Here is a 131,159-nt window from a genome sequence, read left to right as displayed (position 1 = left end):
CTATCCCGGCCGAATGATGGCCGTGTTTGAATGCGCCGCCGGCGGGTAGGGGTCTGGCCGGCGGCCAGGACGACGCGATTCGACCGGGTACGGTCGTCTTCTTCCCACACGTACGCAGAGGCAGCGCGTGCTTCATTCGCCATGCGTGCATGGTCCCGATCGTCCCTGCGGTTCGGTGCATATATATACTGTACGTACCGCGGAAACTAGTACATGCTGAATGCTGTATATATGCTGTATGCACGACGACACTGTAGCATTTCATTGTTCGTGCATGTACTGGTACGTTCACCGTATCTCGATTGATTCGACGACCATTTGCAGGGAAACATGCACGCACGGCACGGGCATGGCGGACAAGGATCGGACGAACGGTAAGAAAGGACGGCGGGGAGGGAGAAGACGGCGGCGGCGGCGGTGTGCTTTGACGACGGTCAGGCGAGACATGGCCACGGCGGCGTCACGTGGGCATGCATACATGCAGCGGGCCGCCATATATACATCCCATGTGAGCACACACCTCGCAGTTGCCCCGGTCCCCCGGCCGTCCCCCCCATGCACGGTCTTTCTCTTTCCTTTTTTTGTGTGGCGAAACTCATTTTCTTTTTGTTTTTGTGAGCGGCATCTGCCTTGGTTTCTCCCTCCGTCCAAGAAAAAACCATGCTTCCGATGAGTTCGCTCTGTAGCAACTCATGAATGTACATATAGTAAGAAAGATTTATAGTCACACAATACCCTTCCAAGACTTTCAAATGCAATACTACATCTATGTACTAAATAAAAAAAAAAACAATAGAGGGGGCTTGTCAAGGCGTCAACTGCCCTTATCATTATTGCTATTCTTCGTTCTATGTTGAGTCTGTACTGTACTGCATTGGAAAGTAGAGTAGCTCCATTTTTTGCAAGTACCCGTGGGCCTAAACAGTTGGCACATGAGCGCCTTACGTACCAAGCACTCCCTTAACACATTGTCAAGTTAAAGTATCTCAAATTTAACTAATTATAAATAAAAAATATAAATAATAATTATGATATCAAATAAATATTATTGAATTTGTTATGAGATGTATCTTTATAATATACATATTCCACATTAAAACATTAATATTTTTACATATATATTCGGTCAGACTTTAGACGTTTTAACAGAGAATATATTTATACAGATTCTGACCGTGGAGTGTGGTATAGTTCTTTATTAAAAAACACTCCTTCGTTATAAATGATTAGTATATTTTAAAATGAAAATATGAAATAGACCTCTGGTCGTTATTTTCTCTCACCATTGGTTGTCGTCGTTGTTTGCTAAAAAAATCAATATTGACTGAGGATGTTTTAGTAATAAATATATTGATGAATGTTTTATGTTATATAAACTTATATATAATTTGAATATCTGCTTGTCAAACTTTTTGTAACGTTCTACAAAGTTTTTGTCAAACTTATTACTTTTTACAAAATATGCTTATGCATGGATGAAGTATTTGTTTTCTGTTTCTTTTTCTGAAAATTAGCAGGACCGCCGCCAACTACTTGCAATACTGGTTTGAGGAAAGAAAACATGCACCGATTTTACACCCAAGTTTTTGAACGGCCCGATACAGTGTGCGTGGATGTGCTTGCTTGCAGAGATGGTTTCATTTCTGAATCCCGGTTGTGTCGCAAAAAAAAAGAGATGGTTTCATTCCGAATCCTAGGGCGGAGGCAGCAATAATTTTCAGGTATGGCGGAGTTTATAGACTTCAAACATGGACAACAAAACTATATAAGAGTCCACTAAAATATTATATAAAGATATATTACTTTGTGACATAAATATAAATATATGCAACAAATCCAATAGTAAAGCATTACCTCACTAATAAATGAAGACTATATATATAGATGATTTGGTCATCAATATATCATCTACTCTGGCTATTTAATTATCGATCAGGCTATTATAGATAGATTTATTAGAGCATCTCTAAGAGATTAGCTAAAAACACTAGCTAAATTTACTGATTTAGCTCCTCTCTAAAATAGATTTGACAAAAAATATTAGAGTACTACAACAGACTCTGTAAAAGATGGCTAGTGAGATAGGCTATCTAAAAGTAGAGAGCGAATAAGGTGGGATGGAGAGCTACTAAATTTAAAGAGTCGTTTATAGAGTCTGTTGGAAAACGTTTTTTCTTCAACAATAGCTAAATTTACCTTTAGAAAATGATTTAGCTAATCTCTTAGGAGATGCTGTTATATAAGGAAAAGAACAAGACATATGGTAGATTAGCCTCCTTCGGTTTTTTAACTGTGGCCTATCAACATTAAACCCACCAACCCAGCCACGTGCTGAAACCTACGCAACATCATGCATTACCATGTATGTATCCTATCTACTTCCTCCATCCCAAATTGTAAGTCATTCCAAGAATCTTGGAGAGTCAAATCATCTCAAATTTGACCCAATTTATATGGTAAAATAATAATATTTATAGTATCAACTTAGTATGATTACTACATTGTTCATTAATTATATTTTCATACTATACCTATTTGATATTATAAAAATCTTTATAATTCTCTCTATAATTTTAGTCAAAGTTGAGATACTTTCACTCTCCAATATTCTTTCAATGACTTACAATTTAGGATAGAGGAAGTATATTCAGTATATTTTATAAGGATTATAGGTATGGCGGCTGCCCGAGCTCGCGCACATACCTGGCCCCGCCGATGCCTAGGGATAGAATGGTTTCATCTTACGCTTAGTTCGAACTCTTCGAAGGATAAAGTAGTTCTATTTTTTAATATTTGGTTCGAGGGATGGAATGAGTGAGATAACATATCAGTTAACACCATTACTAAACCACATGTCTTACAAAACAAGAGCTTCTTCTCCTTCATTCTTCTCTGCTCACCGTCGGCCCACCCTACTCGCTTTGCGCTCCTTTGCTGGCACCGCCACACACCCGCACTGTCGTTCGCTTTGTGCAAGCTCGTGCCACCGCCCGCCACGTGGACCGTCCTCGCCCATGGCTCGACCCATCTCCCGTTGTGTTGGTTCCACTGGTCGGCTCCATCATATCTCAAGCAATGTCGGATCCGTCCTCAAGAATGTTGGATTCGACCGTCCACCACTGTCTGTGGTGGCTCTGTGTGTCCTAGGCTCCTAGCTCCGTCTCTAGTGCCACTGGATATGCCTGCCCTTAGCTACGTGTGCTCTCTGCACATCCTAGCCATGTGTGTGCGCACGAGCCTGATCACAAAAAAAAATGAATTTTCCTAGTTAGAGATAATTTTATTCTCGTCCACAAATCAAAAACACGGATGAAATGGAATGATTCCATCCTACTGTATCCCACGAACTAAGAAGAACCATATTTCTCTCATAGCTCGAATATGTGTACAATTATATACTCCGCATGTCATTGAACACAAAGTAGGTGTCCTGCTGCTAGTGGTAGTGGTAGCTTTGGGGTGCTCTGGGTGGTATCTGAGTATCTGACACCCTGGTCCCACTCCACTTGCGCCGAGTCAGCAGCAGCAGTCCACCACCAAGCAGTGCACGATGCAGAAAGCGGTGACAACAAGGGTGTCTGCCGCCACAGACTTTTCTTTTCCCTGATCTGGGACAGTCACGTACCGTACCGGCGTGCCATGCATGCAACAACAACATATAGCTCCTCACATTAAATCAATTTTTAGACACATACATAAAATATTAGATATAAATAGAAAAAATAACTAATTATATAGTTTATCTATAATATGCGATACGAATCTTTTATATCTAATTAATTTATAATTAGAAAATAATTATCAAATATAAACGAAAGTGATAAAAAGATTTCATCTACTAAGGCCTTGTTTAGTTTTAATTTTTTTTTAAACGAACAATATAACACTTTCGTTTGTTTTTGACAAATATTGTCTTCTCATACTTAAAAGATTTGTCTTAAAATTTTTTAGATAAATTATATAATTAGGTATTTCTTTTATATATAATTAATATTTTATGCATGTGTCGTAAAGTTCGATACGGCAGTGAGTCTGTAAAATTTTATAAATTTTCTTTGAACTACAAGGCCATAATGGTTCGATCTGGCCTATATATGCGACTGCACCAGGGCCTTGTTTAGTTCTAAAAATTTTGCAAAATTTTTCAGATTCTCCGTCACATCGAATCTTTAGATGTATGGATAAAGTATTAAATATAGATAAAAATAAAAACTAATTGCACAGTTTGGTCGAAATTGACGAGACGAATCTTTTGAGTCTAGTTAGTCAATGATTAGACAATATTCGTCAAATACAAACAAAATTGGTACGGTGCTCATTTTGCCAAAAAATTTTTGGAACTAAACAGAGCCCAATGCAGGTACACAGCACGCCGGGCCTCGTACGACGCCCCTTGACCAAATCTTTGACCCTGCTGCTCTGGACTCTGGCCGTGGTGGCCGGCTGCTTTTTTCCGGTTTGGCGCCATGGAGTTAAACGCCGCGCTGCGGAAAGCTGCATTTGCAGTTGCAGCTGCTGCCTGCTGGGGGCCTGGTCGAATCGATCTCGATCGTGTACCCGGGCGGTGGATGTGGATCGCCTCGTCCGTCCGTGATCATACGGATATGCATGCGCGGCGCGCTCGTGGCCGGCCGGCCGGCCGGATATGGGCAGGGTAGCATGCATGCATATGCATGCAGTCCGTAGTTGGAGTAGTGGTGATTGGACTTGCCGAGCCAGAGAACCCTAGCTAGCTAGTACTAGGCCGCTGAAAACCTAGGAAGCCTCTAGTACTTGGAGCGAGTCAGCATGGGTCTTTTACCCACGTTGGTAGTAGGGTTTTTTTTGTCATGACCCGAAGAAAGTTGGTCATGGTTTTCCCTTTCTTCGCTTTCGATGATGGTGAAGGACGAATGAGGACGACTTTGGCCAAGGGCCTTGTTTAGTTTCCGAAAAATTTTGCATAATTTTTCACGTTCCCCCGTCACATTAAATCTTTAGACGCATATATAAAGTATTAAATATAGACAAAAATAAAAACTAATTGCACAGTTTGGTCAGAATTGACGAGACGATTCTTTTGAGTCTAGTTAGTCTATGATTGAATAATATTTGTCAAATACAAGACCTAGGCTAGAAGCAAGAAAGTTACTGTGTTACCGTGCGATACCCCAGGCGCGGTGAGCAGTTGCGGTCTCGCCACGCCCACGCCTGACCCTGCCCATCCATCCGTGGACCGTGCGTCACCACTCACCACCGCCAACGGAAGCGGCGGCCCTGCTGGCCACTCTGATCTCGATCGCATTTTAACCTGACGACCGCACGGCAAAAGGAGAAACGGACGTGACGTAGGTACTAGGTGCGGCCGGCCGGGTGCTGTGTGTGCTGGGCGTCGCGTCCAGCGAGCGGCGACGCTGACGCGACCGCCGATCGACCGGCAGCAGTCGATGGCGCCCTGCATTGCATGCACGCGCATCATCATCCGGCTCGCGGGGTCGATCTCGTCGTGCATCCGCGTCCGTCTCCCTCCCGTCACCCCCGCCCCCCGCACCGCATATATATATATATATATATTCCGTCACTCCAGTCCTCACGTGCCACTGCGGAGTGTGGGCCGGCCGGTACGTACCTCGTCTCCTCGACAGAGGTTCGTTCTCTTCTCCGGCTCATCAGCAGGCCACGTCAATCTGCGAGCTGATCGAGCACCGCGCGCCCATGATGCAATCCAAGTTAGTTATGCCCTTGTGTGTGTCTAGTCTAGTCTAGTCTTGCATCCATACCGATCCAGCAGCGAATTGGGGTCAGACGTACTACAGCACATGCATGCCTCTAGCACATACTATTATCGTGTTGTCCAGTCCAGCCACACATATATATAGCTACGAACTGTACATATATATGGCTCCGCTGGATGTTGGGGGTTAGGTTGCACATACATATACTAGTGCCACCGCGCGCGTGCTGTAGCACTCTACGTTGTCAACCTCCCTCCTTATTGCAATGTACTAGTACTAGACTTGGGTCATATTCGTTTAATCTTATCTGTCGAATCTACCAGTTATTTAATGTTATTTTTCTCTCATAATAAATTATCGAAAAATAATTTTAGCCATAGCTTTGCGAACTGTGACCTGCGCTAAAAGATCTGCGATTGACAGAAACCGTCAAACTAAGATGATTATCGGTACAATTAAGTAGAGCTGGAAATACACAGTATTCCCTCTATACCCATAAAGAAAGACGTTTAGGATAATGACACGGCATCCAAAGTCTAACTTTAACTCTTTATTTTTATATAAAAAATATTTATCAAACAATGATATATGTATACACTTATGAAAATACTTTTCAAGACAAAATCTAATTTTATGGTTTTCATATTTTCAAATTTAACAACTTAAAAGTTATTTATGATTCATATTTCCAATTTTAGATGTAAATCTTGCTCAAAACAACTTTCTTTATTGATATAGAGAGGGAGTAGTACAATATCATACACCGAGTCACCAATCATTACCTCTGTCTCTCACACACAGACTCGAACCACCGCGCGCTCACGGCTCACATCGGATCGACCACCATGTGCAATTAACGAACCATATATACTGTATTAACCTAGTGGAGAACCGTGCTTCCTCAATGATGATCACAGCCGTAAACAACAACTAGCCCTCGCATAGCATAGGAGTATGTAACCATCTTGGCACACCAACCAAGATACGGTATGTTAGTACCACCTAAACCTAGCCGATGATCGTAGCCGATCCATCTCGAGTAGTAGTAAAACTATCAATAATCCTCTTCCTCTGCTCTACCCATGCATGCATGCATCCAGGCCCGGGCGCCATTGTCAAATCAAGCCCAACAAAATCTGGCGCCCTGACTACCCACCAACAATACGCAGCATGCATGCATGTTACTACTGTATACTAGTATAGGATCGGAGCGGCATAATCTAGTGCCAGCTTGTGCTTAAATTACCACCACTGATGGATGTCGTTGGACCGGACTCCCGAACAGCTTCAGAGTCCGCGCTCGACGAAGCACAAGCACCCCACGTTGCCAAAAAGGGCACAGCCACGCCCTTCAAGCACAAGGGATTGATTGCCTGCCACTTGCTGCTGCGTCTCAACTCTCAACTAGTGTATCCTAATAGTAAGGCCTTATTTAGTTGCACCTAATATATATATTTTTTTCAAGATTTTCTATCACATCAAATTAAATATGTCACGTGCAAGGAGAATTAAATATAGATGAAAAAAACTAACTGCACAGTCTGCTTATAATTTACGAGGCGAATCTTTCGAGCCTAATTAGTCTATAATTAAATAATAATTATCAAATACAAATGAAAATGATACAATAGTCATATCCAAAAAGTTTTCGCATATAAACAAAACCTAACATTTTAATTTTCCAAAGATCTCTGGACTCTAGGTAGGAGTATGCTTTTAGATAACGGAATAGAAATGTCACGGCCTCCACGTCACAGAGCATCTTCAAGAGACTAGCCAAATCAATTTCTAAAGATAAATTTGGTTATTGTTAAAGAAAAAACGTTTTCAACAGACTCTGTAAATAACTTCAAATGTAGCAGCTCTTCATCTCACATTATTCGCTCTTTACTTTGGGATAGCCTACCTCACTAGCCATTCTTCTTTTATAGAGTTTGTTGGAGTACTTTAATAATTTTTTGTCATATTTATTTTAGATAGTATCTAAATCTTTAAATTTAGCTAATCTTTTTGTTTAATTTTTTTTGGAGATGCTCTTATGGCAGCGAATATGATACAAAATTTTGGATAAATTGGGACTTTTTTCAATCAACCATATAGCAGTCCTGCCCTCTGTTTCTCACTCTGAGTCTCTAGTCTCTACTTGTACGTAAGCGCCGCGTCATCACAAAGATCCGGTGGGTGGTGGGGGGACTGTGGGCGAGTGGTGTCAGACGAGATGCGCAGAAGCGCATGCATGCCATGGCAGGTACGTAGATGGCGCAGTGGGGAACACATGCGTGGCAGATCGTCAGCGGATTGTTGCCCAGATGTTGCCACTGTCACATTGACCATCCCCTCCAGCTACAGCTAGCCCCCACACACACCCGCACCGCGTGGCGTGGAACAGCAGCCGCAGCACCCAGCAGCCGTCGCAGTACGTACGTACGTACATTTACGACTCTGTTCATCATACTCTACTCCGACTCGTGCCGTTTGCCTCGTGTCCGGTTGGATGGAGTTGCATGGATCGTGTGTAACAACGGCGCTACCGCAACTCGCCCCGCGGAGCTTCGACGTGGATAACAGCTGCGACGTCCAAAAACAACATACTAGTACGTACTCCGGACAGGCTACCGCGCGGTAAGATTTCCCCGGCCACGCGCCGGGCGCCCGTGCTCGTGCCGGCCCGCCCTCGGCAAGGGAACAGACTACAGATCGAGCAGCGCATGCTGATGGCAGTCACGACGTCGACGTCGGCCCGGCCCTGCATGAGCATGACCGACCGCCCACAGTCACAGGGAGGGGCTGGCTCGCGCCGGCAACGGGTTGGGCAGGGCGGTCAGGCTCGCGCAGGGGCCGCAGCGCAGGGGGGCAGAGGCACAGAGGGCACTGCGCCGCGCACGGCGGCACGTTCACGCCTCCGAGTCCGCGCGCGGGTTGCCTTGGCTTGGCTGGTGGTTGGACAGGTTGCGTTGGTCGTCGCCGCCGGTCCCGAGGCAGCGCTGCATGCATGTGTGTGTGGCCGTGTGCGTGTGGACTGTGGGGTGGCCCGGCCGCAAGTGGTTCGTCTCTGACGGTGGGCTCGGCCGCACAGCCGCGGTTTTGCTCGGCATCGACGACGGTTGGGAGTTGGAGGTTGGGAGCTCGGCTCGGTCGTCCATCGGTCATCGGCTACGAACCAGGGAAGCTGTTAACACGACCACTAGTCCAGCAGCAGCAGTAGCAGTACACTGAAACAGTGTATAGCACGGTTCAGTTTGCGACGGTTGGAACTGCCGCGCAGTGGTTGTGCAAAGACGACGGTCGACTCTTGCCCGGTCATACGGAGTAGTAGTACGCACATCAATCCCCGTTGAACTATGTTCGCTTGAGTTTATCAGCCGAAACTACCAGTTTTTCAGCAGTGTTTTACCCTAACAAACAAATAGTGTTTTCTGTCATGGCTTATCAGCCAAACGAACAACCGGTGAGGAGTTCGCTAGATCGATTGGTTGTTGATAGAGGCTGGACAAAGATTAGCCTTGTCAACTAGTATCAAACATGAGATGTACCCAAGACAACGAAGTATCCTGGTAACTAGCAGAGACAGTATATATGGGTCAATGCACAATGCACTTTAGGTATACCCAATACAACAGATGTTGGACAACTTATATGTTGAGAGAAATAAATAATAGCGTTTAGTTTTATAGGAGTATAAGATGTAGTTGAGAGACTATTATACTAAGTAGACAAAGAGAGTATTTTCCGTATTTAGGTGATTAATTCAGAAATCAAAGTGTGTGTGGCAAAATGTCTGAGGGTCTCCGTCCAAGAGGGATTTTGAATACGAAGTGTTTGAGGGTCTCCGTCCAAGTTCCGAAAGAGTTGCATTTTTTTTGGGACAGAGATAGTGCGTGTCAACAAGAATTATTATTATTGTTTTGTTTCAAACTTCTTCTGCAGTTCTGCCTAGTGCCTACGTAGAGTACACTTCAAGCAAGCAGTACAAGTATGTTACTACTGCTATATGGCGCTCACATTTGCCGCAAACACGTAAACCGATAGTATCATCATTTCCTAACACGGCAAGATTATCGCCAAAGGCATGCCGCTTGCCCCCATTACTTCACCCAAAGCTTAGCTGTAAAAAGCCGAACGAGCCAGTGAGCCGATGCACGCACGCACGACGGCACGAGCTCTACTGACACACCTTTAAACAAGCCGCCGAAAAAACAAACAAAAAACCAAAAAAAAAGGGCAAAAAGCGCATGACACCGGGGCCCACGCGTCATCCTCAGCACGGCCAGCTATGCCGTCGATGACGACGCCCCGGCTCCCTAGGCGCCAACGTCTCGCCTCCCCGCCCGCTCGTACCCCGACGCGTCGACACGAGACCACAGTGGTACTCCGAAATTTATACAAGTAGTTGCGGGGGCAGTAGCGTCATTTGGTGCTCCGCCCCGCCACCGCTTTAAATTGATCCCAAAAGCGGGAGCCGAGCAGAGCGAGGCACCCAGACCGCCGCGGCCGCACGCAGAGGAGGCGAGAGGAAGCAGAGGAGGCAGAGGAGGATGGTGGCGATGGGCGTGGACGACGACGAAGAGCGGCGGCTGGATGAGCGGCCCATGCACCAGGGCTGCATGGCGGGGTTCCTCCACCTCTTCGACCGCCCACAGATCCTCTCCGGCCGCCGCCTCCACAGCTCGCAGCGCCGCCTCACGTCGTTCTCCAGTGTACGCGCGCGCCCTTTGCCGTCCTGAACCAGCTCGGAGGCGTCTGTAAACGGTTATCGAATCTTGGTTCTGATGTGACCGCTCTGCTGTTTGTGTGTGTGTTGCAGGGCTCCGCGACGCCGTCTGAGCGGTCGATGCCGCTGGAGCGCGCGACGCCGGCGCCATCGTCGCCGGACATGACGCCGCCGGCCGCCCCGCGGCCGTCGCTGCAGCTCCCGCCGCTAGACCTCAAGGACGGAGGAGGCGGTGGCGGTTTCGGCGCCGCGCCGTCGTGGAGGCTGCCGCGGCTCTCGCTGGACAGCCGCGCCGTGGTCGACGCCAGGGGCAAGCTCCGGCCGCGCGAGATCCGGACCTCGGTCGCCCCCGGCGGCGCGCCGCCGTCTCCGTCCGCGGCGGGAGGGGACGAGCGCCGGTCCCCCAGCGTGGTCGCGCGGCTCATGGGCCTCGACGCGCTACCGCACGGCCACGAGGCGGCGGCCGTCGAGTGCGGGCAGCAGCACGGACACGGCGCGGCGAGCCCGGCCGCGCTCCGGCGGTCCGCGTCCGAGCGCGTGGGGCCGCGGGACCCGGCGCACTTCCGCTTCGTCGACCCGTCCTTTTTCGAGAGGCCGGCGGCGTCGGCGTCGCCGCTGCTTCCGCCGCACAGGCCCTCGCTGGTGTCGTCCACTGCGGCTGCCGAGGAGGCGGCAATGCGGCGGGCGCCGGATCCGGCCGTCGTCCCGCGCGCGTTCCAGAGGCGCAGCCGCTTCGACGCGCACGAGGTGTTCCCGGAGCCCGCGAAGCAGCGCGCGGACCCGGCCTCTGGCGGCGGCGCTGCCCCCGGCGAGATCGCGCTCTACGGCGAGATTGAGCGGCGCCTCCGCAAGCGTGGCATCGCGGAACCCGCGAGGGATCTCGAGACGCTGAAACAGATACTGGAGGCGCTGCAGCTCAAAGGCCTCCTCCACCACACCCCTCCGCCGGCGCCTGCGCAGGCACAACGCACCCCTCCGCCACCTATCGTCGTCATGCGCCCGTCCAATCGCGCGCCGCCGCCGCAGATGTCGCCGCCCTCGCGGGGGCTGACTCCCGCTCGGCGGCTACGCGTGGACGTCGACCGCGCGCGCCGCCCTCGCTCGCCGGACCTTGCCGCGTCCCCCGCACGTAGCCCGGCCTCCCCGGCTCGCCGTGGCTCGCTGTCCCCCCAGCGGCGCGTCTCGCCGGCGCAGTCCCCGAAGCAGCAGCAGCAGACTCCATTCAGGAAGCCAAGCGGATTCGACTCCGCCGGCGCCCGCTCCCGCATTGCCCGCCGCGCGGCGCACAACGCCGCGGCCCTGTCCCCCGACGACGAGGCCTCAACCACTTTCTCCGACGGCGGCAGCAGCAGCTCCTTGAGCGCCTCCTCCCGCTGGGACTTCGAGCCGGTAAGCCTCCGGCACCTGCACCACCGTTCCTGACCTCGTAACATTTTTTTTTTTCTGAGTACGAAATGTCTTATCGTCTCTGGAACCGTTGCGCGATGCTGCAGCCGGACTCGAGGACGGACCGCGGCCTGCTAGAGCGGTGCGGGAAGCTGCTGAGCAGCATCCAGGCTTTCACCGGCGGCGACGCTGGGGGTTCCGACCAGCAGCCTAGCCCCGTGTCCGTGCTGGACGCGGCAGCCTTCCTCGCAGACGAGGACTCGCCGTCATCGTCTTCGGGGTTGTCAAAACGAGCCATCGACTTCCGCAGCAGCGTCGGGCTGGCAACGGCGGCCGCAACCGCGGCCGCCACGGTGTCCGACCCAGAGGAGGATGACGAGTGGGCCCCGTCGTCATGGTCCGTGGACCCGGAGGCTTGCAGCGACGACCCGGACTACGCGTACGTGGCCGAGCTGGTCCGTCTGCTCGGTGGCGCCCGCCGGACGCGGGACCCAGCCGACGCGTACAAGGCCGCGGAGCAGCGGATGCGCCAGCGTGGCGGCGGCGGCGGCGACCCCGACGACACGTGGCGGCACCACCGGAAGCTGCTGTGCGGCGCGGTGGCCGAGGCCCTGGAGCGGCAGCGGTCGGCGTGCCCCTGGGAGCCCGCGGCGTGGCTCCGCGGCGCCGAGCTCGTCGCCCACGTCTGGGCCGAGGTCCGACGCGCCGGCGAGCCCGTGGTGGTGGTGGCCCGTGGCGCCGCCGCCGCGGGGGACGCCGCGGACCTCAACGACGTCACCTGCAGCGCCATCCGGCGCGACCTGGCCGCGGACGGCAGCGGCCCGTGGGGTTGCCAGCAGAAGCAGCGGCACGGCGCGGAGGTCGCCGACGCGGTGCTGCAGATCGAGCGGCTGGTGTTCAAGGACCTCGTCGCCGACACCATCCGCGAGCTCGCCGACGCGGACCGGCCCCCCGTGCTGCCGCGCCGGAAGCTGGTGTTCTGAATTCTGATCACGCGGTAGGGCATCGGTGTGACGTGCAGAGCCGAGGAGAATTTTAAGAGAAGCGATGAAGGAAGATTAATAATCGAGTTTTGAACTTTTGGTTTGCGTCTCTTTGTACTACCGGCGCCGTCTTCAATTAGCGAGTGATGTAAAATTATGACCTCTAGCTTACTATTTCTTTTTTTCTTAACCACGTCTTTATAATGTTGTTATTAGTTACCAGTCTAATCTGTACCGCTGTTAATTAGAAGCCATGTAACGGTGGATGATGATGATTACGGAGCAGTTTTAAGAACTCCAACCAAGGAAAAAGGACGTCGGATGCATTTCCGCCGTCCTGGCACGTCGTTTCGGTGCTGTTGGCGCGTCATGGCTCGCTCGCATGTTACCAGCCACTCAGGCAGCGGTACTGCCTGAAGATTACGATGATCTGTTTGCTGTTCCGGGCATGTGGCGGCAGTGAAGAGCGACGACCGTATAGGCACAGTCCCGGCACTCACCATCGATGCCCGTCGTACAACCGCTTGAATGGCGCCATTTATTCGTGGCGAGATGGCATGGCCTGGCAAGATGATGGATCGGCAATGCAATGCAATGCAATGCGAACCTGGCAGCAGCTGCTGATGCGTGCACAGTTTCTCGATTGGGGACCTGCGACCGACGGCACTGGGATGAAGCTCGATCGGGTGGTGGCCTGCCCCGCCAATGCCAATGCCTGCAGTGGTGGTCGCCGTGGAAGTGGCAACAGTGCCCGGATCCGTCGTGTTCGTTATCACGACCGGGGTTCGTCGACGGCGACGCTCTCTCTCCCTGTCTGGACGTGCTGGGTTGTGAAAGTGAGGCCTTGTTTAGTTCCGAAAAGATTTCGGATTTCGATACTGTAGCACTTTCGTTTGTTTGTGACAAATATTATCCAATTATAGACTAACTAGGATCAAAAAATTCATCTCGCGATTTCCAGCTAAACTGTGTAATTAGTTTTTGCTTTCGTCTATATTTAATGCTTCATACATGTGCCGCAAAATTCGATGTGACAGGGAATCTTGAAAACTTTTTGCTTTTTGGTGTGAACTAAACAAGGCCTGAAATGAAATTGATGGGGAATGGTTTAGTATGCACATGTGGCGGATTCTGGATCGGGAAACGAAACCAGAGCTGACGCTTTCTTGGTCGGTAGGAGTACTCGGTAGCGAGCGCAGGCCTGAAAGAAACCAGAGCGACGGCGTGCGGTGGTGGCCCAGGACCCCAAGGCCGAGGGAGGCCCCGCGGCGCTGGGCCGCCCGGAGCAGGAGCTGCTGGCTCAGCCCGGCCCACGCCTCTGCGTCGCTGCGCGGGCGTGCTCCCCCGCGGGACGGCGGCGCAGCTCGGGGGCCCAACCGCCGGGCTGGACCGCCCCGAGTGACCCGTGGATCGGCATTGGCTCGTTCGCATATGCATGATGCAGGCACTGCACACTGCGCTGCTCGCGCCTGCAGTGGGGGACACGAGAGTGGTGGTGGCATGGGATCGAGGCGGGCGGGCGGGCGCCGGTGATGCATGCACGGAATCCGGCGGTGATCTGATCGGGTGACGACGGCGTGACTCGGCGATCAGGGCATCATATTCTTGCATGCATGGGGAGGGGGGACCCTGGCGCCCATGGCCGGCCGGCTGCCAATGCAAGCTTTTCCCCTACCCTAGATCGTCGTGCGTAGTGGAGATCCAGTTCCAGTCCAGGCAGCGCGGGCGGGCGGCGTCGCAGTTGCAGGGGAGTGTACAAGCATGCGTGGCACAGGACCAGCCGGGGATGAGGATTATTGAGAGGACCATTTTGCTCTTTTGTCTGTGGCGTCGTCACTGATCACGGATGAGACGGCCGGTCTGGTCGATCCGATGAGGACGACGACGACGACGAGATACGCGCCGTTGGCCCGCCGGGACGAGATACGCGTGTTGGTTGGGCTGAGAACCATATATGCATGATGCATCATGTTCCGTACGTGAACGATTAGAGGAGTAGAGGTGAAGATAGAAGGTGGATTTGCTCACCAAGAAAATGAAACCAGCATTGCTTCGGATAGATACCAGGTTCAACTCCGCATATATGGATGCATGCTGCGTCGGTACATAGGAAGTCAAACACAGCACAGGGGATAAAATGGTCTTTCCATCCTTCAATTAACGTCGTTGGAGGAGGCCCATTCGCGCCTAAATTCAAATACGGTTTCTGACGCCAAAAAAGGCAGCTAAATGCCCCTCGTGACGTACCGATACCAGGTCCTCAAGGAATCCCTCGCCGCCGCCATCACCTCCTCCCCGCACGCCGCCGCCGACCCCCGCCGCCCCCACGCGCTCGCCGTCGTCTCCGGCCTCGCCGCCAACGGCTACCTCGCGTCCCTCCTCGTCGCCCGCTACGCCCGCCTCGGCGACCCCGATGCCGCGCGCGGGGTCTTCGACGCCGCCGCCGCCTCCTCCCCCTCCGCGGCGCCGCCGCCCAAGCCGCTCCTCTACAACGCCATGCTCCGGGGCTACCTCGCCCTGGGCCTCCCGCGCGAGGCTGTGGCGCTCCTCCGCGCCACCGTGCTCGCGTCGGGCTCCTCCTGCGCGCCCGACCGCCACACGTACCACCTCGCCGCCACGGCCTGCGCGCGCGCCCCGGACCACGAGCTAGGCCGCCGCGTCGAGGCCGCGGCGGCGGCGTGCGGGCTCGCGGCTTCCGACCTCCTGGTGGCCACCGCGCTCATCGGGATGCATGCCGAGGCAGGGGACATGGGCGCCGCGCGCAGGGTGTTCGATGGAATGCCGCGCCGGGACGCCGTGGCGTGGAACGCTATGATTGGCGGGTACTCGCGCGTGGGGCTACTGGCCGAGGCTGTGGAGATGTTTGGTATGATGAGGTCTGCGGATGGAGCGTGCCCGACTGAGGCGACGCTCGTGAGCTTGGTTTCTGGTTATGCTGGGTTCGGTTCTTGGAAGGGCCGTGGTATGATGCATGCCGCTGTGATTAAGTCTGGCTTCCAGCACAGCCTCTTCGCTTCCAATGCTCTCCTGGAGATGTACGCAGAGCTGGGTTGTTTGGGTGAGGCACTGTTGGTCTTCCGGTGGATGAAGGTGAAGGATTCTGTAACTTGGAGTTCGATGATTGGTGGACTTGTTCGGAATAGCAAACCAGATTATGCTGTTAAGCTTTTCCACTGGATGCTCTTGAACTCGGAGGTGTTGGTCACAAGGTCTATCTTGCTCAATGTGATCATGGCCTGCTCTGAGTTGGGGGACTGGAGAGAGGGAAAATGGATTGAAGAGAACTATATCATGTGTGATGGCAGTGAAATCAAGAGAGATCCCTCTGTATTAACCACGCTGATATATATGTACGCAAAGTGTGGACAGTTATGTTCATCTGAGAGTCTTCTATATGGATCTGCAGGGGTTAGAGGTGACGTGGTTGCATGGAATGCCCTGATCAAAGGTTGTGGAGAGCTTGGACAAGTTGAAAAGGCAATTGGGTTTGCAATTCAAATGCATAGGATGGGCATTGATCCGGACGCTGTTACATTCTTGGAGATTCTATCTATGATCTCATTGATCCCATCTCTGAAAAAGGGGATGGAAGTACATGCTCACATTGTTAAAAGAGGTTTCCAGAATGAACGGGCAATCGCTAATTCACTTATTTGCATGTATGGTCGATGTGGGAGCCTTAGTCTTTCAGTTGATGCCTTTACTGAGATTATGGATAAGGATGCAATCTCTTGGGCTTCTATGATGCAGGTATATGCATGGACTGGACTTGCAGCAGAAGTTGTTAAGCTTTTTGAGATGATGAAGAAAACAAAAGTACAACCGAACCACTACACAATAATTGCTGTGTTGACTGCATGTAAAAATGCAGGTCTTGTTGAGGAGGGAATGAGCCTGCTTAAGTGCATGAAAGAGCAGTATGGTCTGGAGCCAGTTATAGAGCATGTTTCATGTATTGTTGATATGCTCTGTCGTACTGGACGCTTGACTGACGCATATCACCTGATCCAGAGTTCCCACTCTGACCACGCAAGAAACCCTATATTGTGGGGGGCATTACTAAGTGGTTCCCGCTATTGGGGGAATTTGGTGGTTGGAGAAGCAGCAGCTAGGCATCTCTTGTCCTTGGATCCAGAAAACAAAGCTAACTATAAGATGCTGGCTGATATTTATGTTTCAATTGGGAGAAGGGACAGAGCCAGCGATGTCCTAAGAATGTCAATGTCAAAAGAACTGGACTTGAGACCAGGCTGTAGCTGGACTGAAGGTGGCTAAAGACTCCAATACATGCTAGAAGGTATGATTTTAGTATGATTGCATCAATAAGTGTGAATCAACATTTGAATCTCAGTTGAAATTTCTTGTACCATATAAACATCACTAGTGTTAATATTAATCAAAAAGTCCTCTAGTGCCATTTCAAACTTATTGTACCTTGTCTCACTTACGATGTGGGTCCAAGTGTGATCAATGCTATGTCAAAGATTAGGAGAGTTTGCAGTGGCTAACGTGTAGCTTGACAGGATTAAGAACACAAACATACATGTATAAGGTTTTATTACCTCTTTTTTTGGGTGGTGTGGGGTGGGGTGGGGTGATTTTCAAAGAAAAAATTTGAGGAGAACATATGGAAATAAGATAACCATCTAGACTATCATGCTGAATGTAGAGATCCTCTAGAATGCTACCAAATTCAATATTAAGCGCTTCTGACTTGTGAGTTAGTTAGAAGACTTTTACTTTCTGAAATGGATGGATTATGAATATCTATGTTGGTAACGTTTCCATCGTGGTCTTGTTCTATTTCTAAGGATCAACACTATGCAATATTGTACCATGTGCCTAAAAGACAGTTACTGTTGTATGTTGGTATTGTATTTGACAGTAATTTATACTGGTCACCATCTCAGTGGAGCACATTATATGTCTGCACCAATAGCTTGAGATATATGCCAATGCCATAAAGCATATTCTTTTGCGTAGTTTACATTTATTATTCCGTCTAGCCTACTTTTCTTGTCTAGGTTAGGCCATGTAGACACTAACCATTCAACTTTTTCTTGAACACTGTGACGCTGAGAAAGAACTGATATATGGGTACTAAAGAAATTTCCGGACCTAGTCCTGTTAAAGGCAATGTTATTAGGACTCAATGGCATATTTTAAACTTCTTATAATTATTAAAGTATCACAGGGTCAAGTATAAATCAAGATGATTGAAATTTTGAGGATAATGTTGGGCCTTATGATGATTGTTCATTTTATGGGAATTGTTGATGCAATTACTTCTCCAATGGGATAATTCATAATAAATATATCATAGTCTCTGTTCATTCAGTTAATAAATATAAAGCTATAAATGGTTGGAAAATTTGCTAAATGCCATCACAGGGAGTCCTTTTGTTGGATACTGTTGCATAATGGCTAGAAACATTGGAATTTTATGTCATTTCCTTTGTCCAAAGTCACCGTCATAACCATTGCCTAGTGTGTGTGTTTAACATAAATCAGCACCCTTTCTTTTCACAAATTTACCAAGAAGATTCGAGCAGGACCTGTTATGGATTTGTGGCACAATCAACTGACTTTAATAGCTTCAAACCAAATCACGGAAAAAGCTCAGTAGACAAAACACAGCACAGTACAGTGTACCTGTGTCGGTAGTGGTGGTTATCCCTGTCAGGACTTGGTTGTGTTCTATGAATTTTTTATGTGGGTATATGTGGTAAGTGCTCCAGGTTGCATAAAGTGGCATCTTCAGACAGGTAGATCCCATGTTTTCTTCTTATGTAATAATGTTAAACCTTTGTCTTTTTTGGTCAAGTCCTCATGATTTACTTACTACGGCCTCTAGAATCAATATGTGGAAACCTCATTTTTTCCCCTAGGACCATGAATATCTTTTCTGGAGATATAATCCACAATTTGAGAAGGTTCTGAACTTCTGAAATTTTCTTTCTAAAATATAATATTGAATTATCGGCATTACAGCATAGCCTGTATCACATACAATTTTACAATATGCCAGAAGATCTTTTTCAGTGTAAATATAAATTAGTTCAGTTGGAATTTTCTGTTCGTGTTACTATTAAGCAATAAGTCCTCTCATGCCATTTCAAATTTGAAAATTCAGCTTGTGTCACTGATGATGTGGGTCCAAGCCTAACAAAGGATGTCATGTCAGAGATTAGGAAAGTTTGCAGTGGCGGACAAGTAGCTTGATAGAATGGAACACAAAGAGACATGTGTCAGGTTTTAGTATCAGCATGAAATGAGTGGGGAAATGTTAAGATTATCGTTATAGTTTAAGTCAAAAACAGGGCAGGAAGAAGCAAATTAATTAAGCATCTAGACTATATACTGAACCTAAGCTCCTCTGAGTGTTTTTAATTTCAATATTAACTATCAAGTGATTGCAACTAGTGAGTTAGAACTAGGAATCTTATATTCTCGATAGATGGAGTATGCATATCTATGTTGGTTAAAAGGTTTCCATCTTGGTCCATTTACTGTGGTTTTTTCTAATAATTAACACAATGGAATCTTTTAATTATGTGCATGGAAGATAATTATTGCTGTTATACATTTAACAGTCACTTAGTGCTTGTCACCATCTCAGTGGAGTATATTACGTGGCTCCACCAATAACTTAGGATCCATGCTATAAGACATTTTTTTGTTTTCTTGGTTTACGTTTAGTCATTTACTAATTCCATCTAGCCTACTTTTCTTATCTAGGTTAGGCCAAGTTTAAAAAGCTTTGTTGTTATTGTTGTAATTATTAGGGCAAGTAAACATTAACCAATCCATTACTTCTTGATCCCTATAATACTAAAGGAACGGGACATAACATGGATATCTGGAGCTAGTCTAATTGGAGGAGGAAAAAGGGATTTAACAGTATTATGATTTTGGGTGCTTGGGCACTCTGGATTCAGACGAACAAATGTGTTTTTGATGGTGCCTCTCCTTTTCTCAGAGGTGCTCAACAATACTTTGAGGAAGGGATGAGGATGTGGAGTATGGCTGCAGCACAAAAGCTTCAAGTGTTGGTTGGTCTTCCCTAGTAATAGGCGATGTGTGTCTTCCATTTTTCTTTTTTTTTGTTGCAACCTTCCCTTGACATCCTGTTAGGTTAAGGGGTGGTTGGTATGTACCCTTGACTTCTTTCTGGGTTAAGGGCGGTGTGTGTTTCTTTTGTTTGGGCTTTTTTTTCTCTGTCTATAATATATAAAGATGGGCCTCAGCGAGGAAAAAAAAGTCTTGTTGGAGGATATATTATTAGGGCTCAGCGGCATTTTTAAACTTTTAGTTATTAGATAGAAGTATCATGAAGTCAAATACAAATGAAGAATGTGAATGAAAATTTTGAAGCTAATGCTGGGCCCTATGGTGAATATTCATTTTATGGGAATCGTTGGGCAATTACCTCTCCAAGGAGATTCATGATAGATATATCATAGTCCCTGTTGACTCAGGCAATATATAAATGGCTGGAAAATAAGCTAAGTGCCACTACAGACTTATAGAGCCTTTTTATTGGATACCATCTCATTTTTCCTTCTCCTAAATCACCTTCAGATAACCATCATCTAATGTCTTTTTTGTTTTAAAAACATCTTCTTTCAGAAAATCTTACTAAGAAGATTCAATCAGAACTTGCTATGAATTTGTGCAAAACAATGTGAAGCTAATAGCTTCAAAGCAAATCATGCAAGCTCAGTAGGCAAAACATAGCACATAGCAGTACAGTGCACACTGCAGACTGCACAAGACCCATGTCGGTAGTGATTGCTATCCTTGTCTTGACTCTGTTGTGCTCTATGATTTTTTGTTTAGATATATGTTGTAAGTGCTCTAGGTTGTAGAAAGTGGCATATTCAGATGGGTAGATCCCACGTATTATTCTCCAGTAATACCATTAAATTCACAATACTTTTTCTCTGTTATTTAGTCAAGTCCATCATGATTTACTTACCACTGTATCTAAAATCAAGATGTAGAAACAACTGTTCTTTTTTCTAGGGCCACAATCATCCGTTCTGGGATACAATCCACAGCTTGTGAATTTTTTGCTAAATTCCCTTTGTAACATAGCATAACGAATTGTTGACACGACAATGGAGGCTGTGTGGTGTGAGATATAATTTTTACAATATACCAGGAGATATTCAGAGCTATGAATCTGTCCATACTGTTGCATCTGAAAGTATTACCTATTTTGGCGTTTCACGCTATCAGGCAGTTGTCCTGTGTGACTGCACAAAACATTGTAAGAAACTCTGATCTGAAGAAAGCATCACAATTTATTAGAGGGGAGTATCGAGTGAAATTCTGACATCGCATGGAAATCTGAAGGTTTTGTTCCCAGCTGTTGGAACCAGGCCCAAAGAAAATTTTATCCCCGTCTGTAAGGACTCATACTAAATGTGAGTTACAAGACTGTTAGTTGCAGGCTTTTAGTTTTCAATTTTGTCATAGTAATCTGCACAATAATTTGATTCATAACGCAGATAAGAGTTGGTTTAAATCTGACCGATATACAACATGGCCCACCTTATTTTTTTGCAAACAAGTTTCTTCTATTAATATGAAATTTTCTGGTACAGGTAATTCCATTCTTCACACTTCTTCAATATATCTTTCTTATAACTAATGAAGGATTCACTAAAATGCTGTGCATTTTCCAAAGGCATATCTTGTGTTTCCTCTTCAATCCTCTTGATCAGCAACCAGTTTCCTAAAAATTTGATGTATACTAGAATTGCCTTCTGCTATGTTTTCAAGTAAAAAGAATCTATGAAGCTGATGCTGCTTACTAAGGGAATAAACATGAAGGCATGGAATTTTGGGTGTTTTACTGATATTAGTCTAATAATTTACATATCCTCTTCCTCTCAAATCAAATAGAGCAATTCACTTGATGGTTCTGCTTTGCGATGCCTGCATATAGATTAAGTAGGGTATGAGAACTTTAAGAGGAAATATGATTAAATCTGTACAGATATCTCAGTGCAGGCTTACATTTTGTCCGGAAGCAGGGCTGCTTCAGTGCTGGATCATCTTCAGGAGGTTGCTGTCCAAAGATCATCTCACAGCTCATGTCCTCAAAATCTGAACAATGGTAATATAGTAGACATAAGTACATAGTATTCCATTATCCCTGAGAAAGGGCTTGTTAGAGCAGAACATAAGCTAGTATCCTCTTTTTTTTGTGTGTGTGTATGAATCAGATATAGAGATAATTTAGTAAGGTTTAAAACACTGCTATGAAATATATAAGAATGGAGAAAGTAGCGAAGATAAGCCTGCAGACCGTAACATTCATGGTTGTTACCACTTATCGGTGATAGCAACTTGACAGGACAAAAGTAGTGCCTAGCAAATTCCAACACAAATTGGTCTCCAATTATCTGGACTGATGTCATTAGCAACATCTTTTGACCTTTGATGCAATGATTTGTGTGGTTGAAATATTCACCTGGAATGAGTCAACGCTCAAAATAATTGCTTGGGGTAAGCAAGATTAATGCTCTGATTATTGAAACATGTTGGCTCTGCGATGTTAAGTCAAGATGCCTGTACTGTACTTGGTAATAAGCACTAAATTGTGGAATGGTTGGAATAGACACTACCATCTCACAACTTGTCTCTGTTATTAGCAGTTTTCCACTAAGAGTTACAAGTAGGAGCTACCCCATTTTCTCTGTACATCTTGATTGCAATTGCTCTACAACCTGCAAACATGTTGGTCCCACTTCAATCTTTTCTGTCCACCAAATGGCACCTTGTGATTCCCATGCCCAAAAAGGCATAGTGTCTCAGTTCAGATGGTGTACGTGGCAGGATCATGAGATTTAACATATCAAGCTAACTTCTGTATTTTTCATGTGAGAATCTTGGTGCGTTGCTTTCAGAGTTAAGATTCCGTTCCAGAGCTAGTATGATGAGTTGTGTGGCTACAGACATCTTACATGAAATGTCCATATATTCAAGGACTTCACTAGAACCATTTAAATAGGAAAGATTGTATTCTAAGTTCCCTTCCGTTTGGTGGCAATCAGTGTAATGTTTTGCTATGAATAATTAGACTTGTGACCAAGGACGTTACAGTTAAGATTTGGACATTCTGACGTTGAGATAATGTTGGCTTGAGTGACAGTCCACTAATTTCCTCCCAACTTTAGTCAGTGGCTGGAGTAGATTATTTTTCTTGGATTCTAAAACTTTGAAGTAATTTACTCATTATATGTTATTCTCTCAGGTAATTGTTCCATGGATAAGACCAAGTTGACTTACTGGGAGACATGTAGACAGCCGTGCCAAGTGAATCTTGGATGAACTTCTGGCATGGGATTTTGCAAAGGTTCGTGCACATTCCGACACAGTTGGTGCTTTCCAGAAATCTGTCAGAGTAAGATAATGAAGAAAAAGTCAGGAATACTCTTGACCATTTTTTGGTATGTCTGTACCTTACTATTGGTTTTTCTAGAATTCTTTTTGGGGTAGTTGCACTGCATGGGTAGAATTGTATATTGCACTAGCCTGTACTTTTTTTTTTCTTTTTTCAATCGTATCCCTATTTTGGTAGCTAGTCTGTGGAGTATGAGTAGGATTGCGAGATCACCACAATTACGACATGGGCAGTACATGTTGCATCTCAGCCTTAGTTCTTCCATACCTTTTCCAAGTGGTTTTACTTGAGTAAAGATTGACGTATTGCAAAAGGTTTATGCTGAGCTAATTTATGGTGCAGATTCGTAACCTGTCAATCCCACAACAGCTAATCATGTTTAGATAGATTTTGAGAACAGAAATCGTTTGGCCCATGTAAATATATTATGACACTTCAGACTATATAATTATTTTGTTTCAGTTATATCCGTACCTGTTAATTAACTTCTATGACTAACCCAGTCTGCATTTAACTTTTTTATTCAATCGAAGAATTTCTGGGTGACGAATTAATACCTGCATTTGGGTATGTAGACCACATTCTTCTCTTTCCTTCCATCAACTTCGGATTCCCTGACCTTGCAATGTTCAGTGACACAATGATTACTCATACAACTTTATGGACACTGCTGGGGCTGCATGTATATGTAAGAACGCAAAAACCATATTGCAGCATGTTCCATTCATGACTGCATTTTCCACTACTATATGCACTACATGCTCAGCATTAACCCTAACAATTCTCTGTTCAGGCTATTCTGCTGTCATTTCTGAAAAGAAATATTATTACGTGGAGGAGAAATAGCATTTGAACAAGAGGACTAAATATGTACATGCATATGTATTATACCTCACATGGTCCAACGAGCCAAGGGAAGAATATCGTGGTGAAGGCGGCAAAGTACTCTCGAGAAAATCTCGAGGGTGGCATCATTATCTTTATCTGCATCCGCAGCAGTGCAGTGCTGTCAGTTCAAGCGGCTGAGGTAAAATACAACCAAATTTACCTTATATTCAAAGAACAACCTACTTTCTAAACCGTCTATAATAGATACCTTGTGTTTATCTCCTGTCATTTTGAAAGTTTTTCTTCATCTAGCTTGCAATAGTTTTGTGGGGAGCATAAATAAAAGTATACTTGCCATTGTGAGGATGTAGCTGGGGAAGGCCTGTTCGAGAGCCTTGGCCACAGTCTCCAACTGCTGATCAACCCTGAACAGCGCGGAGATGGCCAGTGCCGCCTCTATCAGGCCTTCGTAGCCGTCCTTTCCGTTCTTCATCCCTGCACACATGCATCAGATTCAGACATGCATGAACCAAATGCTGGTAGGAGCTAGTAGCAATCACATGACTGTAGAAGAAATTTCTTTTAACATCTTTTCAATGCCTTTTCTCGCTGTCAACGCCGTGCTGTGAGAGGTTGGGAAAGGAATGAGAGGGCGTGGGATCTTGTTAATTTGGTAGGGGCACAGGGCACTACTGTGGGGAACAGTGGAGGACACGGTGTTTTGCAGTTGATGTAGGCCGGCCGTTCAGTTCGTATCCAACGGACGAGGTAAGGCACAGATCGGAGCTAGTGTTGCACCACATCCTCGCCTAATCTACTACTACTACTAAGTCTACTACCCCCAAAGATCAGAGAATCTTTGTACTGAGTAGTGGTCCAGTGGATTCGAAAGAAGGCACAATCGTTAAACAGGTAGGTACGAGGCTTGGATCCATTAGTACTGAAAATTAGCTATTAGCTAGCTAATATGTGGTTTTGGATAATGAGTTGGGGGTTGTATATAAATTATTAGCACTTACTATTAGCAACTCCAAACCAGCTAATGGAACTACTATTTAACAACCCACTAGCTAATAATTAATAGGTTTATTAGCAGGTCTGTTTGAATCTACTAGGACGACTCCCGCATGTCTATTTGGATCCACTAGTCATTTTAGCTGCCAATTTTTAGTGTTAATGATCTAAACAAGCCCATAGGGTTCACGCATCATCATATATGCATATATACATGGTTGATGGTTCTGATGGAACGCCACGATCTTTTCATGTATCTCTATATAACTAACTAAACAACCTTAGTGTTAACTAACACTGATGTTTTATGCTCATTTATTTGGGTAATTGTGGTTAATTAATTTCTACGGAAGAAAGTCGTTGACCACCATTATATTCCCTGCTTGGATATCTTATAGTGCAAAAAACCAAAGAAGTTGCGAACACCCAAAGATTAAGGGTGGATTCACAGGCACTACTAGATTCCTAGACATGCGCACCTCACACCTGTGCGAATCGCGGCTTTGGACCTCTCTTTGCCGATATGCTAATGCACACTCCCGTTTCATTTTGTTGCAATATATAATTGTATATACCTTCTATATATTCAATGAAGTATAAGCTTTTTGTATCTTTTGGCTTAATAATAGCGCGCGCGCGCACACACACAAAAAAAACGCATATAAGTCGATACAGAAGTTTACAAGAGAAGAGGCCGAAAAAGTAACCATCATCAACACTAGTAGTTAGTCCCTATAAGTCGAGGAGGATATATCTATGCCTGTTTTGGACAGAAAAAAAAAAAAACTTAGCGTCACATCGCGTGCAGTCGCTTACATGGTTATCAACATCGATCGACACCATTGCGCACAAGCAAGCCAAAACTACTGGTACTAACCAGCACATGAGATGAGACGACGACACAGATGAATCCAAAGCCCAGAGGATCGAGAGCGAAAAAGACACGCGACGACGACAGTTTAACAAGAAAACATGTCTCTGTATTTTTGCAGGGGAACAACATACAGTGCGCAGATACTACGTGCGAGCAGCTCTCTTGGAATATATACATATATATAAAGAAAGCATGGTATTGTTCGCCAGAAACTTTGTCGGCTTGGTTCGTGTCCGGACGGCCGGAGAGTGAACGAAGCAATCGCAGACGCAATCATGGAAGATGGAAGAAAAACGCGCGCCATGGTTAGGTTTGCAGAAAGTTTCGATGATCATTCATTCCAAAGGTTTGGCGAGAACGAATGAGCGAGCTAGTGTATGTGCAGCAGGCGCGCATAGTACGTACCAGAAGCTTCTTGAAGGTTCCGGGACAGGTACCCGATGGCCAGCTTGTCGAACCAACTGTCGTGGTACGTGGTGGTGGTGGGCGGCGGCGCCAGCGCTGTTCTCTCCTTTGTTGTTGTTGGTGGTGGTGGTGTCGGCCTCGCTGGTGGCGCCGGCGCCACCACCACCTCCTGCGGCCTCGCCATGACGCCTCGCGCGGTGGCGAGGCGCTTCCTCCTCGTGTAGGTGTAGCTCTGCCTCGTCACGGAGCGTGCTGTTGCTGCTGCTGTCGACGGTGACGACCATGCCGGTAGGACACCAACGCCATGAGCGTGAGCAAGGGGCATGCAAGTGGCGGCGACCTCCATGTCTCCCGTTAACTAACTCCGTGCGTCGAGTGATGAGTGAAAAAAAAGGAGGGGAGAAGGAAGGAGCGATAGATAGAGAGAGGGAGGGTGCTGGGTAATATAGCTCTCTCTCTCTCTCTCTCTCTCTCTCTATGGCGTCTGTGGTTTTGTTTTGACTTGATATATTAAACGCAGAGAGATCAAGGTGCAATTTGCAAAGAGAGGAGGACGGGGGAGGAAGGAAGAGCCCAAATAGCAGGGAGGCGGCATCTTCGCTGTGGTGGGCTCGGAATCAGGGAGCTAGCTAGAGGCCGCCGGCCGGTGAGGTGAGGACGACGTCAGGTTAGCTGCCTGCAGCTGCAAGATCGAGGTGCGTCGTCGTCCATACACATGCACACAAAAACCGCCACCATTCAGGCACACTGTACACGCCTGCATTTCTCTAATAAAAATAACATTACCTATTGCCTAACATTCACAGGGGAGTTAATACGGTGTTTGGTTTGATGAAGGAATTAGGCCCGGTTTTGGCGCTGGTAAAGTTTAGCTTCTGTCACATCGAATGTTTGGACACATATATGAAGTACTAAATATAGACTATTTATGAAACTAAAAACATTGCTAGAGAGTAATTCGGGATACGGACCTTTTAGGTGTAATTAGTCTATAATTAGACATTAATTGTCGAATAAGACAAAAATGCTATGTTCAATTTTCACATCTCAACCAAACACCCCCTTAGTCCATTGCCTTATTGCTTTTCACTTAATTATCTTTGTTTGATTTGTGCAATAGAATGGGTCGGGTCGATAATCCATCATCACCTCACTCGCAAATTACTCTTCGGTCTCACGCATTACTCTTTGGTCTTTGTTATCAGCAAAATTATTTGCGCAACATCATGAGTAATTAGTAAGAATAACCGTCCAAGCGCCAAAACAAGTTTGACTCAGTAAGCTTTGCTTATTAGGCACCTACAAATGGCTCCATGCATGCATGTTGCATTGGCAGCATGTTACAAACCATGGACACACGTCTTCGATCGGGACGAAATTGCATTCGGATGTGTGGCTAATGTTGTCGTCGGCATCACGATTTGAACCGTTGTATGGCTTCACCATGCCACCAATTAAAATGGTGGTTCCTGAAGAAGCTAGCTATAGCTGGTACTCGGTCATACGTTTATCACATTGGACCGAGATGGCGAGAACGGATCGGACAAGACATCTGCTAGGGGAATATTTGGGGACAGTACAGTACAGTACCCTGCCATGCATTTGGAATAGCACATATAGCCGCCAGCAAACTCATCTTGAAATTAACTACCGATTACTCTAATGCAACTAGTACAGCTGTACTAGGAGTATAAACACGGTGGTACTTCAGTAATCTCAAGTCGAAGTCATAGTGCACATCATGACGCAGTCAGTTTTTTTAATTAAAAAAAAACAACTTAAACTTTTGAGCCAAAACATACTTAGACCATGTATGAAACTCAGAATATATAAACCTTTGTCACGCGCGTATGACTTGTCATGGTTGCAATTTGAGCACTGTTTTTTTTTTAATTCGAATATAGTTACAAATATCTAACAAATACATGGGACCATAAAAGTTGATTTCATGACAACTAGTGCCTCGCTCCATCCCAGAAAGGATACAATTCTAGGTTCGATTTGACTCAAATTATTTTATGGCTGACAAAATTTATAGGAAACAATATCAATATCTTTGTGAGTCCAAAAAGGTATTACTATGAAAGTTTATTTTATGACAAATCTAAGATACTTATTTAATATACTAAATATTAATATATTTTATACAAATTTGGTCAAGTTTAAGACACTTTGGCTTAGCACTACGCTAGAATTGTTCCTTTATGTTTTAAAACTAGATACTATTAAAATCAAATACCAAAAACAAGTATAGTGTTAGCAAATCTTGGTTTCTTTCCTGAAAGAATAATTCTAAAAAAAAAGAAAAGGGACAGAAAGGGTCCTCTGTTGGAAAACGGTGGCATCTTATCACAGATTTTAGCATCAATAGCTGTGATGCATCTCAGTTCTCAGCATGTGCATCATATGCGCATTGTTGTTGCCCGTACGCTGACGCGACCTTCGTCGTTGATCAGCTTCGCCGGCCGCCACGGCTGCACGCAGAACCTTTGAGGCCGGCACCGGCACCTCAATTCTTTCATTGGTTGGGTGTGAATTCGGCGTCGTACAATGTCAACTCAACTGTTGCTTCAGACGCAAACATCATGCTCGTTGAGTCATCATTTATATAAAAGTATCGTGAGCGATAATAGTTTTTATATAAATTTAGTTAAAATTTAAACTGTTTGACCCCTGTAAGAGCGAGAGGGAGTAACATCTGCCCACTTGGAAGCGACCTGACGCATCAACAGATGAAGCTGACGAGGGAAGCAGAGTTAACATTTGACAACCTGTCTCCAGGAGCAAATTGGGCACCACAGGAGTATCTTCTTCCCAGGTCAGCGGCAACTCACCTTAATGCAAAGGCTTTATCTCTTGTTTATCACTGCACTGCAAGCTTGATTCCACTCATGAAGCTCACTAACTGGAGGCCTTTGCACAAGGGTCACTGGGTCAGGTAAAATCTCATATCTGATGATGGTGTGCAAATTTGCTCCCTTTTTCCAGTTTTCATATATTCAGATTGGTTGGAATACAGACACAAGGTTTAAGCCGTTTTTCTTAACAAAAAAAAACATAAATAAGCATTGGGCGTGGTGGCAGGAAGAAACAAACCCATCCTGCCACCTTCATCAACAAATCCATTCACGAACCGCAACCAATGCTGCGCCGCACGTCAGCTCGCGGTCGCCTTGCCAGCGACCTTCTGCGCGATCCAGCCGAGACCGTCGTAGAGGCCCTCGCCGGTGATGGCGCACGAGGCCTGGATGTGCCAGTCATGGTTCTTTATGCTGTGGAGGGACAGCGCGTCTGTGATCTCCGCAGGGGCCATGGCGTCCTTGAGGTCCTGCTTGTTGGCAAACACCAGGACCACTGCGCCCTCCAGGTCCGCGTGCTGGAGCAAGCGGAACAGCTCGTCCTTGATGATGTTGATCCGCGCGCGGTCCGTGCTGTCGATCACCACGATGACGGCATGCGTTCCCCGGTAGTATGTCGCCCACGAGGTGCGCAGGCTTTCTTGCCCTCCTAGATCCCAGACCTGGTTCATTCAAGCAGTCTGTTAGCAACAAGCTACTGTAAGGCAGCTCAACTCCTATGATATACGGCTCTGGGAAATGCACTGCATGTGGTCAGAATACAAAACACACACAAAATGAGCTCGTTCTCAACTGAAACATGTTGTGCCGTTACCGGATTTGTTACATAATGTTAGTATATACATGTAACACACCACTATTGTTGATAAGCAACAAGAACAAAGGTCTCCTTGATCCTGCAGAATTAAAGAGCTAAAGACGCGACCTTGACACCACAGAAGTAACATGTTAAAAATTGTCACAAAAGTTCACACCACTTGCAGCAAAATACTTCTTTCCAGGAGACAAGTGCGCATTGTACCATGTCCTGTCTTAAGCATATTAAATAAACAGATTCTTCGTCAATTTTCTATTAACAACTCCCTAAACAGATGTTTTTGTTTCCTTCAAGAAAGCATGAAGAGAATAAATGTAGCGCTATAAATTGCAAACACCTGTTCCATAAAGTGGTGCTTTGATGGTACAAGTTGCCGAATGTCTGAGCATCTGTATTGTTTATTTTTCAGTTTGCAATGAAGCTGCCCAAAGAATATATTCTCCAATCAAAGGTATGATTGCAGACAGGTAATATTCTTAGCAGTGTTTGCACAGGCCAACAAAGAGTTTTAATGTTTTAATACTCATTTCAGTTAATGGAGATTTAAAAGTTTGGACATGGATAATAAACTAAGGACTCAAAACTTCTAAATCTCTACCTAGTGAATTTGATACAGTTCAGCTGATTAGTATAGCACAACTATATGAGGATGAATAATTCAATATTTGAAACTAGCAAAAATATAGAAAGCCTGCTCAAAGATGGAGGCTGAACCTAAAGGACTACAAAACCACAACAACAATGATTGAATCCACTGGATTAGAACTGGAGGTTGAACTCGCTATTACCCAAACAAATATGTCATGACAATATTTATTTATTTATTTATTTATTTATTTATTTATTTCATCACAGAATTGACTAATGTGCTAGCCAAACAAAAATAAAAATACTAGCTGCCTGTTTGATCTAGAACGGGAGTTAGAAACCAGGTTGGAATAATCCCCATGATGAAAACAGAGAAAACATTGTTGTCCTTTGTCAATAGTCAGGTGGCCATCACAGCTAGATTAGAACGGTTGAGCAAAACAACTTCCAAAGGACAGATCATACTCATAACCACTGAATCCTAAACTGTGCAGTACTCTGCTTCTAATCACAAGCAAAAACAGACTAAAGGGCACCAAGCAAAGGGTTGTGGACTTGTACCGCCAGTGTTGATGGATTCATACAGTATACACCGCCGGCATCTTATCGATTCGCAAGCTAAGCACATCTCAGCTAATGCATTCATCCTAGACGACGAGGTTCTCAATTTGTCATGAACTCTCAAGCACAACCTCAGATACCTACAATGGCCCTGAACACAGCTAGTAGGTAGCAGGACATCTCAAATTCACAATCCTCCTACGAACAACGCAACAAGGGGAGCCAAATCGACACAAAATCCCACCTTTCCCCTCTACGGCTCTGCCTGCACAGCATAGATCTTAGGCCCGCCTAACGGAGAAACCGGCCGTCGGCCTCCGCCGTAGCGGCCGATCCGGCGGCGACCGCGGCGCAGCGAATCCAGCCTTGAATTCGCGCTTTGTGGCCGCCCACTGTGGCCCCGCGGGTGGGAGGAAAGAGAGACAGAGGGGGGGGGACCGGGCGGGGGGGAGCTGACCTCGAAGCGAAGGTTCTTGAAGACGACCTCCTCGACGTTGCTGCCGATGGTGGGCGCGGCGGTGACGGCCTCGCCGAGGTGGAGCTTGTAGAGCGTGGTGGTCTTCCCCGCGTTGTCGAGCCCCACGACGACGAGCTTGTACTCCCGCGCCGGGAACATGAGGAACCACACGCGCGACATCCACGCGCCCATCCCTTTACCGGTGAGGGGCCAAATCTGAATCTTCCGCGCGCCCCGGCGGTTGGTGCGTGGATTTGGGGGATCGGGCGCTCGGCGTCGGATTCGATCTCTTGGCGGCGGCGGAGGAGAGCGGAGTCGCCGGTGAAAGAGACGAGGATGAGGAGGAAGAAGGAAGGAATCGAGTCGTCGCCTGCCGGACGAGGGCGGAGCGGTTGGCTGGCTGGATGGATGGATATTCGTGCTCTGTTCGTCCCACGCAGGAAGTTTCTTCCGTTGTTGGGAGAAGGAAGAAAGCGTGTTTTGGGCCGGGATACGACCGACGCAAGGGGAAGGATTAAAGTCCGTCCACTTAGGCCTTGTTCAGTCGGTGAAATAAAAAGTTTTTGGCTACTGTAGCTATTTCATGACAAATATTATTTAATTATGGACTACCTAGACTCAAAAAATTCATCTTGTGATTTACAGATAAGTTGTGTAATTAATTTTTAATTTTAACTATATTTAATGATTCATGCATGTGCCGATTCGATGTGACGAGAATCTTAGAAAGTTTTTGTGTTTTGGGATGAACTAAACAAGGCCTTACACGTTTTTATTCCCCTCAAAAAAATTTACACATTTTTATTTTTACAAAATTGCTACTCCATACATAGATGAAAATGGAAAATTTTCTCAAAAATAAAAAAGTTGGAATGGAAAAGGGAGAGAGAGAGAAATGCTCTAGACTTTGCATTGAAGTTCATATAGAAGAAAAAAAGGCGGAGTATATGTTACAAGCAGAGATCTAGCGTTAAAATGAATTTGCATCGAATAAACAAGGTATGACAGCTCTTGATCCACGAGCTACTTTGTCTCCTTGCTCGCTCCAAATTTGAGAATTTCAAGCAGCCGTTTTATGGTTGCGGTTCACAAACAAATCTGGTTGTGACAAAAATAGTTAGTAAAATAGCTTCTTTTCTGAATTGTCTATAAATACCATTATATTTTTCTTGTCATTTTTCCTCTTTCTTTATTTTATCTTTTATTACCTCTTCTAATATCCATATCCACCCTATCTCACCATCCTCCTTCACTCATCAGCCTCATCTCTTTGCTGAGCCCACTCCCGCTCTCGGATGCCTCACCTCCCTGCGGCTCGAACACTGCCCTCCACGTCACCTCCCTTCCTTGCTTGGGCCTGTCTTCTCCACCATTCAGGCCTATCATCGTTGAGGGATGGCGGCTCCGGCTTGACAGTGCGCTCGGGCCAGTCTCAATCTCTCCCTCTACCACGTTAGGGCCAATTTCGCTCTAGTCTCACACGAGGATGGAGCGAAGGAAAGCCCCCAGTTCCATTCTAGTGAACGTTCATTAAAAATTAATCTAGCGAACGATCCAATTAGCGTCTTCCACTCCGCTGACGTCCGACTGACGTCATCTAAAAAAATGCAAATCATTTATTTTAAATTGCTATAACTTCCAAATGATTTATCCAATTTTCATTCCGTCTACACCATTGTATTCTTCGCGACGAGACGAACAAAACTAGATCTCACTTACATATATTTCAAAGATTTTTTTCACGTAGAAATTTATATGTGTTAAATTAACATATAACTTTACAACTTATGCACATAAATTGTATTGATTAACTTATATACACAAGTTGCATGGAATAACTTATGTACACAAGTTGGCTTTCATGACTTTTTATGTTTGTAAGTTTTGATATAAGTTATAAGTTAATTCGTTTCTTTGTCTGTTCTAAATTATATATCCTAAGTTAGTACATATAAGTTATTTGTAGAATAAAATTCTTTGAAACATATCTAAGTGGGGTCTAGTTTTATCCGTCGCATCATGTAGAACACACTAGTGCAGACGAAATTAAAAATAGACACACCGTTTTTAAGTTATAGCATTTTTAAAAAATATTTTGCTTTTGTGGGTTATGTCAGTGCTGACATCATAGCTAGAGACTGAGAACGAAGCGAGAGAAGCAATGGAGATGCACGGGATGGGTATTTCATAAAAGGGAAAGAGGTGGGATTTTTTTTTTCAAAAATGGAAAGTTTAATTGGTCGGAAAATCGTTCGCTTGATTTAGTTTGACTGATCGTTCGCTAATTAGTGGCGTGGCTTCGCATCCCACCTGCGCCTTCTCTCGATGGGATTTTGTGGGCTTCACTCGTGGAGTCAGAGCGCCCGACCATTTGGTCGGACGCGAGGTGAAGATGCATGTGAAGTCGTTAGTAAAACACTACTAACACGCCCTTAGAAGGTGTAACTTACCGTCAATTTAGGTCAAGATTCGAATAGCATGGAAAGGGAAAGGACATGGGTGAGAGAGTAAGTCGGTTGTTAAACAATCTCGTCTGCAAACCAGTTAATGCAGACTTTATACATTTACTTTTTCTATCTCAAAATATTAGCACATACTCCCTCCAAACTTAAAAATAAAGTCATTTTGGCTACTGAATTGGTTGTTCACAAATGAAATTGTTTTTGATGTTTTAATACATTTTGGACAAAATTGCCCCCATATTTCGTGTATCCCATCACTCAGTTCCTGAGAATATTCCTCTTACCTTTTAGGTAAACAACACTAAGCAGTCGGGTCAAGCGTCTTTGTTGTTTGGGAGCGTATCGTGTGCAACCGTCGTATGCAACTTTTGCAGCATCCAATAACAGGCGCTAGATTTACATCTGATGGCCAGATCAAGAGGTGGGTAATTTTAACACTTAACCCCCCACTATTACTTTTACTAACAAAAAAAAGTCTCCTAGATCGGTTCCGTCCCGTCGGTCCGTTACGATCGCTCGTTCGCCCGACGCCCAGGCACCCGCTGGTACCCCGATGCCTGATCTGTATGTGTGAATTCCAAGCTGAAAAACCTTCCTGCAGATCGAGCAGCTTCATCACTGTATGGCCTGCAACTCGATCGTTGAACTTTACTTTTGTGTGAAAATTAAATTAAACATGGCCGGGTGCCGGAGTGGAAAAACATCCAACTACCATGAAAAATACACGAATCATAACAATAGCTGCTCAAAATGAAGGTTTAGAGCATAAAGGAAATAACGATCAGTACCAGATCGATAGCAAAAAATTCACTGACACACTAAAAAATTCACTGATATTACATCTGGTGGCATAAAGCAAACAATCAGCCATCAACCTTATTTGGGCAATTCCGTGCATCATGATCTGTTACTATTTGCTTGCATTTTCCACACGGCCGTTTTTTGGTTCCTTCTTCTCCTTGCTCTTCATAATTCTTTTGCATTGCCCTCTAGACACGATATTAGTTGGTGGATGTATTTGTATTTCATCTGGAATTTTTCCACTAAGGAATGTTTGGAACTCATCCTGCTTACTAACTGCAGCAGCAGAACGATCTTTTGTAGAGGTTCCACTAGGCTCGATAGACTAGAACACAAAAAGTCAATCGCTGGTTCAGAGTTCTTGGCCATTTGTACTAGATCTTCAAACATGTTCCGGGAATATGAAATTTTTTTTCGCATTGCCAGCTTCAAACCCTCAGTGACATGGAGAAGTCGATATGCCTGTGAAGTGCCAATGCTAGCCTTCTGACAATTGAACAAAGTATTCTTAACCCTCTCATTGTCTCTACGATTGGATCTTAGCAAATGCCTTTTATTTGGCGAAACAAAACCATGGCTGTGCTCCTAACCATTGAAACTATTCGATACTTATTGTTATTGTCAAGCTTTACAACAATATGTGCCGGACAACCACATCTAGTTTCCATCAGTTTTGGCGGCTTCCTTTTTTTCCAAATTCTTCACTAGCATCTGGTACCTTCTCCTTAGTGAACCCTTGTCTTGAACAATAATACCTCTTGAGTAATATTTCCTCATCTCCCTTCCTCTGCTGACCAATACGAACAGAGAAACCAACATCATGTGCATACGACTTATAGAATTCCTCAACATCTGGGACACTATCAAACATCATTCCAACCACTGGCTTCAAATGTTCTTTAGAATTTATATTGCTTATGTCACTTGTTGCCTATAGACGTGTAAAATATGTATGAGCAAAAAAAAAAACAAGTAGAACCATTACCGTGTTCGAACGTTTCTTTGCAACTTACTACTACACTCGGCGAAGATTCTATCCGTGGTGTGCGTGGATGTTCAAGGTAGGCTCCAAGTCCTGCGTCGATGGCCTTAATGGACACAGAACCAGTGGTGATATCCATGGCGACGTCGTCGATCTCTATGGCCGCGCCGACGCTGTACGTAGGGTTTAGGGTACAGACATAAACGACACTACGAATGAGTGGCTACTACGGACGTACCCATACCTGCACTAGTGGCGGCATCACAATCCAGGACGATGGTGGATTCGAATGCCGGGTGGCGATCCATGGTGATCTATGGCGACGCTGCAGAGGACGGATGGATTGGCGATCCACCTCTTGACGGCGATGGAGCGGAGACCCTGGTTCCTGGCGGCGTCGATACGGGAGGAACGGGCGCTGGCGGAGACCGAGTGGTGTCGATACGGGAGGAACGGGCGCTGGCCGAGACCGAGCGGCGACGGCGTGACCAGTTTGAGCGATCGTAATGGACCGACGGCGGCGGCGTGGCCAGTTTGTGACTTTTTTTAGTTAGTAAAAGTAATGGTGGGGGTTTAAGTGTTAAAATTACCCACCTCTTAATCTAGCCATCGGATGTAAATCTAACGCCTGTTATCGAATGTTGCAAAGGTTGCATACGAAGGCCGGTTGCACACGATACGCTCCCTTGTTGTTTTAGAGAAACCATATGTCCTATTTAATAAGTGCAAATATGAGAAAATATACCCAAATTAATCACTCTTTAATATCCTAAATCAAGTCCAAAACAACATGAATTTTGAGTATGAAGTGAGCACGTGATTAAATTTGTCCCAAATAAAAGTACATTATAAGCTATTACATCTATCACGCAACATAGACTACTAGCAGCCTGCTCATAGGACCAAGGACATAAAAAAATCAAGGCCTTGTTTAGTTCATCCCAAAAATCAGGGATGAAGCTAGGAAAAAAATTTAGGCGGGGCTGAGCAAAAGTTCTATATCGACTTAGCTCTATTATTACCCCTCGTAAATATACATTAATAATAAAATTCATAAAATATATCTAAAAAATAAAGTTTTCAGCCCACCCTATCTTATAAATTTGTGTCTAAAATTAGAAGGAGGGCACTAGGGATTCCATTGGGCCAACAGTGGTAGGGGTGCTGGAGCCCCCCTAGTCCCACTGCTACCTTGGTCGCTGCCAAAAACAAAAAACTTTTCAAAATTCTCCGTCATATCAAATCTTGCAGCACATGCATGAGACACTAAATATAGATAAAAATAAAAACTAATTGCACAGTTTACTTGTAAATCGCGAGATGAATCTTTTAAGCCTAGTTACTCTATAATTGGACAATGTTTGTCACAAACAAACGAAAGTGCTACAGTTCCAAAAACCAAAAAATTTTCGAAACTAAACAAGGCCCAACTCACCAATACGAAAAAAAAATCATAGAGGATACCTGTTCGTCGACGTCAGTTGCACTTAGCCTATTCTACTTGCTAAATTTTAGCTAGCTAAAATTATTTTAGTCATTCTTCTAGTGAGACAAACTATTTAAACTTCTTTTAGGCTCCATTTAGTTCCCCTTGCTGCAAGGTAACTAAAATTATTTTAGCTACCTTGAGTGACTAATGGAACTAAACTATTTTAGCTCCTTTTAGTCAATGTGTTTGGAACTTTAACTACTAAAGTGACTAAAGTTTAGCTAGCTAAAATTATTTTAGCTACTCTTTTGGGCCTGTTTGGTTCCACTTACTAAATTTTAGTCACTTTAGTAACTAAAGTTCCAAACAAATTAACTAAAAAAAGCTAAAATAGTTTAGCCCATTAGTCACCTAAGAGTAGCTAAAATAATTTTAGTTAGCTAAAACTTAATAAGGGAGAACCAAACAGGGTCGGGACTAGTGGTACTAAACTATATAAGTTTCTTTTAGTTAGTGAGTTTGGAACTTTAGCTATTAAAGTGACTAAAGTTTAGCTAGCTAAGGAAACAAAACAAACCCTGAGATAACAATGTAATTTTATACTCACACTAATTTGCACTCTTAAATCCTAGATAGATGTTCTTTTTTCTTACAGATGACAATTTACTTTTTTTTTGAAACGGAGAGGAGTATTTACTATATTTTTTAAAACAAAAAAATGAATAAAAGCTACGTAGAAATTATTAGGCATCCTCGGTGAAGGATCTAACGGCCTAGATCCATCTTCCCTAGCGCCTTCGCAAGCCCACACTCTCCCCGTGACCCCGTTCGCCCTGCCTCGCCTGCGACGCGCCGCCGAGCTCCCGAGCCGTCCACCGCCGGCGCCTCTCATCTACCGCGAGCGCGCAACATCCTCGATCCACGAATCCTCTTCCCACAAATCCACAAAGCGCCAGCTCCATGGTCTCCACTGTACCTGTGGGGGCAACCCATGGTGACGGCGACCGCCGCCGGCGGCGGGCCAGCCGGCGTCACCAAGCATGGTAGACGCTTGCGCGTGTTGACGTCCGGCAGCGACTGATCTAGCGCCGCTGGGAGGCCTCTCAACGGAGGGCGAGACAAGCTGTGGAACCAGGACGCCCCAAATCCCACGCCGCTATGTGGTCATGTGCCCGCATCTCCTCCGCCGTCTTCACCACCGCTGCTTGCTCCTCGCCGTCACCGCGCGCTCCCCACCTCGCCCTTGCCACCGCCACGGCGCGCGTGCGGAAAGGGACGTTCCGCCCTGAGGAGGCACACGACCTGTTCGACGAATTGCTGCATCAAGCCACACCGGTGCCTGGGCGCCAGCTGAATGGGTTCCTCGCCGCGCTCGCGCGGGCACCGGCCTCCGCCGCCTGCAGAGATGGCCCTGCACTGGCCGTCGCACTCTTCAACCGCGTGTCTCGAGCTCACGGCCCACGGGTGCTGTCCCCCACACTCCACACCTATGGCATCCTCATGGACTGCTGCACCCGCGCACACCGCCCGAAGCTAACGCTGGCCTTCTTCGGCCAGGTCCTCAAGACAGGCTTGGGCATCGATACCATCATGATCAGCAACCTTCTCAGGGGCCTTTGTGAAGCAAAGCGGACAGCTGAGGCTTTGGACATCCTTCTCCACAGAATGCCTCACTTGGGCTGTGTGCCTGATGTTTTCTCGTACTGCATAGTTCTGAAGAGCCTCTGCAGCGACAGAAAGAGTGGCCAGGCAGATGAATTACTACGAATGATGGCTGAAGGGGGAGCTGTCTGCTTGCCCAACGCGGTTGCATATAATACAGTAATCGATGGCTTCTTTAAGGAGGGTGATGTTAATAAAGCTTGCGATCTATTTAATGAAATGGTGCAGCGGGGCATTTCACCTGATTTGTCGACTTATAACTGTGTTGTTAATGCACTGTGTAAGGCAAGAGCAATGGACAAGGCAGAGGCTATCCTTCGACAAATGGTTGATAAAGGTGTTCTGCCAGATAACTGGACATATAATAGCTTGATCTATGGATACTCCTCTACGGGCCAGTGGAAGGAGGCAGTCAGGGTATCTAAAAAGATGACAAGTCAGGGTATCCTGCCAGATGTTGTTACTTTGAACTCGTTAATGGCTTCCCTTTGCAAGCATGGAAAAATCAAGGATGCTAGAGATGTTTTTGACTCAATGGCAATGAAGGGCCAAAAAACAGATATTTTCTCCTACAAAATTATGCTCAACGGGTATGCTACTAAAGGATGCCTAGTTGATTTGACAGAACTCTTCAATTTGATGCTATCTGACGGTATTGCACCTGACAGCCATATTTTCAATGTGCTGATCAAGGCATATGCTAAATGTGGAATGCTAGATAGGGCTACGATTATCTTCAATGAAATGAGGGAGCAAGGAGTGGAACCTGATGTGGTAACCTATTCGACAGTGATTGCTGCACTTTGCAGAATTGGTAAGATGGATGATGCTGTGGAAAAGTTTAATCAGATGATTGATCAAGGAGTAGCACCCAGTATATCTACATACCATTTTCTGATTCAAGGTTTTTGTACTCATGGTGATTTACTGAAAGCCAAGGATTTGGTTTTACAAATGATGAATAAAGGTATGCGTCCTGACATTGGTTGCTTCAATTTCATAATAAACAACCTTTGCAAATTGGGAAGGGTAATGGACGCACAAAATATATTTGACTTCACTATAAGTATTGGTCTGCATCCTAATGTTATGGTGTATAATACGCTGATGGATGGGTACTGTCTAGTTGGCAAGATGGAGAACGCATTAAGAGTATTTGATGTTATGGTGTCAGCTGGCATTCAACCAAATGTTGTAGTGTACGGTACACTCGTTAATGGCTATTGTAAAGTTGGAAGGATTGATGAAGGTTTGAGTCTTTTCAGAGAAATTTTGCACAAGGGAATAAAGCCTTCAACTACTTTATACAATATCATACTTCATGGGTTATTTCAGGCTGGGAGAACAGTTCCTGCAAAGGTGAAATTTCATGAAATGACTGAAAGTGGAATCGCAATGGACAGATATACTTACAGCATAGTTCTTGGTGGACTTTTTAAAAACAGTTGCTCTGATGAAGCAATCTTGCTTTTCAAAGAACTACATGCGATGAATGTAAAGATTGATATAACAACTCTCAATATCATGATAGCTGGAATGTTTCAAATCAGGAGAGTTGAAGAAGCTAAGGATTTGTTTGCTTCTATCTCAAGAAGTGGGCTGGTGCCTTCTGTTGTGACTTACAGTATAATGATGACAAATCTTATAAAAGAAGGATTGGTGGAAGAGGCAGACGATATGTTTTCATCCATGGAGAATGCTGGCTGTGAGCAGCCCAACTCTCAGTTGTTGAATCATGTGGTCAGGGAGTTACTAGAGAAACGTGAAATTGTCAGGGCTGGAACTTACCTCTCCAAAATTGATGAGAGGAGTTTCTCACTTGATCATTCAACGACAACGTTGCTGATCGATCTCTTTTCAAGCAAAGGGACTTGTCGGGAACACATAAGATTTCTCCCTGCAAAGTATCATTTTCTTGCAGAGGCCAGCCCGTGCTGATTGTTAGTAAATCTTACAAGGAGGCATGGATCTCCAGAAAAGTCCTTGACTTGCTGTTTGCACTGGGAAGTTAGCTGCAAGTGAAAAGTCAAGTAGATGTGAGAATTTCTCTCTTAGAATTAGCATATTTATCATGGCTGTTACTGTTAGTACAACTGATGTTGCACTTATGAAGAATGACTTCTGAATTCTGACAGGGAATGTATCACTTGTGATCACACAAGCCATGATGTAATGAATATTTTTTGAATCAGTCCACCTGCCACTGGTAGGCTAAATGTGATCTTATGTAAAATAGTTAGTTCACTTAATCTTCATGTTTTCTTGGAAGATTTTTCTCATTTGGACCTGCTTGATATTCAGATGTTCATTTACTTTTGAGAGAATTCAATGTGAGCCACTATAAAAGATCATGATTCCTTGTGAGCCACTGAGAATGTTCAACGGACTTCAGCGCCACTACTTCAATATTTCTTTTGCCCTCCAGGCCACTGCAGTTAGATTATGCTCTAACGGTGTCAAACCGCGGGTGTAAAAAGTCAAAAATACCCTTAGGTGTAAATATGCTATTAATTTTTTTAGCATCTTAATGGCTTCAAATGAAAAAACTCAAAACTAGAAAGTTGTAGATCTCGTCAAGATCTACAATTTTCATATAAAAATTATTTTTAGTTAATTTCACAAATGTTGCAGTTATGAAGAATGAGATTGTGACTGCTGAATTCTGCTGGAGAATGGAGCATGCCTTGGTGAGCTCTCTTGGCGACCTGGCAGAGCTGCTGAGCTTGGCATGTCATGGGGCTTGGGTTCTCTGCTCCATCATGGTGCAGAACAGAGAGCAGTTTTGCCGCAGGCGCCTTCCAGGGGAGGCATCTTTTTAGCCGTCGATGCTGGTTCATCGAGATTTGTGCTCAACAAGTGGGTATTGTGTACATTTATATTTTTATTGTAGAAAACAGTTCATGTACAGGCATATACAGCACATAAAGTTGGTCCCAGGTTCCTCTCTAGCTCTCTCTCCTCGCTTCCCCTATCAACAAGGACGCCAATAAGGAGCGTGCCGACACCGCCCACCGCCCTGCCACTGGACAGATCCACTCCAATTGCATCTGGGAGATTCCAGTACTCATGGCTAGCTCAGATTCGTGTCCCACTCATTTTTTTTAATCGCAGTATTAGTCTTCAGATCCCCACTTCTCCCTAGTCTGGCCATGCACTGGAGCTAGTTTTCAGCTGTGGACAGAAGCTCAATCCTTCCATCAATGGTGGTACACTGGTACTGATCTGAACGTTCGTTATTATTCTGCTACCCTTTCATGGTGATTTTTTTCAACTTTCAAACACGTAATCCACATGTGTGTATGCTTAGTTTCCATCCAAGGAGCACCAATTTGTGTTAGTACTGTAGCAGTTACTGATTTTTTTTTTTTTTTGCTGGAGTATCTTGCAACCATGTCCTTCGTAGATCTGCTCATGCAAGCAAACACTAACGTCTGGACTGTGGGCATTCTTGTAACGCATAGAAATGAGCTCCGTTTCTTGTATCGCATCTTCTGTCTCGTTGAGCATGTTCAACCAAAGTTTGGATATCATTTGATTTGATTAAAAAACTTGTTTAAATATTTGAATGAAAGGAACTAATATTCAGAAAATAGTGTTGAAATATTTTGAAATTTATGAAAATCTAACATGTCTGAACAAGTGGACACACGAAGTTTGGATATTACAAAAGTTATGTTGAAATATTTTAATTTTATTTGGGAAAGTAATAATATATAATAAAATTTGAAAATAAAGGGTACCTCTTTTCACAAAAAGTACAGTGGAGGGCTAGTGTGAACGGAACACCGAAGTTCATCTAATGGCCGAGAGAGGGAGACGGAATAGATGAGTGTATTTCTCAACCGAATACAATTAAGGATATTCTTTTTTGTATAGATGTATTTAGTACACAAATCTCGAGACATTATGATCTTGTCTTCCCGGAAAATTGCCTTCGGTTTACACACTTTGCCGCGCAAAACAGAAGCAGATCTCGGACAGAGGAGCTTCATGTCTCAATCTCTACTTCTGTAATATATGGGTGCTCGTAATGTGTTGATGTAGACAGCTATTATTTAATATATTTTTTTTCATCACAAAAAGAAAAGGTGACACAAAACATGGCACACGAGGACCAAGCGTTTACGTGGGAGGAGTGAGGCATGCAAAGCATGTTGGTGCCAGGCGCTGGCTCGAGTTGCGGATATGATTTTAGTCAATTTTAACCCATATAATATAATAAAAATGAACTAGGACTAGGATGTACAAATACATAATTTAGCACCGGAGCACATATATGCTAATTTTGCTCAGAACAACTAAAAAAACTTAGCTTTGTATTATTCTCTGAAACATACTATATCTAAAATAAAATTAATGGACTAGATGTTTTTTTGTAAAAGAAAAAAGATGGCTGTTTTGTTTTGGACTTTTGGTACAATTGACAAACGCCAACGCAAGAAATCCTCCGGTCACGCTCACGCCAAAGCCCAACCCGTGGCAGCAAATTCGTGGTCCACCATCCATCTAGTAGTGGTCCAAAAGCTCCGTCACCTTTCCGACACGTGGGACGCCGAGACACGCACCACAGTCTCCTCCACTTGCTCAGTGCCACGTCAGCAGAGACTGGGCCCACACCCCCGATCCCTTTTCGGCTTCTCCCCTCCACCACACTCTCCCCTTCTTCTTCTTCTTCCCTCCTCGGCCTCCACACCCACTCCCCGACACCGACCCGTTCGGATAGACGACGATGGCGACCTCCAACGCCGCATCCGTCTCCTCGGCCGCGCCGCGCCTGCTCCTGCTCCGCCGCCGCGGGGGAGCCAGAGCCAGCGCCAGCGCGCAGCACCGCAATGCGCGCTTCCGCACCGTGGCCGCCGCCGCCTCCGTCACCTCGGCGGGAGGCGGGAGCGGCGGGGGGTCGTACCTGGACATGTGGAGGAAGGCGGTGGAGCGGGAGCGGAGGTCGGCGGAGCTCGCGCGCCGGCTTCAGGAGGCGCCCCCCACCAGCCCCGCCGCCGAGGCGGACGCGCCTCCTGCGCCCGGGGCCCCCGTGGAGGACGTGCGGCGGCGGACGGCGCGGTTCGAGGAGATGCTGCGGGTGCCGCCGGAGGAGCGCGACCGCGTGCAGCGCCGCCAGGTCATCGACCGCGCCGCGGCCGCGCTCGCCGCCGCACGCGCCGTGCTCAAGGAGCCGCCTCCCGCGTCCCCGCCCTCGACGCCGCCGCAGGTGGCGGAGACGGCCAAGGTGGGATCGGTGGCCGCGGGCGCCGCTGCTAGGGGATCGGATCGGAGCTCCCGGCCGTCGGCACGGGCACAGCTGTCGTCGCCCTCGGCGGAAGGTATTGGTTTCCACTTGGTGCACGTGAGGTTGTTTAAAGATCACGCGGCACGCCTTTTACTCATCCTCATCCTTTTTACAATACCTTTTAGGCATAATAATAGGCCCATTAACTATTAGGCAGAAATGAGCTCCATTTTCTAATCAGAAAGGTATAAGTGAATAAACACTAAAGAGATCATGAATTGCTTAGGGGGGGCTCTATTGAGCCTTGTGTTGGGTAACAAAATCAAGCCATGAATCCTTAAAAGAAAATTTGGAAATTGGAATGCTCAAATTGATGATTGTCAGGTTTGCCGTATGTGTATGAATGAGTAGAGATTCTTTATTTCAGCTGTCTCTAAGCAAAGCAACTTTTTAGGAGACATGGATACTCTTTATTTTATCATCACTAAATGAGACAATTTTGGCATCAAATAGGATTTTTGTTTGGTGAAATGCTTAATTATTACTTGTCTCATGCTGCTATGGAAGCATGGTTAGAAGTAGTCCCAACTAACCAGATCAGGACAATCCTTGGTAGTCCTCTATATATAGAAATTGAGATCATTCAAGACAATTGTAGTATCGGATATGAATATCTTAGCGCAAGGCTGAGTGCCCGAGTTCTTAATTTTGTCAAACCACCTGGGGCCTACTGTATCAAGCAAATATAACTAGAAGTGCCACTAACTGCTAATTAACCAATACAGCATTTGGTAGTCCTCTATATACTGAAAAGTTGTTGCTCTATCTTCCTACATCCAGTATGAGAGATTATAGTAAACAAATTTCCTAGAATAGCTTTTTTTTTTCATGTACTTAGAAAGAATTTCTAGTTGTAAGTAGCATCACAGTCTACCTGTTTGTTGTACATGAAGGATATTTTTAGTCTTATATGCAGTACATTTAGCCAAAGCATTTTACTTGCCGCAACGGTATCCAGCTCCCTGTAAACTTAATCTTCCACTCTGACATCAGCAATCTGTGATTCATTCAGTGCCAGACTCTGGGGTCTCATCTCCTTCAAAGCAGTCAAGTTCCAAGCTTGGTACTCCAGGTCCAGATTTCTGGTCATGGTTACCTCCAGTACAAGATAGCAGTAAACAAAAGGAAAGCGGTACTGGTTTAAAGCCATCCAAGAAAATGGATGCCTTTTCCAGTCAGCCTGATCTGTTGATGGAAAAGGAACGATCAGCAGATTCTTTATCACTCCCTTTTGAGACAGCTTTCTTCAAAAAGAAGGAAGATCGATCTCTTCCTCCTTTCCAATCGTTTGCTGAGCCTGAGAATGTGGATTCCAAGGCTGATCTGGCTGCTGACAAAAAGGACACGTTCGAAGAACAGTTTTCGAAAAATGCAGCTGAGGTGGCTCGAGCACTTAGTGAAAGCACTGAGAAATCGTCACATGGAATACATCTAGATGGTTCAATGTGGTGGAAGGAAACAGGTGTAGAACAAAGGCCTGATGGTGTAGTTTGCAAGTGGACCGTAATCAGGGGAGTTAGTGCTGATGGCGCTGTTGAATTTGAAGACAAATATTGGGAGGCCTCAGACCGGTTTGATCATAAAGAATTAGGTTCGGAGAAGTCTGGGCGTGATGCTGCAGGCAATGTTTGGCGGGAATACTGGAAGGAGTCAATGTGGCAGGTAAATTTCTGGCTTATTGGGTAGCAATATATTTTCGAGCATTGCTGACTATGACTACCTGCCTTGAGACATCTAGATTCATATTTAGACATGTGACTCTTTCAGTCTGCTTCCTTTGTGGTTACATTTGCTAAGTTAATGTGTCCCCAGAGTAGAAACTCAGTATTGCATTTGTTGCAGGATTACACATGTGGGGTTATGCATATGGAGAAGACTGCAGACAAGTGGGGACAGAACGGTAAAGGGGAGCAGTGGCAAGAGCAATGGTTTGAGCACTATGACTCAACTGGTAAAACTGAAAAATGGGCTGATAAATGGTGCAGCTTGGATCCCAACACACCGCTGGATGTCGGTCATGCCCATGTTTGGCATGAAAGGTAAGAGCTTCCACTACTTTTTATCATGAACTGAATCACTTTGAGGAATGAACATTCTGCTATCAGATCATTATGCTCATATGCAATGAGTCGATGCTCAAATCAAACCCATTCAACTATCCTCTTCACTTTAGGTGGGGCGAGAACTATGATGGCTATGGCGGCAGCACAAAGTACACCGACAAGTGGGCCGAGCGGTCAGAAGGCGATGGATGGTCAAAATGGGGCGACAAGTGGGACGAGCACTTCGACCCAAATGGCCATGGCACCAAGCAGGGGGAGACCTGGTGGGCGGGCAAGTATGGGGACCGGTGGAACCGCACCTGGGGTGAGGGCCACAACGGGTCTGGGTGGGTGCACAAGTATGGGCGCAGCAGCAGCGGCGAGCACTGGGACACGCACGTCCCGCAGGACACGTGGTATGAGCGGTTCCCGCACTTTGGGTTCTACCACTGCTTCGAGAACTCGGCGCAGCTTCGGTCCGTGAAGAGGCAGCCGCCGCCACGGAAATGAAGCCTGAAGTGATCGTGCTATGGTATATAGTAGTAGATGTTCAGAGACGCTTAGGTTGATGGCATAATCGCGATTGTGCAATAACATGGCTGGTTTCAGCATGTGCTGTTGTGATGAAGTGAATCAGAATCCTGATGCCTGAACTGAGTGTTCAGACCGACATGAATAGAGAAATTTATAGAAGTTTTACCGTATATTCTGAAACAATTACCTTTTCTTTTGTCCTAGAAAGATTATGCTGTTTAAGTTTTTTATCCGAAGTCTAATGCAGGCGATTAGTGCTGAGTGTTTCTATGATGTATTTTTTGGTGTCGTTACCTTCCAATTTCTGACTTCTGAAGAGGGCATGCACTGTTGGGAACGTATTTGGCTAGTCATGAAACTGAGATGCTGCCAGAACTTGTATGCTACAGTGCTACTCGAAGGTCTAGTAGCAAGTTGATGGAGCTCTGCTTCAAGCAGCATGGACCATCAAACATCAGAGCTTGGAATACGTTTGGTCAGTCATGAATGGTCCAAATGGTCTAGTAGCAAGTTGATGCAGTTCATTGAACATGGCTGCATCGATTTCATACTATATGAGCAAATTATGGGTGACAAGGCGACACCATGGAGCACATTGTAATAATTCAGTAGGTGAGAACTGAAAAAACATTCATCATTAGCACCTAACTGGTCTTATATGTGCAATCAAGGGCGCTTTTAGTTGGTCCTAGAATCTATCTACGCTGCTGGTCTTCTTCACTATTTTCACCATTACATAGCACCCTCTGTTCCGTACAACCCTGTACCTACGCTGCTGGTTATACATGTATTTTCACATATGCTACCATGTACTATCTATTGTTTCATGTTATATTCACAACATCTTATGACACAGCCAGGTCGGTAATAATTACAAACGATTCACGAATTCCTCTGGCCAGATGCACCAAATGGACGCAGCTTAAACTTGAAAGGACTGAGTTAAAGATTCATAGGTTAGTTAGAACTTAGATCGCTAATCGCCTCTCCTTAGGTTGGCTCCTGGAAGTAAGGATGCTTTAGTGCTTCATCGACACTTAGCCGATCCTCCTGCAATATAGGATAAGTATTTATACCTCGGTGGAATAGGAACACATCAAGAATGAAAAAAGAACTTTAAAAATAAGATTGAGAACCATGTTGGGATGCGACTGTTCTCTTCTTCTGTAGCTACTATTCTCCTCTTTTTAACCACAGGACTTTTGATAGGGTTAAAATGTGAATTACTTAAGGAATTCTATGGAGCAGGATTCAAACTTACAGGATGCCACACAAGTAGCTGACGTGCGAGTCGCAGTGCCCATAAATTAGGAAAGCTGAAAGACATTAGCAATGCCAACGATGAAACTATTAGATATGAAAATGATGATGGTCCAAGTATTCTGGGGCAAAGGAAATGAGGACAAGAAAAGAAACACCAACCCAATCTTAAGAGGATCTCTGATCTTCACTTGATGTGCAAATGATTCTTCAGAGCATTTCCAAGAAGCTAACCCAAATTGACCCTTAAACAAAGTAAAAGAAAGGCATCATCAGTTGTCACATAGCCTTGAAACTTCAGCTATATACTATGGCAGATATGTAATGAGGGTTTCAGGGTTCATCATTCAATGTTAAGGAGCATGAAACAAAATTGCCAAGAAAATACATCCTTTTTGCACAATTACAATGCGGAAACGAATCTACACAACAATGTGCCAATTTATCTTACATTTTTTAGAATACGAGAAACACTGATGGTGCACAAGAAAATACAGCAGCATTAAGAAACAAAACTACACAACAATGTGCCAATTTATCTTACATTTTTTAGAATAAGCGAAACATTGATGGTGCACAAGAAAATACAGCAGAATTATAGTTACAGCAATAAGCACATAATAGAGTTGCTGACCTGTTCTGGGCCACCACTGCCATGATGTTGCGAGGAGATCCCTGGGACTAAAATGCACAATTCCATGTATGATCTCAACCTAACATCAGAACAGGAAATGAAGGATTATTATGGCAGTAATTTTTTTTCTCTAGAAGAATATTCTAATCATTCATACTGCAGACCTATTTGGAACACCTCACTTCCTAATTTCATTTAATATAGCCAATTGACTATGATAGTTAGAGAGGACTCAGGACCAGATAATGCTACATTATGTCAGTATGTCATATCAACAGAGCGAACATCAATGTGTTAGGTTGCCTATATATAACACGAACACCAAAATTTTGAGTTGTTCTGATACGCCTAAAAATGAAGACAGTAACTTTATGATTTTCATCAGTACCAATAATTTGGGATACCCCAGGAACCAAAGGGGAAATATGCACTTCATAATACTTCGTAAAAAGTTCAAAACTGAAATTTCTGTGATGTTTTCAAGTTTGCTAAGAGAACAAGAACTGTAAACTGTATCAGCTTTGCTAATAAATCCAGATTTCTCAGTGAGAGAGATTTAAACATTGTCTCACTTGTATGCAAGCTCCTTTGTTTGTTCACTCCACCCTTTGAGACGCTGATCCATTAAAATACGTGTACGGTCACTTATCTGAAAAACATGGGGAGAACCCACCATCAACTCTAGCATGACAACTCCAACACTCCAGATATCATACCTGTACATAGATAAACAAGAACTTCAGTGAATCATAGTGCAGCTGTATGTCAAACATACTGGCACATACCAGAATTCGTAAAAGTAACAGAAGTGGGGTAAAAGAGACATACTTAAGTCTAGCACTTTTTGATCCTTGAAACCAGTTTGAATTAAGGAGTGCCTCCGGAGGAGTGTACTCAAATGTCTGTTCAGATCTGGAATTGCATTATAATTGGATTAGAATGGATCAAAACAAGTCAAAGTCAAACTTTAAAAACATTTAGACATGCAACCCATGTCTTATGTCACGTTCAAGAACAAGCACATCAGAAAATGTAGCAAGGAGCAGATTCTTCTATACGCTGCCACATGTCAGAAGACAAACTATTAGATAAATACTGTTCAGTTACTTGAGCTGGGCTTGATCCTCATCCATTTCAATTACTTCAGTTAAATGAATAGGACAACAAATTGACTTGGGAAAACCTAAATAATGAACCCTTGGACTTATTAATAAAATCCAGGTAAGATACCCTAAATTACTCCCAATCGTAAATTGCATAATTCTACAACTCAAATAAAATCATCCTAATTTTAGGCTGCAACTAGATACTGAAGGAAAGGGAAGAGAAGGAAAAATGATCACACACCGAGTAGGCCCTGAACCATAAAGATTCTTCAACGTGTAATCATCAATGGCACTGCCAAAGTCAATCAAACGCCTGTGTACAGGAAGTTGTGCTTTATTAATACAAGCAGAATGCAATGCCCTTCTTACATTTTAAGACAGGCAATGGTGACTATTACAAAAACAACATCTCAAATTACAATCACAATTCACAAAAAAAAAGCAAGCACGAGAAGGCACATGCAATCTAATTGCCATAACCTCTATACTTAATGAAATTGAGAAAAATAGTATAGAAAAACATTACTCATAGTTGAATAATTGAGAAACTGAGATATCAAGAAAAATCGAAATCCAAAAATCAAATAAAAAAAATATGTGATTTGCAATTGATCTTATATTTGTGTTGTGGTCTAAATTGATCTAACATGGAGTTATAAATTTCTCAGATAATTTGCTAATGCAATTTGAAATAGCTCAACTGGCAATGATGTGAATTGATAGGGGTATGGCCTGGCCCGAGGACCAGGATAAGGGTGAAGCTGCTCTCATCGATGTAAGGTTTGGTCCTGTCTCCTGACTGTCAGTAGATTTTGATCATGCCTAAACTTGGACTATTCCATGTTTCATTAAGAATAGGTCCCTTTCTACAAAGGGTGGCATGAGCAGTCTGATCAAGGTTAAATGAGGAAAAGGAATCAACTACTACAGTTCCTGCCGCTGTTTCCTCACCTCTCCATGGCTCTAACACCACAAACAGGTAGTCATTGATCACATACCTTGACACTTGACTACTTGAGAATACAATCTTTGCTTTCCTACGAAACCATATCTAACTGAACCGATAACTACCAATTAATTAGGAAGGTAACAAATCATCTTAGGCAACAGGCTCCTTATTTAGAAGGTAACCCCTCCCATAATCCTACTGCTACAGTACACACTCTTGTTCAGCACCTTAAGTTAAGAGGCAGAGCAAGACTGAAATACATATGGGTTCAACTCTTATATGTATTCTGTTAACCTTAGACACTCAATGTAGAGTGTTTCACAAAATTCTGTGGGGGGCAATCGGCTCAGCAGCTGGAGAAGTGCCTCTGCAAATAAAGTCAGCTACCCGATAATACATGACCAATACTTCAACAGCTAACTACCAATAATCATAAAACTCCTATGTAAAATTTAAACTTTGGCAAATTGTAAAAAGGACATGAGTGTAGGAACTTCTTGAATCCTACATGTTCAGATTACTTTGCTTTGCTTCAGGTGGAACCTCTCTTAGACACTTTCCAGTCTCCATGTCCTCAAAGCAAATGATCATGTTCTCTTCCATGGCATAAAATAAGCAATGTTAACATGACTAGTTAATAGAAATTTTCTGAAGAAAAGGATTTAAGAAGTACAGAAAACAAAGAAAGAATAGGCAACAATATCATTTCTACCAGGTTTGATATCCCGGTGAGTGATATTACGATCATGACAAGCCTTCAGTCCCATCAACTAGGAAATGGAAAAAAAAAGTTAATGTACTAAACCACCAATAAGAAGCAATTTGCAGAACAAGTGTTGCTTTTCTTATTTTTAGACTGTTGATGACAGCTTACATCTAGAAGAAACTAAAATGCCTCCATAGCATTCGGTTCACAGGAGAACCAGAGTCAGCATAAACATACCAGCTGCCATAAGAGGTTTTGCATTTGCTTTTGCCCAGCTTTTGTTGTCCTTAACCAATGCCACCACTTTGATGGGTGCAGAACTTGGATATGTCTGACCCTCTCATTATTGTTGCCAGTGACTAACTTCGTTTCTTCAGCAGTATATATCAGTTTTGATAATGAGCGGCCTTCATTGTGATACACCAGCCAAATTTCCCTTGATTCTGATTCAAAAGATTCTATAAACCTAGCCACATGTTTGAGTGGTTCCCCAGTAGCTGACAAGTTCCTTTCTAAACGGATATCAGGATTGTATTGCATGTCCAATGAGATAGTTGATGATTCCGTCCTCGACAAACCTTCAAGAGTTCTGGAAGCGTTTGAAAATAATTCCCCAAAGTATTTCTCCCGCAATCCACTCAAGTAAGCTGCATTTCCCCTCTCCACCTGCAGTTTTCAATCAAGTCTGAGGCTCTTCTAGCATCAGTATTGTTTTAGGGAAATCCAAATTTCTTTTATATATTTGCTTTTTTTAGCAAATGTTTGCTTTGTGAAAAATAAAACAGTTCAAAATATAACAGATGTTCCAGTATAAAACAATCCAATGAGTCAAATGAATTGGAATCCAAAACAATTTCATTTACTGCACACCTAACCTGACTAAGAATAAATCAGCTGGACACAGTAGTAGAATCACAAATAACCTGAATTGTAATAAATCCTAAGAATATTAGGATAAAAAAAATACACAAACACCTAAAACCTTATGCTTGGACAGTAATAATTATATGTTTTCTTCAGCATTTCCAAGAATCTAAAAGAATAGCTAAAATAAAATAATAAATTGACGGGCCAATTTCTGGACTGAACCACACCATTGAGTACCCTTTTCGGCAGAACAGGTATACTTACCTCACATGTGTTTTTTTTTTGTTAATTATTTTTACTGGTCAAGTGGCAACTCTTTCCTGAGTGGAGAAATAAGGCCTAGAGCTTATATGTCATCACCACAAGCATATTTGAAAAGTTTCTGTAGGTTGTGCTAATTTTAAAGTTTTATTAAGGGCCAGACCGAAGGTAATAAGCAAGTGCAGCTTGCCCTAGAACTGGTGAATGCTCCTACTTACTGCATGCAAGAGGAGGCTCTGAACTGCTAGATGTGGGGGTATTTTTCAAGTTTATTACTGCTTAATGCACAAGAGTTAAGTTCTCTTCTTTAAACATATGTACTCTAATGCAGATGTGGGGTTTATGTAGGATGGCAAAAAGTGATAAAGACAGGTATTCGACTGATTTCATTTACCATTATGCGCTTCAGTATGAATAAATCACCATCTACTGTGCCTGAAACATGATCTTCATCAGATGACATTGTGTCTGAACTTGTGCAATTATACATCTCTGATTTAGATACAGTAGTAAAGTGTGGAGGCTCTTTATGAACATCTGTATGTTCAGAGCAATTCCAGTGAAATGCCAACCAGACTTCACCATATGACCCACGATCAAATCTTCTCTTAAGCTTGTACCTGGACATGGTTAAAAACAAAATCTCCTTTTAGTGGATAAAAGACTTGAACTATTATTATGACACTGCATTATGCCGAGCAATGTAGTTGAATAATGTAATGCATATGCACTATCAAACACATAGAACGTCAAGCACGTTCCAGGTAAGTGGCTACAAAGGACCAAATCATTATTCCACAGCTTATAGCAACTATATGCCTAGATCCTATCCTTACAACTCATCAGGCCAATAAAGCTCACAAGAACCCTTGCAATAACTCTTCCACTTCACTCAAGGATAGTCATCATTTCATAAATGTTAGAATGTTACACTGAGACAATAATAAACTTTCAGCCTTGCAGTTTACCCCCTAAACATGCTCCTCCATCTGGATATGTAGCTAATGTTTTGCCTATCATCTGACAAGAAACTATTGCTATGTTTAGAGAAAGAAGATTGCAACTTCAGAAATGTCAAAATGGCTCAAGGTTGCTTGACATGGAACCAAGTTTTACATGCATTTAACATCAATTTAAGCAAGTGAAAAAAAAAATCCAATGAATAGAAAGCAACTAAAATGATCTAAACTTCAACATACATAGGTGTTATCCAGGTATGCTAAGTACACATCAGGATAAAAGAAGGTACAAAAGGCTATCAAATTGAAAATATAGCAACTACCCAGGAAGTTTCACTCAAAATATGTATTCAGAATGTTCCTTGAGAAATGGAAAGGTACCTGAAATCTATCGTGTTGCCAAAGGAGCGCGAACCATTTGATTTGCTTCCATTATGCGGAAGGGAGTCAAGTAGACCAAAATAATTTGCAAAAGCTTCAGGACCATTGCACTGTCCCATTTCGCCATCTTGATGACCAAGGTACAGGCAAAAGTGTCTGTCCTTGTATTTTTCAAGATTACCTGTACACAAATGTAGAAGAGAACAACCAAAGTCATGAAGATAAAGACACTATCAAAACAAGTCAAGCATCACATCAGAATTCCACAGCCCTCTCATGCACCAAATTCAGCAACTGTTTCTAAAAGGTGCCCAGCGGTGCTGGACGCCCCCCCTAATATAGGTAAGTATATAATATAATATGGTTAGTCTTCAAAGACGGTTATTCTAACAGTTAAGATTGGATGATAAGACACTCAGATAGGAAGGTTACAGATTCCAACACGATAACACCTCTCCCCCCTTCACAACCACACAAAAGGAAGGGATTTATTGCTGAAAAGAACCACCCATTAGTATCTAAAAACAGACAACTAACCATCAGAATATAAGGCAGTTTCAGCTGGCATGTGATTGAAGTCATGGACTTCGTCACGCTGGTATGCTTCCGGTACCCTAAATATGTAGTCCATATCCTCATCCAGACTCTCGGATAAGTAGAAACAACCAAGCTTCTTAGATTTTGCTTCAACCTAATTTCAGAGTAAGCAAAGGAACTCAAATAGCATCATCAAACACGTCACAAAAACATAAACTGAACAAGAAATTATATACTAAATGAAACAGATAATAACAACAAAGATGAACTCACATGACATAAAATTGTATAATGCATTTGTATCGATTGGCAAATCTAACTCCCAAGACAAAAAGTAGCTATATTCCTCACTTACCAAGAACCTCTGGAACTTAATTGATGAACGCTTGAAATATTCCATGTCAATGACAGCTGAACTAGTGCCATCATCTGCTAGCCATATGAAAATGCACGTAAGTAAAACCAAGTATAAGGAGTTCAGAGGTGTGTGTGTGGCTTGTGTTGTGTTGTATGGGTTCCTGTCTCATATTATTATCTTCTTAATATAATGATGTGCAGCTCTCCTGCGTTTTCGAGAAAACAAAAAGGAGTTCATGAACTGAATAACTCCTTGCCAATAACAGATGAACAGATTCCATCATCTAGCCACAAAATAAAATAAAATGTGTGTAAATAAAGGACAAAAAACTTCAGAGAGCTTGACCTCAATTTAAGGTGTACGATATATAGTGACATAGTCGAACGGATAGACTAAGAAGTAAGGATTTACAGATATGGAAAGAAAATAGAAAAAATAGAGCAGCATGGTAGCAACAGAAGAGCAAAGAGGATATAATTCTCTCCTGTGAGGATTTGACATTCCTATAATGATTGTTCCTATTGTTAACAACAGGGAATTGAGCCAACTGACTACAATGTAAACTTTGGATATCAGAAAAAAGCAATGCACAATTTTAGCAAATTGTTAGGGTCGTTTGCAACTAGTAAAAACCAAATTATAAACAAATTCAATTATTACATAATATGGAAACATGCAAAGTTATGGAGTAGTTACAAATACAATTAACAAAATACAGTCAATGATCAGTGATACTACCAGGCTCCAGTCGATATGGAATATTCAACACTGGAGAAATAGATGTCTTGAGATCTTCTTCAAACTGGGACCAATCTTTTAATGTAGTACCAGTGCTACCAGGTGATCCCAATGGAACAATCACAGCAGCTACATTGTCTGTCGTGCCTTTCTGTAAAGCAACATGAACCACATAATCTGCCAAATTATGTTGTGTGATAGCAGAGGATCCAAAATTGTGTTGAACACGAAATTTTGCATGCAGCATCAGGTCACAAACATCTTGCATAGTCATTTTCTCAAAGATCCCATCAGATGACGCAATAAGAAAACTGTCATTTTCTGACAGAATCTGCCACCCTGTCAATTCAGGTGTTGATATTACACCATACCTGCAAGAACAATTAGAAGGATCACTTCAGCCCATCCATGCAACTCTACTGAATGGAGAAATAGCATATTATATCAACATTTTAAGGAACTCCATCTTAGCATGGGACTAGCACACTGCCTTAGGGGCGACTTATATCTGTTTTCGATGAATACCACACTATATAATGGCTAACATGCAGATGCTCCTCTCACTAGCTAGGTATTTAAATATGTTCCATTTTGGCTGTCTTCGAATTTAGAACTTTAGCTATTGCAGTCTTAATATCTATTCCATTCCCCATGCAAGTTATTACTGAACAGTTTCATTTTAGTACTCTTGAGGAAGGATGGCTGCTTTAGCACCATCTTTATTATATACAGATTTTTCAACAAGCAAACTGTAATACATGAAACAAAACTGGGGTAGCAGCCAACTGAGACAGAGATGGAGAGAAGCTCAATAGATTGCATGTTAACCTTTTGTAAGGAATGTCACCAATAGCTCTAGATAGCGCTAGCTCTCCATTAACACGGTATACACCAGCCCACTCAAGAACATAACCACCAGCAGCCTCCACACGGCTTCTCTCGTCTTCTCTATCAGGATGATGATCCTTGGTCAACTCCCTTGCATGATACAATGGCCCATCATAATTTGCCAAAGCAAATTCCTCATGACTGATTGAGTTTCTCTTTCTTCTCCGTTTCCCTGATGCAATGCAAGCCTTAATAATATTATTCACCCAAAGTGCTAGAACACAGGTTATAAGGAAAATGAAATATGAAAAGTAAAATGCATAACTTGTATGTGATCATAAATAATATGGCTTGGGACCATTTCTCATTCCCTAAAACTAAAATTAATGAAAAAAATATTGCGCACACTGCTATATCCAATTCATGCATAAGCCAGTATTGGTTCTGGGTGATTGGTGATTGCAACCTAATCCCTCTATTTGAAATTACCAGGAACAATTTGTTTGCTTCATTAGGACAAGACCTTGATCGACAATCTCTATCAATGTCATTTGATACCAAATCATAATTGTAAGTATTTTTTCAGCATGAATATAATTACATCAGCTTTGTATTACAAAAATCATATATTAACAAAGATATTGTTGGCCAAAGTCTTGTCCTAGTGAAAGAAAATGAGCCTTGTAATTTCAAACAGAGGGAGTACAAATTAGTACCCATCAACCAAGCTGAAATCATTCCACCGTAAAGCATCTAAGAGAATATTGCATATAAATAAGGTCATACTAACAAAAAAAATGCAGACGACATCACAGTGCCCAGAAATAGCCTACACAATGACTTGGATATGCACAGTTACCAGAATGAAGTAAATAATGGTCTGATTTGTCTTTGATGGCTTATGATGGTTGACTTTACATCAAAGCTCTTATGCACCTTTTTCCCGTGTTGCTAAAGTACAGTGGCATCATGAACACGGATGTCAAATCCTAAATATGGGCAATCTTTTCTCACAACAGATGGACCTGAATTTCATTACCTAAGAAATGATTACAGAGTACTTATTTACCAATCTCATACCATCTTACCACCTACTAACCATGAGAAGCTAACCAGACCACAACACAAAGGGCTCTCAGCTAAACAGAGGCAATCTGGACCCAACCTATGATAATCATATCTTATGTGATTATGATGTAAATCGGTACCACTAAAACATGGACCTAAGCCTCTAAGGATGTCAAACCACAGAAAGAATGGGCTGCTATTTACAATGCAGGTAAGAACCAACAGTACCCTGTTAACCTATATATTGTTGAAAGGAATATGGCATCAAGAGATGAAGGGGAAGAGAGGGAAGGAATAACATCCACAAAAAAAGGAACCATCTAGTAGAGGTGAATCAATATTCAACTGGGCTGGTACATCAGAAATTTAAAAAACTGAAGAATGAAACTTAACTATTCCGATGGTGCGAATCATATCCTTGTGAGCACAGAAAAGCTTTTGAATCTCCAACATTGGCAGCTATAATTTGTCCATCAGCTATCAAGACCACAGTCGCTGTCGAACCAGACTCAAAATTGTTCTGTAAAGCTTCCTGCATTGTACACGAAGAAGAATCCTTTTCTGACATATGAAGCTATGTTACAAAATTTAACTATACAGATGAAACATGAGACCTTCCTTGGAGAATGTTAAATCGATGTCATGAACAGCCCTCATTAGTGATTCCTTCAGAATTTCCATGTGGAATGACCGGTCTAGAATAGCTGGCGATGTCCAACATGACCTGCAATTTTTCAACAGTGAGAAAGTTTGGTTACACTGAATCATTTGAACAATTATGCTACGTACGCACGAAAAATGGCATATGAAAAGGAGGACATACCTCTCTCCATGGTTGGATTGGTCATCCTTATACAGATTAAATAGATCATTAAGAATAGTAATTTCCCTATATGTCAGTTTCCCAGTAGATTTTCTGAACAGCATAGAGTATATGCCATCGAGAAGAAAATAAACATGGAGCAGGAAGTAATCCAGAAAAAGCTTAGAAGCCATCTCACTAGCCTCAGCTCCATTATGACCATCAAATATTGCCACCACTCCCACATCAACTTCCTTAATCCTCATCTGCTCTGTAATATGTTAGTGAGTTAGCTAAGATAAGTTATAGACAAATTAAAAACAAATAGAGTGCATGGAGCCAAGCATTGAACCAGAGTAACTAAAATGCTTTTGAGAAATAACATTCTATTGAACTATCAATTGAGCGTGAAATAGCCATATGTAGCATGGCCAGGGCTTGAGGTGTGCCTCACCTAGCTGCCCTTGTGGCAATTGGAGGCTAGTCCTTGGAGGCTGGTGTCTCTAGGTTGGGGTAATGTGTTTTTTGTTTCCAGGAGGGGGGGGGGGGGGGGGGGGGTACAGTTTCTAAACTCATTTCTTTCATCTTAATATAATGTCTTATGTAGCTCTCTTGTGTATTCAAGTAAAAAAACAACAAGCAACCATATGTCATCCAAGGGATGACTGCATGAGGCACATTGCACAACCAGAACTCCAGAAGTATGTAACCTATGTGGTAGACTGGTAGGCACAAGATGTTTTAATAAATTCAGAATGATGAAATAAAAATCTATGGTGCATTGCTCTACAATACCTCCAACAAATTCAGTGTTACAATTTGACACCCAGCTACCGTGTGTGTCTTTGAACAGTAAACCTCCAGAACGCTTTTAGTGTTACTATCTGGAAATCAGCATCCAATTTGGACTTCAGTGCTTTCCATCTTATCAACCCCTTCGAATAAGATGCCAAGCAACATAAGGCAAATACAAGCATACTGAACTACAGCCTAAACTAGAGTTCTAGAAGATCATTTCGGCCTACATCTCTAGCTTGGTGCCAATGGCAAATAACTATGTGGTGCCGCAATATTAGGCTAAAGCAACAACCCAGAAATTCCAATGCAATTCAGTTCACAGAATCCCCTCCAAGTCACTGGCTGATTTGAGCACTACAAACTGAAGCATCCAGTTCACGTTTGTGAAGTTGGGAGTAATAAAGTACCTACGAAGGGGATGCGGATGCCGAGGGCACAGACGGCGCGGTCCTCCTGGGACCGGCGGCGGCCGCGGTCGGCCGCCACGTGGCACCCCATCGGGGAGCTCTTGCCCCCGCCATCCCCCTGGCCGTCGTGCGGGGGGAGGGTCCAGCGCGGGCAGTGCGCGGACTGGAACACCGCGGGGGCGCCGCCCTCCCGGTACACGGCGAGGCACGTCGCCGACTCGGCCGCGCACCGCGGGAGCCGCGCGGGGAGCGCGTCGAGGATGAGGAGGAGGATAGGTAGGATGAGGAGGCCGCGGCGGCCGGAGACGGGCAAGGGCATCGGCGACGGCGAGTCGCCGACGGAGGAGAAATGGTGGGGCCGAGCCCAGACCGGTGTTTTGCTTCGATTTTTTTTTTTGGAGGTAGGTAGGAATGTGACTTCTAGGCGATATGTGTGTATGCAGCTCAAATATTTCTCGTCTGTGAGCCTTAAAAAATTCATCTCATAAATTAAATGCAAACTGTATAATTAGTTATCTTTTTTCTTATATTACTATACATGTGTCGCAAGATTCCATGTGATGGAGAATCTAAAACATTTTGTAAAATATTTGAGAGAAATAAACAAAATCTATGTGTCCAAACATTTGTGATGGAGAATCTAAAACATTTTGTAAAATATTTGAGAGAAATAAACAAAATCTATGTGTCCAAACATTCAATGTGAAGAGAAGGGATGATTGGTTGAAAGCCTCCCTGTGATCGAACTGGTCCTTGGACAACAACAGACTACTCTGATTATTAATCTCAAAGAAACTAATCTGATTATTATTCTTCTGCATGAAATGGAGCCATAGCCATTGGCCACTAGCCAGAGAAGCAATTTCTCTTTTGGAGCCATTTAGTAGAAGAGTTACGAAATGAAATCACAAATTAATAAAAAAAATAAAATAGAGCAAAAACAAGGTCCAATTGAGATTTGAGTTCAGATTAAAGCATCTCCAGCAACACCCTCTATTTGACCCTCTAGTTCCACTTTTTAGATAGTGAAGACCAAAACACCAACTTCAACAGACTTCCTACTTGTAACATATTAAAAGTCCACGTTACAAAAAATTCACTCGTATTAAAAGTTTTCTTCAAAATATATTTCGAAAATTATAAATCATCTAAGCTCTATATTATCTCCCTCTAACTCTTGTTCATACTATGGGGGTGTTTGGAACTGCTCCACAAACTCCACCATGGAGCAGCTCCACAAAAAACTGGAGTTTGTGGAGTACCCCTTTAGGTGCTCTCACAACTTCACCCTTTTTTCTCAAACTCGGTGCGTGGAGCTGGAATCATTTGGCTAAAAAACGTGGAGTGGAGCTGAAAAACGTAGAGCAGAGCAGTCCCAAACACCCCCTATATATACATATATATTCTAGTTGTCTCTCTTCAAATATATATCCTGCACATCGTGACATTGCCATCATCTTCTGTTCTCCATCATTCTTTCTCGCTAGTTCGCTTCGTTTGATACCCGACAAAAAACACTCTATGGTTTTGCTTCTGTTCTCCATCGTTTGGCCATACACGAGAGAGTGGTCGAGTGCCACTAGTACAGCAGCTCACTATAGTGGCGGTTCCAGAGGGGTTTACACTGGCGGTATTGGAAGCCCTACACTTCAACCGGAGCGAACTTCACACTCGAACTTGGATATAGCAAATAGATCAAATAGGCTCAGAGAGATACGGGGCATAATCAAAGAAAAAGAACCGTTGGAGTGGCAATACAGCTAGATAGATAGAAGGTCTGATTCTAAACTCAGTCTGATCTGTCACACCCAGCCATAAACAACCATTCCTGATTCCCAAGATGAAGTGGAAAGAAAGAGGATGCATTCAGGATCTCATACTTCGAGAGCTCAACAGCTGTTAGGAACGTCGAGGGCTTTGATTCTTTTATTTCCTACCCAACATAGGCAACACTAGACTGATCAGACTCAAAAGACTACGCCTTGTCTTTTTGTCCTAAACTCAGCCGACTCTCCATATTAAACTGTTTATGCCCTCCATAGTCAAAACCACTCACACCAGTTTTGCCTAGTAGAGTGTACGATCAAAGTGCACTTTTTATGCCAGCCGTAGTAAAAAGTCCTACTTTCCTTCGCACATCCGTTTTCTTGCTTGGGGCAAAACCAATAAATCTGTATTTACCTAGCGGGAACTACTTTCAAGATTCAAGTTTGTAGTCCAGCCAAGGGCAAAAGCAATAAAGCCTGTTTTGCCTTAACAAGTTCGTTTTCAAACGAAACATTTTAAGCCAGCCTATAGCAAAAGCGCTACTTTCTCCCCGTATTGCTCCTATCGTCCAGCTTTGTCCTTTCGGTACATGAAGACAGGAACCCAAAAACTCTGAGGAGCTTCACACTTGCTTCCCATCCGCACCAATGGAGTCTTATTTTCTCCAATGGCGATCGAAAGGAAAGATCTCTCGAGTGAGCTTGTCTCTCTTGTAGTCGACAGGCAGGTCAACCCATCATGAGGTATACTTCTTCATTTCCAGTTGAACTTAAAGCATCGGATGTAGTGTACGATGGGAAGAATTCAAGCCTTTTGGCGAAGAAATGTGGAGACAGCAATCGAATCTAGAAGAGGCAGTACATGAAAAACAACATTGATGTGTTTTGGTGTCTCGTGCAGTCTTCTTGGACAATTGAGTACAATTACGACACATAAATGACTGGTACAAGCAGCTGACACTTTGACTATCTACTATGTAGTAGAGGTGGGTGTATAACTAAGAGTTGAAGTTGTCAGGATTCATTGCTAATTCACAGCCTGAAAAACCAATAGTAGAAGTAAAAAAACGAGGCATATGGTAGAATACTAAAAGTAGGAAACCCCGTCGCTGCGCGCCTACTCATCGATTTCCCTAATAAAGACTTTTTTCAAAGTGACAAAAGTAGGAAACACCGTGTTTTTGCATGCATTATATTGGTCTCGTGCCGGCCTAATGGTTCTTGACTGTTGGTTGGTTCAAGCGGGTACGTACACGTGTACCGATGGTTAAACGTACGACGATCCAGCCACCATGCATGGCAGCTAGCGAGCAAGCAATCTTTTGAGCCACGTACGAGTCCGGAAAGAGATCTCTCAAACCGCTTTTCCCTGAGCCCTGTTTCAGCGTTTCTCTCCTTCCTCGTTACCGGGTGGGTGCATGTGGTGTGTGGGGGTCCAGTAGGCTCTGGTCTTGTTTAGATTCAATTTTTTTTTTAAAATTTTGACACTGTAGCACTTTCATTTTTATTTGACAAACATTGTTCAAATATAGAGTAACTAGGCTTAAAATATTTGTCTCGTGATTTACAGGTAAACTGTGCAATTAGTTATCTTTTTTATCTATATTTAATGTTCCATGCAAGTGCCCCAAGATTTGATGTGATGAGGAATCTTGTAAACTTTTGAGTTTTTGGGTGCATCTAAACAAGCTGTCTGTGTTCTTCTGCCGCTGCATGCGACTGCTGCCACAGTGCATGGACAATTGGACAGGTGAAAGAAGATAGCAACAGACGTTAATGTCTAATCGCCATGCGTGCAGCGACGAAGCCAGAAGTGGGGCTAGGGGGGCTTCAGCCCCCTACCGCTGTTGGTCTAGTGAAATTTCTACTCTCCTTCTAATTTTAAACACAAATTTATAAGGTAGGGTGAGAACTTTATTTTTTAGATATATTTTGTGAATTTCATTATTAATCTATATTTACGAGGGGTAATAGTAGAGCTAAGTTGATGTAGAACTTTTGTTCAGCTGCTCTAAAATTTTTTCCTAGCTTCGTCACTGATGCATGTGAGTCTCGTGTACCTGCACGGCTGCACGGAGAGAGTTGCCATATTAGGAAAGGGTGATTGGGTGTGATTGAGGTCTTGTTTAGTTCTTTAGTGAAAAGTTTTTGGGTATTATAGCATTTTTAGTTGTATTTAGCAATTATTGTCCAACCACAGACTAACTAGGCTAGCTAAAAGATTTGTCTTGCAAGTTACAGACAAACTATGTAATTAGTTATTTTTTATCTATATTTAATGTTCCATGCATATACCGCAAAATTCAATGTGATGAAAAATCTTGAAAAGTGTTTGGATTTTGGATGTATAACTAAATAAGACATGAGAGTGAAGCCTGGACAACATACAACAACTAACTAATATCATGCCTTGTTTAGTTTCTGAGGTGAAAATATTTTGAGTATTGTACCACTTTTATTTATATTTGCTAATTATTATCCAATCATAGACTAACTATACTCAAAAGATTCGTCTCGCAAATTACAGACAAACTCTACAATTAGTTTTTTTTATTTTATCTATATTTAATACTCAATGCATGTACCGAAAGATTCGGTGTGATGAGAAATTTTAAAAAGATATTGAATTTTGGAGTGAACTAAACAAGGCCTCATTATTCTGTATGAAATTAGCGGAACCATAGCGAGAGAAGCAATTTCTCTTCTGGAGCCGAAAAAAAGGGAACTTATTACGAAATGAACAATAGTACTCCTATATAAAAATAAAATAGAGCACCGAGATTTGAACTTGGGTTACTACATTCATTCAGAGTAACGTCCAATGTCCGCTGCCTGGTGTGCAGTGTAGTTTTGTTCTAGCGTCTTGGTGCTTCTTCCATGTACAGGACCGTTGGAGGAGGGAACTAGCCATGCATCTGGCTCGTGGTCGTAGCTTTCAAACACCAGTGGAATAGTTGTAAAAAAAAACACCAGTGGAATACTGTAGCAAGCATCGGTCCGTGTGGCAGGAGTGAGGGGACGGAGACCAGTAGTAGGAGCTACTGTAGTGATGAGAAAAAGCCCATTCGTCATGGGACAGGCGAAAGCAACAGGCGTGGTCCAATCGCCGGGCCCTAGTTTCACCTGCACTGCACGGAGAGAGTTGCCATATTAGGAAAGGGTCAATGGGTGACTGAGGACTTGTTTAGATACACACAAAATTTCAAAACTTTACAAGATTCTCCGTCATATCGAATCTTTGAACGCATTCATGAAACATTAAATATAGATAAAAAAAATAATTAATTGCATATTTTACATGTAAATCGCGAGACGAATTTTTTGAGTCTAATTAGCCCATGGTTGGACAATGTTTGTCAAATACAAACGAAAGTGCTACAGTGTCAAACTTTTAAAAAAAATTTCATCTAAACAAGGCCTGAGTGTGTCAAGGGGTCTGTTTGCTTCTTTCTAAATTTTAGGCCTTGTTTAGATCTGAAATTTTTTTGGATTTTTTGACACTGTAGTACTTTCGTTTTTATTTGGTAAATATTGTCCAATTATAGAGCAACTAGGCTTAAAAGATTCGTCTCGCGATTTACAGACAAATTGTGCACTTAGTTTTTGTTTTCATCTATATTTAATACTCCATACATATGCCACAAGATTCGATGTGAGGAGGAATCTTGAAAAATTTTTGGTTTTTGGGGTGAACTAAACAAGGGCCTTAGCCAACTAAACTTTAGGTCTTGTTTAGTTCACTCCAAAAACCAAAATTTTTTTCAAGATTTATCGTCACATCGAATCTTGCGGCATATGCATGGAGCATTAAATATAGATAAAAATAAAAACTAATTACACAGTTTGTCTATAAATCGCGAGACGAATCTTTTAAGCCTAGTTACTTTATGATTGGATAATGTTTATCAAATAAAAACGAAAGTGTTACGGTGTCAAAATCCAAAAACTTTTTGAATCTAAACAAGGCTTTAGTCACTTTATTAGCTAAACTTCTAAATACACTGACTAAAGAAAGTTAGAATAATTTAATTCTACTAATTACTCAGAAATAACTAAAATAGTTTTAACTGACTAAAATTTAGCAAAGTTAACTAAACGGGCTAAAGGTGGGAAGCCGGTCCTCCTCCCTCCTCCCCCTGTGATCGTGATGGTAGTACTAGTACCTATACTATAGCTTGGACAACTCCAACAACCAACTAATAATCTCATTATTTAGGCCTTGTTTAGTTCCGAAAACTGAAAAGTTTTCGGAACTGTAGCATTTTCGTTTGTTTGTGGTAAATATTGTCTAATCATAGACTAACTAGAGTCAAAAGATTCGTCTCGTGATTTACAGTCAAACTGTGTGATTAGTTTTTGTTTTTGTCTATATTTAATACTTCATGCATGTGCCGTAAGATTCGATGTGACAGAGAATCTTGAAAACTTTTTGGATTTCGGGGTGAACTAAACAAGGCCTTATTTTGTATGAAATGAAACCATAGCCACTTAGCCAGATAAGAAATATTTCTCTTTTCGAGCCATTAGATACAAGAGTTACGAAATGAAACAATAGTAAATAAAATAAAATAGAGCAAAAAACAAGGTCCCACCGAGATTTGAACTCGGGTTACTGGATTCAGAGTCCAATGTCCTAACCGCTAGACCATGGGACCTTTGCTGCACCTCTCAGTTTCTAAATTTATTTAAATTTAGATAATCATTGAACGAGGATCCCGCGAACGAAGTCTCCACCGTGGCCGCCTGGCACAGGCCACGCACGTACGGCATGCACCGCTCTCTATGCATGCATAATAATGTGTTTCTTGTTTGCCTCCAGAGAGCACATGCATGCACTTTACCACGTACTACACTCCTACGCTACACAATCAGGAAACAAAAGTATACATGTACATAATACAAACATGTAACCTTTTCGCGCGTGATCGAGCTACATCTGTGTGCGTTTGTGCTTGCGCCCCGGCGTCAATTCGATCCTCTGCAGAATGCACGCAGCGCACAGCAGCGCGCTGCTGCCCTCTGCTGGCGCTGGACGCGCGCCCATACCAGCACAACACAGCACGCTACCGAGACCTTGTTTAGTTTCGAAAAAATTTCGGATTTTTGCTACTGTAGCACTTTCGTTTTTATTTGACAAATATTGTCTAATCATGAACTAACTAGAATCAAAAAATTCGTCTCGCGATTTACAGACAAATTATGTAATTAGTTTTTGTTTTTGTCTATATTTAAATGCTTCATACATGTGCCGCAAGATTCGATGTGCCACAAAACCCGAGAGTCCGACTGCACCTCTCGCCTGGGAAAACGTGCAGGGATCCGCACAACGACAACGACGAGACGTGTCGTCGAGACACATGCAAAGGCAGTAGTAGTATTGCGTTTTTTTTTTTGGAAAATTTGCATTTCTTTTGTTAGAAAAAGCCCGCCAGCAGCTCAGTGCATGCATGAAGCTAGGCTTCTGTGTGTGTTTCTTCATATACATTCCTTATATTTAATAAGATCATCTGCAATAGCTAAGACCCTTGAATCATTCTTTACCTTATTTTTAACAACCAAATTAAGGACAAAAAAAATATGTTTACACATTTCTCAAAGCGAATCCGATGGGTGGGAGAGTGAGAGCATATGCTCTTAAGGGCAAAAAAAAAAAAAAAACCGCCTCCCATTGAACTCCTCAATTAAACTTCGGTCGGACTTCTCTGCCTCCAACAGGGCTTCAACCCCTTCAGTTGCATGAAACTGATTCACCAAGCTCTGGATAAAAGCTTTTGGACTGAAAGGATGCATCACCCTCGCCCATGCTCTAACTGGGAACTTGTTTTGGATGCCCGGGTTCTCATAAGCCACCCTGATGACGGATGTTTGGCCGATGTCACCACATGTACCCCACACCGCAATCACTTTAAGGTCCTCGTTCTCCTCGTTGATCAGTTGGACAAGATCCACTCTCTGGTTGTCCTGCTTCGCGGCACGCCTTGCATCGTCAATGCCAAACATGGCGGCAGCAGTACTGGAAGACTGCTCGGCAGCAGAGGTCTAGGAGCCTGACCCCTTGATAAGACGGTACCGGACATTCCGCTGGCTCACTTCCTCGACCTTGGCCCTTAGCTTCTTCATCTGCTTGGCCACACGGTGCCGTGCAACCAGTGTGCAAGGGAATCGCCAACATGCTGGCCTCTCCAGATGAACTGCGAACTCATGTAAACTGTCCTCCACGTCATAGGCTGTGTCACGGACTTGCTTCACCCAGGTACGAACCACTTTGCTGCTATCTCGCTCCTCATGTGCTTCCATCATAAAGGACATCATCATGTCAAGCTCATCTGCAACAAATGTGTGGTCTTTCTCAATGCCGAGCTGCAAAGCCACCTCCTGAGCAATGGCAGACTTCGCGTAGGCAAGTGCTCCACTCAGCACGGACTTGCCCAAACTCAACGGTGTCAACTCCATTGCTCTGCTGCAGTTCTGTATGGGTATGGGTTTGTGGCAGAGCTGCTGCGTACTCTATATACATCAGAAAAACAACATAAGGTACAAATTCAGTAACGACAGTGAGTAAAATTTAGAGCTGACATATAAAGGGCGAGCACAGTCAAAATAAACTGATGGAGAGATGGCAGTACCTGAATCAGCGAAGCACCCTCAAATTAAATCAGGGGCTTACGCACAGCACTCAACGATGTTCAAGAATGCAACATACCAGCACCATGCAAAGGCAAATGGCGCTGCAAAATAGGTTGTGATTGTGAGTACCAACAATAAAATTGACTGTACAGCAGGACGATAGATATTGTCCTTGTGCTTATCTAGCTAGTATTAGTATTGGTTAATTGCTCTTTAATTTAGCCTAGCTACCAAAATGTAAACAGACCGGCTCTATAGTTTTGAGGCCCTTGGACGAATGGGTCCTGTGGACCTTTAGATTTATTTTTGTTTTAACATGATAAAGCAGACAACAACAAGAAGAAGAACAGCAGCAGTAGTAGTTGTTGTAGTAGTAGTAAACTGAAAGATTTATTTGGTTCTTTAAAACAACACTGATAGTACAACAAACAGCAAGCTCTGACTCTAATAACAATATTGATCTAGTGATTTGATCAATGTTGTCCATATGCAATAATGCCTTTTGTGGTGTCAATGCTACAGCTAAAAGTTCAAAAATCCTAACATGCTAACGTCCTAACCAAATAAGCACTTGAATATGGACTAGTTAACATACAAAAGACTACCTCCATTCGAAAAAGGATGCATTCTAGCTCCAACCTTAATCAATATTTGTAAAGTTTAACCAAGATCATAGAAAATGTCAACACAAAATATGGTCAACCTCAGAATGGTAACTCGATATTACGTTATAATTGTATTCTCCCCAGAGGAATGGAGTAATGATCAGAAACCAGAAGTGGGAGAGTATGGAGAAAAAGCACAGCCATGTATGGACACCGACAAGCTCTTGAGCAATGAGCTAACAACATTTTTACACCGACAAACTCTGACAATTGTGGCAATAGTTATGTAGTTGATTCCTTTTTTCCTTACCTAAAAAGTAGTCTAGTAAAGGCAGTCAAATGTACTATAACTAAGCTGCATATATGGTCAGTTCAGCAACAGACTTATCATCTCTACCTGCTGAAGTACTAACATTTGGTATCCCTATTTCAGAGTGATCCATGGCAAAGGATCCAGAAGAGTGGAGAAGACTGAGTAACAATATCAGTGCAGAGTTGGAGATGAATCCAGAGCTCGGAATGATAAAAACTGTCCTTCAGAAAAGCTATGATGGTTTACCATTCGATCTCAAGTCTTGTTTCTTATATTTGTCTATATTTCCTGAAGATCATGTCATTAGTCGGAGGCGTTTGGTTCGTCGATGGGCATCAGAAGGTTACTCAACTGAGAGGCTTGGGAAGTCAGCCATTGAAATTGCTGACACTTACTTCATGGAACTCAACAACAGAAGCCTGATTCTACCATTTAAGAGGTCAGCTGACAGTAGGAAATCAATGGACTCATGCAAAGTCCATGATCTCCTGCATGAAATCGCAATCACAAAGTCATTGCAAGAAGATGTTATTTTCAGACTGGAGGAAGGCTGCAACTTAAAATCTACAGCTCGTCATCTTGCCATAAGTAGTGATTGGAGAGGTGATCAGGGTCAGTTTGAGAGCAGTGTTGACCTGCCACAGCTAAGATCGCTCACGGTGTTTGGTGAGTTCCAGTCATTTTTCATTTCTAAGAAAATGCGGATGCTGAGGGTGCTGGACTTCGAAAACACAAATGGTATAGGCTATCATGGTCTTGATGATATAGGGAAGCTTCTTCACCTCAGATATCTTTCTCTGCGAGGATGTCGTGATATCATTCTCCTACCCGATTCGTTGGGCAAACTGAGGCAGCTGCTCACTCTAGACATAAGAGACACATACATTACCACTCTTCCAAAAACAATCGTCAAGCTTCAAAAGTTGCAATTTGTCCATGCTGGTAACAAATCAGAAGATGTTGATGTAGAGACAAGTTTGTTGTCGAGGAGGGGTCGGCACATTTTGTTGGTGAGCTCAGTGCTGTGTGCAGCGTGTTGTGTACCCACCTATATGGGAATCGACGGGTTTAATAGGTGTGATGCTTGCTGCACGCCTGTAGAAAATTTCACAGAGGGCCTTATTCAAAATAAGGGTGTTTTGGTGCCAAGAGGAATCAGAAAAATGAGAGGACTGCTCACACTGAGGGCTGTGAAAGTTGGAAGGGGGAACGCTGCTCTTCAAGAGATAAGATGTCCCACAGGATTGCGGAAGTTAGGCGTAACTGGCATCAACAAGAGGAATGGTCTAGCTTTTTGCTTAGCTATTGCCGACCTGAAGAAACTGGAATCACTATCTGTGAGTGCAGCTGCAGGGAGATCAGGATTGCGGGGTTCTTTGGATGCACTATCCACGCCTCCAGAAAACCTTCTCAGTCTCAAACTATACGGCAGTTTGGACATATTGCCGGAATGGGTCGCAATGCTCCAGAAACTAGTGAAGCTGAGGCTATCAGGTACTGGGCTGCTAGATCCAGATGGTGCTATACAGTTAATAGGAAGACTGCCCAAACTACAGATTCTAAGTTTATATGGGCTCTCATTTCAATGTGAAGAAATTTGTTTCCGTTCTGAGCAGACAGAAATTTCTTTCCGAAGCATTAAGCTGCTAAGTTTTGAAGAAACAAAGATTAAATCGGTGAAATTTGAAGCAGGAACAATGCCCAAACTTGAGCAACTTAAGGTCACTGGTGAAATAAGTAATGGGTTTTGCATTTCTGGGCTAGAATGTCTCCCAAGCATTAATGAAGTCCAGCTTGATGCTCGTTTTCCATGGGATCGGGGAAAATTTAGTGATTGTCATGATTCTGAGAGCTTGGACAAGATGATTGAGGAAGAAGGACAGAATGAAAAGTGGAAGACAGATGAGTTGAAAAAGAAAATCCGGGAACAACTTTCTTTGAATGAAAACAAGCCCATTTTAATTTGGAAGAACGACAACTGGGACATAGGAGATATGCGAGGTATTTGATCTACTGCCTGTACCATAGTCAGTACTAATATTATACCATTGAATTGCAATTTCAGTCTGAATGAATCATAACTAGTTTAACTACAGATTTGGTAAGTCATTACTGTGGTTTAGTATTAAATAGGTGTTGTCACAAGCCCGTGGATAAGAGAACCTTTCATGAGAATAACAGCAACCAGCTGAACAGTCCATTCGGTGACACCGTGACAGTATAGCCCCTAGATATTGCTTATCGCTGACCTGTTGCACCTACCTCTTTCACTGGCTTCTCTTGTTCTTGTTTTGGCTCTGTTGATTCTTGGAATGGTTAACCCTCGTGACAATCAATGTCTCCATCCTTTTTCTACATGTCCTATACTTTGCTCGCCACTTGGTTGTAGTTGAAATGATGTATATAAGAGCTGAGTAAACTGAGAGAATTATTATGCTGCACTGCTGCCATATTCTCATGGATCTGTCTATAGCCGTGTTTTTGAACCATACCATTTCTTGTCATCTTTTCTCAATTGCTTCAGGACACTTATTCGAGGAAAATTCTATATGCTAAGGGATGTTTTCTGAAACACAAATGTTGCATTTGTCCACATTGGATTGAAGTTGTCCTCTTTTTGCACATATATCTTTGTATTTCAATATTTTTTCCCACTCTTTCTCTACTAAGCATATCTTTGTGTTTTGACTTGGCATTGGTCCACATTGGATTGAAGCTGTCCTCTTTTTTGCACATATCTTTGTATTTCAATATTTTTCCACATTCTACGAAGTATATCATTGTGTTTGGACTTGGCATTGGTCCACATTGGATCAAAGTTGTCCTCTTTCTTGCACATATCTTTGTATTTCAATATTTTTTTCACATAATCTATTAAGCATATCTTTGTGTTTGGACTTGGCATTGGTCCACATTGGATCAAAGCTGTCACATTAATTGCTGCATCATAGTAATGAATTTCTCATGATGAGGCTAGGCCTAGATTATCAGCGCACACCACACAGAAATATGCAGGGAGGGAAACCATACTCATTCATAAAGATCACATATATGTTCCTGTAATTCCATAAGTATGTTCCTCAATTTGTGTAAAGGCATAAGAATGTGTTGTTTCCCGCCATTGTACTGAGCCAAACAATGAATTTTTTTGACGAAGCCAAACAATGAATATAGCAGAAGCCACTCATGCTCCTGTGACCTCCCATAAAGAAAAGTCTTAGTGTTTTATTTCATAGATGGATCTATCTTCAAGTTTCAACTAATAAATAAAATGTTGAAATAACTAATAAGGTCACTAGATGAGGCTGATTTTTAAAACTTATCTCTCTCCAATGGGGATTATGTAGTCACATATTTATGGGAAAAAACCCCCAGCAGTTTGAGGTCCCCGGGCTCAGTAAAGCCTGGCATAATCACTTAGTCTGTTACAGTTTTATAATGTATTGCCTTTTCCGCAGGCTATTTCACACTAAATATTTCATGGATAATTAAACGTGAGGTGTTCTCAAATTTTATTTAGGAAATTTATTTTTTTGGAATTCATGCTTTTTAATGATGACTTTTATATGAAGATAAACTGTTTTACTTCATTAGAACATATGTCTTAATAAGTCAATTGAAGGAAACTGGACAAAGCATTCACGTTAGCACTCTAGTTCTCAGATCTGATCTTCAATATATAATAACTAATGAAATTTGAAATTTTCCAGAATAGATCATTTGCATATATCACTAGAATAGTATGAGCAATCAGGCAATTTGTTAATCACTAGAATAATATACGACTTCTTTCAGTGTTGACGTAGATTGCTATACATGATAAGTGATGTGCTAATCATTTATAAGATTTGGAGGAAAAGTTTCCCTGTTTTCTCATGGATTTCAACAAGACATGAATGCTTATTGTTTGAAAAATGAGTCACTTGATTCCAGAACTTAATCTGCATAGAATATTATATTGTCTGATTCTGCATATAGTATATCTATTCATGGTACTAATTTTGTATATCTATTTACTGGTGCCAATTATAGAACAATTGTTGGGCCCCGCAAGAAAAGCTGATCCGGTAGCATGACAGTCATGTAGTCCAATGACAACAATGGCAATGGTGGACGAGCCCCACTAAGAGTTTCAGCAGTCACAGTGCCACGAGAACAGAGGAAACATTACCGGATGGTACAACACTATCCAGATTAGTACTACTATATATTATATTGATAAGTTGGACACCAATTTCCATATTGACTTCTCAATCCGTCAAGATGGCCGTGGCCTAATAAGGGCTATGGGTAGTTGGTTTGTCTTCCCAATGACGCTTGTCTTCCCAATGACGCCTCTATCTGCATCTACAATTGGGATCAGAAGGTTGTTCGTCGTCGCAAGTTAGGTTCAGTTGGGCCCTGTGTGGCCGTCAAGGGGCTCTCAAGCCCATGTATCTTAGAGAACTTGTTTCATGGTTGCCTGCTAGCCTCGTAGCCTTCGACACTAGATTTGCTGGCTGAGTTTTTGTGGGGGAGACTTCTTAGGCCTGCTGGCTTTGTTGCCTTCGACCATTCCCCTTCTGCACTTGAGACATGCTGGTGTTGTGGACATTATCCCATGGTTTTCAGACTGTTCGTTATCAGGCTTTGCTAGTCACCAGTAGCGCCTTTAGCTTTAAATGGCACAAAAACATTGCTCAATCCTGTGTTGGAATGTTTTTTTCCCAAAAGGCGGCAACTGGAGTTATAGATTTACAAAAACGAGCCTATGCTCGTCACCACTTTGGCTTGCAGGCCGGCCACTCACTCTGCACACAAAAGAGAAAAACCTGTGTTGGAATGTTATAGGCCTAAATGATGCATGGGGCCAAACGAGCGAGCGTGAGAAACCAGTTCTTGTGGAGATAGTATGTCTGAGGAGACAAAGATTCAGAGCTGGAATCAAACTCTTCGCATTGAGACGCTAGGTCCCAGAGGTTGCTAACAGCTACGCCGCTGCCCTACATACCCGCGGTGGTGTGGTAGCAGGAGGAATCTTGTTGGCTGTGTTGGAATGCTTCTTCCAGTTTACAAGATTGCTTTCTTGCAAGAAATTTCTAACCTGAGACAACACATGGAGGTTCGGTGGTTGATCATTGGAGATTTTAACTTGACCTGCCGGGCTGAGGACAAAAACAACCAATGTGTAAATTTTCAAATGCTAAATAGGTTAAAAAACACCATTGATAAATTTGCAACTGGCGCTGTTAGAATTACATGGGAGACGTTTACATGGTATAATGAACAATAAGATCCGATAATGGTGAAAATCGATCATTTCCTTGCATCCACGGAATGGCTAGAAGTGTTCCCAAGAACAGACCTTTAGGCACTGGTGCCATTGCGATCAGACCACTGTTCTTCACTATGTAGAAAAAACACTTCACATACGCACGTTCAGGCGCATCACAGACACGCCGGCGCGCGTCGGCAATAACATGTCTATCTGTAATAAGGCTTATTACCGACACGCAAAATAAGCATTTGTAGTAAGAATTAATCGAAGACGCGTGTAATTAAATACCATTGTGATTAAAATGAACACGCTTCTGTGTGGATACCAGGCGCGTGTATGTTGAGGTCTCTAGTAATGATACTACAGACGCGTTGGGTGAGCACGTTTGTTTCAATGACCATGGTGCAGACATGTACTATATATACACATAGTTAGCATACTACTATAGATGGCTCCTGTAAACCTGTCTCTATGGGTGACTACAGTAGCGACGCATATATAGTTCATGCGTCTGTAGTTAGGATACTACTACAAATATGTTTATTATGCGTGATGAGCATACTACAAACTCCTATTATGTACGCGGGCTATAGTATTATCCTTACTATAGATGTGTCTAGTCTAGAGACCCGGCTGTAGTAAGGAAAATACTACAGACGTGTTTGATGGCTACACGTCTGTAGCCCACAAAACAACCACCACAACATTGATACACAGAGTATCATAGATGTAAATACACTGAACTTGTTAATCCATTGCAAGTATGTGCCAGAAAGAGTGGCGTGGTACCAAGTAAAAACCACTCAACTCCCAATTGTAAATAAGAGGGGGAGAAGTATGGCCATAAAGTAGTATTATTCATATTAGCAATAGAAGGTTTTCCTTCTAAAATAAGATAGTAAATGTAGGTCAACCTAAATATTGTTTATTACCTAGTGTGGATGGATGTCATCCACAAACCTAGCTCAGAGGTGCACCTAAATGCTGATGCTAGGATATTGGAAAGCCCTGACTCTCGTCTTAGGAAGTCACAACGAGTCATGCTAGGTACTTTGAGTTTTGATAGACCTGAAAATTCTCTAAAGGCTACAATTGACATGTACTTCTTTGAACAAACTGTATACAACATTTTGAGTCATCGAGTTAATAATACCATGGTAGAGTGCTTTGTTCACTTTTACTGAAACTTGTTGAGTGATAATACATGCAGAGATAGTCTTGCTCACTAGAAAAGAGGTATTTTGGGCTATGATGCTAACACCTCATGGTACCTTTATTGTGGGTACAAAAGTGTTTTCATCCTAGAATGGATTGAGAACTATCTGGTGGTGAGATCAAAGCGAGACTAGTAGCACAAGGGGTTTAAGCAAAGCCTAGGCATTGATTTTCAATGCAAATTATTCTCCATATTAAGTTATAATTTTTTGATACTATCTTTTTATTGGCAGTACAAAAGCATCTATTATTGCAATTGATAGTTGATAGGTGTAGTGATTGTATATACTTATATGATCACTTGATTTGTTGTATTTGTGAAGCTTCCATGAAGGATTTCACATAGCCACCCCTTATACATAAAATCACAACACATATTGTGTATTGATTAAGCAGTTAAGTCGAATTTGGTACAATTGACTTTGTGTTTATTCCCTAAATAGAAAGTATACAAGATTAATTACACTTGGTGTTCATTTTGAAGTCCTTGATTGGATTTCATAGTGTTATATGATAATCAATAATCTTGACATCATTAGTGATGAACACATGTTAATAGCACATTGTAATCTAAAGACGGAGTTTGAGATGAAAGATATGGACTAAACCAAAATTTTATTTTGTATTTATGATCCAAGCATCTTCTCTCAGATTTTTGTATAAAAGCTATCTATATCCAAGTCATATTGAGTGGTTCAAGTTCCTAGATGAAAATTATTTTTGCAATGATTTGCTATCTACTAGCAGTGCTACTCCTACCAATGTTGGTGGATTGAAGTTATGAATATCTTTTGATATCTCAAATAGCACATGTGGTCTTTGTTGACACCTGTTAACTTACAAAATTTGTTAGCATTTAATTCTCCACCAGATATGAATATCTACTAGAATAGGGTTATCACTGACAATTTCCACGAGTTTTGCATATTATGTGTTTTCCAAGGATTATTTTAGAAAGAGCGGAAAAGTGGGTTTTAAGTGCTAATCAACCACAAAACTTATCGGCGACGGAAGGATGACACCAGAGGGATCAGGAATACTCCAGAAGACACCCGAAGCAACATGACCGGCAGAGGCCACCAGGTGGGGCCGGCCGGCCTCACCCTGGCGCCGTCCGGCCCCCTATAGCTAGGGTTTTGGCCCTCCTTCCAGAAGCTTCCTCCACCACCTCCGAGGAGCCATCTTGGCCACTTGTTAAGTCGGTTTGATCCAACGGCGCGTATCCATCCCACCAGGCTATAAATAGAAGGCTAGACCCCCCTAGAGGGGGCCAGATCAAGAGATGAAGAGTTAGAGCATTAGATAGAGATCCACTAGATCTAGGCTAGCAATCAAGATAGAGATTAGAGAGATAGAGTAGAGGAGTAGAGATTCGGAGGAGCCCCAGCCTGTCGGAGCTTTCTCAGGAGCTGTATTTGTCTGGATTCGGCTCCATCGCCCGGAGCTATGTTCTGAGGTACTTTTGTATTTACCATTCTGATTCAAGTAAGCAACTTGTTTGTATTTGTTCTTTGGTTTGCAACTCATACTATATTGAGTACTATGATTTGGGTAGCTCCTAGGTAGGGATGAAAACGGATCGGATACGGACGGATATCACCGATATCATATTTGTTTTCATATTTCTGGTCAGATTCGGATTCGAATACGGATAATATCAATCATATCGGATAAGGTAGGATTAGATGTCGACATCGTAAATATACGATTTAAGTATTCGGATACGGATACGGTATCGGATGTTGAATATTCGGACTCGGATACGGACAGATCTAAACCTCTCTAAACGAATTCGGTCTCGAATACGGTCGGAAAATATCCGTACCGTTTTCATCCCTACTCCTAGGTCAGAGTAGTGATTCGTAGCATAGACGTGGTGTCTGGGCTATGGTTGCTTGTGAATGTCCCTTGATCAGCCGGACAGTGGTAGCTCGCGTAGGTGACTTTATAGCTACGTTGATTCCTCTATAGTCCACTTCCCGTTGATAGGATCGATAGGCTTATAGGTGCCTAATAGGAGATTACTCTGTTTCTTCTCCTATTCAGGTTACTTGCCCGATAAGACGATATTATACAAAGTTTACCGGTTATTAGAACCAGAATACATTAGCTATTTCCTCATTCTCAATAGTTTTCTAGATTGATTGTAACCCCTTAGATTAAGAGTTATAGGCTAGGTCATAAATCACCTACTGTTCCTTTGGGTTTGATATTAAAACCGGGTTGATCTTGGTGAAGTGCTGATCAGTATATATGTGTGCCCTTATGGATAATCTGATTATAATCATTATTAGGGTGCAATTAATTTACACCAACAGTCTTGGTGTAATCAATGATCCGATTATGTTGATATAATGATTTTGATTATCTATAAGATCCCCAAATTCCCGATTGAAATAGAATTTACATGAACATGGAAAGACCATTTTGTAATTATCTTTAAATAGACATTTAATGGTCAATTCTATTAATCATTCTCTCACATGAATGTGTATAGCTTGACAGAATGATATATCACATACTGAAGTTATATGGTGTTGATTCTATGAATCAATATTCATTATCCATAAAGGTAATGCAACTTGTGTTTTGTAGATGGAGACAAATTATACTTAATGCAATATTTTTGCATTAAGATGATTATGTTCCATAGGTAATATGGGCATATGAACATTTGCAAACTAAGTCTTGTGATAATCTTGCAGAGATATTCACAAAGTCTACCATACTCCACATTTTGTATGTGTTGAGTGCATTGGTATGAATTTACTTTGAGATTTGCAAGCTTTAGGGGGAGAGTATATCTGATTAGTAACTTGTTGCAAACATCATATATTACATTCTTTTCTTTGTATGAGTTTTCCCTTTGGGTTTCTCATATAAAGTTTTTAATGAGGCAATATCAACACAAGATTATGTCATATCATCCATTTTTCCCGTAGTGTTTTTTGGTGAATGATATTGGGACATAAGATGCCTTGTGCTCTTTTATTTATGTGAATTCTCCCTTTTGAGGTTTCTCATATAAAGTTTTTGGTGAGGCAATGTTCAACACAAAGGTATATGCTATATCATCTATTTTCCCCACCGGGGTTTTTTGGAAGATGATACCTGAAGCATATTGACCCTACAGTCAAGGTGTTTTTAGACTAAGGCTTTGGGTTTATCTCAAAGGGTCTACTAACATTGGTGATTGTATATCATGGTGTTTCTCCTTATTTTTCTCACTAGGTTTTAAGGAGTTTTGCCTGCTATACCGATATTACTTTGGTTTTTTCCACAGGGTTTTCCAAAGATTAATAATGATCCATAATAGATGAACAGTAAAGACTACACGGAGCAAATTGATCAAGGGGGAGTGTTAAGAATTATTATTTAGTGAAAAATTAGGATTAATCGATCCGTGGGGTGTCTATTCACCTATTAGGATTAATCGATCCGTGGGGTGTCTATTCACCCCTCTCTCTTTCACACTTGTAACCGTCCACATGTATATATATGCATGTACACACTGTTCATTTGGGAGTACAAAGACATCATTTTGCAACGATCGATCTATCTCACTCTCTCTACTTCTAACTATATTGTTGCAGGGGGTTGTTTCTAAAATTTATCCCCAAATTGGCAGTTTGTTTTGTCGTATTGTTGCTGCTTTGGTCTCGTTTTTAAAACTTCTCCCCCAGTTAGGAATTTGTTTTGTTGTATTCTTCTTGCTTTGTTTTTTTAATTTTAACCTTCCAATTGAAATCTGTTTTGTTGTTTTCAAAATTTATTCCTCCTAGTTGGCAGCTTGTATTGACGTATTGCTGTTGCTTAGGGTTATTTTTAAAGTTTGTCCTCAAGTTGGCAGTTTGTTTGTTTTATTGTTGTTGCTTTGAGGTTGTTTTTTTCAATTTTTTCCTCCCAGTTTGCAGCTTTGTTTTGTTGTATTGTTGTCTCCTTGTTTTTTTTTTAAAAAATTATATTCTCACAATTAGAAGCTCGTATTGTTGTATTGTTGATATCTTGGCGTTGTTTTCAAAATTTGCCCGAACTTGGCAGCTTGTTTTATTGTATTGTTATTGCCTTGGGGTTGTTTTTAAAATTAATTCGCAGCTTGTTCTTTTATATGTTCTCAATGTAGGAGTCTGTGTTTTTCGTTGCTTCCTGACCACAACAGGCATATCAGTTAGTGATCACACTTTGCATATTGATTGTGGCTTTAATTTGCAGCCGTCATTTAATATCACTACTTTTAAAAATATTATTAGGAAGGTTTTTTAAAATATGTTGCAGGCTATTTTGAGCATGAGTTATTCGTTGTTATTTTAAAATTTAACCTCCCAAGTAAAAGCTTGTTTTGTTGTTATTTTGCGTATGTTTTTAAAAATTGCGGGCAATTGGCAGCCTGTTTTATTGTATTGTTGTTGTCTCAGGGTTGTTTCTAAATTTGTTACCCTAACTAGCAGCTTGTTTTTTATATGTACGCAATGTAGAAGTCTGTGTTTTGTTGCTTCCTGATTAGGACCAAAGCAGGCATACCAGTTACTCAATCCATCTCAAATTATCAGTTACTCAATTCAAAAATTTATGTAAATATAACTTCTTTTTATCGTGGCTTGGTTTATTAATAAAAGTTCTTCAAGAATAACTTAAATTTGACTATATTTGCATAAATTTTTTGAATAAGACGAGTGATCAAACTTGAGGTCAAATAAGTCAAAACAGTTCGTGTAAAAATGATGTTAGAATAAAGGATATATAAAAAGGTTATTGGAGTTGCTTTTACGTATGTATCAAGCTCTATTTTTTATTTGAATAAGACGAGTGGTCAAACTTGAGATCAAACTTGCCTAAAAGGTTATTGAAGGCTTTTTAATAATAACGGATGTAGCCCAAACAGTCCGTGCAAAAATGATGTTAGAATAACAATGGATAACTCATGCTCAATTTTTTTTATAAAAAATCTAAGCTCAAAATGACAAAGAACAAAATTTTTTAGGTTGGTGCAGATTAGCTTGTGATCCAACGAAACGTGACAACAAATCTGGCCGTCAGCCTGTGATACTCGTGGATTCCTCGATTTTTGTGCGTTTTAGGCGGTTAATTTTTTTAAAATTTGGCCTTTTTTTTTGAAGAAAGTACAAATTTGGACTCCTGCTTGACAAAATTTTATCTTTGGACCCAGGGGGTTGGCACCGTGAAACACGGCGTCGAGGTTATACGTCTCGACGCCGTGATCCACGGCGTCGAGCTCCCTGACCGAGCCTAGCGTGACGTTTGCCCATCTTTGGGACCAGGCGAAAGTCCCCTTCAGCAGAACTTCACGTGCGTACGCACAATATAACAATGAGCTCGACACACTAAGGCCCTCGATGGTGAGTTAAATGCAGTTGTTCTTGTACTACATATGATCCTTAATTGGGTCTAACTTGCCCTCTATAAGCCTTTTGCTTGCAGGTTAATTGGGAGCCATACACCGACAATGAGGCACTGCATCTTGGAGTAAGCATCATGTGCAGCGAGGATGAAGACCTGTACAAGATGATGGTGCCCGCTTATTTGCTTTTACGCTGTTGAGTGGCACCTTTCAAATAGAGTTGCATGCCAATTTGGCTTGAGGCAGGAATGGCTTGTCCAGCCGTTCGACACGTCCGTGGAGCTGCATAAGTAAGTCTTTTTTGTCCAATTTACATGCCATGCATAGATAATACCACTTGTAACCATATATAGTTGAGACCTATTAGCATTTTCATATGGAACCTACTCGCTACAATCCATTCCAACATATTTGCTGAAATCAATTCTAATAAACCTAGAACCTCAGTCATTTATTTGGATCAATTTATCGCAGCCCCTATCCATGTACATAGCTCGATGATAATTAGGGAATGTTCAATACCATATATGCTGCCCCAAAGTACATAGGTTTTGATTCAATGTTCAATACAATATATGCTGCCCCAAATCAATTATTTTATTATGTCACGAGATCTATAATGTTTGATTTCAGGATTGATCGTTAAAAGCAGAAGAAGATAGTTAAGTTTGAGACGCTACACCGTCAGCACATAGAGGTGTGGGACCAGTTTCATGACAACCTCTACAAAAATGAGCAGCCACATACCAACTACAACTTCCGTGCATACCTAACTTGGTACCTGGGTATTACACGAACAAGGTTGAAAATTCAGTGGACCCAAGCAGATTATGCGTATCTTGAATCATCAGAGGATGAGGACACTTCATATGACCTTGCAGCACGACAAGGGACACTTATCGAAGCAGCACCTGTCTTGGACCGAGTGGTACATGACCTTTCCACTTATCTATTGTACGGTGGTTGTAATAAAATAATTGCACCTATGTAAACTAATACATGTCTTATTTTACAGGGCAACGCGCTCAAGCAATCTGTGCTTGACATTGAACGGTTTCCAAGAACAGGCATGGACGACCACACACTAATTTATTGGAGTAAGTCCTTCGACACATCAAGCGTAAAATATTATCACTAGGCTTGTTTAGAAGTGGCCAAAGTTTATTTCCTTTTATGTGCAGACATACACATGCACTTTATCATAGTTTGCATTTTCTATTTGGTGAGAACTATACTGCTAGATTTGGAGATGATGTTAGTTGCAATTTATAAAAGTGGAGTTAGTTCACGAGATGAATCATGAAGAACAGAATAGAATGGTGGGCTTCACGATAACGAGCCTCCGAGCCCCAAGCTAGCAGTGTTGAGCCTAGTGATTTCAGTTGCCAAGAAACGGAGACTTTGGGCCAAAGCCCAAATCAATGCTACTAGTTGGTCCACAAAGAAGAAAACAAAGACAACCCAAATGCTTCTTTCCACACGTGCGTGCAGAAAGACTTCAACACGCACACACTAAACGACAAATAAATTATAGATGAACTCACTCGTGTCGCCATCGCCAGGGTTTCAAGGGGTTTGTATGTGCTCCGCTCTTAGAATGGTGGTCATGGTCGAGACAGTGGTGGAGGGTGGGGGTGCTGCCCGCACGGTGGTGGGAGAGGGTGGTTGGGAAGTGTAGTTGTTGAGGGCGTCCATCAGAGAAGAAGAGGAGGAGAAGCCTAGGATTTGTTGGAACCGAGCGATGCCCTTGGTCCGTAGTCTCGACGCCGGCGTGTTCGTGGTGACCGCGGCGAGAGCGAATGTAGATGAAACAAAACAGAGAAGAACACGGGATTATGGCGCTGCCAAATTGTCGCAGCTTCACGGTCCTTTATTCATGCTATTTATACATATGATGCAGATACACCTTGGCCTTGATTGCCAAGTCTCCCCGCGCCAGATCACGAACCGTGCGTGACACCGTTGCACTGCGGGTCACGCCACGTGCGCAGCGCGTACTCTGGCGCGAGCATGGACCGACTCCGGGTTAAGTCCTGATCTAGCACGCCACCGATCAGGCTTATCCCCCAACAACCTACCCGACTCATGCATGATCCTTACCATAACAAAGATTACATAGATGTGCTATCAATTTAGCTAACAGGATTACCATGGTAGTAGTGGATGACGGAGTGAGAGGCGCACCATCGGAGCCCGGGATGCGGTGGAGGCGAGGGCCCTTGTGCTGGATCTACAAAAGAAGCTCAAGTTAGGGTTGGCTATGGTCGAGGATGGTAGTGGAGGTGGCGTCCATGGTGCCAAAGCCAGGCAGGGTGAGCTAGCCAAGCACGGGGGAGAGTGAGGAAGAAGAAGAAGAATAGAAGATAATTTGTGAGGAAGAAGAAAGAAAGTGTAGGGGCGTGGTGTGTCCGCATGCGCCTACCAATAGAATCTCAAAAACAAACATAGGGTTCATACGGGTCGACCACTCTTTTGTTCTTGAGAATTGAAACAAACAAATGTGTAGCAAATGCTAGAACATGCACTTTTGTAAACTTTGTGGCTGAAAATCAAAATACTATGTGCACAACTAACATAGCACTGATCTCAACTACAAAGCAAGAGGCAGGCACAAAGAAAGCCAGCGACAAGCCTCGAACTTTTGTCATTTGTGCCTAGATGGTTACACCAATCACCTAATTGATGCACCTTAGCTTCTTTCCCATTTTCCATTTGTGTTGGACACATATCTCGGTGATAGGACATGCATGGGATCGTATTTGTTGAGATTGTTGTTCGGCAAACCAACGAAAATATGTTAACGATTGGACGAAAAACAAAGAGGCCAAGTAATACAAAAAGATCATGATAAAGGCACGGACAAAGCTCAAGGTAAATTAGGCCTGAGGGTGGGGATGGCTGACACTGAAAGTTGCTTCGCTTTGTCCGATCGAGCGAGGACTTTTATGTCTCAATCTTTGTCCTGTTTCTTTTTACATACAAACAAAACAGAGTGTCAGCTCTAAATTGGACGTATGCGGTTGAGGGGCGGGTTGAGGTCACCGGTGTTGCGAATTCACGTCAAGGATCTCGTTTTTGGGCTCGGTTGACCCCAGGCGAAGGCATGCGAAGGTAGAGGACAGCTCAGCTAAAGCATCTAGGGGTTTGAGAACAACCATGGATGCTCGGTGGCGGTAGAACGACACTTGTTTAGGCCACGTTCGTTTCACCGGGAACAAGCTCTGGAAAGAATTCCTGGCCGGATTGTTATTCTAATTTATATAAACTTTCACTACCGGGTTGATTCCTGGCCTCTTAATTCTGTAACCGAACAAGCCCTTAGGCGGCGCTCGGTTGCTCTGTCCATATGTCCGCAAGGCAAAGCGCACAGCAGAGAGCAAAAGAGAGCGAGAGGGGCCTTGTTTGGCACAGCTCAACTTCACTAGTAAAGCTGTTTTTTTAGAAAATAGCTTCATGAGTGACTTTCTAGATGAAGCTAAGCTGTTTTGGAAAAAGTGTTTGACAAAATAGCTTCACAAACTACTTCATGCATAGTTGAGAGAGAGAAATGAGGGAGAAGCTACAATAAGCTATTTTTTTCAGCTTCATCCAACTTATGTTTTTGTAAGAGAAGGAGAAAAACAGCTTCACCCATGAAGCTGTTTTGGAAATAAGTGTTTGACAAAAAAAACAGCTCACAACAGCTCATGAAGCTGTTGTGAGCTGTACCAAACAGGCCCGAAGAGATTGCGCAGGCGGCTTCCACTAGGGTGCCGGTTGGTCTGGCCACATCGGCTTCGTCACGGGCCAACCTGAGAGGAGAGGAATGAGCTGCGGGAGACGGAATACGTAGGGGATGTCCAGCTGATTGCTGAACTGGGCTGCAGGAGAGGGCTGCGCCTGCGCCTAGCGGGAGAACGCACAGCAGGCCGGGAAAGCTTGAGCTGAGAGAGACTTGGTTTCAACAACTGGGGTTCTTGGGCTAAAAGAGTGAGTTTGCGGTGTTTAGAATTTTTTTCTTTTATTTCAATGCCTTTTTCAAATGATTTTAAATCAGTTTTGAATTTCAGTCAAATCTACACAGTACAATAAATCCGATACACCATCATGTATGCTCAAACATGTACCTAGCTTTATGATGGATTTTAAATCAAAAGGGTTATTACTTGTGCTATGTTTAGATGTGCACAATACACATAATTAAATCACTTTCATTCAAATTTATGAAAAAAAGGCAAAATCTAGTGTGTTAAATAGGAACAAGAGAAACAGTGCCCAGCGGCAACAAATCTAATGGCCACGTAGCAGCACCAGATTTATCTCGTATTACCACCAAAGCTTTCCGGTGAGTACACAAAAACCTAAACGATTTTTCTTCTTTAGGGGGCTATATACACCCCATGGCCGCTCTTTTGAAGAGGTTCGAGAGCTAATGTTGTAGGAGTGTGGATACACACTACCCAGTCCTCTAGCCGCCATATGCGCTTAAGAGAAGAATAGGTTATTAGCAATAGTGCTTAGTCTAGTCAAACCACTTCTTTATGCATTTGCTCTAGATTTAGGCCTAGTGTTTAGTATGTTTTGCACACCTCTCACCACTCGATGCTTTGCGCACATCATTGTTGCACTCAGAGAGGCTTGTAGTCTTGCTAGACCACACCAAACAGTGTTTGTGATGTGGCCGCCACCATGTACCAGAGGAAACAAGGTCCACGACAATTTGGCTAGAAGCACGATAGTGAAGACGACAAGGAGTAATCTAGGGGAAGGCTAAGCGAAGACCCATTAGTGTCTAGGGAAGGTCCTCAGGCTCCACAGAATTACCTGACCGGGAGCTTGACCTTGCAAGGGGCTCTGACAAGGATTAGAGGGAAGCATGAGCTTATCGATATCTTGTTAAAAGTACTAGAGTTCGAGAGTTTGCATTCCTATCTCAATTAACCATCTACACTTTACATCATGTACCCAAGTTGTGTGCTTACTATTCTCGTTTAGCTTGCTAGAGTAGTTGATAGGATTTGAACCTAGGTTGAATAACTCTCTGGTCGTAGAGATAGCAAGACCCTTAGAAAAACATTAGTTGCACATCTCAACAGATTACTTTCTTGCATAGATTATGTTAAGTGGAAACTAGAGGCCATGTTTAAAATAGAAGTTTTAGAAAGCCTAAGTCATCCATTGTCTAAAACAAACCTCCTTCCCTCTTAGGTGTCACGGTTCCTACAACATCTATTGTAGTTTTGATGCTACCTACGAAAACTTAGGGGAAATGGTATCTAAGGAAACTAGAGGACAAAATTTAAGAGTCACTACACCGTAACTAGGGTTTAAAGTGGTATGGATAATCCTCCGCTCCGATCCGCTCCGAATATGAATTTTAAGGATATGGATAAATATTTTTAATATCCATGCAGATATGGATGATCCGAATTCGATTATAGGTGGATGCAGTGTAGGAAATTGGATTGGTGAAATCCGACGGATATGGATTATCCGATAGTAGAACAGGGATTATCGGACACTTATAATAGGATATCCGAATGTTTTAAGGAGCATAAGTGAAAAGAATATAAGTTAGCCTAGTACATATGACACAAGCATTATTATATTATAGCCGATAGCGAAGCTTGTCTAATGAAATAATTCTACCAAAGCAAAGGACTAGTACAAGGCAAAGAGCGAAGACAAAGTTTTGTCTAATTAAGAATATTTACTTATTTCACACATTTTTTCTACTCTTAAATTCAAACGGCTAACTTGTATTAAATTTTGAGATCTTAAATCAAAGTGGTGGATTGATGGTGATTATTTTGTGTTGCACAACTGTTTTATGACTTTGGTTAATGAATTATTTCTCATTCTAAAAAACAACACATAAGCACATATTATCCGATTTTAAAAAGTCTGCTTCCGCTCCGATATCGGTCCGAATCCGTACCATTTTTTAGGTCTAAAAAATCCGCATTCGTATCCAAATCCGTGTGATATCCGATCCGCTCCGAATCCGATCATGAAAAAAAGGATTAGGATATGGAAAAGCTATTATCCGCTTCGATCTGATCCGTTTTCATCCCTAACCGTAACCCAAAAGCATCTACTAGTCTCACTAAAAGTCACTTTAAGCAGACGTCTAAGTTTGGAGTTGCTAATAGCTAGTTTTGGGACACATAATCGATCGCTAAAGAGTTTTAGCGACGAACACTTGTGCTCACAAGTCACAGGCTTAGACGATGTTAACGACCAAAGGTCACAATTCGTTTTGTTTTGTTGTAATTTTGAATTCTTCAAAAGACAATCTCAACAAGTAAATAGTTATCTGTTGATGCAAAAGCTGGATCTGCAAACACAAAGGGCTAATACCCGATTCAAACGTTAAGGCGTGCCAACCGATTTAACCTTACTATCGGCAAAGGTGATAACTCGAATACTTTGGTCCCGACAACAGCGATGCGGCCGGATGCCACGGCCAAGAGGTATTCACGCGGAACTTGAGAATACGCCGAGTTTAAGTCGACGAACTCCTAAGAACTCGTAATAAAAAGGAAAATATGACGAAGTCGTCGAAAAAGTAGATGCTGGAATATGAGTAAAAACTTGTGTTTGATTGATTGATAGATAGATTCCAATTACAAGGCCCTGGGGTCTACATTTATACTCTGCTCAAAGAGCTACAATCAGACACGACTAGAACTCGAATTCCAAATTAAACAGAATCTGTATACAAAACGATCTAAATAACTAAGAAAAACATAAAACTATCCTCCCGTGACAAACTGGGACACCACCACAAGCCAATCGGCAACCTTCAGGTTCCTCTTCCGAATCATCGACAAACCCCCATCGTAGCCATCGGCACGGATTGATGCTGACCATCGGCACAAACACATCACCACCCATAGACTTAGCCACATTCAACTGTCCCTTTATCGGCAACCACCCTCATCGGCAACTCTCTTGCAGACCAGTCACTGTTGCCTCATCTTGCCGATCTACACTCTACCGATCCTGGGTACGTGTCCAAAAACGGTGTCAACACATGCCCCCCAATTTTGGAGTATGAAATCATTAATGCTCCAAAATTCTCTGCAGTAATGATGCCTTTCCGCAATTAATTCTCCCAATTTGGTAACCGACAGCCCGAATCTGAACAACCTTGGTCCGATTCCTCCGCAGATTCCTCGAATTCCTCAACCCCCCAAACGGACATCTCCACTTTAATCGCCCATCAGCAATGTTACCGTTACAAAGAACTACCGATGGATTGACCAGGACATCCCGCACAGTGAAGTATCTTAACCTTCCAAACGGACATCTCCACTTTATTCGCTCATCGGCAATATTACTGTTACAAGGCGCTGCCGATGGAACGACTAGGAAATCCCGCACAGTGAAATATCTCTAGATTATGACCGCTTCCTATTAAATCACCTACGCAATCCCTTGATTATCGTGCGAACAGTTACCATATCCACCTGAGCACTCTCGGATTTCACGGATACGGCGAAGAGATAAATCAGATTTGCTCTTGCCCGTTTTGTCCTATAAATAGTTTCTTCTCGGGTACTCCTTCTCCACCGCATCATTCTACAGCCCCAACTCCACTTTTCCAGCGGCGGCGCTGTTCGAGAGCTCTAAGAACTCCAACGAAGCCCTTTCTTCACCAACCTCAAAGTCTTCGATCATCTTTCTCGCAAGGAGATGGCCATCAACTTTGCTGTTCCCGAGGTCAGTTCATCACCCTACCTCTTGTACTTTTACCATATTCTTGTTCATCCGCAATTTATTTTACGAACATTCCCCCCTTTTTTTTGTTCTTCTTTTTACCCCAAAAACCATTAGGATCCGTCCAATAAAATTGTCATCCCTACCGATCAGCCACACCTCCAATGTCTCGGTCCGCTAGGGAACCCAGATCCCACTGATCTAATCAACGCAGAAACAAACAAGATCCCCTTTAGAGCCGAGAATTTTTCCCTAGATCTGTGGAAAGATACCTTCTGTTCCTGGCCCAGTCATACCGTGGGATGGAAGGATTGGTTCTTGAGAGTCAGCCATTCGAATGAGGTCCAGTGGGGCGAGCGAAAACTGGATCAATGCATCAGGCTGTCCCTTGCCGATATGCATAGGAATGAGTCGCTGCTGATTGCTACATCATATTTCTGGTCAGACACACTCAATGCCTTTGTCTTCGGCCATGGCCCTGCTTCTCCCACTCTTGCCGATGTGCTTATGCTCACCGGTTTGGATGTATCCACTGCCGATAGTAGCCACATATTTGATACCACACCTAGTGCCAAGGTGGAAACCCGCGCTATCGGCGGCTGGTCTGGGTATATTCAGAAGTATCGTAGGACGGGGCCTGTTAACATAAAGGAACAAACCACCTTTCTGAACATGTGGTTGGACAAATTTGTGTTCTGCGGTCGATCGGCAGGACCAACCTCTGTCTACCTATCGGCAACAGAGAGATTAGCTAATGGTGGCCGATTTCCCCTCGGTCGATACCTACTCGGCTCGGCTTACCACCTCCTCCATCAAGTAGCCAGAAAACTCCTGCTCGGCCAACCCATCGGCAACTTAGGGGGTCCGTGGTGGTTTATCAATATGTGGCTTACCCTCCATTTGCACAAGCGTCTTGAGTTCAACCTCTTCGCTCAACGTTTCCCCAGGGATATAGCCGAGGATTATGAATTAGATGAAGAAGAATCGGCAACTCGTCCTCCTCTGAACTTTGGCGAGGCTGTCATAGTTCTGCCTGGCACAGGTGGCAACGCAGACCAGGTCAGCCGATTCTTCCAGACCCTGTACGAAGGCCTGACCAGGGAACAGCGAGCATGGATGCCTTATGAAGACCTAGACACCATGTTTCCTTTGGTCTTCCATCCATTCAATGATGCTCTCAACAAGGATCACAATGTGATGATGGCACTGATCACTCCCAGAGCTATACCAGTAAACTTCTTTGGCAGTGGGAAAGCCTCGAACCAAACCTATAAATTTTACAACCCATCGGCACTAGCCCGTCAACTAGCTTTCGGTCAGCTGCCGATCGCACTCTGTTATGCCGATGTGATAAAACCCAGGGAAACCATCACCAGCCTTCTCGAGTGGACCAGGATAGTTCAACTGCCACCGAGTGCCGATACAGATGCAGATTTATTAGAGTGGGTTCCGGCTCTCTTCATTACCCAGGCGTACAAACAATGGTGGGAGGAATGGAAAGAGCATTTGTTCTGCAAATCGGCTCTTACGTACCGCGGCATGATCGATCCCCAGTACAAAGTCCCTGATAATACTGTAAGTACTTCAATACCGATGTTTTAATTTCTTCACTGTCCTTTTCAATCGGTAACTCCCTTTCTTTGTCATACATAGGTCGACAACACACCACCATCGGTCAGTAGGAGTGGCAAGCCGATTGAGCCTTTTCCATCAGGTCCGATCTCTTCAATCGCAACAACGCCCCCACTTTGGCCGCTATAATGCATCGAGGTGTGCGCCTCAAGAAAGTCACCACCAAGAGGACGAAGACATCTCCATCGGTAGCCGCCTCTACTTTAGCACAGGCTTTCAAGGTAAATTTTCAAACCCTTTCATCCATACTGATTTCATTCCTACATCTGTTACACTTGTACTCACGAATTTCTATCGTTGTATGAGCATACCGGCGCATCGGTAAGGACCAGAAGCACAAGTGCCGATGCCCCCCAGTCTAGTCAAGCGAAAAGGAAAGGCTCCAAGAGCACCAGATCACAAGCAAAGCGCCAGAGGACGGCAACACCTTCTCCTCCCCTAGTGTCTCCAATCCCAGTGGAATCTTCTCCTTCCTCTCCAGAAGTCCACACGCAACAAGCACCATCTCCTCCTCGGCTGCAAGAAGCACCCCAAGTGGAAGAACTCCAACCAGAAGAGCCCCAACCAGAAGTACCTCAGCCGGAAGACACATTGGCTGACGTGCATGAGCAAACTACCGATCCAACAGGTTCAATTATAGCATCGGTAGTTTCTTCCATCCAAACAAGTACTGCTCCCCCTCAAGGTAACACACCTTCTATGAAATCATTGCCGATGAACCTACTTTCTCTGTCTTATAATTATTTCTGTTATTCTTTCAGCTAACATAATCCCATCGGCAACTCCAGCCGATCAGCCCGTGGTTCCATCGGCATCTTCCTGTCAGAGGCAAGAGATTGCCCTGAAACAAGTAAGTCACCCAATCTCTATCTGTATTATTCGTCAATACTTGACCATGGAATGACTCATTTCATTTCTTTTTCAGGAACAGGACCCTCCTGACAGCTTATTCTCCTTTGCCATCGACATCACTGAAGATGAAGGCGAGGAGACAAGTTCTTCCCGAGCAGTCGGAATCACATCGGCAGAAATCAGGGCAAAATTAGAAGAATTATCAGCCCTCCTTCATCAAGACACCGCCCAACTGGTTGATGACTCTGATCCAGCCAAGGCTTTGTTCAAGACTCTCAGTGGCCAAATTCCTGCCGATGCTGAAGAAATCCTCTTTCAAGCTGCACATCTAGAGAGCCGTCAGCTGCAATACCAAAAGGCTACTCAGCGTCTTGCCGACAGAGCTGCTCAGGCTCGGCTTTCTGAGGAGATGATGAAAGTGAAGCTCCTTGCCGATGAGAAGCACAAAAACATCGGCATCTTAAAGTCCTCAGGAGATGCACTAAAGCACAAGATCTCTGATCTGTCAGCAAAAAGAGAAGCTCTGTTGGCAGAACTCAAGCAAGTAGAAGAAGCCTTATCCCAAGCTCAACAAGAGGAGAACCAGCTGCCTGAGGCGATCAAGCGTCTTGAGCAACAGCGAAATGTCCAAGCCCGCACGGCACTGCAGATGAAGAAGAAACTGAAGCCGGTGGAAGGCTCTGCCGATGAAGATATCAAAGAGATAGAAGCAGCCAACCAAATTCGCCTGCGCGCTATATCGGCGATCCAGGCGCTGTTGAATATATGAATTCTTCATCGGCGGCATACTTGCTCTTCCCTTTTGAACACTCTTAATATTTTGGTCTAGCCGATAGGATTGTTATCGGCACTTTTAAAAACATCAAGTCTGTCCCCAGATACATTTTGATCCAGCCGATAGGAATGTTATCGGCACTTAAACTCTTATGCATCGACCCATATGCTTGGGTAATATTTCTTTAGATATCTGCCATTTAATGCTCTGGGAAATTCTACTCCTTCAAGAGTTTCTAAAATATAAGCGTTACCAGGAGCCGATCGACTTATCCGATAGGGACCCTCCCAATTGGGAGACCACTTTCCAAATCTCGAACTTTTAGTCCCGATCGGTAAGATTAGCTTCCATATTAAGTCTCCATCGGCAAACTCCTTAGCTTTTACCTTCTTATCATACCTTCTGGCAATTCTCTTCTTATTCTCTTCTATCCTCATCAAAGCCCTTAGCCGATGCCCTGCTAGATCATCCAACTCGTCTGTCATCAAAGTAGCATAATCATCGGTAGCCAATTGATCTTGAAAGGATAATCGCCTAGACCCAGTCTTAATTTCCCAAGGTAACACTGCATCATGCCCATATACCAACTGATAAGGTGAAACCTTAGTCGATCCATGGCAAGCCATCCGGTATGACCATAAAGCCTCATTTAACAATGTGTGCCACCTCCTAGGATTTTCTTCAATCTTCCGCTTAATAAGCTTGATAATTCCCTTGTTAGACGCCTCGGCCTGCCCATTGGCTTGAGCATAATAAGGAGAAGAGTTTAATACTTTAATTCCCGTACCGATTGCAAATTTATTAAACTCCCCCGATGTGAACATAGTACCCGGATCGGTAGTAATTGTTTGAGGAATTCCAAATCGGTAAGTAATATGCTCTTTCACAAAATCAATCATATTAGCCGATGTAACTTTCTTCAAAGGAATAGCTTCAACCCACTTAGTAAAATAATCGGTGGCAACCAAGATGAATTTATGACCTTTGCTGGATGGTGGGTAAATCTGGCCGATCAAGTCAATAGCCCATCCTCGGAACGGCCAAGGTTTGATGATAGGATTCATGGCCGATGCGGGTGCTCTTTGAATATTGCCAAATTTTTGACATCCTTGACACCCCTTGAAATATCTAAAGCAATCTTCAAGTATGGTCGGCCAATAATACCCATTCCTTCTAATCATCCACTTCATCTTAAAAGCCGACTGATGTGCTCCACATACTCCTTCATGGATTTCTCCCATCAAACTCTTAGCCTCATCATGACCTAAACATCTGAGAAGAATTCCATCAATAGTTCGGTAATATAACTCGTCTTTAAGGAGCACATACTTGGTAGCTTGGAACCGGACACGCCTCTCCACTTTCTTGGATGGATCCTTTAAATAACCAATGATTTCTTTTCTCCAATTGTATGATAAATTTTTGGTATATAATATTTCGTGTGCCAAGTAATACGGGCTGCCAGCAAGGAGTGACCCGTGCAATATTTTTTTAGGCATGGCTCTAATATTTTGAGCCATATAACGAATAAGCACATGCTATGACTTATTGGGAATTATATGGTGCTAATTGAGTTCGTGCGTTCAATGATCTCTGGATCGACCCATGGCTAGAAGTTGGTTACAAACAATTATCGGCCTAAAATGACTATGCAATATTCATGCACGATGAGAATCTTTAATGAGATACACATTGTCGGCGCGGCCAAAAGAAGAATGTTCTGAAAGCCCTCGTCATGATGTAGGTGCTAAGTTATCAGACGGCAGATGCTAGTACCATACGTGTATATGCATACATACACTCAGCTGGGGTTACCTGGTGATTTACGGCCGGCTGGTTAGATGGATTGTGTACGTGCACATACATATATATGCTAGCTGATGGACCTGGTTGGATACGACTGTTGTGGTCGTTTGATTAGCATCTATCTAATATGAAATGGCCCATGATTAATTGGGATGCCATGAACGTGAATTGAGAAGCCTGGGGTAGTCCAGGCTCTTCACGTCAAAGTCACGAACGACCTTGTTTAAATTGGATATATTATATTAAAAGGATATAGAGGCCAAGGACCGTTGAGATATATAGGAAGGGAGACCTATTTGGTTACGGAGGAAGTTCCATCGAAGAGCGCATGAAATTTCTAATAATATATAATTTATGGTCTAATACTGTGCATGTACATGCACGTATATAAGCTGTGATTGAGGCTGGTTAGTTAAAGATATATCATGTACGAGCGTATGCACATGTATAGGCTAAGCTAATTGCCTGGCTTCTACAGAAAAAAGGAAAAGGAAGCACGTACGTGACCAAATTGTTTAATAAGCAACCACATCTATTTGGGACTCTTGGCTGAACTGTTGGCCCACAAGTAAGGATGCAAGTTGGGGTGGGCCATGGCATCAACCCAATGAGCTGTCCACGCCGCTAACCCGCTGAGCTGCTCAGGATGGCCCACTCAAATAGGGTGGGTTGGAATGCCGAACCCACATGTACCCAGCGGCAACCCACATAGCCGCCCAGCACCGTCCGCCTGCTGGTACGGTGGCATCGCCGAGGGCGCGGGAGCAGTTTGGCCGGCCGACGTGGAGGCACGCCCATGGGGGTAGCGTGCTGCTGTGACTGCGACGCGTCGGCGAGCTAGATGATGACGCATCCGATGTCGTCCGGCGTGGCGAGCGACTCAGGTCGACACGGAGTCGGCGAAGTAGACAGGTGGCGCGGCCGCAGACAGCATGCACACGTTTTTGCGTTTTTGTTTTCATTTCCTCATGCGCGGCCAAGCTTGTGTTGGTTTCACCCAGACCACCACGTACGATGAGTTGCCAGGATTAGCTCTTATCAGTCCATGGAGATGACGATGGTGCTATCGTCCAAGCTGAGACGGTGCTGCAACACGAAGCTCCGCCTCGGCGTCTGTGTTGAGCTGCTGACGATGCGGCGCCACCGTGCCGGTTCTATGCACGAGGGAGAAGAACAAGGCAGCAATGACCATTGGTGGAGGTCCAGGCAAGCACCATCGTCAGTCATTCGCATGGCGAGCGCGGCGGCGGGAGCGCATGCCTCAGACCTTGGCGCCTCAAGGAGGCGAAGCTTGCTCGGCCGGTTTTAGCAGATAGCAGCGAACCTGAGTTGCGGCACTTTGTGGGCTACCGATCCAACCCACAAATTGAGAGCGGCGAGATGTGGGCTGCCGCATCGGCTCACATAACACTTGGAGCTGATGCGGACGCGGGGTGGGCTGCCCATCGCCGCCCCACTTACATCCTTAATTGAACCTCTGCCAAATTCTCTTGCCCACGCATATACGCCGCCGCCGCCACACCTCTGCCAAGCTGCTACACGCTGCTGGTTCCTTTGCAAGACCTGGGTAAACGCATCTGCTGAGGTTAAAAGCTGCAATACATCCTCCACAAGTCGAAGCCACCGCTTGCAAGCAGCTGAGTCGCCCAGAAACAAGCCTGCACCAGCAAGTCACCGGTCCCTGCTGCCATGTCGTCCATGCCAGTTGCTACGTTTCTGGGTGAGCAATCAACCTGGGTTGCTAATAGATTCATACGAATATCACTACTACAGAAAATATTTTTACAGGCAGTGCTAAAGGCATCTTCACAGGCGGCCAAGCCCACCGCCTGTACCAGGGGTCAGTACAAAATGGACCACAGTACAGGCGGGGCTGTGTGAGCCGCCTGTGTAAATGAATTTTTACACACACGGCTGGCAATGTGAGCCGCCTGTATAAATGCAATTTACACAGGCGGCTCACACTACACCGCCTGTGTAAATAATTTTTTATATATATTTCAAATTTTAATTTTTCCCACCAAACACAGTGCTAAACACTATATATATATATATATATATATATATATATATATATATATATATATATATATATATATATATATATATATATATATACACACACACATCATACATACACCACATATATATATTATAGAATTGTAAACATGAAATCAAACATCAACCATAAAATTACATATATACACGTCAATTAATGCATGTTATCCGCACAACCATACAGTGTTTACATGTCATTTCGCTTCAGATTTAGACCTGCTATGTCTGTCAGCACTCTAAATTTATCACTTGCTAAATCGCCCTCATGATCAAAATATGCACCGTCACTTGGAATTATTTCTCTCATTATAAAACCACACAAGTCTGCTACTATATCTTCCAGCGTCTTTGGTGTAAAGGGCACGTCCTTTCCTTGCTTTTTTGGCTGGAAACAAAGTTTAAAAGCATGATTGACACATGTTCAATATATAATTTTGCAACTTTAATGAGAAAACTTCATACATATATATTATTTACCATATTTTTGTCCCTGACGTAACGTCCCCGCTGCCTTATAAACTCACAGACATAGTACCCACAATAGACCGATCCAGGTGGTTGCTTGTGGCACTATATAATGAGCAACAGATTATTCTAAATTTGTCATGCTTTATGTATTATTTATATGATGAAATGTGTTTGGACAACTTACCGGATAGTGGTGTTATATCATCAATGGCACCCTAGGATCTGAGCGTGCGGCGTCGACTGGTCCCTTTTGTTTCTTATAAAACCGCCATGCCCTGTAGATATCGAATATAAATCACTAAAGTTATTTTGAAACTCTAATTTATATAAGTACGCATGTGGTTTCATATGTTGGCTCACCTTTCTAATTGAACCAAGAATGGTTGATACTTCTCGGGAGGAACATGTAAAGAATCTAGGACAAGCACCTTCCCTTCGAAGGGATAAATATAAAAAACAATCCAATGGTCACTGCAAGAATAAATGAGTGAGCGACACATGTATATTGTTTGCACGATAATTATTAGAAGTACGTATATGAAGTCAAGCTTACCTAAAGTTGTTGTTGACGCTATACTGCTTGGAAAGGGCTTAGATTGTGAGGCCATCTCCTGACGCTCCAAGGGTTGAGCTGGTACAAGCTGCATATGCGAAGGAGCTTGTGAGGACATTTGTTGAGCAGACACTGCTCCTTCCAACCGCTTCATCACTTCAGGATCAGGATTTGTAAAGAAGTCTTCCATCATATCCCTAAAATTTTTTGCAGCTTGCTGCTCAAAAAAATCTTTCATTTCCTCCTTATGTCGGTCTCTTTTCTTATACATGCCTTTCCACTCATCACCGAATCCTTCTTTCCAACTAATTCTGGAGGAGAATCCCCGTACACGTCCTGGATGCTCGGGGTTACCTAGAGCATGGGTAAGGATGTCCCTCTCCCTCTGTGACTTGAAGGCACCTTTCTTTTCTAGGTTTGATGCTTCCAAAACCTTGTCGGCAACTTCTCTAATCTCATCGGGACATGACATCTCATCGCTCTCAGTGTTTGCCTTCCGAGCACGAAGCCAATTCGCACTCCTTTCAGGCACTATATCGGTCAATGCCAAATGGCCCTCTCTCCTCTTTGCATCGTCTTCTGCCCTCCATTTAGGAATCTTGGTCTTATAACCACCAGTGCCAAGGTGGTGGTGATACTTGTTCCTCTTCGCGAGTTCAGAGGCGGCTTTGCTCTTAGCCTTCGCATCGTCTGATTCTCTCATCAAACGAAAACGTGCCCACTGAGCCTCTGTGATAGGGTACCGCTTCGTCGGGTCCCGTCCCTTCTGCAACCACTTTTTGTTCATATCGTGCCTATAGCCCCGGAATGATATTGCCAACTGCTTCATGACATAACCCTTGGCCAATTCATCTGTACCATCGGGAAAAATAAATCGAGTGCACAAGCGATTCCAGCAAGTGGTCCTTTTCACTTGTGGCACCATACTCCAATCACTCCAACTGATATCAAATTCCTCTTTTACTAAATATCCAATTGCGGCCCTAAATTTGGGTAGCGCCTCTAGAGGTGCTAAGGGCTCTCCGCTCGGACTTAACTCTATAATCTGGTAAACTTCTTCTGGAAATCTATTCCTTCCTCTGTCTCCTCGTGCCCGCACTCTTTTTTGTTTTACTTCTTGGCTCAGAGGATGTCCCAGTCGTTTGAGGCGCCATGTCCTTCTGAACATCTTGTTCTTCTGCCTCCATTTCGGCAACAACTTGAGATAACACCTCCTGTCCATTCAATTGTTAGGTATATACATATATACACATGTATTCTATTGTGTAGACACTACTACAATATATACCTCATCATCATCCAGATCAGCTTGAGGCTCGTATGTCGGGTCATGTTCCAACTCTAGACGAGCCTTCTTAGCTCTGGAGGATTCACGTGGTGATACGCTCGGGCTTCTATAAGTGTCGGATCCAGAGGTGTCGGATCCCGGTGTTTCTATCTGGGCTTCAGCATTCGTTGGAGTACTCATCTAATTAAACAAATAATTTATAAACAATTAACTTACAAACTCTAATTAACAAACCCTAATTGAAAACAATACTTAAGAAATAATTAATTAATCAATAATTATTAAATTATTAAATAAATAAATAATTAATAATTAATTAACTAGCTAACCCTAATTAAGAAACCCTAATTAAAAACTAATTAATAAATAACAAAACCCTAATTAAAAACTAATTAATAAATAACTAAACCCTAATTAAAAACTAATTAATAAAACCCTAAACCCTAATTAAAAACTATTTAATAAATAACTAAACAAATAATTAATTAGTCAATATTAAATAAATAAATAAATAAATAAACAACAAATAAATAACCCTAATTAAAAACTAATTAATAAATAACAAAACCCTAATTAAAAACTAATTAATAAAAAGCTAAACCCTAATTAAAAACTAATTAATAAAACCCTAAACCCTAATTAAATAAATAAATAAATAATAAATAAATAAATAAATAATAAATAATTAAATAAATAATAAATAATTAAATAAATAATAAATAATTAAATAAATAATTTATAATTAATTAAAAAAAATAAAAAAAAAGCTCGAGTGGCGGCCTGCCAGGCCCAACAGGGGCCAGCAAGCCACCTCGAGCGTGGCGGCGGCGCTGGAGTGGCGGCGGCGCGCCGCGCGCACGACTGCCGCCGCCGCACCTCGCAGCACGGTGGCTCGCGGCGCGGCGCGGCACGGCCTGCTCACCTCGCCGGGGCGCGGAGCTCGGCGCAGAGGCGGTGGCGCGCGGCGGAGGCAGGCGGCGGAGCTCGGCGTCCTCGCGGTGGCGGCGCGACGGAGGGGCGCGGCGGAGCTCGGCGCAGAGGCGGCGGCGCGATGGACGGTCGCGGCGCGGGCTCCGGCGAGAGAGGTGGCGCGGCGGCGGATTTCGGCAGCCTAACGGCGTCGGTTTCGTCAACCTCGCGCCACCGGGACTGGAAAAATTTCGCGGCCCGCTCTCTGGGTATATATAGGTTTGGATTAGTGACGTCCGCCTGTACTAATCATTTCTACAGGCGGACGTCAAGAGGAGCCGCCTGTACTAATACATTAGTACTGGCGGCTGACTTTGTGGGCCGCCTGTACTAATACATTAGTACAGGCGGCTGACTTTGAGGGCCGCCTGTACTAATTGATTAATGGTTTGTTAATTATGTTGTTTCAAAAATTAAATAATCTGTAATAAATTGTGCAAATATTATAAAATAGAAAAGGAGTGCTTTGTTAATTAATTTACTTAGTGATTAATGGTTTGTTAATTATGTTGTTTCAAAAATTAAATAATATGTAATAAATTGTACAAATATTATAAAATAGAAAAGGAGTGCTTTGTTAATTAATTTACTTAGTGATTAATGGTTTGTTAATTATGTTGTTTCAAAAATTAAATAATATGTAATAAATTGTACAAATATTATAAAATAGAAAAGGAGTACTTTGTTAATTAATTTACTTAGTGATTAATGGTTTGTTAATTATGTTGTTTCAAAAATTAAATAATCTGTAATAAATTGTGCAAATATTATAAAATAGAAAAGGAGTGCTTTGTTAATTAATTTACTTAGTGATTAATGGTTTGTTAATTATGTTGTTTCAAAAATTAAATAATATGTAATAAATTGTGCAAATATTATAAAATAGAAAAGGAGTGCTTTGTTAATTAATTTACTTAGTGATTAATGGTTTGTTAATTATGTTGTTTCAAAAATTAAATAATCTGTAACAAATTGTGCAAATATTATAAAATAGAAAAGGAGTGCTTTGTTAATTAATTTACTTAGTGATTAATGGTTTGTTAATTATGTTGTTTCAAAAATTAAATAATCTGTAATAAATTGTGCAAATATTATAAAATAGAAAAAGAGTGCTTTGTTAATTAATTTACTTAGTGATTAATGGTTTGTTAATTATGTTGTTTCAAAAATTAAATAATATGTAATAAATTGTACAAATATTATAAAATAGAAAAGGAGTGCTTTGTTAATTAATTTACTTAGTGATTAATGGTTTGTTAATTATGTTGTTTCAAAAATTAAATAATCTGTAATAAATTGTGCAAATATTATAAAATAGAAAAGGAGTGCTTTGTTAATTAATTTACTTAGTGATTAATGGTTTGTTAATTATGTTGTTTCAAAAATTAAATAATATGTAATAAATTGTACAAATATTATAAAATAGAAAAGGAGTGCTTTGTTAATTAATTTACTTAGTGATTAATGGTTTGTTAATTATGTTGTTTCAAAAATTAAATAATCTGTAATAAATTGTGCAAATATTATAAAATAGAAAAGGAGTGCTTTGTTAATTAATTTACTTAGTGATTAATGGTTTGTTAATTATGTTGTTTCAAAAATTAAATAATCTGTAATAAATTGTGCAAATATTATAAAATAGAAAAGGAGTGCTTTGTTAATTAATTTACTTAGTGATTAATGGTTTGTTAATTATGTTGTTTCAAAAATTAAATAATCCGTAATAAATTGTACAAATATTATAAAATAGAAAAGGAGTGCTTTGTTAATTAATTTACTTAGTGATTAATGGTTTGTTAATTATGTTGTTTCAAAAATTAAATAATATGTAATAAATTGTACAAATATTATAAAATAGAAAAGGAGTGCTTTGTTAATTAATTTACTTAGTGATTAATGGTTTGTTAATTATGTTGTTTCAAAAATTAAATAATCTGTAATAAATTGTGCAAATATTATAAAATAGAAAAGGAGTGCTTTGTTAATTAATTTACTTAGTGATTAATGGTTTGTTAATTATGTTGTTTCAAAAATTAAATAATATGTAATAAATTGTACAAATATTATAAAATAGAAAAGGAGTGCTTTGTTAATTAATTTACTTAGTGATTAATGGTTTCTTAATTATGTTGTTTCAAAAATTAAATAATCCGTAATAAATTGTACAAATATTATAAAATAGAAAAGGAGTGCTTTGTTAATTAATTTACTTAGTGATTAATGGTTTGTTAATTATGTTGTTTCAAAAATTAAATAATCCGTAATAAATTGTACAAATATTATAAAATAGAAAAGGAGTGCTTTGTTAATTAATTTACTTAGTGATTAATGGTTTGTTAATTATGTTGTTTCAAAAATTAAATAATCCGTAATAAATTGTACAAATATTATAAAATAGCATAAGGTATAAAACAAATGGAAAATGTAAACATGTTGCTTAATAAGAAATAGTAGCATAAGGTACAAATGATAAGTGATACATGAGTTACATGAGTAATGACAACTTATAGAATCTAGCGTGCTACAGTCCTTCCTTGTCCATCGTGGCGCACCCATGGCAAGGAGGATTGTGGGATACTTTTCTCAACATTTTTTATGTTTTCTTGAAAGTTTGTAAAAAGAGACATCTCGCTGAATTGGTTAACATCCTCCAAATTCATTACACCATCAACTCCTATAATTTGTTGCTTTCCATGAATAGCTATATGCTTTGGCTTGTGGCTATTTTTCTTTTCATCCTTAGAAAGGATTTGATCCACATAGAAGACTTGTGCGGCACGGTTAGCAAGTATCCACGGATCATCTTTATAACCTACTTTACTTAGGTCAAGAACTCTCTGGCCATAGTTATCCACAGTGACATGTTTATCTTGAACCCATCGGCATCGGAACACTGGAATCTGCAGGAGTGGACCATATTCTACCTCCCATATGTCATCAATGAACCCAAAGTATGTAGTTGTTTCACCAGTTGCATCATCTATAGCCTCGCATCGAACACCACTATTCTGTCCCATGCTCTTGGTGTCCCTATAGCTGGTGGAAAATGAAAAGCCACTAATGTCATAGCTCTGCCATGATGTGACCTGGCTTGATGGTCCAGATGCTAACATCTTAATGGTTTCTGATTCCTCTGTCATGTCCAAATCCTTTAACCATGTGGTGAACTGACGCTTGTGTTCTTTGTGTACCCAATCATTTGTGCATCCTGGATTCTTCTCACGAAGCTCTTTCATGTGCTGCTCAATGAATGGGTCCATTATTATGAGTTGTTGTAGTATGCTATAATGTGCCTCTAGGACTATGTTGTAATCTGGTGGGATGAATGATTTCCGTCATGTCGCAATGGAGGCAAACCAATTGATACCTGGTCTTTTAGGAGATTATTACATAATGGTCCTCGAGACTCAATGGCCTCTTCTGTAGTGTACGCCTCTATCATGGAACCCTCCGGATGAGCACGATTTGACATATAGCCATTCAATATTGACATGAAACGCTCATACGTCCACATTTCATGGAAATACATGGGACCTAATGCCTCTATTTGAGGTACCAAATGAAGAACAAGGTGTACCATTATATCAAAGAACGATGGGGGAAAGCACATCTCCAACTGGCTCAATGTCTCTGCAGCAAATTTTTGTAGGGACTCTAACTCATCACGGACAATTACCTTCTCAGATATCTTATTAAAGAAGTAGCACAACCGTGTGATTGCCATCTTTAAGAACACTGGATTTATAGCCCTGATGGCGATAGGAAGAAAAGTGGTCAGCATGACATGACAATCATGTGAGTTGTAGTTGGTGAATGTAAGGTCTTTCATTGACACAAGACTTCTTATGTTGGAGCAGAAACCAGATGGAACTTTTAAATTCTTCAACCACACACACATTGCATGTTTCTCCTCTCTGTTCAGGTTGTAGCTTGCTGCCGGTAGGTGGTACTTCCCATTCTCTAGGAGTACAGGGTGAAGTTCTTTTCTGATCTTTAAATGTTGCATGTCCAAACGTGAATTGAGACCTTCCTTTGTCTTGCTCTTTATGTCTAACAAGGTTCCAATTACACTTTCAAACACATTCTTCTGAACATGCATACCATCGATCGCATGTCGTACGTCCAAGTCTTTCCAGTACGATAAGTACTTGAAGAAAATGGACTTCTTCTTGAATGTGGCCCCTTCATTTGCCTTGACAACCTTTCTTGGTTTCCCATCTTTGGTCTTCTTTCCAAAAACAAACTTCACATTCTCAACTATCTTGTACACTCTATGCCCTTTACTACAACCTGATGGAGCAGTAGATTTTGATTCATCAATATTATCGAAGTACTTATTCATATTTTGTAAGCGGTACTTATGGCCTGCCGGTAGCCATCTTCTGTGCCTCATGTACACTATCTTGTTAGATGCAGGAAGAGACACGTGCCATGTTCCATCTATGCACTCTACACAACCAACCTTTCCCTTGAACTGGCCTGATAATGAGAAGAGAGCAGGGTAATCATTAATTGTGACAATAATAATTGCTCTCAGTGTGAATGTCTCTTTGCGAAATGCATCGATCATGTCCACACCTACTTCCCATAGTGTTTGCATGTCTTGCATTAAGGGCTCTAGAAATACATCCATATCAACTTCAGGTTGTGTAGGTCCAGAAATAAGAATGGTTAGTAAAAGATATTTTCTCTTTTGACACAACCATGAAGGAAGGTTGTATATTGTCAGGATCACCGGCCATGTGCTGTGCGTACTGCTCCTTTCACCAAATGGATTCATTCCATCAGTACTCAGTGCAAACCTTACATTCCGTGGATCATCAGCAAAGTCTGGATATTTCTTATCGAAATCTTTCCATTGCTTTGCATCGGCTGGATGTCGTAACTTTCCATCATCTTTCCTTTCATCCGAAGCATGCCAGGTCATAAGTTCAGCGTCTTCAGGGTTTGCAAACAAACACCTCAAACGATCAACCACGGGGAGATACCATATCACCAAAGCAGGAATTCTTCTCAATGCATAATAGTCCACTTCTTCATTGCTACTAGGCTTCGAGCGTTTGTCTTGTTGAGTCTTTGTTTGGGTCTTCTTTCGCTTCCTCCCTGTAGAAACAGAGGCTAGATTCTCTTCCTCCCGATAATCTTTGTTTGTCTTGTATCTACTGACACCACAGTTTGGACAACTATCTAAGTCTTTAAATTGATCACCCCGATATAGAATACAATGATTTCTACATGCGTGGATCTTCTCAACACCTATCGTAAGTGGACTGACTAGCTTCTTTGCATAGTATGTGTTAGCAGGCACTTTGTTCTCCTTAGGAAGAAGGTCTCCAAGTACACGCAAGAAATCATTGAAGCTAGCATCGGTCCAACCATGTCTAGCCTTCATCGTCAAAAATTGAAGAACAGCACGTAATGTCGACCACTCTTTGGTACAACCATTCGACTCGTCGTACAAAGTGTCCTCTGCTGCCTTCTTCAATGCTTCCATTCCCTTCATGAAGAATATTGATGGATCTGCACAACGGTTCATTATTGCCTCTAAGAAATCTGCATATTCAACAGCATCTGTGTTAGCATGCTGAGTTTCATTGACATCAGACGTATGAGTTTCATTGACATCTGGCATAACATGAAATTCATTGAGAGGTGGCATTTGATCCTCCACATTGATGTTAGTTGCAGTGTTGTCTGTTGTCCGCATATAAGGTGCAGAACTACCCTCACCATGTTTTGTCCAAATCAAGTAGTCCTCCATAAATCCTCTACAAACCAGATGGGAAGTAATTGCTTCTACATTGTCAAATACAACAATATTTTTGCAGTCTGCGCATGGACAACATATGTGCTTCGCCTTTGTTCTGCGAGCATGTATCTTTGCAACATCAATAAATTTTTGGACCTCCACTACATATGATGGGTCCAATCTTGATAAGTTGTACATCCATAATGACCTCTCCATATTTAGCTGTAATTAGTTAAGAACAATTAATGTAGGTCAATCTAAAAACAAAACTAATATAACTCCCGAAAACAGATTTAACTAAGATACTAACCTCCTTCTACCAAACAGAGATGAAAACCTACCCATTACAGAGTTTACAATTTATGGAATTTAAATAATTGTTGAAGCTCATTTTCATAAATATAAGAAATAATTGTATAAAATTTAGGAATAATTCAAGGATTTCTATGAAGTATTTATGCACAAAGATTTGAAAAAGTATTTATTTGCCATTTTATGATTTTCAACATTTTAATGTTTGAGTTTATAAAGTCTAATTCATCTGAAAAAAGAAAAGTTAAAACTGAATCAAAATTATAAACTTCAAAATGTCCTCATCATTACTCTATTGTATAGATCTACTCACAAGAATTCTAAAAAGTATTTATTTTCTATTTTTTTAATTTCTACAATTTACTATGAATTTACATAAAAATTTAGCTAAAACTCTCTCTCTTGCCCTATGAACCCTAACCCTAAGCAAGAATGCTTCATGAACTCTAGATCTAGAGCACCTCCAATACAAGAGAATTGAACCAAAGAATCACTAAAAAAATAGCATCAAGGGCTCCAACTAACCTTTTGGAAGTTTCTCACCAAAGAAATAAGGATCAAAACCTCCCCCCTTGGAAACTGGAATCGTCAGGTCCGCCTGGTCCGTGAGCTCACGGAAGTAACTGTTCTTGTCTGGAGGTGGACGAAGGGTATTTATAGCATACTTAGCACAGGCGGCTCATAAAGAGGGCCGCCTGTGTAAATACATTAGCATAGGCGGACCTCTATAAAAACCGCCTGTGTAAAAAGACACATTTACACAGGCGGTTGTCGTAAATCCGCCGCCTGTGTTAATGGTATTTACACAGGCGGTTTGTATTGTAAGCCGCCTGTGTAAATGTGAAGTTTACACAGGCGGTGTAATTAAGAAGACCGTCTGTGTAAACGTGTTTACACAGGCGGTTTTCATGTTGGGCCCTCTGAAATTTTTCTACTAGCACCATGATATTGTGAACCGCCAGTGAAAAAAAAAACAACGTGCCAGCAAAAACGATTTTTGTACTAGTGTATTATATTATGTGGAGAGTCGTTTGTTCTTTTGATCAATTATTATGAGAAGGCCAACAACTTGATGACATCAGAACCCTCGCCGCGCGAGGCTGTTTGTCAAGTTGCTGATGATAAATTCAAGTCATATAAAAAAAATTAAGATGCGTTCCGCATGCGCTTGTATACGCCGATGCCCCGCTGCTCGGAAAAGAGGCGATATCAATGGCGGCTCCTCTTACTTGTTCCGACGCATCCACACCAGTTCCGGCAAGTTCTCTCCAGGCCAGCGTCGCATGCTTAGAAGAAAACTCATGCATGAGCTCTCATGCTGCGCCTCCTGCTCCTGCACGTCTACGCTGAAGCAACGCCGGCATCAAGTCATCGAGAAGCAAGCAACTCGCTGGTTCAGTCAGCTGCATCATATATGCATCCATGTTGGCTGCTAATTTACTATGAGACGCACATACTCGGAGCTAGTTATTGGCTCTATTATTCTTATGGCGACGGCGGAGGGTGTACGGCGAAAGTCGTTTGATATTTTGATCTACTATTGTGAGAAGGCCAGCAACTTGACGACGTCAGAACCCTCGCCGCGCGAGGTCGTTTATCAAGTTGCTGATGACAAATTTAAGCTGTATAAAAAAGGAGAGACAAGACGCGCTTGACGGGAACGCCCTACTCGTTACAGGCATGCGAGACGAAAAATCCGCCAGTCGCAATGCGCAAGACGGGAAACCTCCGCTTGTCGCGATAATGAAAAGTCAAAAAACGAGATGAGAACGCCTCGTTTCGTTATAAAATATTGATGCCGGGAGGCTGTCGATTTGATCTTGTGATGAGAAAGCATCGTTCAAGCAATACTTTGCCGCTAATTGATTTTTGGTGGATTTCTACTATTTGCGTCTAGTACCGACGAGGCTAGGCGGAACTCTGGCCACGTGCCGCCGAGACGAGGTCACTAGTCCATCTACACGTCCTAATTAACGGGATCGGATACACCGTTGCTGGGCACCGACGAGGCAAAAGCAACTCACACATGTCCAAGGCCGGCATACATGACTGGGCATCGACGAGGCGAAAGTCACTCCCTTTATTAACATATATTCCGTTTGTTACTCCGACGTGGCGATGGCGATGTCACGACCAAGTTTCGATGACATAAAGCCACCCATAATTATTATGCCGTATATCGCATATGGCTATGACGGCGACAAATATATTTGACGACCATAAAGCGCAGCTTAATCGGAGGTTTTCCGCAAGCTCATCTTACGGATGTAATTAACCGGACGCGCCCAACAGGCCCCGGAAATCGGCGAACTACGCAATTTCTCTACAAGTCAGACCTCCTTAAGCATGACGCTGAAACGGAAGAAGACATTTTTTCGTTGATCATGTATTTTGTATATTCAAGAAAGAATTAATGAAATATGTGGTTCTCGAATATGTGTGCATGTGTCTCCCTTGCATTACATTATTTTTCTATGTCTTCGCCCGGTTTTCGACCAAACACCAATCATCGGCACCGAATGCCGATATTGTATTAATCATGGGCTGATATCCCGAGGCATGCTGAGCCAACCGATTGGCCTCTTCATTATGCAACCGAGGAACATGCTATAATCGGAAGTCCTTGAATTCCTTTAACAGTTGCATACTCCTTTCATGATAAGTTATCAGGACCTCACTTCGGCATTCATAGCTTCAAGCCAATTGATTTATAACCACCATAGAATCCCTGAAGATTTCAACAGCATTAGCATGAACTTCCCTTAGTAATTCTAGCCCCTTATCAAAGCTTGATACTCAGCTTGATTATTTGTTGACGTGACAACAATTGGCAAGGAAAACACATACTTCCTTCCCCGAGGGGAAATTAACACTATGCCGATTCCTGCCCTCCGGTCACACGTGGATCCATCAAAGAAGAGCGTCCAAGGTACAATTTCCAAAACCTCCACTGTACCGCAATGCTGAGTCACAAAATCGGCCATAATCTGTCCTTTAACCGCTTCAGCCGATTCGTAACGCAGATCGAATTCTGATAATGCCAAAATCCACTTACTGATCCTGCCACTCATGATCGGCATAGATAGCATGTATCGGACCACGTCATCTTTGCAAATAACAGTGCATTCGGCCGATAGCAAATAATGCCTTAACTTAACACATGAGAAATAAAGACACAAACATAATTTTTCAATGGCCGAATACCTGGTTTCAGCATCAACCAATCTCCTGCTTAAATAGTAAATCACACGTTCCTTTCCCTCAAATTCTTGAATTAAAACCGAACCGATGACCATCCCATCGGTAGACAAATACAATCTGAAGGGCTTCCCTTGCTGAGGTGGAATCAGAACCGGAGGATTTACCAAATAATTCTTGATTTCTTCCAAGGCCAACTGTTGCTCTTTCCCCCAGACGAACTCTTGATCGGCTTTCAACTTAAGTAAAGGACTGAAAGCACGAATTTTACCAGATAAATTAGATATAAACCTCCTGATAAAATTTAGCTTGCCGATCAAAGATTGAAGTTCAGTCTTGTTGGTAGGGGCAACTATCTTGTTGATAGCATCAATGGATCTCCGACTAATTTCAATCCCCCTTTGATGCACCATGAAACCAAGAAATTGTCCTGCCGATACACCAAATGCACACTTATTGGGATTCATCTTTAAACCATGCTTCCTTGTGCATTCCAACACCTTTCGCAAATCGGCAAGATGCTTTGTGAAATCTCCAGACTTAACCACCACATCATCAATATAAATTTCCACCAGCTTGCCGATGAACTGATGAAATATAAAATTCATAGCCCTCTGATAAGTAGCACCAGCATTTTTCAAGACAAATGTCATGACTATCCATTCAAACAACCCAACATGACCAGGACATCTAAATGCAGTCTTTGGAATATCCTCTTCAGCCATGAATATTTGATTGTATCCTGCATTGCCATCCATAAAGCTGATAATCCGATGCCCAGCCGCGGCATCAACTAGCAGATCGGCAACTGGCATTGGGTATCCATCCATCGGCGTAGCTTTATTGAGATTCCTGAAATCAATATAAACCCGAAGCTTCCCATTTTTCTTGTAAACTGGCACAACATTGGAAATCCATTTGGCATACCGACACTACCGAATAAATTTAGCCTCGATAAGTTTAGTTATTTTGGCCTTGATGTCAGGAAGAATATTAGGATTACATCGGCGAGCTGGCTGTTGATGTGGCCGAAATCCGAACTTCATAGACAACCGATGCTCAACAATTGATCAGTCTATACCAGGCATCTCAGTATAATCCCAAGCAAAGCAATCTTTATATTCCTTTAACAAATCAGTTAACTGTTGCTTACACTCAGAATTCAACTTAGCACTAATAAAAGTAGGTCTAGGCTTAGCACCACTACCTATATCTACTTCTACCAAATCATCGGCCGATGTGAATCCCTGGCCTAACTTTCCATCATCGGCGAACCTATCCATTAAAAACCTTCATCAGAACCGACTGCTTGGATCGGTGGAATTTCATAATCGGCAACTTTGAGAAAATCCTTTTCCCAAGCTTCTCCTGAAATACACCTAGTTCTTTCATAGGTGTCTACCTCTGCCGATGCAATGACATAGGAAGAATCTCCCGGGACAATCTCAATCTTGTCACCTACCCACTGGACCAAGCACTGGTGCATTGTAGACGGGATGCAACAATTGGCATGAATCCAATCTCTTCGCAACAGCAAGTTATAAGCACATTTTCCACTGATCACGAAGAATGTTGTTGGCAAGGTTTTGCTACCGATGGTCAACTCAACGCATATTGCCCCCTTAACTGGAGACACGTTACCCTCAAAGTCTTTTAGCATCATATCGGTCTTGGTCAAATCCTGATCTCCCTTCCCAAGCTTCCGATACACTGCATATGGCATGATATTGATGGTAGCCCCACCAACGATTAAAATCTTAGTCATCGGCTGACCATCCACTCTTCCTTTAACAAACAGAGCCTTAAGATGTTGCCTTTCATCATCGGCAGGCTTCTCGAAGATGGCCGTCATTGGATCCAGAGCCAACTGAGCTATTTGGTCGGAAAACCCCAACTCATCATCACTGGACGACGCAAGGAATTCCATCGACAACATGAATACCATGTTGACATCCGCCGATGGACCTTTTCCCTTGGGATCTGATTGTTGCTGATCCCTAGACTGGCCAGAGTTCTCGCCCTTGTTCAACTCTTCTCGTCTTTCGCGCTGCAGCCTCCTTTTCTGGGTCCTAGTTAACCCCTCTGGACACCATGGAGGAAGTTGTTGCTGCCTTACCGATGAGCGACGATTTTCCCTTGACTCCATCCGATATGTATTGGCATCCCTGTAGAATATGAACTCATCGGGAACCCGTGCATTAGCCATCTCCTCAAGCTCTTCCTGGTTTCTGGGAAAATACTCAACCCAATCACCAAGCCTATCGTGCACACTGAGCCTGCCCCCCAGCCGATCATGAACCGACGCTCTTCCCCTAATCGGCCCATCAAACCGGCGGTTATTGTTCTGATACTGCCGATTTGATCTGTCATACCGATCATAACCATTACATTCCGGGCTGTCTCTGATAGTAGGAAGCTTGATATTTTCCTCCCAACAATGAATGAAGAACGGGCAATTCCAGTGATCTCTGTGCCGATTCCACTCTTGTCGGCGTCTTTCTTCTTCCCGATGGTAGTCTTCTTGCTGGCGCCGATACCGATCCTCACGTTGCTGCCAAGTTTCCCGAGGCCTTCTATGAGTTATGACAATACCAGATCGGGGAGGCCTTCCTGAGTTAGTTCCCTCCTGGATCAAGCCTTTCCCTTTTGCATCGGCAGTAGTGATCTGATGCTGAGGATCTACCGATGCACTTCTTTCAGCTGCTTCTGATGTTAAGACCTTGGCCTTTCCCTTAGCATCCAGCATGTTTGTTGGGAAAGGATGTTGATCAATCTTCATCGGCTTCTGAGTCTTGGAGCTGTCAAATTTGATCCTCCCAGATTCTATAGCCGATTGCAGCTGTTGTCTAAAAACTTTGCACTCATTGGTGCTGTGAGAAGTTGCATTGTGCCACTTGTAGTACTTCATCTTCTTTAACTCTTCAGCCGATGGAATCACATGATTAGGCGACAACTTAATCTGACCTTCCTGGAGTAGAAAGTCAAATATCCTATCGGCCTTGGTGATATCAAATGCAAACTTCTCTGGCTCCTTGTGCCCAAAAGGGCAAGACATCGGCTTCTTATTCTTTACCCATTCTGCCAAGCCGATGACTGGTTCCTCATCAGAGTCCGAGCTTGCTGCTTCATCCACAAATGATACCTTTTTGTTCCATGCTCTCTTGGGCTCAAAAGGTCTGATATCTTGATTAGAAATCCTCTGCACCAAATGACTTAAGCTTTCAAACTCCTGAGACGCATACTTGTCCCTGATATGTGGTAACAAACCCTGGAAAGCCAAATTGGCTAGCTGCCGATCATCCAAAACCAGACTATAGCATTTGTTCTTGACCTCCCTTATTCTCTGCACAAAACTTTCAACCGATTCATCATTGCATTGCTTCAATTTGACCAAATCGGTGATCTTCTTCTCATGAACGCCAGAAAAGAAGTATTTGTGGAATTGCTTCTCTAGATCGGCCCAAGTAATGACTGAGTTAGGAGGTAATGATATAAACCAAGTAAAAGCCGATCCAGATAATGATGACGAGAACAAGCGAACCCTTAACTCGTCCCAGTTAGCAGCTTCCCCACACTGAATGATGAACCTGTTGACGTGCTCCATGGTTGATGTATCATCCTGCCCAGAAAACTTAGTAAAATCCGGCACTTTGTACCGATTTGGAAGCGGGATTAAATCATATGCAGGAGGATACAGTATCCGATAAGAGTAAGTGTTGACTTTGGGTTTTATCCCAAATTGGTCCCTCATTACTTCAGCAATCTTATCGGCCTAATAAGCATCGGCATCGTGCCGATGAGGCGGTTGCGGATCTGGGATCTGGTGATATACTTCCACGTGTCTATGTGGCGCGCGATCTGCATGGAACATTCGGTTAATCATATAACCACCAACCTGCTGACCACCGATCTGTTGACCACCAAACTGTTGTCCACCAATCTGTTGTCCGCCAATCTGCTGCCCAAGATTCATTGGCTAGTTGGGCAACCCTTGATTCTGAAACCTAGGGTAGATCTGGCCTTGTTGAAACCCTGTAGCTTGATGATGCTGTTGGGGTATTTGTGGAAGGACTTGCTGCTCAGGCCATCCACTATTAGCATTCATCGGCATAGGACTTGCCGATGACAGGTAATTGGGCATCATCATTGAATTGACATACCCTGACTGAGTCATAAACCTCTGTTGCGTCGGCACTGAATCTGCCGATACATTAGGCATCTGGAACGTTGGAGCTTGAGAATTCCCAGTGTAAGGCCTTGCAGTAGTAGTTGTAGTATACTGGGGACTCTGATTCATTGGCATATTTGGAGGTGCCAATGCCATAGGGGCCTTGCCTCTCACATCAGTCGTCTGAGATATACCAGGTGTCTTCAACGTCGACTCCGGAGGCATACCATAACCCCACCAGTTAGGAGGAGGGACCAATCCCGACATTGCCGATGCCAATAGATCTGTAGCAAGCTTAATCTGCCCATCTGAAGTTGATGGATTGGTCGTCATCGGCATAGATTGTGCATTAGTGACTCCTAACGTGCTTGGAGGAACAGTAGTTTCTGTGCCCGCAGCGGCTGTAGCAGCCGATGGAGCCGTGACCACCGGTGATCCTGGCTGATGGTGAGAAGGGCCCACGTAGTTTGGCGGCAATTGTCCCTCTTTGAAAGTTCTAGCCACGGCATTGAAAACCGTATTGGACAGCACACCAGCTTGATTGATCAAGGCACGGTTAATAGCATTATCAACCATGTCTTGAAGTTTACCAGGATTGGCTTCAAAAGTAACCTGCCGAGGCATCGGCAGTGCTTCCTTCTCGATCACTTCGCCGCTCCTGTTTATGCTGAAGGCCTTGAGACATTGTTGCTTATAATCCTCCATAGCCTTCGCAATAGCTTGCTTCTGCTCATCTTTGAGGCTAGCTTCTGTCACGGGGATGACATTCTCCAAGTCAAACTCAGTAGTCGACATGTTGATCTTGATCTTGAATCTGGCCCCACCGAGCGTGCCAAAAGATGTGTTGATGCAAAAGCTGGATCTGCAAACACAAAGGGCTAATACCCGATTCAAACGTTAAGGCGTGCCAGCCGATTTGACCTTACTATCAGCAAAGGTGATAACTCGAATACTTTGGTCCCGACAACAGCGATGCGCCCGGATGCCACGGCCAAGAGGTATTCACGCGGAACTTGAGAATACGCCGAGTTTAAGTCGACGAACTCCTAAGAACTCGTAATGAAAAGGAAAATATGACGAAGTCGTCGAAAAAGTAGATGTTGGAATATGAGTAAAAACTTGTGTTTGATTGATTGATAGATAGATTCCAATTACAAGGCCCTGGGGTCTACATTTATACTCTGCTCAAAGAGCTATAATCAGACACGACTAGAACTCAAATTCCAAATTAAACAGAATCCGTATACAAAACGATCTAAATAACTAAGGAAAACATAAAACTATCCTCCCGTGACAAACTGGGACACCACCACAAGCCAATCGACAACCTTCAGGTTCCTCTTCCGAATCATCGGCAAACCCCCATCGTAGCCATCGGCACGGATTGATGCTGACCATCGGCACAAACACATCACCACCCATAGACTTAGCCACATTCAACTGTCCCTTTATCGGCAACCACCCTCATCGGCAACTCTCTTGCAGACCAGTCACTGTTGCCTTATCTTGCCGATCTACACTCTACCGATCCTGGGTACGTGTCCAAAAACGGTGTCAACATTATCAATACAGTTATCAATAAATATTTAGTAATTAAATATATCAATTAATCAATCATAATTTATACAATATCTATAATGAAACTATAAATAATAATAAAAATAGTACATAAGTAATAGATAAGTTAAAGTATTAAATAATTTATTAGGTTTAATCTAAATTAGAAAATATATAAATTTATTTAACCTTTATGTAGCATTAATAATATTATTAAAAGTAATTTATAGATATACTGTTAAATTGTTTAACACACCATTAATACTAAAATTAAATAATTACTCATTAATCACTGAGAATTTTTTTAAACAGATTCATTACATCTTGTTCTTTGTGGATACAAATAATCGTTGGATGTTTTATATTTTTGTCGAATACAGATCTCGAATTAGATAGAGAAAAACACTAAAAAAACAAAATTTAGATACATCCGTTTAGCATCTATATTAGAAACATAAAAAAATAGATATTCATATTACAAGTTATAACGGATAAGGATTGTCGGTCGAACTCGGTTCTTCGGAGGGGCTCATAAAGATAGGTTGTGCGTGCATGCGTTTATATGGATGAGTGTGCGCTCGTGTTTGTAGACATCTGCATTTGTATCTAGGTCTCGTGGAAAAAAAAAGACATCAGATAATTTGGACATTTATTTTTTTATTTTCCATCACTAATTTGAGTGTGTGCGCATGGCCAAGCTTTGGCGACAGTAGGGATGAAAACGGTACGGATATTTTTCGACCGTATTCGAGACCGAATTCGTTTAGAGGGGTTTAGATCTGTCCGTATTCGAGTCCGAATATTCAACATCCGATACCGTATCCGTATCCGAATACTTAAATCGTATAATTGTGATGTCGACATCCAATCATATCTTATCCGACATGGTTGATATTATCCGTATTCGAATCCGAATTCGACCAGAAATATGAAAACAAATATAATATTAATGATATTCGTCCGTATCCGATCCGTTTTCATCCCTAGGCGACAGCAACGCAATAATGCGACACACGCGCTGGGCCCCTTCGTCTATGGACCTTATTCGTGCTGTCGTGGACAGGCTGCGGGCCTCTCTCCTCTAATCAACACGACGACTTGAGCCTTGACCTCTCGACTGCCGACTGGACCAGAGAACCACCGAGTGTGAGCTGCCAGCGACGGCGGACCGAGGTCAGGCGAGGCGAGCAAGGCCGCGTGGTGGCTCGAGAGGGCTGTGCGCCTATGCCTAGCGGGGGAAGGTACAGAGCAGGACCGGAATATATATTTGGCCATTTGGCCCGAGCACTATAGACCGCCCAGGCACGGCACAAAGAAGCACGACCACGCATAGCCCGGTCCGGCTTGCAGCATGTCTGTGTCTGCCACGGCCCGGTCGTAGTGCCGTGCCAGGGCTGCCATTTCGGCCCTTAGTGCCAACCTGGGCATAGCATGGTTAATAGGCCGGCACGGTGCCGCCTTCCCGGTCGTTTGATAACCTCACATGAATTAGAACCGTTAGATGCATATGAAGCAGTATATAAACAAGCCAAACACTAACTCCCACTACCAAAATGGTGGAGTTTTCCTAGTGTTTTTAGTTAGTAATAAAACACTACCACTAGTCAAAACACTAGGAAATCCTCACTAGGAGGTATTTACTAGGGAAAGTTTATACTAAATTTTGAATGCTAAAACACTAGAAGAATCCCACATTACTAGGAGAAATTGAAAAATCTGGTTGTGTCCCAAATTCCTATCTCCTAGACAGCCACCAGCGCCCCTTTGCCCTCTCTTTCAATCGCAGCTCCCTCGCACTTGTCCCTCTCTGTCACGACTCCCTCCCATGTTCCGTGCTGCCCCTTCCGCCATAGCCATCCCCTTTCTCCATCCCGGCCACCCCACCACCATCTACCTTACTTGACGCCCTCTTGGCTCCCAGGTCAACAACATTGCGCAGTGTCCACAACATGGCGTGGCAACGTCATGAGGCACGCGGGGAGCGGCGGCGCAACGCACGCGGACCGGCGTGAGGCAGAGCAGCGGCACAAGACGTTGTGGAGCACCCAAGGAGAGCAACAGAGCGGTGGCGGCGGCGCACATTGGTGCGACGAGGCGTGGCTGCATTGACGGCGGGCCGGCATGGGTGGTGGACAGCCTTGCCCATCGACACGGCATGACACTACTTAGCCTCCATAGGGCCGTACTCGGGCCGCTACCTCGGTACGGTGGCACTATCAGGCATGGCACGGCAGTGCCGCGCGTGCCACATAGTGCTATGCCCCGCGGTGCCATGCCAGTGTCGTGTCAGGCGGCCTAGTTGGCCATGTATACCAAGAAAGCTTGAGTTGAGAGAGAAGTGGTTTGAACCACTGTGGTTCTCAGGCCAGTTGCGGTGTTTAGATTTTTTTATTCTATTTCAAAGCCTTTTTCAAATGATTTTAAATCAGTTTTGAATTTCAGTCAAATCTACACTATACAATAAATCCAATGGACCAGCATGTACGCTCAAACATGTACCTAGCTTTATGATGAATTATAAATAAAAAAATTATTACTTTTGCTATATTTAAATGTGCACAATACACATAATGAAATCATTTTAAATCAAATTTATGAAAAGGAAAATCTAGTGTGTTAAATGGGCATAAGAGAAACAGTGCCCAGCGGTAACAACTGTAATGGCCATGTGGCAGCAGCAGATTTATCCGGTGGTACCACTAAACCTTTTTAGTGAGTACCCAAGATCCTGAACGGCTATTTTTTCTTGGGGGACTATATATACCGCATGGCCGCTCTTTTGAAGAGGTTCGAGTGTGCTAATGTGTGTAGGAGTGTGGATACACACTACCAAGTCCTGTAGCCACCATATATATACGCTTAGGAGAAGATCAGGTTATTAGCAATAGTGCTTAGTCTAGTCAAACCACTTCTTATGCATTTGCTCTAGATTTATACCTAATGTGTATAAGGTTTGTGCGTACCATTGTTGTACTCAGAGAAGCTTGTAGTCTTGCTAGATCACACCAAACCATGTTTGTGATGTGGCTACCACCATGTACCAGAGGGAACGCGTAGGTCCATGACAATTTGGCTAGAAGCTCGATAGTGACGACGACGGAGAGCAGTCTAGGGGAAGGCCTAGCAAAGACCCATTATTGTGTAGGGAAGGTCCTCGTGCTCCATAGAATTACCTAACCGGGAGCTTGACCCTTGTGAGGGGCTCCGACAAGGATTTGAGGGAAGCACGAGCTTATCAATATCTTATTAAAAATACTAGAGTTCTCAATGAGAGTTTGCATTTCTAACTTAATTAACCGTCTACACTTTACATTAAGTATCTAAGTTGGTGCTTACTATTTTAGTTTAGCTTTCTAGGCTAGTTGATAGGATTGGAAGCTAGGTTGAATAACTCTTTGGTCGATGAGATAGCAAGACCTTTAGGAAAACATTAGTTGCAAATCTCAATAGATTACTTTCTTGCATAGGTTATGTTAAGTGGAAATTAGAGGCCATGTTTAAAATAGAAGTTTTAGGAAGCCTAAGTCACCTCCTTACCTCTTAGGTGTCACGGTTCCTACAACAACTATTGCAGTTTTGATGCCATCTATGAAAACTTACGGGAAATGGTATCACTATTGCACTCGGCAAAGGCTTTCCCGAGTGCCGCCCACGGCAAAAGCCCCTTGGCAAAATTTTCGTCGGTAAAGGGTTATTTGTCGAGTGCCTTTTATCGGGCACTCGACAAAGGCTTTGCCGAGTGTCTGTGGAGGCTCTTGGCAAAGAAAAGTTACCGTCACGGTGGGTTTCTGACTATCGGTTGCCTTGCCGAGTGTCTCCTAGGAAGGCACTTGACAAAGAATTAAATTTTTTTCCCGAATTTTTTTGCCGAGTCCCATGCGAGGAGGCACTCGGCAAAGAAATTTTTTAAAAAAAAAAATTTGCCGAGTGCCCTACCAGAAGGCACTTAGTAAAGAAATTAATTTTTTTTAAAAAAACTCTTTGCCGAGTGCCTTGCGAGGAGGCACTCGGCAAAGAAATTATTTTTTTAAAAAAATGCTTTGCCGAGTGCCTTACGAGGAGGCACTCGGCAAAGAAATTAATTCTTTTTTTAAAAAAACTCTTTGCCGAGTGCCATACGAGGAGGCACTCGGCAAAGAAATTATTTTTTTAAAAAAAATTCTTTGCCGAGTGCTCTGTCAGGAGGCACTCAGCAAAGAAATTATTTTTTTAAAAAAAAACTCTTTGCCGAGTGCCATGCGAGGAGGCACTCGGCAAAGAAATTATTTTTTAAAAAAAATTCTTTGCCGAATGCCCCGCCAGGAGGCACTCGGCAAAGCTGGGAAACCTACTGGGGCAAATGGTCACTTTGCCGACTGTAGTTTCCCCGGCCCTCGGCAAAGTCACCACAAACGACGTATTTATTTATTTTTTTATATTTTCTAAAGACAAACAAAATATATCACATATATTTCACATCCTTCAAAGATATCTCATATTCGTCACATAAATCTCACATCCATCACATAAATATCATGCGCATCACATAAATGTCACATTTTAACACATCCATTGGTACAAATCCACAAGTTCATCACAAGTCCATCTAAACAAATCCACAAGTCCATCACAAGTCCAAATAAGTAACACAAGTGCATCGTAAGTTCATCACCAAGCAAACAAACAAATGCAAAGAAAACTACCTGGCTCCCCAAGGTCCCCACTACGACTGTGGTGTACCATGACCTGGATCATTAGAGGGTCCGACAGGTGGATTATTCGAACCGGCGGATGGAGGCTGCACAAAAGAGATATAGTATTATGGTTTGATCCTAAATCCATTTGGCTATATATAGTATTATGGTTTGATCCTAACCAATTAGCAACAAACTTAGACACTCATACTCATACTTACAGGAGTACCATGCACGGGGAGGTGGAGGTGGAGGTGGAGGTGGAGGTGGAGGAATAGCGAATAGCGAAGGTGGCGTAGGTAAACCCGTATGTTTCCCAAGAGATTGCATGTACTAGAGAATCTCCGCCATCTGTTGTTGCTGTCGATGCTGCTCCGCCACACGCTGAGACTCCATAGCCTCTATCCTCTGTCGATCGGCCTCCCGCTGGGCCTCTAAAGCCTGGACCTGGGCCTACAACATTACCATAATATTTGAATAATGCAAAGCAAAGATATGTAAATATCAAAGAACGACTAATAAAATAGAAATCACTTGAAGTGACACAATCCGCTATTATGAAGTATCCGGCCGTGGGCGTATGGGAATGCTTGTGTCCGTGCTCCGTGCTCGGATCTGGGAGAGAGAGGGAGTAGAGGTCACGTTGATGACACTGGCGCAAAGATAGTACCGCCCATGCTTCTTTCCTTCTCCAATCCTCGTGACAACCTCTACTACATCTAAGTCCTGGGAGCTCGGGTTGTAGTCATTTCTATGGATAGACCTAGCCGCTGATGTGTACTCACTGATGTGGTCGTAGACGGTCGGGTTTGTATACGCCTCAGGTGGATCGTCCAGGTTGTAGGAGACATCGGACGTCGCCTTGCCCTTGTGGGCCATAGCATATGCCATGAATGTAATGCAATCCTGGCCCGCATGTGCCGCTGACTGCAAGAACCAACAAATTAGTAGAAATAAAGAAAAATTGAGCGTTAAAATAGACAAATGATTTTGAGTACCCATGCTTGTCCGTATGCGGCGAAGCTGCAGTTGCCTTGATGTTGTGTTACACCTGGCATCAGCAATCGCCGCTCCTGAGTAGCGTTGTGCACTTTGGCCCACTCGGGGCCGCACCACCTGTCCACCATCATCTCCCAGCACTCGAGATACGCGGCGCACCACCAGGGACACATCTACAGGTCATCAAGGATTTGACATATGAGAGGAACAAATTAAGACTAATGAACTGAAAAGTTCTTTATGTACCTGTATGTACTGCTCTCGGGTCAGCGTCATGCTTCTTGCTTGTGGCTTCTTCACATTCTCACCAAGGATCAACCTGTGGTAAGTGACGATGGCCTGGACGCGTGCCTCATAATGAATGTCCACAACAAGCTTTTGGCATGCTTTTGTAAGCACTGCCTCCGCCCGAACCTCAAATCCCTCCTCGCATCTGAAATAAAGTTGCATACAAGCACAATGTATCCATTCATTATTTAATGAATGTGATGTATTACCAATGTGGTCCAATCATACTTACCCAAAAGTCACGCTTGACCCACATCGCTTTGTTGTTAGCCTCCGCATCGGGGGCGGAGACGTAGTGGTCAAAGGTGTAGGCCGACTCCGTCTTGCTAGCGTGCTCAACTAGGCCAGGAAAGTGGGTCATGCACAGAAGACATAGGATGACATTGCCATGGCATGCAAGACCACCACCTGCCACAACCGCCCAGTTCCTGCATAAGTGATTAACAACACATATTAGATTGTACTTACTCATAAGTCTAGTTCCTCCAGTATTGATGACAATATATAAAGTTACTTACTTTTGGCCTTCAGGACGAATCACCGGGCGTCGATGAACAGGCGGCGGAGTTGGGAGGCTCGTGGGACCTCGCAAGTAGACACCCGATGAAGTAGAAGAAGCAGAACCAGTGCCCCCGCAGTCCCCTTCCTCCTCCTCCACCTCATCCCCAATCTCCACCTCCTCCTCCTGACGACACTGCTCATTCTCATCCCCGTCCGTGTCCCCGTCCGCATCCCCATAGGTTGCCACCTCCTCCTCGTCATAATCCTCCACTGGCGTGGGAGGACGAGCCTGCTTCCTACCCCTCCTCCTCCTCCTCCTCCTCGTGTCCGACGGTCCTCTTCTGGACCTGGTGTAGGGCGTGTCCTCTGGTAAAGCGAGAACACGTTTCTCTGATGGTTACCCACCATCTTTGTTCAACCACCTGCAATTGGAAAGAAAAAACAAGAGGTAATTAGAAATTAAAAATAATAAACAAGAAGTAATTAAAAAATGCAAGATAAATAAAACATAATTAGAAAAGAACATTGTATTACATGTACTAGAAATAATCTTCATGATCAGGATTTGCTGGATCATAAGTCTCATCATCATTATCAACCATGTCGAAATAATCAACACTATCTGAAGGAGGAATGTTATCTTCATTGTCATTGACTAAACGTAATCGCTCAAGCATTTGTAAGTCCTTGAGATTTTGGACGTCATCTCCATCGTCCTCATCATCGACCCTATCGTTGTCTACAACCATTCCTATCGCTTCGGTCAAGTCTATCTCTAGACTTCAACCTCCCTTGTAGCCCCTCTTCTTGATAGAACTCTCCATCATATGTGTTTGTGTTGAAGTTGTAATCTTCATTGTTTGGTACAGGTAGTCTACCGTCTGGCGATACCTTATGCACAATAGCCCAATTGTTAAGATGCTCTTTGTTCTGGCATGCATAAAAGGTATAATAAACTTGTGTTCCTTGTTGAGCCACAATATAGACATCATCTCCTGGATAGATAGTATCCTGTCGAATTTTGACTAGCCCAAGATTAGGGGTCCGTCTTGTTACTCTAGAAACAAACCAATGGCATTTGAATATGACAGGACTAAGAGGTTTGCTAGCGACGGCATTTGCAAATGAAAGTTCGTATATTCCTTCAATTCTTCCATAATAGTCGAGACCATCAGTGTCGGGGGTAAAGACTCTACTATTTGTGGTTCTTCGATTGGGCAGACTCTGCTCATGCGATGCTGTGTAGAAGCGATATCCATTCACGTCATAACCGGTAAATGACTTGACCCTATAGGCACAGCCGTTTGCAACCTGTCTCAACTCACCACTGATAGACACATTAGTTTGGGCCTACAAGGTCGAGCAGGATATATCATTATGATATTTGAACTTACAAGCATCTTGGAAAGTCAAACTAAGTACTAGCTAAATTGGAAAGTACCTTGTTTTTGAACCAGGAAATAAAATCGGGCCGCCGTGCTCCCGCACCCTTTGAAAGAAGGGTATCAGCTTCTGCGGGGTAGGATCCCTTGAATGATTCCAGAAGCCATGAAGAAATTCCCTGTACCAACGTGAAACAAGGGGTTGGATGACAAATAGAGGCGATATATTTCATATATATATTTAATTTATTTTGATTAAACGTATTTCTCCCAAAAAAACAATATTGAACTACATGTGCATACAATCATAGAATATGATGATTGTAAAAATGATATTCACAATACTTATTATCATTTGAGACCATTTCTAGAAGCACGTCCAAATTTTCAAATGTCTTATACACAAAATATGGCGATAAAGTTGTATGAGAAATGATTTTAATTATATAAATTACAAATAAACTTCAAAAATCTTAAAACCTGGCGACACGTCTTGACATCACATAGGAGGCTATGATAAAAATTTTAGAACATTTCGCGAAAGTTGTCACGTACGATAGTTATAAACCAACGCCTCTCACTTTATTCACATGTGATCACATATGAGAGGTGTGGGTTTATAACTAACGTACGTGATAACTTTTGTGAAACGTTCCCCCATTTTTATCATAGCATCTACATGTGATCTAAAGGCACGTCGTCAAGTTTTAAGATTTTCGGACTTCATTTGCAATTTATATAATTAAAATGCATTTCTCCAGCAACTTTGTCGCCATAGTTCGTGTATAAGACGTTCGAAATTTCGGGTGTGCTCCTGAAAATGGTCTCAAATTATAATAAGTATTGTGAATATCATTTTTTCATCCAACTAATTCTATGATTGGATGCACCTGTAGTTTAATATTGTATTTTCGGGAGAAATATGTTTAAACGAAATAAATTAAATATATATATGAAATATATCGAGAATTGTGCCAAATTTTAACTTAGGCTTCAAAATAAAGTGCAAAGCAAGTACAAAAAGTTTTAAGACAAAAAACAAAAAAAATCTTTGCCGAGTGCCAAATTTGGCACTCGGCAAAGTACCCTTTGCCGAGTGTCTCCTTAAGACAAGACACTCGGCAAAGGCTGACGCCGTGTAGTCCCGTAAGCCTTTGCCGAGTGCCAAGTTTTGTCGAGAGCCTGGCACTCGGCAAAGAGCCTCTTTGCCGAGGGCCGAACTGTGCCGAGTGTTTGGCACTCGGCAAAGAGACTCTGTGCCGAGTGCTAGGCTATGCCGAGAGCGACTCTCGACAAAGGGGCTCTTTGCCGAGCGCCCGTGTTTCGGCACTCAGCAAAGCATATAATACTCGGTAAAGTTTGGGTTTCCTGTAGTGTATCTAAGGAAATTAGAAGCCAAATCTAAGGAAACTCACTACACCATAATTCAAAAGCATCGACTAGAGTCACTAAAAGTCACTTTAACCACAGCCCAAAAGCAAACGTCTATGTTGGCGTTGCTAGCTAATAGCTGCATTAGGGACAGATAATCAATCGTTAAAGAGTTTTACCGATGAACACTTGTGGTCACAAGGCACGGGCTTAGATGTTAACGACCAAAGGTCACAATTCTTTTTTATTTGTTGAAATTTTGAGTTCTTCAAAATATGATCTCAACAAGTAAACTGTTATCAATGCAGTTACCAATAAATATTTAATAATTAAATATATCAATTAATCAATAATATCTATAATGAAACTATAAATAATAATAAAATAACACATAAGTAAATATATAAATTGAAGTATTAGATAATTTACAACAACAAATATATTAGGTTTAATCTAAATTAGAAAATATTTAAATTAATTTAACCTTTATGTAGCATTAATAATATTAATAATAATATTAAAGGGTATTTTATATGTGCTAGTCAATAGTTTTAATGCACCATTCATATAGAAATTAAATAATTAGTCATTAATCACAGAGAATTTTTTAAATAGATGCATTACATCTTGTTCTTCGTGGATACAAATAATCGTTGGATGTTTTATATTTTTGTCGAATACAGATCAATTAGATGGAGAAAAACACTAAAAAAAACAAATTTGGATACATCTATTTAACATCTATATTAAAAACAGCGAAAAATAGACACTTATATTACAAATTATAACGGATAAAGACGTCGGATAATTTGGACTTCTATTGTTTTATTTTCCATCACTAATTTGAGTGTGTGTGGATGGCCAAGCTTTGGTGACAGCAACGCAGTAATGCGACACACGCGCTGGGCCCCTTCGTCTTTGGACCTTATTCGTGCTGTCGTGGACAGGCTGCGCGCCTCTCTCCTCTAATCAACCCGACGACTTGAGCCGTGATGACCTCCCCAGTAGGCATCCAGTAGCACTGGACCAGAGAACCACAACCACCGAGTATTGAGCTGCCGGCGACGGCGGACCGGGGTCAGGCGAGGCGAGCCACAGGCCGCGTGGTGGCTCGTCGGCGAGCGGCTGCTGCAAAGCTGCGCATCCGCCGTAGGTGAGGCTTGAAGCTAAACTTGCCGGCGGCTCTTCGCCTGCCCCGTCTCATAGGCCAGAGAAGGTATATCTCGCAGATAGTTCGTTTCGAGTGCCTAGAAATTTGGGATGCAGTAGACTGTGAGGTTTTAATATATATTTTTTCTGCTGGTGCTATGATTGCCGAGTCAGCACTCAGCAGTATGGGCGGATGCAGTGGGAATACCCAACTTTTTTTAATACTTTTATGTATATATATGTATATATATACTTATATATAAATGTATATGTTGCAATATTCTATGCTATTTTCGTTGATTGCAGCCAAGAAAAATCAAATAAACGGCCTTTTGGCTTGCTTTCCAAACTTTTATCTTTTCAAACTAGCCCACTTTGTGAGGTATCTATGGATTCAATTTTTTTTACGTAAAAACAGCAATACCCAAGTTTGAAATTCTGCCTCCGCCACTGCTTAGCAGATAAGGTCGAATAGTTGGATTTTTTATTGTTGCTAATCACAATATACTCCAATTTTTTATCAAATTTGTCCAAGTTTATACGAAGGTTACTGTCAGAGTGGCAGTAGCCTGGAATTTGGGGGCGTGCTAGGGTCCGGGTGGGCGGACGGTAAGCTCGGTCCGACAATTCCTGCCCATTAATTCTAGCACTGTTTCTGTGCTCGTCCCGGTTTTTCGGTGCCGCTCCTGTAGGCAGGTAGCTCATGGGGTCTGTTGAAGTATTGCCATCAGTTTTTTTTCTCACCCACTTGATTTGGACATGAGAATCGGCATGCATGCAGTGATGTCATCAATTTTTTACAAACTAAAAAAGTCATAACTACTAGACCACATCTTTACATTAAATTCCGATTACACCATCACGTTTCTTTCAATAAATCCTTTAAAACAAGATCCCACATGAATATATTTATATAAAATTTTGTTAATGAATATTTATATAGTAAAGATAGAACATTTCCTTTTATTGGCCAAATGCAATGTTTTAGGTTTAAAAACCAATATTCCACATTCACAATAAAAATAATCTTAATTTAGAAAAATAATATTACAAATCTAAGAAATAAATTATAGGTCTAAGGAGTGTATTATATTATAATATTTATGAAAATAAAAAAACAACAAAATTATGAAATATATATAATTAGATAAATAGATAACATGACATAACTAGAAATAATAATAAAAGATAAGTCATCACAAGAGTATGTGAACATCATAAAATACATTGTAAACCATCACATGTATATTACATGAATATCATAAAATAGAGCATAGAACATCACATATATATTGTGTGATATCACAAAATATATTATATAACATAAAAAACATCACATATACAATATATGAATATCAAAAATACATATATATACTAAGTAAACATCAAAAACATAGAACATCACATATATAATATAAGAACATCACAAGATCTATTGTAGAATATCATTGTATACTAGTGAACATCACATATATACTAAGTGAACATCACAAAATATAACACAAAACATCACATGTATACTATGTGAACATCACATATAGCATAGAACATCATTGTATACTATGTGAACATCACATATATACTACGCGAACATCATAAAATATATCAAGAACATCACAAGTATAGCACATAAACATAAAAAATATCATAGAACATTATATGTATAGCAAGTGAAAATCGCAAAAAGATCATGGAACATCACATATATACTATAAGAACATAACAAACATCATAGAACATGACATAGATGCCACGTGAACATCACAAAAATATCACATCTATACTATATAAACGTAGTATCTCATGAATATAGAACATAAAAAATTAATCATGAAAAAAATAATTAACTAAGATAAAATAGAAAACATAAAGACAAAAGAGAAAAAGAAAAAAAGAAAGAAATATGAAAAATGAGTAAAATATACAAATGAATAAAATAATTAGTTAGAGTAAAATAAATAAATAAATAAAATAATAATATAAAAATGAAAAATATAAATCACATGAAATGAAAAATAAAAAAAAAATTAAAATAAATTGAACTATATTCTAGTTTTTGTTATTAAGTAGAGACGATGTTCTAGTTTCAAAGAATGATATTCTCTCTTTACAAGAAGAATGTTCCATGTTACATGAAATTAGTATTATATATATATATATTAAAATATTAATAAATAAATTATAACATAATATAACATAGAAAATAATGAAATCTAGAGCAAAGCATGAGGAAACATGTAATAGAGAAAGGAATTTAAAAAGATCAAATGGGTACTTTTTAAACATGCTAAAAATATAGTATAGAACATCATATGTGTATTAAGTGAAAATCATTAAATACATCATAGAACATCACAAACAAAATGATAGAACAACACATGTATACTACATGAACATTAAAGCAAAACATCATAGAACATCATTATATACTACGTGAACATCACATGTATACTATGAAAACATTACAAAATACACCATAGAACATCATATTTATACCACGTGAACGTAAAAACACCATGTATATTATAAGAGCATTAAAAAACATAGAACAAGACATTATATATATCACGGAACACTATAAAAGATATTACAAAATATCACATATTGTCACACCCAAATTTAAGGATAAATTTGAGTACAGTAAACCTCATGTGCGCCCTAGGAATAGTCGCGCACATAAGTCGACAAATTACAGAAGTATCATCACAAGTGTCTTACATAACGAATATTACAGCCACGAACATCAAAGTCTGGCAACGAGCGGAAATAAAACTCATATCTAACTATAACTTGATATCTCCAACACAGGGACGACCGACTAGGGGATCGCCAACCTAGAAGTCCTCCGGAAATTCCTCGTAGAAGCTGTCATCTGTTACCCATCCAGGATTTTTGTCCAAAAAGATATATAGAGACAAGCGTGAGTACATCTCGTACTCCACAAGCATAACATAGGATTTTATGCGGCTCAAAAAGGTTAGACACTGGCTACTGCAGTTTAGCATTTTAATTGGTCAATGTTTTAATCCTATTATAAATTATGCTTAAGCTCCCGATTAGCCCACATGAGTACATGATAATAACGCCGTTAACCTTCACGGTTAACACCATCACCATCACGGTTAAACCACATTAATCATCACGATCAATGTGTCATACTTTCATAAGTCATCCCCCATAACCATCCACACCCAACTATTCCGTAAGGGTCCAAGGTCGCTCATGTCTGAGAGCACGGCTAGTATACCAGTTTGATCAAACTCTGTGTAGAGGTGTGCACTTTTCCCGTAAGTCGTGTTACCCATATGCCCGGGGTTTGCAAGATCCACTAACACTGCCAAGGTGAGCTGGCAGGAAACACTATGAAGCCTTCCATAGGCCTCGTCTAACCAGTTAGGGCCGCGAGGTTTCCTCGGCAGGCAGATATTGAGGACCCCCTTTCCTATGGCACATTTCCATCACGGCTATACACATAGGAACAAAAGCAGTTCTATACCCAAAGTGGCAAGCCCCTCTTGCGCCCTTTCGGGTAACCTCTAACCAGCTAGATGAGATCCTACTATTGAGCTAAAGTCAGAGCCATATAACCATCACGGTTGCACTGTATGTCCCGGATAGTCGCTTACAAAGAAGTCCTTACAGAGGGTCTAGGTCAACCTGACCGAAGTCAATTGCACCATTGCCCTTTTCCCATCATTTGTCATCATATTAAATATAGTCAGAATGGTAGTAAAGTCTCAATTAATTAGAGCACTAGCAAAGCTACCATATGCAATCTACCCATAGATATCGTAAATTTATAGTCAGGTAGCTAGGATGTCCTTAGGGTTATCAAATTTAGACACATGCAGATGCGTAATTAATTAAGTGAGTAGGTGTACAAGGAAAACCCATGTTATACTTGCCTTCGGTAAAGGGAAGCTGCTGCTGGTCCTGCTGTTCCTCGGAATAAAATGGATCGCCCACGGTCACGTCACCGTCTGCGCTCGATCGGCACCACACAACAACACGCATCCAGGTTCAAACATACAAGCAAACAATCCTTTAATTAGAACAGTACACCAACAGATCAAAACAAAATAAAATGTTTTAAAAAAATAGAACCTACGTTTCGCGATGATCTCATAGATACGAAGATCACAAAAATCGGAACTAAAACGATCAAGTTACGAATTTACGACGATTTCCTATAGCTAATTAATTAATTAAACCTAGACCTAAAAATAAAAAGTTGCAAACTGCAGTAACAGTGGTACTAACATGTAGAGAATTTAATTACGAGTCTAACGCAATTTGAACGGGTCAAATCGGAGCTCAAACGAATATTTTATGACCCAAACAATCTCAGTGGCAGTCTTGTAATTTTCTGAAAACGTATTTTGATTTAACCGACGAGAATTACGTGTTCAACGCGACAAGGCGTAATCTGAGTAGTACGCTACGGACTGCGGGTCGGATTGAGGAAAACCCAGGGTTTCTTTAGCAAAATTGCCCACGAAGGGGTATCGGGCACTCTGGACCGTTGGATTAGATTTCAACGGCGCTGGTCGGTTGGGGGGAAGGGAGGTGGCGCATCCGGCCAGAGTCAGGGGAGACGCGGCGGCGCTCCATGGCCGGCCGGCCAAGGCTCGCCATAGTTGGTCGCAAGGGGGCTTCGGGCCACGGTTTCCCAATCCGCGAGCACCTAGAGGAAGAGGAGGATGAGGCGATCCCACCTTGGGCTAAGACACGGCGAGGGAAGCACTTGCGCTGAGCGGACCGCGGTGGCACCATTGCCGACCCGCCGGAGCACGCGGCCAGGGCCCTAGGACCACGAAACGAAACGAGAGGAGCACCGAGAGGAAGCGGGGAAGTAGGTGATGCTCACCACAGCGCGAAGCTGGGCAAAGACGGCTCAGAACTCCGTGGCGACGCGCGGCCGTCGGTGGTTCTCCGGTGATTGCTCTCTGCGTGCGAGCAGGGCAAGGCAGGGGAGGAACGAAGTGAGGGAGAGGAAGGGCGGCTTGGGCGCGGGCGCTCCACTTGAATCCGAGGTGCGGGGGGAAGGAGTGGGGAACGTGGGAGCGGGCGCGACTCGGTGGAAGACGGTTCCGAGAGAGAGGGAAGAGAGGATTGAGCGGGCGGTTGGAGAAGATGCTGACAGGCGGGCCTGGCCTGGCCTGTGGCCCAAGAAGGAGAAAAGAGGGTGCGGGGGAGCTAGGCCGAAACAGGCCGAAAGAAGAAGGGGGAGGGGAAAAGAAAGGTTCTTCCTTTTTATTTTTCCAAAACAATTTTCAAACTCATTTTTAAAATAGAATTTGAATTCAAACTCTTTTGTTCAAAACCACACATCACAAAAGAAAATGCGCCAGCATGAATGCAACATAAAATGTTAATCTAATTTATATTTAATTTCAATTCTCCAAATTTTTTTTATTTTTTTCCTATATTTTGATGCTCACAAAATAATTAATTAAACTCAATTCAGCTATTTTTAAAGAAATAAAATTTTGGGTGTTACACATATATATTATGTGAACATAAAAAGAATTATAGAACATCACATGTCTATTACGCGAATACCGCAAAACACAGATAGAACATTACATATATACCAAACGAACATAAAGAAGGAACATCACATAAATAATACTTAGAACATAAAAAAATTGAACATCATATAAAAATAATATAGAACAGCATAAAAAATATAAGAAAAGAAAATAAAATAAAAAAAAGAAAGGTAACAAAATAAACACCTAAAAACATAGAAAGAAAACAAAAATGAAAAAGCAGAAAATAAAAACTAAATAATGATTAAAATATAAAAAAACATGAATCAAAAGAAAAACATTGGTAGAAAAGAAAATTAAAATCAAAAATAAAAGAAAAAACAAAAAATAGAACATCACATTTACAGCAAGTGAACATAAAAATAGGAAAATGAATATTAATGAAAAATCATATAAAAGTAAAAATGGAAAATGAAGCACAAAAATAAAAAGATAGAAAGAAAAAAGAAATGAAAAGACAACGAAAAGAAATGAGAGACGAATAAGAAAAAGAGAAACATAGAGAAAAGAAAAAACAACATAAGAATGAAAACATAGAAAACTTAAAATAAAAAAAAGAGAGGGTAAAGATAAATAAGAAAATAAAATAAAATAAATTAAGAATGAAAAACATAGAAAACCAAAAAGAAAAGAAAAGGGAAGAATAAATGGAAGTAAGAAAATAAAACAATAAAAAGAAAAGGAAGGAAAAAGAAAAGGAAAGAAAAAATAAATATGAAAAGAATAATAAGAAAAAAAAACCTGTCAGTTTCCTCTCTTTCACCTTAAATTACTCGATGCCTATTTAAATTGGGGACCTTTTGTGCTGCTTCTTGTGTGGTAGTATAAACCTGCCATCAGCCGTTTGAGCACAACCTCTGCCACATATATATCTTTCAGGGATACAACAGAGCAATGGAGGCGACGGCCCTGAGCGTGGGCAAGTCCGTGCTGAATGGAGCGCTTGGCTACGCCAAATCTGCATTTGCCGAGGAGGTGGCCTTGCAGCTCGGTATCCAGAAAGACCACACTTTCGTCGCCGATGAGCTTGAGATGATGAGATCTTTCATGATGGAGGCACACGAGGAGCGAGACAACAACAAGGTGGTCAAGACCTGGGTGAAACAGGTTCGTGACACTGCCTACGACGTCGAGGACAGCCTCCAGGATTTTGCTGTTCGTCTCAAGAGGCCATCCTGGTGGCGATTCCCTCGCACGCTGCTTGAGCGGCGCCGTATAGCCAAGCAGATGAAGGAGCTCAGGGCCAAGGTTGAGGATGTGAGCCAGAGGAATGTGCGCTACCATCTCATCAAGGGATCCGGCTCCAAGGTCAGTACCACTGCTGCTGAGCAGTCTGCCCTTACTGCTGCAACAATGTTCGGCATTGACGATGCAAGGCGTGCCGCGAAGCAGGACAATCAGAGAGTGGATCTAGTGCAACTAATCAACAAGGAGGATGAGGACCTTCAAGTGATATCTGTATGGGGGACAAGTGGTGATATGGGCTTAACAACGATAATCAGGGAGGCTTATGACAACCCAGATGTCCAAATCAGATTCCAGTCCCGA

General features: G+C 42.5%; 8 protein-coding genes, 1 non-coding gene and 3 pseudogenes across 11 annotated transcripts; 6 read left to right on the top strand and 6 right to left on the bottom strand.

The window, feature by feature from the left end:
• On the top strand, positions 10,161–13,095 carry LOC8071982 (serine/arginine repetitive matrix protein 1). The gene is made up of 3 exons (XM_002450981.2): positions 10,161–10,411; positions 10,519–11,814; positions 11,919–13,095. The coding sequence occupies exons 1-3, from the start codon at positions 10,250–10,252 to the stop codon at positions 12,792–12,794; spliced, it is 2,334 nt and encodes a 777-aa protein (XP_002451026.1). The 5' UTR covers positions 10,161–10,249; the 3' UTR covers positions 12,795–13,095.
• Positions 15,058–27,169, top strand: LOC8062678 (annotated as a pseudogene).
• LOC8062677 (beta-carotene isomerase D27, chloroplastic) lies at positions 20,549–26,835 on the bottom strand. Its single transcript, XM_021461209.1, has 7 exons — positions 26,330–26,835; positions 24,392–24,531; positions 24,100–24,192; positions 23,766–23,827; positions 23,094–23,200; positions 21,819–21,908; positions 20,549–21,737 (listed from the first exon to the last, which is right to left on the bottom strand). Exons 1-7 carry the CDS (start codon positions 26,673–26,675, stop codon positions 21,697–21,699), a joined length of 879 nt encoding a protein of 292 aa, XP_021316884.1. The 5' UTR covers positions 26,676–26,835; the 3' UTR covers positions 20,549–21,696.
• On the bottom strand, positions 29,281–32,127 carry LOC8071981 (ADP-ribosylation factor-like protein 5). The gene is made up of 2 exons (XM_002449721.2): positions 31,611–32,127; positions 29,281–29,849 (listed from the first exon to the last, which is right to left on the bottom strand). Exons 1-2 carry the CDS (start codon positions 31,800–31,802, stop codon positions 29,487–29,489), a joined length of 555 nt encoding a protein of 184 aa, XP_002449766.1. The 5' UTR covers positions 31,803–32,127; the 3' UTR covers positions 29,281–29,486.
• On the bottom strand, positions 34,909–36,016 carry LOC110435561. Its single transcript, XM_021461208.1, has 2 exons — positions 35,887–36,016; positions 34,909–35,804 (listed from the first exon to the last, which is right to left on the bottom strand). The coding sequence occupies exons 1-2, from the start codon at positions 35,992–35,994 to the stop codon at positions 35,541–35,543; spliced, it is 372 nt and encodes a 123-aa protein (XP_021316883.1). The 5' UTR covers positions 35,995–36,016; the 3' UTR covers positions 34,909–35,540.
• LOC8071980 (protein Rf1, mitochondrial) lies at positions 38,058–41,346 on the top strand. Its single transcript, XM_002450979.2, has one exon. The coding sequence runs from the start codon at positions 38,443–38,445 to the stop codon at positions 40,882–40,884; it is 2,442 nt and encodes an 813-aa protein (XP_002451024.1). The 5' UTR covers positions 38,058–38,442; the 3' UTR covers positions 40,885–41,346.
• On the top strand, positions 43,626–47,037 carry LOC8062676. Its single transcript, XM_002450978.2, has 4 exons — positions 43,626–44,267; positions 45,246–45,895; positions 46,076–46,272; positions 46,407–47,037. Exons 1-4 carry the CDS (start codon positions 43,676–43,678, stop codon positions 46,783–46,785), a joined length of 1,818 nt encoding a protein of 605 aa, XP_002451023.1. The 5' UTR covers positions 43,626–43,675; the 3' UTR covers positions 46,786–47,037.
• Positions 47,402–59,885, bottom strand: LOC8062675. 3 transcript variants are annotated; one of them, XR_002453659.1, is made up of 20 exons: positions 59,469–59,885; positions 58,285–58,534; positions 58,076–58,185; positions 57,855–57,989; positions 56,394–56,625; positions 55,566–55,936; positions 54,825–54,898; positions 54,470–54,623; positions 53,933–54,113; positions 52,987–53,212; positions 51,702–52,130; positions 51,471–51,528; positions 51,280–51,354; positions 50,051–50,122; positions 49,532–49,615; positions 49,276–49,419; positions 48,704–48,782; positions 48,232–48,314; positions 48,071–48,125; positions 47,402–47,859 (listed from the first exon to the last, which is right to left on the bottom strand). XR_002453659.1 is itself a non-coding variant. In XM_021461860.1 (20 exons), exons 1-20 carry the CDS (start codon positions 59,785–59,787, stop codon positions 47,800–47,802), a joined length of 3,204 nt encoding a protein of 1,067 aa, XP_021317535.1. In that variant the 5' UTR covers positions 59,788–59,884; the 3' UTR covers positions 47,402–47,799. The 3 variants fall into 3 exon arrangements, 2 of the variants coding, with proteins under 2 accessions (XP_021317535.1, XP_021317536.1); XM_021461860.1 differs by having other exon boundaries at positions 51,267–51,354; positions 59,469–59,884; XM_021461861.1 differs by having other exon boundaries at positions 47,408–47,859; positions 51,267–51,354; positions 59,473–59,600.
• On the bottom strand, positions 64,037–67,687 carry LOC8071979 (annotated as a pseudogene).
• On the bottom strand, positions 65,818–65,889 carry TRNAQ-CUG. The gene has a single exon. It is a non-coding gene; the product is annotated as a tRNA-Gln (tRNA).
• LOC8062674 (disease resistance protein RPM1) lies at positions 68,908–94,182 on the top strand. The gene is made up of 9 exons (XM_021462124.1): positions 68,908–69,754; positions 69,881–70,780; positions 70,876–70,880; positions 80,531–80,608; positions 80,691–80,780; positions 80,857–80,900; positions 81,412–81,538; positions 81,626–81,707; positions 94,040–94,182. The coding sequence occupies exons 1-9, from the start codon at positions 68,908–68,910 to the stop codon at positions 94,180–94,182; spliced, it is 2,316 nt and encodes a 771-aa protein (XP_021317799.1).
• The window catches only part of LOC8071977, an 18,430-nt pseudogene continuing 11,203 nt past the window's right edge, over positions 123,933–131,159 (top strand).

Source organism: Sorghum bicolor, chromosome 5 (assembly GCF_000003195.3).
Source record: "Sorghum bicolor cultivar BTx623 chromosome 5, Sorghum_bicolor_NCBIv3, whole genome shotgun sequence".
Taxonomy (NCBI): Eukaryota; Viridiplantae; Streptophyta; class Magnoliopsida; order Poales; family Poaceae; genus Sorghum; species Sorghum bicolor.
Note: the sequence above shows the minus strand (reverse complement) of the source record. Positions and strands in the feature narration are given on the sequence as shown.

Excerpts from the sequence above, each read along its gene's own strand:
- LOC110435561 (XM_021461208.1), bottom strand. The coding sequence starts at position 35,994 with ATGGATATCACCACTGGTTCTGTGTCCATTAAGGCCATCGACGCAGGA. Across the intron at positions 35,805-35,886 it reads AATCTTCGCCGAGTGTAGTA|GCAACAAGTGACATAAGCAA; the intron begins GTAAGTTGCAAA and ends ACACGTCTATAG.
- LOC8071982 (XM_002450981.2), top strand. The coding sequence starts at position 10,250 with ATGGTGGCGATGGGCGTGGACGACGACGAAGAGCGGCGGCTGGATGAG. Across the intron at positions 10,412-10,518 it reads GCCTCACGTCGTTCTCCAGT|GGCTCCGCGACGCCGTCTGA; the intron begins GTACGCGCGCGC and ends TGTGTGTTGCAG. Across the intron at positions 11,815-11,918 it reads CCCGCTGGGACTTCGAGCCG|CCGGACTCGAGGACGGACCG; the intron begins GTAAGCCTCCGG and ends GCGATGCTGCAG.
- LOC8071980 (XM_002450979.2), top strand. The coding sequence starts at position 38,443 with ATGTGGTCATGTGCCCGCATCTCCTCCGCCGTCTTCACCACCGCTGCT.
- LOC8071981 (XM_002449721.2), bottom strand. The coding sequence starts at position 31,802 with ATGGGCGCGTGGATGTCGCGCGTGTGGTTCCTCATGTTCCCGGCGCGG. Across the intron at positions 29,850-31,610 it reads TCAAGAACCTTCGCTTCGAG|GTCTGGGATCTAGGAGGGCA; the intron begins GTCAGCTCCCCC and ends TGAATGAACCAG.
- LOC8062677 (XM_021461209.1), bottom strand. The coding sequence starts at position 26,675 with ATGGAGGTCGCCGCCACTTGCATGCCCCTTGCTCACGCTCATGGCGTT. Across the intron at positions 24,193-24,391 it reads CCAGCTACATCCTCACAATG|ATAAAGATAATGATGCCACC; the intron begins GCAAGTATACTT and ends CTGCGGATGCAG. Across the intron at positions 23,201-23,765 it reads GTCTACATACCCAAATGCAG|ATTTCTGGAAAGCACCAACT; the intron begins GTATTAATTCGT and ends TTACTCTGACAG.
- LOC8062674 (XM_021462124.1), top strand. The coding sequence starts at position 68,908 with ATGGCAAAGGATCCAGAAGAGTGGAGAAGACTGAGTAACAATATCAGT. Across the intron at positions 80,609-80,690 it reads ACACACTAAGGCCCTCGATG|GTTAATTGGGAGCCATACAC; the intron begins GTGAGTTAAATG and ends TTTTGCTTGCAG. Across the intron at positions 80,901-81,411 it reads ACGTCCGTGGAGCTGCATAA|GTTGAAAATTCAGTGGACCC; the intron begins GTAAGTCTTTTT and ends TACACGAACAAG.
- LOC8062676 (XM_002450978.2), top strand. The coding sequence starts at position 43,676 with ATGGCGACCTCCAACGCCGCATCCGTCTCCTCGGCCGCGCCGCGCCTG. Across the intron at positions 44,268-45,245 it reads GTCGTCGCCCTCGGCGGAAG|TGCCAGACTCTGGGGTCTCA; the intron begins GTATTGGTTTCC and ends TGATTCATTCAG. Across the intron at positions 45,896-46,075 it reads GGAAGGAGTCAATGTGGCAG|GATTACACATGTGGGGTTAT; the intron begins GTAAATTTCTGG and ends CATTTGTTGCAG.
- LOC8062675 (XM_021461860.1), bottom strand. The coding sequence starts at position 59,787 with ATGCCCTTGCCCGTCTCCGGCCGCCGCGGCCTCCTCATCCTACCTATC. Across the intron at positions 51,529-51,701 it reads AAAACCTCTTATGGCAGCTG|TTGATGGGACTGAAGGCTTG; the intron begins GTATGTTTATGC and ends TCCATTTCCTAG. Across the intron at positions 49,420-49,531 it reads TCAAAAAGTGCTAGACTTAA|GTATGATATCTGGAGTGTTG; the intron begins GTATGTCTCTTT and ends ATCTATGTACAG.